Source organism: Panthera tigris, chromosome A1 (assembly GCF_018350195.1).
Source record: "Panthera tigris isolate Pti1 chromosome A1, P.tigris_Pti1_mat1.1, whole genome shotgun sequence".
NCBI lineage: Eukaryota > Metazoa > Chordata > Mammalia > Carnivora > Felidae > Panthera > Panthera tigris.
Window position 1 is genome coordinate 145,320,725 of NC_056660.1, and position 144,179 is coordinate 145,464,903.

The 144,179-nt window shown below is 38.0% G+C and overlaps 1 pseudogene; it reads right to left on the bottom strand.

Annotated features, from left to right (window-relative positions):
• Positions 1-56,245: 56,245 nt before the first annotated feature.
• LOC102971587 lies at positions 56,246-56,874 on the bottom strand (annotated as a pseudogene).
• Positions 56,875-144,179: the final 87,305 nt, after the last annotated feature.

The window sequence follows — 144,179 nt, forward strand, 5'->3', positions numbered from 1 at the left end:
CAAAGAGGATCAGATGTGGAGGCTGCTAAGGAGATAATAATTCATTGAACTAGAACAATCAGATGAGGAGGATGAGAAAAAAAGAAAGTTACTTGAGTCTCTCCCAAAATGAAGAGAAGTCTGGGCGGAAAGACAACACTTACAGATAGATTTCTTTTTAATCTATTTGCTTATTTATTACTTTGCCATAGGACACAAACTCAGTGTTTTGTTTTAGTTTTTGTTTTTTAACATAATGCCTGACATTTAATCAGAACTCCTTATGGACTAAGTTCAATTTTGGTTATCCTGAGTTTTAGGTGCTCTCATGGGTCATATAGTTAGACAAGTAAAGTCCAAAAAAAAATAACGAAGATACTAATTGTGATTATCTTTGGTTGTTAGAATTATACTAATTTTTGTTTTTTTATTCTGAAAACCCCAGGTTTATCTTAATATTTTATCTTAAATATCCCAGATTGCCACAGTGAACATATATTACCTTCATTTTAAGTAAAAGTTAAAGCTTATTTATTACTTCAAAAAAGAATAAGGCTGGGCAGGCAAATATGAAATTATCAGGGCAGACTATGGGGATGTATAATATGAATAATAATAATATAGGGTAACAAATAATAATTTGAACAGAAATTTTGTACTTATTTTATACTCCTATCCACATTTTGATAGTTCTGTTGTCACCATGCAATTGAGCATGAGTGTCCTATCTCATTTTCAAATTTCATATACACCCTTATTATTTATTAGAGGAATCAGTGTTCTGGGCTAAAGCACTCAGTCCTTCAGGCTACAAAAGCACATCACTTGTAATACCTCTTAGCCATTAGCTCCCCTCTTATGGTTGCCATCTTTTCCTTTCATTTTGAGTTATTGAAAAGTCTTTTATATTAAGGCAAAAGAGGTCACTATCTGTCTGTAACATTTCCTATAGCAGGGAGACCATTTTACAACAAAACTAAATACGAGGAAAATTAAACAAAGGCCAAACATATAAATTAGATATACACAAAATGATTTTTGTTTCCATTTTTCTAGCCCAGAGTGAAACTTTCAGTTAAATTTCTCTGAAACAGAGAGGGTTAGACCTAACCTTATATAAGCCAATATGTCTGCTTTCCATTACAGCCTGAAAAATGAAAGGAAAGAAAGAAAAAAACACGAGTTCTTTCAAGACCATAGGAAACTAAGAATTAGAGTGTATAGTACAGTGGAGGAGTGGAGGAACCAGAACCTATGTGAGGAAACCGAAACAAAAAAAAAGTTTCACAAGGAAGAGAGTGGGTACAAACCTCTGACATGCTTTCTCCTGGCAGTGATACATAAAATACTAATGACTCACTGGGGACGGTAGTGAGAGCAAAGCAGAAGAGATGGAGAAGGGAAAAAAGAACAAAGGCTATCCAAGGTCATATTTTGTTTCTTGTCCTTAGTTTGTATCATTTTAAATTAAGCCAGTGTCTGACACTCCACTTTTTACTATAGGTCTGTAATGTGAGTGTATACATTTGATATTTCTGGAAAACTTGTCTTTTACTATCAACATTCTTACTCTGCAGGATGTTTCTTGGAGGCAGACAAACATATATTTAGTGAGATCTGACAGGCTAATGATATACCACAGACTAAGAATAAAAGATAGAAATGATTTCTACTGTCCCAAGAAAAGAGGAAAAAAAGATTATTGGCAGGAGAAGGAACCAATCTCAAAACTATCCTCATATTTCAATATCAGAAAGAATTTATCAAGTGCCTCCTTCAGGGTTTTCCTGTAGTCATCTTCATTAGAAAGTCACTAGGAATGTCATAAATGCCAAGTATGAAAGAACATGATGTAAGGTTCACAGAATGGGGGAAAGTCTTGACCCACTTTTGAAAATCCATGTCGACAGAAAGTGCTGCCGTGAAGACAAGGATTTTTATCGTTCATATATTATTTACAAGTGAAGGTGTTGCTAGCCAGGCCATTATGCATGAGAGACATGGTGAAGTCAGCTGTGGTACTAGGCAGATCTGAAGAATTTATAGCAGAATATAAATATGAGAGACAGTCGTGACTAGGAGAGACTATTATAAACCATCAATCATGAGTCTTTCATCCTAGTAAAAACCAACAGAAAATGTATTTGCCCTTAGATACTCATAATAAATCTGGGTTTTAGATGCACTGAAATTTGATGTGCAAAGTTTAAATGTTTCAGTTGCAGTCAACATAGTCACGCTATAATATAAAGAAAAGTGTATATATTTTTTATTTGGCAATGTTTATTCTAGAAGAAGAGGAGAAATGGAAACAGTAATTTGGGTAAGACAGTGTGTGAGAGAAATTGATAAATTCAGGCAAGGGAGAAGGTGGTACAAGGGGGCATTCAAAGGGCAAGCATGCATACATTAATAGATTATGATGCATGAAAGTTAGTGATCTGAGTTGTCAGTTATGTTAACCTAGTAAACTCTGCAGCAATGATCTACATGAACATGGGTGTGGTAGACTGATAGCAGTAATGGTCTCAGCTCTTCACCCTTCCCTAAGCCCATGTCCTTTGCCTTGTGACTTTTCAGCTGTTGTCATCTGGTGGTGTAATATATTTCCTGGCCTCTTGATACAGAGATCAGCTGTGTGGCTCACTTTGGCTGGTAGGATTTAGAATATATAACCAGGCAGGGACTTGGAAAGATGTTCATGCATTTCTATTCATGCTCCTGTCCTTTGCCGTCGATACCATGACAATGACACATGTGAGCTAACTTGAATGATAAGATCCATGTGGAGTACAACTGAATCATCCCAGACATCTTAGCCACAGCCATTTCCCAGATCAGCCATTAGCTAGCCAACCCCTAGACGTGCAAGTGAACCTTGCCTAGATCACAGAGATGCTTAGCCACAGACCCCAGTTGTGTGAGCAACCGATGATTATTGTTATATGCTGCTGAGTATTTGTGGTTGGTCATGATAGGACATTTTTGTGGCCATAGAAGAACATTTCAATGGGAAAGGTGATTATACTTATGATATCCAAGATGACCAAATGATTTCTTACATATAGACAGAATGGATCATATATTTTTGTTATTTGTCCCTTTAAGGTTTATGGTGAATAGTGGGAAATGATCAAGTTTTCAAAGACATGTAAATGTGTCTTCCCTTGTAGAAATCACATATTTTAGGTATTTCATTCAGTGCGTTAAGAACATAATGTTAATATTAACCAGCTGGATCTTTGTTTAGAAATATGAATTCCAAAAAAAATATATAAAAAGACCCCTTATAAAATTTCACTTTCTATGTGGAACCAAAATCATTTTTTATTTGCATCTATTTTTTAAAAATTTGAGTGGTTAACAATAATTAACAATGTTGAGTGTTTACTATGCCCGATGTTGTAAGACAGAAATACTAATGTTATCTTTAATTAAAATGAGAGGGCATTAAGAGCATACTTATCTTGATGAGCACTGAGTAATGTATGGAATTGTTAAATCAGTATAGTGTACACCTGAAACTAATATAACACTGTATGTTAACTACACTGGAATTTAACTTTAAAAAGAGGGGTGCCTGCATTGCTCAGTCGGTTAAGTATCTGACTTCGGCTCAGGTCATGATCTCACGCTTTGTACGTTGGAGCCCTATGTAGAGCTCTGCACTGACAGCTTGGAGTCTGGAGCCTGCTTCGGATTCTGTGTCTCCCTCTTTCTCTGTCCCTCCCCTGCTCGTGCATACTCTCATGCTCTCGCTCGCTCTCTCTCTCTCAAAAATAAACATTAAAAAACTCTAAAAAATAAATAAATTTTAAAAATAAATAGATAGGTAGATAAATTTAAAAATAATCTATAAGAAAAATGAGACCCAGAGAGGTTAGGAAACTTGTTCCGTTTCACATAGCTAGATATACATGAGCTAAGATTTAGTAAGGCTTCAAACTCTACACTTTCAACCACCACAGTTAACTGACATGAGAAATAAAATAATTAAATGCTAGATTTGAAAATACACTTGGGAAATACACTTGAAATACACTTTTTATTTTTAAGGCAGTATTTCAGTGTAAATGCATCTTAATCATTTAAAAGTGCTCAAAACTTGTAATTGCTTATTCAATAAAGTGGAGAGAAAGAAATGAAATGTGCAATTAGGCAGTTGGGCACCTGCTGCTGGTTCTATCATCTTTATTTTCAGGTGTTTTTAGACATTTTTCTTCAAACACATTAACCAGTTTTGTTTTCATTTCCATCATATACATAATTGGAGTAATAGCATTTGATTCATTTAAAAAATAGAGCTGTGCCTTCCTTACGTTAAAAGACACAGCATAATTACAGTATTATTATTATTATTTGTTAAACTAATACTTAAGAATTGGTAAGGGGTGACACATGTTCTTATCTAATCACATGCTTCTGCAGTGTGCTGCTAAAACACTGATCTGTGATGGTACCATCAGTATAGATTCCAAGACTCTTTGTACACAGTGTTCATAGTCCTAGGCTAATAAATAAACTACTGCTTTGACATTTCTAGAAAGAAGCAGCACAGGACTAATAACACCATTTAGCTTGCAAAGGAACTAGTTTGAATGAAGGCATAGCACCCCACTTTTGTTTAGTTACCTTCACTAACATTAGAAACTTAGACACATAAAATTTAGACAAACTAATGGTTACACCTCCAATTACTGTGGAGGGAACTTGCAATATGGAATATGCTTGGCTTGAGTGGATCCTTACATTGCAGAGATCTAGAAGAAAAAAGTTGAAACATTTCACCTAGTTTTTAAGCAATAGCTGGAAAAAATGAGTGATCTAGATGATGAGTTTTTACTTCTTTTTAAGCATAGTTTTCCTAAATTTGTTTTTGTTATTCTTAAACATTATAAAGTGATCACATAATGGAAAAAGTACAAGCCTGAAGCAGAGATTCTTAATGGCAGACTAGAGAAACCTATGGATACCTTCTGAGAAAAGTGTTTTTAATTCATAAAATAAAATTCATATTACTACAAAGGAAAACTAGTTTTAAGGAATATAGCTATCAGAATGTTTTTAAATATAATACTATATTGTATATATTCCTTTATTAATGCACTACATAATTAGACAATATATTTAAAATATATGAGAGTTAAAGTTAAAATCTTTTTATTTTTTAATGTTTATTTTTTGAAGGAGAGAGAAAGACAGAGTGTGAGTGGGAGAGGGGCAGAGAGAGAGGGAGACACAGAATGTGAAACAGGCTCCAGGCTCTGAGCTGTCAGTGCAGAGCCCAATGTGGAGCTCAAACTCATGAGCTGTGAGATCATGACCTGAGCAGAAGTCAGATGCTTAACCTACTGAGCCACCCAGGCGTCCCAAATATATGAGAGTTAAAGTTAAATGTTGTATTTTAAAAGCACAGTGTGTAGTCTAGAATAAGAACATCATGTATGGGGTGGTCTTTAATTCACCTCCTTTCAACTGTTGACCACCAACAATTAGAGGTATGAAGTACTGGAAAATAACCAAGATGTCTGGGTCACCAGAGTGGGAACCCTCAAATTCATCATGATGACTAAATCACAAAGTAGTTCCTAGATAGTGCCTATGAGCATCTATAGGCAAGAAGGCTTCAATCACGTGTAATCTAGCAGGGATTATAAAATAGTTATGTATGTAAATGAGCACTCAAGATACCTTTTTCAACTGTAAGGTGATATGAAAGTATTTGTTATTTCTATCAGTGACTCTTACGAACTATTGTATCCTTCCCCCATTCAAATACTGAATCCCTGTTCTCTAATGTGATGGTATTTGGAGGAGGTAGGTAATTAAGGAGGTAGGTAGATGAGGTCAGGAGGGAGGAGTCCCCATGTTGGGATTAGTGGCCGTATAAGAAAAAGAAGAGAGACTGGAGCTCTCTCTCTTCTCTTTCTCTGCCATGTGAAGACACAGAAAGAAGGCAACCATCTGTGAGTCAAAAAATGGCCCTTACCAGATACTGAATCTGCGAGTACCTTGATCTTGGATAAACGTCTATTGTTTAAACCATCCAGTCTATAGTATTTTGTAATGACAGACCAAGCCGACTAAGACAGTAATAGTCACAGGTATCATGAATACTACTGAGGTTTGTTGCATACATTTAAAATGGAAAGAAATTCTTAGTTAGAAGTTATAAAATGGAGATATAAATTGGTTTTCTTGTCCGAGTTCATGTATCTCTTGAATTAGAGTCATAAATCTATTTTAAATAAAGGTTCTACCACTTACTGACTGTGAACTTTGTCAAGCCATTTTAATTTTCTGAGTTTGGCTTTTTTTAATTTATAAAATGAAAGCCTGAGTATGTATTTTATAGTGTGTTTCATGATCGAATGAGATAATGAATATGGGAAGGCTTTGTAAACTATGAAGTGATAAACAAATGTTAGCTAATTTTATTATGTAAACTTTTTTTCTTTTTTTTTAATGTTTACTTATTTTTGAGAGACAGAGAGAGACAGAGACAGAGAATGAGCAGGGGAGGGAAGAGAGAGTGGGAGACACAGAATCCGAAGCAGGCTCCAGGCTCCTAGCTGTCAGCACAGAGCCTGACGTGAGGCCTGAACTCATGAACCCCGAGATCATGACCTGAGCCAAAGTCTGATGCTTAACCGACTGAGCCACCCAGGCACCCCCTAAACTTTTACTCTCAAGGATATTTTGAATTTGGTTTGGGTTCAAATTCAGTAACGTTTGAATCCAATTTGTTTTCTCACAAACTCAAATGATTCTTCAATCTCCCAACACCTATTTAAGATACAAAGAAAAAGAGATGAGACAAAAAGAGCTGAGGGAAGCTAAATCAAAGAAAATGAACAGGAACTACACAGAGGAGAGTAAGTGAAGTTAGCTCTCTTGCGGTCTTCATTTTTTAACTGAAGTTAAACATACGTACGGTAGAGTGTCTAAAATGGACGAATTTTAGAATTATATAGCTTGATGACTTTATCATGTACAGACCTGGAAAACTACCTCAGTCAAATTATAGAACATTTCCATACCCCAGAAGTTTCCTTCATGCTCTTTCCCACACATGTCCAGACCTTATCCCTGAGATAACCACTGTTCTGACTTCAACAGCATTGATTAGCTTTCCCTGTTCTTGAACTATATATAATGGTATGTAGGCTACTATGTCTAGCTTCTTTGCTTAATGTATGTCTCTGAGATTTGTCCATTTTGTTGCATGTTATTGTTAGTAGTTTATTGTTTTTACTGCCTATGTAGAGCTCCTTCACTTTTTATTGTCAGTTTCATGTTGCTCAGAATCCTACTAATTTAACTAATAATCTGTATCTCACTTTAGAGATGGTACAAACATGATGACCAGAAAGTAGAGTTCTCAAAGACAGCTTTTAATTCCCCTTTCTTTCCAAGTCAAAAAAAAAAAAAAAACGTTTCTGGGGCACCTTGGTGGCTCAGTCAGTTAAGCATCTGACTCTTGATTTCCACTCAGGTCATGAGGTCACAGTTGTGAGTTCAAACCCCACATCTGGCTCTGTGCTGACAGTGGGGAGCCTGTTTGGGATTCTCTGTCTCTGCCCTTTTCCCTCGTGCTCTCCTGCTCGCTCTCTCTCTCTCTCTCAAAATAAATAAATAAACATTTTTTTAAAAGAAGATGTTTCCATTTCTTTTAGGTATCCTTTCTTTCTCTAGATCTGGAACGCATGAAAATGTAAATAATCTATAGTGTGAAATGTGATAATATGAGCATTTTTGTGGTCTTTTCTGCCACCATCTTTGAGCAATTTCCCAATAGACCAAATCAGCATTGAATCAATAATGACTGTTGTTGTAAGTTAAAGAAAAAAAATCCAGATCTAACATTAACAATAGAAGAGCAGAAAAATCATCTGAGAATCTAATATGAACCTCTTTGGGAATTTGTGAGCATAACTCTGGTTCCATCATATTAAAGATTGTCATGCTTATACAAAAGCTGAGAGACTAGGGTCTGTTTGCAATTACGAAATCGAAATGCAATTAACTAGTCACCGGGAACAAACAATGATGTATTTAAATGCCCTTTTGGAAATGTAGAATTGGTAACGGAGATCAGGTTCCCAAGGTTCGGATGTTTTCACTTATGGGCCTTCCTATGAAATATAGGTCTGAGGATCACTGCAATAGTTTGTCAGAGGAGAGAGAAAAATGAAAAATACAAAGCAAATGGCACTTCCATCTGGGCACTGGGGCTTCTCTTATTCTCAAAATACTTCAAAGGAAACTTTCCCTCCATTCTCTGAATCATTCTGTTCTGACCTCACTTATAATGCATAAATACATTTCAAACCAAGGATTGAATTTTGCTGGCACATGATCTTTTTTCCTTACAAAATTATTGCATGAAGTGTCTCTGATATGGCTGAGATGTGTAATTCGGGTTGGAAAGAAAAAAAAAAAACAAATGTTGCTTATGAAAGTAAGGATATTTCATTTCTCTTTCAATAATAGCATAGCTGACGAGATAGAAGTGTTCATTTTCCCCCTTCTCCTTTGCAAAAGCATTTCTCTAGTGTATGATTTCCTAAATATTCATTTTGATGTGTGTTAGCTCTTTGTTGTTTCTCTTAAAATCAGCCTTTAGTCAACTTTTGGCTATAGCTTTAATGGAGAGCAAAACCAGTGAAATACATCCTTAATAGTGGCAATTAAAAAAACCAAAATAACATTTTTTATATTTCCAATACATATGTTCATTACAAGGGATATTAACTCAGTGAAATTAGTAGCCATTTTATTTTTATTTTTCCCGATACTATGCCAGTGGAGGTGGGAAAGGGTAATAGAATGTTTTAAAGTTGAACAAAAGGAGAAGCAGTGAGGGGCCTGGATAATCCGTGAACTATTTCTCAGACTGAAGCTTGATCCACTTATGGCCCCATAATGAGAGTCTTGGAGAGGAACATAGGAGCTGTGAAGGATTCCCATTAATTTGGTTGACTTCTGAGGCTCATGCTCCACTCACTCAGAACAGTGGGCTCTAGAGGTTAGTTGATTTTAAGGACTTGTAGAAAAAAATAAACAATGATAAAGGAACACTTCCGTTAGCAAGAAGTAGCTACAGGCTCACTCCCAGTGATTGTAAACTTGGGGCAAGAGTACACTTGAAGGCCCTAGTCCACTTGTTTAAATACTTAAACATTACACACTAAGAGAAAATACTGTTAAGTAAGATGTTCCTGACTCATACCTTGAAAAATACCCCTTGATAACAATCTGGAAGGCCAGGTTAGAACTCAGCACTCTTAGACTCCTCAAAGTTTCCAGACAGAATGTGGCAGTTTGAGGAAAGCTGGTCTAGGCCCTGCTCTCCCCTTCCTACTCCCTGCAGACAGTCCTACCTTTCTTTCAACCTCAGCTCCATCCCAAATCTCAAGACATCTCCTGAGTTCACATGTGGACACCTTAACCCTCTGGTCCAAACTCCATTTACAACCCCTGCAAATAGTAATCCCATGACCAGCCCCCAGGCCTAGGGTTGCATATTACTCTAGGATTAAGCAGAGCCCCCAGAAATTCAGACCTGCAGAAAGGTCAACTCAGACCCTTCGAAAAGCATTTGGAGCCATTTGCACAGTGAATTCCAGGGTTCATGTATATTTAGTCTGATCTAGAAATGGCGGTGGGGCCCTGGATGGGCATGCCCCTTAGCCCCAGCCATGCCTCACCCTGCTAGAAAGGCATGACTGAAGGAGCCCAGAGAAGAGCATTTACGAAGGGTTTTTCTTGCTTATGCCAGTTCTGAATAGTCACACTTGTTATATGTTAGGGATGTCAAACAAGTCCCAAAGTCTGGCCCCTAACTGTACCAAGGACTGTTCAAATACTGCAGATTCAGAGCTGTGTATGTTACCACTCTTGAATGAATTACCCCCTTGTGAAATGGCCACTATAAAATGCAAACATTAACACAGGGAGTTCGTTCCTTTCCCAGGATCACTGCAATATGACTGTCACCCAGATGGGCTAATTGTCCCATTTAAAGGATAGTGCTAAAACCCAAACCCTGGTCAGCACAAACACTGATGCATGTTTTCTAAGAGATGCTCTAATAAATGGCTCTCCACCTAGTTTCTGCTTCAGACCTGGCCCACTGCTAGCTCCGCACCCCCTTTCTGCTGATTGCAATACTAATCACAAAATCACAGGAGGAGATTCTCCTCTGACAGTTAGTGCCCAGAACAACCCATCCGGGATTTAGAATTTTATGCAGTTCCACCCGCTAGAGCCTTTCTAACCAATGGGAGACAGCATCCCCCCAACCCCCTACCCTCCACAGGACTACTGGCTCTGGCCCTTCACCGAACTGAAGTCATAATAAAAAGATTCTGCTTGACTGAAAGAGACCTTAATAACCAGATGTAATGAATCTTCCTGGATCTGGCTTTGGACCAACCAAGTATAAAGCTATTCTAGGGACAATTGATTAAAGTTGAATTTGGTCTTAGTAGTAGATAAGATAAAAATTTATTGGAAGGGGAAAGTTGAGATTGGTGATTGGGACAAAAAAAAAGCAGGCTGGAAAAAAAAATACTAATACTTGCAGAAACATCTGGAAAGATATGCCTAAGAATTTATAGTGGTGATCACTGGGCTGTGACAATGTGAAGTTATTATTATTTTTTTAATAACCTATGATGGTTGCACACTTCTATAATAAAAGTAATTGGAAGATGTAATATTATATTATGTTTAGAAAATTACTACATACCTCTCAGTTTATCCTTCCAGATTAGCTCAGGCCTGGTGAAGACCCCACAGCAAGTTGTGATATAAAAATCAGGAGTTCCCAAAGGTGTTTACAGACAGAACCACATTAATCTTTCACCCTCATAAGTTTAGTGAATTAAAGTTTAATTTTATTCCTTCAGCTTTCATAGAAAGACAAAATAGAAATCTCCATTTGAAGAATTATTTGTAAAACTATAATAGAAGTTATTTTCAGTTATTTCATATGATATTTCATAAGTAAACACCTAATTTATGAATTCTTTCTAGAGTTCAGTGCCTGGAAATAATTCTTCCCTTTTATTACTTCTTTTTCTGGACAGGAGAACTCTATAATCTATCACATTTCTGTGTTATCTTGTTGCTAGGGAACTCACATGTAAATTTGGCATATAATTCTATTAACTAATTACCTAGGAGCTTAAAAGTATAATCTCTTTTCTCTTTACATTTCATCATTATTTCATAAAAATCTCTTATAAAAACAATCCTAATTGCCCTTTTCTGCTCGTATGATCATTTTCTGCACCATTTAAAATTCTTCCTGAAAGAAGATAGAGTATAAATCAATACTAGGTCTGCCCCGCAGATCCCTGTAGAGCCTGCAGAAAATTTAACAAGTAGTAGATAGTGTTTTGGGGTGTCTACCCACCCTGCACCTCTTGTCACTTTCTCTGAGTAGTGAAGCCCACAGGGCTGAACCTCTCCCCTTTCAACTGCAATTGTACAATTGGATCAGAATGGATACATGACCAAATCCAAGTGTGAGAGTCTCTTCTGGGCATTTGGAACTGATAAAGCAATTCTCTCTGGTCTTAACTGCTTACTTAGGATACAGTGAGGCATAAATAAGCCAAAAATGAAAACAACCAGTGGGTAGCAGTTTCTTTTTACCTTTGAAAAAGAAATACAACTTAAACAAACCATGGTGAATCATCTTATTCTGCTTTTTTCTGAAAGAGAGATATTGGAAAGAGAATATTCTATGTCCTGATACTAAAAAGAGCCAAGCACGATAGTGTAGATACTCTGCAGTGCTCAATGAAACAGTCTCAGGGAGGTGGGTAGGACAGGAGTAAAGTTACCATTATCATCACTTGGGGAGTGATAACCAAAAGCACATTTCACTCCTACATCCCCCACTTCCCTGGAGAGAAGACAGACTTCAGGAAGTTTTGCTTTTGAAGGCCACAGATGATTCTGATGCCTACCTACTTTACCACCTCCTCCAAGAATGAATACAGAAAGGATATGTATCCTTTTAGGTGATGACTATTCCACTGAACATCAATGCAAAAACTATAATTGTATAACAAAGTCCCTGCCATGGAAATGCACTTATTTTCTACATGTTATTAGCATTGTCAATTGACTCTACCTTTATAGATGGATACAGCAATTGTTGTTGCTGGTGGATTGTGTGGCATCTAATGTGCTGTTTCCCCATTCTAGGTTTGTTATGACTGCTGGAGCTGTTCTCCAGAAACTATGCATTACACCAAATCTATGTTTTGCCTGTTCAGTTCAGCCTCACTAGCTAAATGGGCTGGAATAAGAATTCTCTCTTCTCCCAAGCAGAACTAATAAAGAAAACTTTGAATAAAGTTTTAATTGATTTTAATTGAATAGAATTATTATCACCCTATTTTAGTGGCATGAGGTAGCAACTTGTTAAATAAGTTCCTTCTGGTGTGCAAGAGTCAGTGAGTTTTTCAGGTGAGATAGCCCCAGTTGCTCTTACGATAAAAAATGCCCTGAATGGGGCAGTGAGAGGTGGCTGGAACTGGTTAAGCCTCTACCAGAGGAAGAACCTACTGTAAATCCACTGAGCTCCCAGCCTGCCCCCTTCTCCCAACCAGAGACTCAAATTCTCTACACAGATTTCTGATCCCTTCTGATTTTCAAGTCTGTTAAAAAAAAAAGTGATGTATTCTCAAAACAGAAACAGATGTGAGATCTAATTTCTTATTGGAAGTGACAAAACATATAAAGATTTGGCAAGATACATATTTCACATATTTCAAGATTTCAAAAATAGTCAAACAAATAAAGGAAGAGCTAGATAGCAGGGTGGTCTTTCTCTGGTTTCTGTGTTCCTTTGCTAAGATTCCCATGATAGTCTACTGTCAATAAGATATAGAAAAATAGAAATATCATATACAATAGAAAATATACAAGTATATATTATAAAAATAATGATTTAAGAGAAAAAACAGTAAATGTTCTCCTTGTTTTAAAGGTATGATAATTTCTACATTTTAATCTGACTGTAAATTATCACCCTTACCTTTGATCAAATGAGCTTGTCCTAACAAAAAAAAAAAAAAAAGCTGAGAAATGAACAATTTTACCCATTAAATTCTAAAGGGAGTTGCTATACAGAGCAAAGAAGTAGATGTGATAGCTTTTAAGAAAGAAAGATGTGGGGAGGCATATACTGATGAGTATGTGTGATTGTGGGAAGTAAATTTGCATTTATATAGCACCATTTTTCAGGTGAGACAATTGGTAATATATTTGCTACAGTGTAGTGCTATGATGTAAAATCCATACTAAAGAGAAATGATGTGACTTTTTTTTTTAAATAAAGGCATTTGGATCCGATGAGCATTTATCTGATGCCTATCACGTACCGAGCATTGGGCTAGGTGGGGACTCCTTACTGTTATTTATCTTTTACAAAAACCCTATTTCCTATTACTACCTCCATTTTTTGAAAATGAGGAAACAAAGAGTCTAGGAGAATGAAATGACTCAAAGTCACATATATGGTAAACTGCAGAACCAAGATTGAAATACAGACCTTTCTGGATCTAAAGTTGTTTGCATTGTGCCCCAGATAAATCAAGGGAAAATTCTACAGATTTTCAGAACCCTTTATATTTGAATGGTGCTTATTGCAAATTAATTTTTCAAGGTTTTTTAAAAAAGTGTTAAAACAATTTTTATGGACATCATGGTAGAGGTGAGAAACGATTCATAATGTTTCAGTGACATGACAAAGTCTGTGCCTGGTTTGTGACAGAACAAAAGCTCGGCAGCTTTAGGGAATTTGGATTCGTGCCTAAAACTCCACTCCAGTCAAGTTCAACCAAAAAGACATGACTGCATGTGTTGCTTGAAATATCTGTTCTCCTTAGAAGAGTAGTCTGCCAGCTGTGCCTTGAGGAACCTGAGGGCTTCTGTGGAGAGCCTGAGGTAGGAGCCGGGGAGGGAGAGGAAACAGCAGCTGGAGAACAGAGAACTGGGGAGGAATCCACACATGGGGCTTTAAGCTACCTCTTGCCTTTAACCAGCAGTCTTGCTTTAATCTGCTTTGTATATTTATCTCCCTCATAAGATTTTGCTTAAAGAAAGAAGTTCTGTGGCTTTAAAGTGTTTGAAAACTACATCTTTACCCTAGATAGATAGGGAATCGTTTTGAAGTTTTTGTCCTTTTTGTAGTCAGACATCTGAGGAACCTGGTTAAAACCAGTGATTAAGAACTAGACATTAGAGAAAGGTGGGGCAGAGTGTTTTGAGAATATATAAGGTCATGCACTGTTATGTATGTGTGTTATCATCAAGATATGTTTACCAGTAGACAGAAAATTAACCAATAATGTCTATGTTGAGACTTCTAACATCAGACCTAGTAGATGTTCATAACAGGAGATTGTTAGCACGTCCCAGCAGCTGTCTGTGGAGCCTGACGAAGTGAGCATAAAGCTGGTGGTCAGACTTCCAATTTTTAGGGCAACTTGTAAGTCTTAAAACAAAAGTAAGATTTGCTAAGATTTCTAATGGAATAAGAAAAGTAAATAGATCTCATTGCAAGCATTCTCTCCCAATTTCTTAATCACTTGGGTATATTCTCTCTCTCTCTCTTGCTCTCTCTCTCTCTCTCTGTCTCTCTCTCTTTCACACACACACACACACACACACACACACACACACCTCTTTTCTTCTTATGTCACTTCCAAGTCTTGAGTTTGCACACATTTTCAGTTATGCCTACTACATAGCTAGTGGTGTCTGTCAGTTTCTCCCACTGGTCTGTTTCTCGTAAGAATCAAATATTACTCATCATTGTAATCCCTGGAGTTAGTACTGTTTTTGACACACAGATGCTTGATAATAATTTGTTGTGTATTAAATGGCTATATTAGAAAAAAAAAGAAATAAGCATATCAATTCTCATTTTATGCTTGTTAATGCAAAGAGAGATAAGAGTTTCTTTTCAGGCCTTGAAAAACAGCATGCTGGCTTACAACTTGACTATTATTCATAATTATGCTAATTTCAGAAGAATTTAGTTAGGAACATCAGTTATGGAATTAGAAAAATGCCAACTTCTGGGTTTTTTTTTTTTTTTTTTGCAAGATCTTTTGCATTAGAGTGTTTTGGTTTCGGAAGACTAGTGGTAGAAGGAATGTGTATAATCCACATCTACCATCCAAAGTCAGTTTGCCATATGGATACCTTTATAACTAGGATGTTGATTATTGAGGCTTTGAGGGAAGAAGAGTATTGGAAGAACTTCCAAGCTTCCATAATATCAATTTCAAAAAGCATCCTGTTTTACCTGAGGTTTTCTGTCACCTTTCTTTCACTTTTTCTGTTTTAATTCAGGTGAACTAAAATGGCGTGCTATCTTCTTGTGTGATTTGGAGTTTCTCAATTGACACCTGGGCCAGTCTAATCTTAGGCATGGGCCTTATTCCAGAAAACAGCTTTCCCTCCATTGCACCCAGGGAAGCCAGGTGAGTCCACCAAGAGCAAGAGCTCTGGGATATGATCCTGGACATTCCAAGGTTCTTACTGCTGAGGGGGTCTCTCAGGTGCTACAGGGGCTGTTATGATCATTGTTCCTTCCTGCACCAGCTGCCCCTGGTACCTGAAGCTGAGGTACAGAAGGACATGAATACATCTACCTCCAGAGGAAGCTGAATGGAAAGATGAGAGACACTGTGTTTCAAGATATTTCTATCTCTTTGTGTCTTAACTAATCTTTCTTCTCTCTTTCTAATGTGGGAGTTCAATTTCACTTCTTTATCGTGTGTGTGTGTGTGTGTGTGTGTGTGTGTGTGTGTGTGTGTGTATGTGAGAGAGAGAGAGAGAGAGAGAGAGAGGAAGGAAAGAAAGAAAAAAAGAAAGAAAGAGAGAGGAGTAATGAATTAAGAATTTAGGTTGGCTGTTAATATTTAGAGTTGCATAAACTTGGCTCTGTGAATTTCTGGCTTTAAAGTTCAGAGTTCATCTCCCACACTGTTCCCAAGAATGCATCTATTCTTTCAGGTAATTGAGACAAATACAGTGGCTTGAATTATGAAATACCTTAAAACTTCCCAGTTGAGTGGCTTAAACATGATGAGGAGGTTTTAACAGCCTATTCTGGAGGAGAGGTTCTCAGCCTCAGTGGCACATGAGAGTGCCACCAGAACATCAGCTCAATTACTTAAAAATCTCTAAGATTATTGAACCAAGGCATTTGGGTTTCTTAAAAGTTCCCCAAGTGATTCAAAAGCATAGCCAAGCAACCACCATTCTACAGAGACCTATGATCTTCTAAAAATGGTGATTGGGAATAATCCATTAAACACATTTTATGGTTTGTTTCTTGTTGCCACAACAGGAGTCTTTCCATATCCTAGATGCAAAATCCATCCTTTCCAAATCTAAGTCACCACAAGAAAATTTGACCAAGACAGATTGTTTTCTTTCAAAATTCGGTACATCATGTAAACATTGCAAAATTGAACTACTACTCTTTCAGATGAGCTCAGAAGATAATAAGTCTTTATTATTGTGAGAATACTACATTTCACATTTATAATTCATTTTTACTACTACTGTGAGAATGCTACATTTCACATTTATAATTCATTTCTACTACCATTAAAAATAAATTGCTCAATCACTGATGATTCTAAGTTTCTTGACTCATATTGGATGATAGAAAACAAACATGGGTGTCTGGTTCCCAAAAGCTATTTCTTATAACCCACCTCCTTCATTTTTTTTCCCTTGCTGTGAAAATTTGATGTTAGAATTGAAGGTTTATAAAGAAATGAATGTAGAGAATCTAATGTCAGACCAAGAACCATAGAAGTTTTGAAATAGTGTCTTCTATTGTGATTTTCAGTTTTAAAGTCTCAATGTTTTAAAAAGCATGACTCACTTTAATGGCTGAATATTTCTCTTTTCATCCAAGGCTAGAAATACTTGTTTTGCTTTTGGGAAACTCACTGGGTAGGGATGTTATTTAGAACACTTCTTGCTGGTAAGAAGGTAAGGCCTCCATGTTTAGAATGGGGTAAAGAAAGATCTTGGAGAGATGATGTCATAGAGCTGTGGATTAGGGAAAAAAAAAGAAAATTATTTTCAGATATTGTGAAAAAAGATAAGCTAACTTTGCTTATGCAAAAGCATAAATGTGCCATAGGTAGAAAACCAGATTAGTTTTCCTAGAGAATGAGAATTAGTCTATGGTTGCATACCTAGTGTATGCACCTCATTTTATATTCCATGAACTCGTGCATAATTTGCAATCCAGTAATTCATAAGAATATCATGGTATCACTGGATTGGTCATGGCTTTATGTGTGTGGGAGAGGGAAGGAAATATGTGGTGGGTGATGGGAAAAAAGGAGAAAGATCTTCACAGTTAAAGGTTATTGTATCTACTTAGGTGATAAAAACAAGTTCAAACAGACATTTAATTATATCTAAGTGGTGTGACAGAAATGAGAAATCCCAATAAAAGGATACACACACACACACACACACACACACACACACACACACACACACAAATATTTATACGATACACACAGATTTCAGATAATGCTTATGTCTAAGACATGAGGAAGAGGCCTGCAATTTGGGGTCTTCTGTTGTATCTGCTTTCTTGTCAAAAAAAATGTGACGCATAATGTTAACATTTGTCAAACATGAGTATTATAGCAGTCAGTAGTAGGACAGTAGTACATAGCATTATATTATTTTCTGTACTCTTCTGAATGTTTAAACATTTTTGAAAAATGTGTCATATCTTAAAAGTTTAATGAAAGAATTGAGCCAGATTATCTGTTAGTTGCTTTACATCTCAAAACAATAGTTTTTAATAATTTTTGGAGCATAAGGTCATATATACTTGAGTCTTACGGAAAATGGCTGCCCTGTAATTGTCGGAGTGACAAAGTGGAGTAATGGAACTGCAGCTGAAAGCAGTGCACACTCAATCTATATACCATTTTTAATCTGAGAATAGGGCAAAAGGAGAAAGGGAAAATGAAACAGCAAAAGCAACTCTAGAAAAATGTGTTCTTGTCCAGAAATTACATTTATCCCAAAGTGCCTCCTTCTCAAAAATATCTCACTCTTTCTTATTCCTATGGCTAGTACTAGTGATAACCTGATGAAGAAATCAATTTTAAAAATCTACTTTTTTCTAAGTTGGTATAAGCTATATTAAATTTTTCCATAAGAAAAGTAATACATGCTCATTTCAAAATGAGAAAAAATAACAATGCACTGAAAAATGAACAGTATAAAATACAAAGTATCCTTATTATTACTAAGAAAATATAAACATGGATAATTAACATTTAGGCAACTAGTTTTCCTTTGCATATGTGTATATATATGTATGCAAAACATATATACATTCCATATATATATACATTGCATATATATTTATATATATACATTTGATATATATATATATATATACATTCCATATATATTCCATATATATATAAATATATATATATAAAACCATTGGAATATCATTTAAAAAAAATAGGCACACCTGGGAGGCTCAGTCGGTTGTGTCCAATTCTTGGTTTCAGCTCAGGTCATGATCTCCTGGTTCATTATATCGAGCCCTGTGTCAGGCTGTGTACTGACAGATTGGAGGCTTGGGATTTTCTCTCTCCATCTCTGCCCCTCTCCCATGCACTCTCTCTCTCCCTGTCTCTCTATCTCTATCTCTATCTCTATCTTTCTCTCCCTGTCTCAAAAAAAAAAGCATCTTTTTTTAAACCAAAAAATAATTGAATGTACAATAATTTACTAACCAATCAAGATTTACTATTAGAAACAGTGTTGAAATAAATATATTTTGTTTGCTTCTCCAATTACGTTCTTGGTGTAATTCCTAGAGAAGCATAGTTTGACTTTTGAGAAAGAGGGGAGAAAAGCTTCATTCTGGATGGCTTATTGTAGTAGAGACTAGGAATTCACAACCTCATATCTGTTATCCCTTTATTAGGACCTATCTTTTTCTGGAGGGAGGGGAAGAAGTAGCAAAATTACATTTTCTAGCTCTCTTGTTGCTAGGGATGCACACATGACACATCTCTAGCCAGTGAAATTTGAACTCTCTGTACCAGGCTGACTCTGCTGGCACACTTGGTCAGTGGCTTGTTCTTCTTCCTTCTTCCTATTTCCTGCCCACAATGTAGTCTTAATGGCTGATAGAGTGGGGACTAAGGTACTGAATAGAGTGGTGGAAATGGAGCCATCTTATAACCACAAGGAGAAGACAACAGGAAATATGGCTGAATAAAAAAAGAAGGATCCTGAGTTCCTACCGACAGCGTGAAGCTGCCCTACTTACAATAGACTTTCTACCTTCAGATTCTTTGTTATCCCCGTGACTAAATGAAATTTCTGAAATTATTTATACAATAATCATATCACTTCCAATTAATAGATATTCTGAAAAACTGGCATTCTCTTTACATTCTTTCTGGAACAGCAATAAAGAATATGATGCCTGTTATGGGATTCTACAATAGGTAACAAATAGGCATTGGCTGGCCTTTGGCCAGTCGCAAGACCATTTAGAAGAAGGTATAACTTGGAAGCCACATTCCCAGGAAGCATGAAATCTCCCTCTGCACTACCTCATTGTGGCTACTACTACTTCTTTCTTTGATTCAGAAAAGTAAATCATCCAGAAAGTTCTTTCAGGAGTGAAAAAGGCTGAAAATCCCTGAAGATCCTGACTATTCTCCAAAGCTACTGAGGAAAGAAGATAAATATTATACATTTAATATTTTATTTTCCAGAAGTATATAATATATAATCTCTCACTGTCCTAAAGAGAGAGATCCATATGCTACCTCATTGGAATTACATTAAAGATTATTCTATTCTTGCTGAGAAGTAGTTTTGGATATACAGAACAATCTATGAGACTGTATGACTCCAAAATAGATTTTTTACTAAATTAGATAAACCCTTACCATATTTAAAGCAAATCTTATTGCAAATATAAATATACATAATATAAACATAACATATGTATCTTAGTGCTCTCCTACAGGTACTTAATTAGGCTCTCAAAAGATGTTTGTTGTTTGGTTGATAATAGGTTACCAGTTAAAATAAGAAAAAGGATGATTCTCTTAAAATAATAAATGAGATACTTTTGAGCCTGTCTGAATAGCATACATACAAAAGAAAAGAGGAATGAGCCAGAGTAAGTTGTGCATCTGGGCTAAATTCCAAGAACTATAATCCATTCCTGGACCTTAGCTGGATTGATGCTGAGAAACAGGCCTTAAATAGGGAGTTGGAGAAATTCAAGTTCAAGGGCTAGAGAAGATAGTGGGTGACCTAATCAGAGGTCATTGTTAGAGGTTCAGCCTAGGATTTGAAATAACCTTCCTCACAGGTATCACACCCCAGCCAATTAACTAGGTGCAGAGAGCATGGGAATAGTCACATATGCTGTTTTCTTTCCTTCCTGTCTTGAAATAATAAAATGGCAGCAAAATTATTGTTCATTTTCTGAAGTTAGCTTATAGACTCTCGGGAGAATGGAAAAACGTGTAAAAATAATGCATGCTCCCCATTTCTCACTCAGTAAGGTAAGGGAGTATAGGAAGCATGTAAGTTCTCAAAATCTTTATCTCTACTAAAGGCCTTCTCAAAAGTGTGTGTGTGTGTGTATGTGTATGTGTGTGTGAGAGAGAGAAACATGTCTGCCTTGCCCTGGGGAGTTATGGGTGAACTATAGCCCTTCTTATGTCACCCAGCATTCAGTCAGAGAGGTAGAACCACTAAGGTATATTGATAGGTAGATGACATAGATAGACAGACAGATATATATAATTAGATAATAGAAATAGTATTATAGAATCTATAGTTAGAAATAGAGATAGGCTGGGGTGCCTGGGTGGCTTAGTCGGTTGAGCATCCATCTCTTGATTTCAGCTCAGATCATGATCCCAGAGTCATGGGATCAAGCCCCATGTCGGGCTCTGTGCTGAGTGTGGAGCCTGCTTAAGACTATCTCTGTCCCTCTACCCCTCTCCCAGACTCGTGTTCTCTCTCTCTCTCGATTAAAAAAAGAATTAGAGATAAATAAAGATTGATTTTTATAGCAATCTGACCTTGCACTATTTTGAGAGCTGGTTAGGCAATCTCTATATCACCATTGTCCTTGCTTTTGATGCTAGATCCTGAAGTGTTCAGGACACATAACAAGGAAGGAAAGATAGATGTAAAATTGGGAAGAGAAAGAACAAGGTGGAAGTCACAAGCACAAGCTTGAGTATATGAGAACACACTGGAACCCATGTTATTTCTCATTGTCTGTGACCTTGATGGTTTGGGCCATCAGAAGCCAAGGGCCTTTTGTCATGGAACTAAGCCTAGACACCTGGCTTGAGAAGCAGAGAAGCTGAAGGAGGATCCAGGGAAGGGGGAGCAGTTGTAGTCTACAAATCCCATAGAAAAAATTTCTCATGTGGTCCATCCTAATGAGAAATGTACAGGAAAGGCAATTCTGGGGAATGTAGTTCATCCTGGCCAAGTCAACACTTTAAAAGCCACCATAATTATAATGCAAAAAACTATAATAGCCATCCAAGCTGCCCTTGGTATTCCAGCAATGTTCTCATTTGATTATGTAGCTAGCACTCAAGAAATTTTCAAATGATCTAGAAAAAACAGTATTCCCAGGAAGATGAGATTGTTGTTGTGACACAAATTTGAACACACACACACACACACACACACACACACACACACACACTCATTAATTATAGATACTACTATTATTCCTGTTTCCAGCTTCTAATTCATCTGAGTTTCTACTTTAACCAGATACCCTGATTTTTCTTTTTGCATACCAATAAACTCTTAAATAATATAATTTGTATGTCATGTGCAAGTTTAAATAAGGTCACATTTTATTTTAATTTTTAAAATATGGTACAAAGGGCTTGAGGGAAATTTTTTGGTTTTTGTCCAAAATGTACTTGAAGTAACTGAGTGCTCTTTGTGTTGTGTTGTAGTATATTCATACCCTAACGGACAAACTATGTCTTCAGTCTATTGACATTTTGGATAGAAGAGGATCAATCTTGGTCAAACAATGTCTTTTTGATGGAGATATTCTTTTACTTGTGTTAGTCTTGATTCAAAGCATACTTCTGTCTTTTATGATTAATATTACATTTAGCCAAAGATATCTTTGTTTTTGGATCACTAATATAGAATATCTACAAGTGGTTTTGAAGATGCAAGATGTTAAAATCTTAGAAATTCTTAGGTATTCCTTTTGGACATTAGTAGAAGTATTATTGAATCAATACCAAGTATGGTTGTCTTTATGAATCTCAGAGGGATTTTCTTTTGGATTGAATTGAATGGTCTTTTTGGCTTCCTATTCTCTCACCCATTGTTCACACTATACATTTCAGCTGAGATCGCTTAAAACCATGCATAAACTTTTTCCCACCCTGGGTTCTGAGACTGGTACTTTTCTAAGTCCTACTAGATCAGTCCTACTAGATAAGGTGAGGTAGTTTCTAGTCAACCTTACCTAGTGCTGTTCTGCATTATGCTCTGTTGTTGTTGTTTTCTTTTTACATAATATATAGGTATTATTAAAAATTTTAAGATAAAAATAAGAGTGTAAATGTATATTGAAAAGATTTGACAAATATCTCAGAGACCAGCTATGTAGGGAAGACAGTTACAGAACAAGATATTAAAGCAAAAAGTAGACCTTCTGTTCCCAGAGCTCCCACTATGAGAGCATGTGTGGGAGAAGTTTCCTTTTTGCCAAGACAGCTGGTAGAAGAAAAAGGTCCCCAAACACAGCATCTGAATCATCCAGGAAGATTTATTAATATTCATATCTCCATCCCCATTATAAAAAAATTTAACAGGGCTGAGATAGGACCCAGGAAACTGACTTAGTAAAAAAAAAAAAAAATCAGGTAATTTGAATGCATAGCTGGGTATGCATTTGAATGCATAGAAACAAGTGACATGTTCTCTCCACAAAGCTCCATTTCTGAACCCTGTTTTCTTTGGAGAATTATTTTCCAAATAGAGATTGTATCATTCTGGAGCAGCACACTGTTGCTTTCTCCTGTGGAGGTAGCTATTTTGACCTAAGTAGTTGCTCACAGAAAATTAGGACTGAAAGCCCACAAGGTAGGAGTACATAGCACAATCTCTACTTCGTGCTGGAGGGGGCCTTCCTGGATAAGGTTTGTCATCATCTGATCAGGACTGTATTTTTCCCAACTTAAAATGTATATGCCACTTTCTCCTGACTACTGGGCATCCATTTCTTCTGAAGTCCTTCCTCCAGAAGCCACTGACTTCAGAAGTGAACTCAAGATGATGCCACACAGCTAATTTTTCTGATTCTTCAAAACCTATTTCTGTCCCTTTCATCTACTACCAATTTTGTCTGCCATTCCTCTTTACCTCATTAAGGAGGAAGTGTTCCTAGATGAAATTTGTCAAAATTCAACCAATATTGTATTGTAACAAGAAAGAGACTACCTTTTCTTTTTGTAACTGGGAGGTAAATGTGAGGAAGGGATTCCATCTGCTACCAAATGGGTAATTCTCCTATTGACGCTGGATTCTTCTGTTTCAGTGTGGTTGTTGACATCCCCAGCCACATCCCTTGTGGCTGCAGTGATGAGTATCCGCTGAGGGAAGTAGATATTCACAACTGTCAGTTATGCTAAGAAGTGGATGCAGGAACAGCAAATAAGGAAACGGTAGGCAGACCAACTTTAGTCTTGAGGAAAGCCTAGGATAAGAAGGTTCTCTGAGTCTCAGACTGGAACAGATGATCTCAGGAGTTCCTTGATGAGAGAAAAAGGACATCAGCTGAAGAGACACACCAAGAACTAAGATGAGAGGAAAGCTTATAGCTGGCCAGGGAAGGGCCTATGGCCTGGCATGGAAGCATGATGCAGGGTTTTCCTCAGGAGGAGTCGGGACTGTGCAGGGTCAATCCTATAGGTAGGCAGCCACTTCTGTGTCTCTGTGTTATAATTCTTTTCTATTAACTTGCAACCTTTACTAAAGTCTTGATAAACTTTACAGACTAATCTTGGATATACAGGGGGTGAGGGAGCAGGAAAGGAATAAGGCTTGCATTGTCCAGGACTTTCTGGGTTGCAAATGACAGGAAATAACTCATATTCACTTAAGGTCACTTATAAATTCACCTAAAGGTCATTTCTTGGCTCCCAAAAGTATAAAGTCAAGAAGGCAGCTGGATTAATTCTTTGCTGGATCTAGAAATGAGGATGGTGTTGCCAGGGTCCTCCCTCTGTCTCTTGGCTCTGCGTTTTTCCATGATGCTGCATTGTCCTCCTCCTGCTATAGCCTTTCCCATGGTGGCAGAGGTGGCAGCCCAGTGGCACCCAGTGGCAGCCCTGAGTCCTTGTTTGTTTTTTGTTTTGTTTTTGTTTTTGTTTTTGTTTTTGTATGGACAACCAAACATTTGAATCCCACTTCCAAAAAAAGAAAAAAAAATCTTCCATATTCTGGGTTCTTTATGCTTCATATGGGAAAGACAACAAAAGGAAACGGAGCTCCTAAATTTAAAAAGAACATCATGAATATGACAAACTGCCTTCCTTGTGAGTTAGAGGAGATCTAGGTATAGAGATTGCAAATGTTATCAAACATATCACCACTGTAAACTGCAATATCAAATTCTGAAAATAAAACTCAAGAAATTTTTTATGAATTTTAAGGTAATCGCAGCAAGAAAAGGAATATGGTCAGGACCTAACACAAGAATGCAAAAATGGTCAATTATTAGAAAAAAAAAATTAGTGATTTGAAAAAAGGGCCTTGAAAAGAAGTAAATCTCTTTTATATACATAAAGTGCCATTTCTGTTTTCCTCTCAAAAGACAGGCTTTTTTAGCTGCTATGACCTTCTTCCCTCTACAAATGGTGATAATCAATAGGAATATGAAATTACTATAGAAATAGGATTATTATTCCTGTTGTGAGGCCTCCTTTCCTTCAGGCATCATAATTTCATGTGGAGGAATTTAGGATGAACACTTCTGGCCTCTCTCTGCCTGTCCCTTAATCCTGCCCAGGGAAGGAGAGACTAGACCTAGGGGCCTCAGAGCCCTTCTGGATCGGCTCATCACATTACCTGGTCTGTGCTCCACTAGGCTTCTGGGGCTTGCCACTTCTGGGCAGCCCGGCAGATGCCCAGTTTTCTCAGGAAACGATGGGCATGTCTGGTTAATTCTGGAATATACTATTACAAGCCCTTTTAGCTGTAGATCTAAACTCACATTGTCCAGTTTATCAGTAGCAAAAGCGGTAATTTGACCCCTGTCAAACTCTTGGATTTATCTCCCAATTCTGGTCGAGAATTCAGGTAGGAAGGAGATGGAAGCTAGGTATCAATCCCCCTAAGACCCCAACATTATTATTACAGTAAACCATAATAAAATTCATAAAATGAAGGACTGTGTCTTCTAAAGTTGTTTTTCACAGTGACAAGTACACGAACACATAAAAATGGTGTTTGAAAGTGTTGTTTCCAACACTGAATTGGAACAGATGCCAAATAGTTTTCCTCCCTATGGACCAAAAAGAGGAGAGTAATTCAGGCTAAAATCCAATGTACATTCCCAGCTCTCATGGGACCTTAGAGCAGCCCCAAGACAATCAACAACTTTACTACCAACGTTCTGCTTTACTAATACTTGTCTTTTGTCTCTATTTTTCTGAAGAGTTTACAATTTGACCAATCCAAAAAAAATATTGCACAAATATGTTTCCTTTTGTTTTATTCTAAATCCCACTTCGATCTGTGGATGCCAGTTTTGTGCTTATAAGGATAAAGAATATATTCCATTTCACAAATTGGCCCACTCTCTTGAGTCCCTTATGTACTGCTTTTCTCAGTTCCTTGTAATGTGGTTTGCTTTGCAGTTGAAACGAAAATGCCACATCCTCTAGATTTTTGGGTGTGATCCAAAATTGCTTTCAAGGATCCCTCTGGTCTTTTGGCAAAGGGAAATCTCAGCAGACTAGATGATTGAAATAGCATGACCCCAAGAGAACTGGACACTAAGCAGTGCGCTTAGCTGCTGAAGTGAACTTGTTTAGTTACTTAGGAAACAATGCAGAATTAAAAAGTAATAATTACATATAAGAGCCACTCCTCCCATTTGTTTTAGATTGATTTTCTTTGTTTTTCCCAGTTGCTTAGACTTGTTCCACTTCTAAGTCAATTAAGAATTCTAGACTCTGGTAATGGGAAAAGCCTTTTAATTTATCACCTCCATCCCTTGGCTGGTCTTCTTGTGTGTGGACATAGACATGTACCACCAGCACAGCATCACGTACAAAATAGACCAGGGAACAAACCCACTCCCACACGTCCTTTTTATTATCGAGTATTAATTTTCTCACCCACACATGGCTATGAGAATTCACAGAAGATCTTTGAGGAGTTAGAGGTTTCTGTTTGTTTGTTCATCAGCTTCATCTAGAAAGAAGAGTGTAGAAAAAGCAGCAGAGTCTGAGTAAATTTCCTCCCTCCCATTGTCCTGATTCAAAGTGCACACGACACGTTTACTTCTAGAAAGAACTTAGCTACCACAACTAAGTTTACTAAAGAAAGCAGCTTCAATATGTAAGGTATCCTTCTAGCATTTTACACTCTCCATGGCTTCCTTCCTACTAATTCTCTGCCTCTGGATGTTTTTTCTCCTCTGAGAAGAGTTTGTGGCGGCTGATGAGTGGACAGCAGGGATACTTCTCTAATCCAGTCTTGGGAATTGAAGAGCTACTGGTTGAGTCTTGAGTGCCTTTTGAACTTAATGGCCTCACTTAGCCAGCTGTTTATAGTTGACATGTTGATCAACTATATGTTGTATACAGTTGATATAGTTATTTATTCCTACCTGCCTCATGTACTTGCTTCACCATCTTTTTGGTGTCTTCTCTTCTGCTCTTGTTAACACCTTGCATAGCATGAACATGGATATAAATTTACTAGATGGACACAGCCCACGCTGATGGTAGTGGAAAAGCAGCACCATCTCAATTCTGAGTCCCAGATCTGTCTCCACAATCCAGTAGTAGAGTTGACTTTCTTTTGTGTTTCTGCTACTTTAAGTTGATTATAGAAAGGGGCTTGACCAAAAAGCCATTGTTCCTCAAGAAAAGTGGTTTTTAAACATAGCGTGAATCATTTTGAAAATCCTAGATTTCTGAAACTCAGGTTCTGGATTGCAACCTCTGTGATCACAGAGGCTCTTGTTGTCCTTTCAGATTGCACAAACCTCCTCCAGTGTCTCAAATGTAAATTCCTGGCCAGAGGTAAAAACAGCAAGCAAATACAGTCCTTACCCTCTGATACTAGCTAGTTTGCCTCCAGTTTTCCTGTCCTGTGAATACTTCTGGTTTTCTCCCACTTCTTGTGGCTAACAACACACACACACACACACACACACACACACACACACACACACACACGCATACTTCCCTGGAAATACAGTCGTGCCATTTTCTTTTCTCTCAGGCTAGTCAATGATAAGAACCATATTTGAAAGCCAAATAGAACAAAGCTAACCTCCTTTATGGCTAACACACAAGATGCTATTTAGAAAAACGTTGATCCAATCACCACTGGCTCTGTTAAATAAGGGATCCCTAATGTGGCCCATGATCAAATTCACTTCCTCGTTAAGAGCATGAGGATAAGTTAAGACAGAGCCTCCTTTGTTTAAAAGAGGCTGTGTGAACTCTGCCACGAGTCCCCAGACACCCCTAAGTCCTCTGTTCTGAACATGTAATTAATTCGTAAGAAACCAGGTACCACAGCAGCCGCGGTTTGACAGTAGATTCATTCAGCGCCCGCCAGATGTGAAAGGCTTTCAAAGTGAGCAAACGGCGCGCCTATTGCCCGGAGAAGCAGGAGCCAGTAACCTCTGGTTTGCAGCCTTACCGTCACCCGGTAATGCCATTTCTAATGTATTTCAATTCACTCTTAACAGTCACAGATGTTTTTGCAAAACCAAAGGTTATTGATTAACCCATAGCAGGTAGGAGGTCCCTATTTGAGTTCTTACATTTTTTAGCCTAAGATAACTTAAAAACCACCCGCTAGCAAATCCTCATGTCACTTGTATTTCACTATTTTTCATGCTCTTTTTCAAAGACAAGTAAAGAGCTATTTTCAAGGATTAAAGGAAAAACATTTTCTTTAAACATTGTACGCTATGTTCAGAGAATTTGCTTTATGGAGAGGAGTGATTCAAATTTCCTATGGGAAGACTCCATTAGAATGTCACTAGATTCACTTCTATTAAACCTCTATTACCAATCTGGAAGATGCAGAAAATGTCTTTTTTTTATATTTTGCAATGACACAAAGCTGCAAGAAATACTGAACATAATAAGATAATTGAAGGTGAAAAACCATCTTGACATCAAAATCAATAATACAAAATTCGTCAGCAATAAATATGAAAACTTACATTCAGAATTTAAAAGTCACTTATGCAAAAACAAGATAAAAGAGACTAAGCTTCTAAGTTTACTAAGAATTGGCAATATGGTTTGTCTATTTAAAAATCTAACATAATTTTAGGCTATGTTAATAAAAGGTCATTTGTACATCAGACATTTTGTATTCTACCCTAGCTAGAACATGTCTGCAATATTAGATTTATCTCTGGACACTGCATTTTAAGAGTGACATGGATTGTGCAGAAAGCGCAAATGGCAAGGAATTTGGAAACTTCGTCAGCTAGTGTTAAATAAAATGAGTAGACACTCAACCAGTGTGTAAATATACTGTGTAGCATCCGTGCCTGATGGTCATTTGTTTTTGACTAGAATATGTTTAATTATAAGGATCTCTTTACTCTGCATTATTGCGCAGTTCACATTTTTAAAGTATTTTCTAACTCTGCCTTCTGTTAGTGCACTTTTCAATCCTACATTATTAGTAACCTATTTCTCTTGACAAACCATTATAGATTTGAAAGCCTATTATAACTATTTCAGAGTATTTCAAGAAATAATTTTTTTCCCTCAGAAAAATCACCTTATGAGAAAAATGTATCAATACAGTAATGAATGAAGATTTTCCTGAGCTATTTAAAATGCCATGGTAAGTACAGATTGTAATTCTCAGAGGTTACTATAATTTTGGGTGGATAATCAAAAAGTTGTTTTAAACTTCATCAGTTCTTATGTTTTGTCATTTGAGAACCTGGGCTGAGCTTTAAACATAGCACATTTATCTGATGGGACAAACCTTAATGACTACGAGATTCTCCTCAGAGTTCATCTTCTCTCTGGTCAATTTCATGACTCAAGAGAGCTGGAGCTGGTAGTTGGGAATGAGCTGATTTTTGTCTTTAAGGATATATAAAATATAAATCATATCCTGAATATGAAGGTCATAAGTTACCATTTAAGTTGGCTCTGTTTACTCTTCACTTCCCTAAAGACCTACCACAAAACGATGAAGAAAAATCTATGGAAGATAATGGATTTTCATGTTACACCATGTTCTTAATTATTTAAAGTCTACTGAGAGAGAGAGAGTGAGAGAAAGAGAGAGAAAGAAAAAGAGATACTTGGACAGACTGAGATCAAGTCACAGAAAAAGGAAGAATGGACAGGAGTCAGGAGCTAAAGGAGTCAGAATTTGAAGCGGTGCTAATACCCCTAAGTATCATGACTAAGCTTGTTACAAAATTCACACATCAACCCTTATCTGTTAAATTTTAAATTTGCCTCTGACAAAGACAGTGACCTGAAAGGCAGTCCAGAGTCCTTAGACTTAACTCCCAGAAGGTAATTTGTTATCCGACACTCCACGTAGTTCACACAGCATCTGATGGTTCCAAGGAGGATCTTCAGTGTATTTCTAGCAAGAGCAGAAGATATTTCTTTGGCTTCCAAATTCAAAGAGACTAGTATATATAAATTTTGTTGCCCTTGAATTTTGCTGAATCTTATTGGCACTAGGCAAATTTTAAGCTCCCCGGAGGTCCATTCGAGGACTGAAGATGTCCCCATGTATGAAAGGGGCTCTGGGTCATAAAGAGGAAAGAAAAGAAAAGAGAAAGGGAACCACATGGAGACCTCATACCACTTGGGTGGGAGCGCTGACAGGCAGTAGCTGAAGGGGAGTTTGTGGTTATTGCCCTGTTAACAGGTCCCTCTGGAAATCCATCATTGGAGGGGGAGTCCCGAAGCAAGGTGTGGGAATTGAAAAAAAGGAAAACAGGAAATGCACACCAACAATAAAAAGTAGACTTTTTAATGAAAAACATATCTATAATGTCCAGTGTTTCAGCCATAAGAGATGTAAAATTCTTGGAAACATTTATTAGTGAGAAGAGCGAGCCACACTTTAGGTTCCTTATAATCATCTCATCTTCAAAGGGAAGGATAAGGAGAAAATGCATAGAATGAAAAATTTTACCCATAAATATATAATATCATATGAAATCTATTTCAAAGCATTGTACAGAATTCATATCCTTGATACTTACAATGCTGCAGTTAATTAGCTAGGCTACGTGAAAAAAAATGAAAAATGAGAGAACAATGAAATGAAACAGATGCCAAAGGATCCTGGAATGAGAACAAAGACAAGGAAATGAAGCAATTGGCAGCTACAGAGCAGTAATCCATCCATAGGCAAATTTCAGATGATAACTCAGAAATATTTACTCAACATTTCTTTTGTTTAGGACTATCCTAAATAAGTAAAGAAAACCATCTAAAAATTCATCCAAATAGGTAAGAAGCTAAAGAACAAATAAAGCTATTTGTCTTCACTCATGAATGCATACCTGAATAAAAAATAACCGTGGGTGAATTCGGTTTCGGCATAGAGGATTTAGAAATGACATAACCTTTTAGGGTTTTGAATTGCATTTCTGAGAATATGATCATGCAGGAATTAAAGATACTCTTCCTTTCTTTCTCTTTCAATCTGTGTCTTAAGAACAGGGGACCTTTGTTACATACTCTCGCATACTCAGCACATACATGGGGAACATCCTGTGTGACTTAGATGAAATAACCTCCTGGTGTCACTAGCCACTCCCCTACAAAATGACACTGAGAATACTGAGTCACCCTAAGCATGGCCTTTGGGATCAATTGGTTATTAAAATGGTTTTAAGAAAGCTCAAGTGTTATATGTTATTTAGTAATTATTGAACAACCTTAATTTCAGGTTCTTTTTATTCCCATTTATATCTCACAAGTTTAAAGAAAAGTGGCAGAAAGTTTCCCCATATTGGAAGTGCTAGAGTGGCTGGAGGAAATGAGTCATCAAGATAATTTATGATCTTTCCCATAACTTGCAGTGCACAGAACATAGTAATCCTTTGTTATCCAGGCCACTCAATGACCAAACTCCAGGACCTTGATGGAATATAATTAAAATAGGATTTCTGTAGACTCAAGTCTCTGCTGCATATCCCAAAATGGCTTTACCTCATCGCAATATGCACATTTAATAATATTTACTGTTTTTTTCTTTCCTACTACATGATCACATGAAGCTAGTCTCAGTAAGAAATTACTTTTTAAATGAATAAAATAAAATTCTTAGTTTCTAAGAACAAATTGGTAGGAGAGAAAGAGAAGCCCCAAAGAGCTGAAATACTCAGGAAATATGCTAAGAGTCACTGGAGAGACTGAAACTATTAGAAGAGAGAGAGAGAGAGTTAATTTGCATTCAAACTAGGGATTTTTACTTAGTTGTTTCGTTTTTTTTGTTTTAAAATCAGAAGATTCTGGATCAATATGGAAAAAATTCTAATGAGTTGTGGTCTTTAAAACTCTTGATATTCAGGAAGCCAAAAGGATATTCTTCAACTTATTTCTGGGGGGCTGGGGGGATGTTCGATGATTTAAGGAATCTAAGAATTGGGTAGAGCCTTATATTTTTTAAAGAAGTTTTATTTTTTCTACAGATTTGTAAAATTTCACTTTGTGAATGCATTTCTAGGTCCAATACATATTACCTTAAATATTTTCTCACCACTGAAATGTGATTCAGCCTGATTGGGTATTAAGGGTGTCCTCCAGGCCCAGAGCAATGATAGCTTTTCACATCCTGTCTTCTTGTAATCACCCCATCATAAAGCACTTATACTTAACACCTCAGAAAATTGGGCAAGCCCTGTCCTTTTGTCTGCCACATTATTTATCACAGAGATGCAGCACATTGACAATTCCAGACACCACGCGTGGGAAAAGGAATTTCTAAAGTAACACATCAACCTCCCTTTGAGCAACAGGAAACTCCATTCTGTGTGAGAATATTTGCTGAGTCAAATTCTGGTTTGGTAAAATATTTTGTTGGGTGGATCTAATTCAACCCTTTAAAAAGTCATCTGACTCACTCCATGGAAAACACATTTTGGACATTGTTAAGCCCTGGCTGTGCTAGCCCATTACCTGCCCTTCTGGAGACCTTAGACCACATATCTGTACATGTGTATGTGCATATGTGCACCACACACAGTTCTGTGTTACCTGAGGTCATCTCTCAGTTGCTCAGTGGAACGCTAAATGCATTTTCCTAAAAGTTGGGTATTCGCCAAAGTATGAAAATCATAAAAATTTAAAATATTTTCTTCCATTTCTAGACAGTGAGCCCCAGTTTTTAGTTTAGAAAGTATATACCATGATGCTACTGACCTGCCATCGGTACAGCGTATGCTCTTGGCAATCTAGTGCTAATCAATCCGACTTACTCACCTGTGAATAATAAATGGAATTTTAAGATGCCCTGCCTAGATTTTGTGGGGTGACCCAATCAGGTAGAGGCTGGAAGCATAGGAGGTGAAAGAATTTATGCAAAGCAGAACAAAGGAGATGCAAGTTTATTGAATACATTGCAAAGGAGCAGCAGGCAGGATAGCAAAGGAGAGACTGCAAGGAGACAGTGGTGGGGGGCTGTAATTAAGTGGGGGAGTGAGGAGGTATGGGAGTGTATGAAATTTTCCTTTTATGGTACCTGTGCCTGGTTGTAAGTAGCCCCCTGGTCAGCTAGGGCTTACAGATATTTTGAGGTGGTGGCCTAATAAGCCTATTTACGTTCAACCCAGTGGTCACTGTGGGCCCTTTTGCCTCACTCAGGTTTCCATTGCTCAAGCCTATTGCCTAAAATTGGCTTCTACAGACCTTGCGAAATTTATCTACTGCAATGGGTTGGAACCAAGTTATGACCACTACAGGGAATAATAAGGGGCAAAGAGGGATATGTGGTTTCCTAAGATTATGTGCTGAATAATTGGGAAAGAGTAAGATACACATAAATCTCATATAGGACAGAGATTCCAAAAGAATCACTGTAATCACAAGTCCGGACCTCTGCGTCTCCATCTCTGAGATGTTTATAATCTCTTTTGTATAAAAGCTTTTCCAAAGTCTGATTCTTTTAAGGCATCTAATTTGTGCTTCTATGTGCTGCTTCCCACACTTAGCACTCCTTTTTGGAAAGATTTCTACAGCATGTAGGCCTGATTTTTAAGTGGAATGTAAGTAAGAATTGTTAATTAGCCAGGGTGGTTATTAAACATAGAAACACTTAGACCTGCTAATTCAGGTCTTAATTCTAATGGTGCATTCGTCAAATTAACAATTAATCAATAATTATTTCCTTAAAGGGTGAAGTGAGGTGGAGGAAGCAGAATTAATCTTTTTTAAATAGTCTACTATGGGTTATGCATTTTACACACAGTATCTTACTCCCAATTCATGACAAATGCTATTCTTAGCCCCGTTTTGCTAATGAGAAGGAAATGGAGACTCAAAAGAAATTAATAACCAGCCTGAGGTCACAGGGCTAATAGTCAGCAGAGCTGGAACTTGAATTTTGGTGGGTCACAAAATCCAGGCTCTTTTTAAAACACTAAGCTGCCTCCTTATTATCCCAGTTGAGTTGCTATTGCCCAAATGAAGAACGGTAAACCCAAAACATAAAACCAAGGAAAGGTGGGGGGTGAGAATGTCCCTGTATGATCCACATTTATTTTGTTCCTTCCTGGCAGCTCAAATAACCGTAGAATCCCTGGTGATCCTAACCATTTGAAGATGAATGCATGAGGTATGGAAAGTACTTGCACTGAAGAGCCAACTGATCAGCTAATCATTCCAACATGTAGTACATAGCAGCCTCCACCGTACTGCATGCCCAGAGAAAATGAAATAGAGAAGAAAGAAAGTACCACAGCTCCTTTTATTGGAGCAGAAACATGAAAGAGAAGGTTAAGCAATAACACATATCAACATTCATTTGCAATTACTTCTCTTCTAACTTAATGTAGGGCCTTGGGTTATACAATAAACTAGCAGTTTGGGCACTTCAAGGCATAATAACTTCCTCTGTTTTCATAGATCAGAGTCAGAGAATAACTCTCCCAAGTCGCATGTCCCCATAAGCCTCTACAATAAGCCTTTTGGTGCTAAATGGTCTGTATTTTTTAGCCTTCTAAGTGACCTTCTAACACTTTCCTTCAAAACCTCATGCCTGTGGTTTCCTAAATCTTCCAGAGATCTTTTTCTTAGGAACTGCTTTCCTTTTTTTTTTAAATTTTGCACCACTCCCTCTAATTAATGACAGTATGAAATTTACCAGTTGGGAATCTTCTTAAAGATGACATACAAATCAATTATTTGGGATTAAAATGAATTTCCAAAATGGTTATGTATCCAGATGAATGTATAGTTAATAAATGATCTCTCTGAGCTGTGGAGCTGAAATACCATCCAACCTATCTCTAGACATCATTTATAGCATTGTTTTTATCAGGAAAAATGTATTCCCAGTTCTGTATGTATTTATTTATGCAAGAAATATTAATGAATGCCCACTAAAGGCCAGGTAGCATGGCCAAAATGCTAAGTAAATACCGTGAGCTTCTGGGGCATTCAACCTAGTGATTCACTCAGTCAGTTCAATACATTAACACACACACACCAAAAACAAGTGTGAATGGGGAAAGTGCAAATGATGGTGAACATAATGCAGGGGCGACTAACATAAATAATGAGGATAAACAAGAGTAAGCAGGTAAAGAGAGTGATAAAGAAGAGACAGGTCCCAGGCAAAGAGAACATGTGTAAAAGATGAATCTAGAGAAAGCAAGCAGTTAACTGAAAACACTCAAAAATTAGAGCAAACTGGAACTTGGGTGCAAAGAGGGCTAGTGACAGGGTGACACTGGGCAGATGAATAGGCGGATTGCGCCTCAGTGGGTTTAGGAGCCATGTGAAAGAGTTTAAACTTTGTCCCAAGGAAGAGGGAAGAGTTAAAACAAGTCAATCACATGGTCATATATTCTTTTTAAGATGTGCCTGTTAAACTTAGGAAGGCGTAAGAATCATCCCGAGAGCTTTGTAAAGTACAGTTTCTTAGGGTCTAATACAGAGAGTATGAACAGTAGGCCTGCAATGGGGCTTGAGAATTTGCATTTCTCATAAGCTCCTAGGTGATGTGGATGCTCCTGGTCTTGGAGACCACACCCTAAGCAGTACTGTCTTTTTTTTTTTTTTTAATTTAATTTTTTAATTTCTTAAAATTTACATCCAAATTAGCATATAGTGCAACAATAATTTCAGGAGTAAATTCCTTAGTGCCCCTTACCCATTTAGCCCACCCCCCTCCCACAACCCCTCCAATAACCCTGTTTGTTCTCCATATTTATGAGTCTCTTCCATTTTGTCCCCCTCCCTGTTTTTATATTATTTTTGTTTCCCTTCCTTTATGTTCATCTGTTTTGTCTCTTAAAGTCCTCACATGAGTGAAGTCATATGATTTTTGTCTTTCTCTGACTAATTTCACTTAGCATAATACCCTCCAGTTCCATCTACATAGTTGCAAATGGCAAGATTTCATTCTTTTTGGTTGCCAAGTAATATTCCATTGTGTGTGTGTGTGTGTGTGTGTGTGTGTGTGTGTGTGTGTGTGTATATATATATACCACATCTTCTTTATCCATTCATCCGTCGATGGATATTTGGGCTCTTTCCATACTTTGGCTATTGTTGATAGTGCTGCTATAAACATGGGGGTGCATGTGTCCCTTCGAAACAGCACACCTGTATCCCTTGGATAAATGCCTAGTAGTGCAATTGCTGGGTCGTAGGGAAGTTCTATTTTTAGTTTTTTCAGGAACCTTTGTACTGTTTTCCAGAGTGGCTGCACCAGCTTGCATTGCCACCAACACTGCAAAGGAGATCCTCTTTCTCCACATCCTCGCCAACATCTGTTGTTGCCTGAATTGTTAATGTTAGCCATTCTGACAGGTGTAAGGTGGTATCTCATTGTGGTTTTGATTTGCATTTCCCTGATGATAAGTGATGTGGAGCATTTTTTCATGTCGGTTGGCCATCTGAATGTCTTCTTTGGAGAAGTGTCTCTATTCATGTCTTTTGCCCATTTCTTCACTGGATTATTTTGGGGGGGTTGAGTTTGATAAGTTCTTTATAGATTTTGGATACTAACACTTTATCTGATAATGTCATTTGCAGATATCTTCTCCCATTCTGTTGGTTACTTTTTAGTTTTGCTGATTGTTTCCTTCACTGTGCAGAAGCTTTTTATTTTGATGAGTTCCCAGTAGCTCATTTTTGCTTTTGTTTCCCTTGCCTCCGGAGACGTGTTGAGTAAGAAATTCCTGCGGCCAAGAAGAAAGAGATTTTTGCCTGCTTTCTCCTCGAGGATTTTGATGGCTTCCTGTCTTACATTGAGGTCTTTCTTCCATTTTGAGTTTCTTTTTGTGTATGGTGTAGGAAAGTGGTCAGGTTCATTCTTCTACATGTCACTGTCCAGGTTTCCCAGCACCACTTACTGAAGAGACTGTCTTTATTCCATTGGATATTCTTTTCCTGCTTTGTCAAAGATTAGTTGGCCATACGTTTGTGGGTCCATTTATGGGTTCTCTATTCTGTTCCATTGATCTGAGTGTGTGTTTTTGTGCCAGTACCATACTGTCTTGATGGTTACAGCTTTGTATTATAGCTTGAAGTCTGGGATTGTGATGCCTCCTGCTTTGGTTTTCTTTTGAAGATTGCTTTGGCTATTCGGAGTCTTTTCTGGTTCCACACAAATTTTAGGATTATTTGTTCTAGCTCTGTGAAGAATGCTGGTGTTATTTCTATAGGGTTCGTGTTGAATATGTAGATTGCTTTGGGTAGTATCAACATTTTAACAATATTTCTTCTTCCTATCCAGGAGCATGGAATCTTTTCCCATTTTTTTGTGTCTTCTTCAATTCCTTTCATAAGCTTTCTATAATTTTCAGTGTATAGATTTTTCACCTCTTTGGTTAGATTTATTCCTAGGTATTTTATGGTTTTAAGTGTAACTGTAAATGGGATCGATTCCTTGATTTGTCTTTCTGTCGCTTCTTCATTGTTGGTGTATAGGAATGCAACCGATTTCTGTGTGTTGATTTTATATCCTGCAACTGCTGAATTCATGAATCAGTTCTAGCAGTCTTTTGGTGGAATCTTTGGGTTTTCCATATAGAGTATCATGTCGTCTACAAAGAAGGAACGTTTGACCTCCTCCTGGACGATTTGGATACCTTTTATTTCTCTGTGTTGTCTGATTGCAGAGGTTAAGACTTCCGATACTATGTTGAATAACTGGTGAGAGTGGACATCCTGTCTTGTTCCTGATGTTAGGGGGAAAGCTGTCAGTTTTTCCCCATTAAGGATGATATTAGTGTTGGGTCACTCATATATGGCTTTTATTATCTCGAGGTATGATCCTTCTATCCTTACTATCTTGAGTGTTTTTATCAAGAAAGGATGCTATATTTTCTCAAATGCTTTCTCTCCATCTATTGAGAGGATCATATGGTTCTTGTCCTTTCTTTTATTGATGTGATGAATCACATTAATTGTTTTGCGGATATTGAACCAGCCCTGCATCCCAGGTATAAATCCCACTTAGTTGTGGTGAATAATTTTTTAATGTGTTGTTGGATCTGGTTGGCTAATATCTTGTTGAGGATTTTTGCATCCATGTTCATCAGGGAAATTGGTCTATAGTTCTTCATTTTAGTGGGGTCTCTGTTTGGTTTTGGAATCAAGGTAATGCTGGCTTCATAGAAAGAGTTTGGAAGTTTTCCTATCATTTCTATTTTTTGGAACAGTTTCCAGAGAATAGGGGTTAGCTCTTCCTTAAATGTTTGGTAGAATTCCCCTGGAAGGTCATCTGGCCCTGGACTCTTGTTTTGTGGCAGATTGTTGATTACTAATTCGATTTCCTTACTGGTTATGGGTCTGTTCAAATTTTCTATTTCTTCCTGTTTCCGTTTTGGTAGTGTATATGTTTCTAGGAAATTGTCCATTTCTTCCAGATTGCCCATTTTATTGGCATATAATTGCTCATAATATTCTCTTATTATTTTTATTTCTGTTGTGTTGGTTGTGATTTCTCCTCTTTCATTCTTGATTTTACTTATTTGGGTCCTTTCCTTTTCCTTCTTGATCAAACTGGCCAATGGTTTATCAATTTTGTTCATTCTTTCCAAGAACCAGCTTCTGGTTTCATTGATCTGTTCCACTGTTTTTTTGGTTTTGATAGCATTAATTTCTGCTCTAATCTTTATTATTTCCTGCCTTCTGCTGGTTTGGAGTTTTATTTGCTGTTCTTTTTCCAGCTCCTTAAGGCATAAGGTTAGGTTGTGTATCTGAGATCTTTCCTCCTTCTTTAGGAAGGCCTGGATTGCTATATACTTTCCTCTTATGACTGCCTTTGCTGTGTCCCAGAGGTTTTGGGTTGTGGTGCTATCATTTTCATTGACTTCCATATACTTTTTAATTTTGTCTTTAACTTCTTGGTTAGCCCATTCATTCTTTAGTAGGATGTTCTTCAGTCTCCAAGTTTTTGTTACCTTTCCAAATTTTTTTCTTGGGGTTGAATTCGAGTTTCATAGCATTGTGGTCTGAAAATATGCACGGTATGATTTTGATCTTTTTGTACTTACTTAGGGCTGATTTGTGTCCCAGTATATGGTCTATTCTGGAGAACATTCCATGTGCACTGGAGAAGAATGTATATTCTATTGCTTTAGGATGAAATGTACTGAATATATCTGTTAAGTCCATCTGGTCCAATGTGTCATTCAAAGCCATTGTTTCCTTGTTGATTTTTTGATTAGATGATCTGTCCATTGCTGTGAGTGGGGTGTTGAAGTCTCCTACTATTATGGTATTACTATCAATGATTTTCTTTATGTTTATGATTAATTGATTTATATATTTGGGTGCTATCACATTTGGTGCATAAATGTTTACAATTGTTAGGTCTTCTTGGTGGATAAACCCCTTGATTATGATATAATGCCCTTCTGCGTCTCTTGATACAGTCTTTATTTTAAAGTCTAGATTGTCTGATAACTATGGCTAGTCAGGCTTTCTTTTGTTGACCATTAGCATGATAGATGGTTCTCCATCCCCTTATTTTCCATCTGTAGGTGTCTTTAGGTCTAAAGTAGGTCTAAATATGCTCTTGTAAACAGCATATAGATGGGTCTTGTTTTCTTATCCATTCTGTTACCCTATGTCTTTTGGTTGGAGCATTGAGTACTTGGATGTTTTGAGTGAGTACTGAAAGATGAATTTATTGCCATTATGATGCTTGTAGAGTTGGAGTTTCTGGTGGTGTTCTCTGGTCCTTTCCAATCTTTGTTTCTTTTGGTATCTGTCTATCTATCTATCTATCTATCTATCTATCTATATTTTTTTCATCTTTTCTTCCCTCAGAGAGTCCCCCCTTAAAATTTCTTGCAGGGCTGGTTTAGTGGTCACAAACTCCTTTAATTTTTGTTTGTCTGGGAAACTTTTTATTCCTTCTATTTTGAATGACAGCCTTGCTGGATAAAGAATTCTTGGCTGCATATTTTTCTGATTCAGCACACCGAATATATCCTACCACTCCTTTCCTGCCTGCCAAGTTTCTGTGGATACGTCTGCTGCAAACCTGATCTGTCTTCCCTTGTAGGTTAGGGACTTTTTTTCCCTTGCTGCTTTCATGATTCTCTCCTTGCCTGAGTATTTTGTGAATTTGACTATGATATGCCTTGTTGATGTTCGGTTTTTGTGGAATCTAATGGCAGTCCTCTGTGTTTCCTGAATTATGATGTCTGTGTCTTTCCCCAGGTTAGGAAAGTTTTCCGCTATGATTTGCTCACATAACCCTTCTACCCCTATTCCTCTCTCTCTTCCTCCTCTGGGACCCCTATGATCCTGATGTTGTTCCTTTTTAATGAGTCACTGATTTCTCTAATTCTTAAATTGTGCTCTTTTGCCTTAATCTCCCTCTTTTTTTCTGCTTCGTTATTCTCTATAAGTTTGTCCTCTATATCGCTGATTCTCTGTTCTGCCTCATCCATCCTTGCTGCCACTGCATCCATCCATGATTGCAGCTCAGTTATAGCATTTTTAATTTCATTCTGGCTATTTTTTACTTCTTTTATCTCTGCAGAAAGGGATTCTAATCTACTTTCCACCCCAGCTAGTATTCTTATTATCTTGATTCTAAATTCTGGTTCAGACATCTTTCTTGTATCTGTATTGGTTAAATCCCTGGCTGTCATTTCTTCCTGCTGTTTCTTTTGGGGTGAATTCCTTTGTTTTGTCATTTTGAAGGGAGAAAAGGAATTAATGAGGTAGAAAAATTGAAATTAAAAAATATTAAAATTAAAAATTAAAAATACACACACAATAATCAAATAGATGATGCTAGATCCTAGGTGTGTTTTGGTCTGAGTGTCGAAAGTTGTTTGACAGATTAGAGAAACAAACCAAAAAAAAAAAAAGGAGGGAGAGAAAAAAAAGGAAATCGTTTGAGAATTTGGAAAAATGAATACACTAAAGTACACTAAAATACACAAAAGTAGAGAATATAGTAGAAAAAAATTATAGAAAAATATTTTAATAAAAATTAAAAAGAAATATGAATTTTTTTGTTTCTGTATTTAAGAAAAAAGAAATGAAAAAGAGAAAAAAGAAAAAAGAAAAGACCAAAAAAAGAAATCATTTGAAAATTTGAAAAAGTGAATACACTGTAGTAGACTGAAATAAAATGATAGGAGTAAGATAGAATTTGAAAAAATTTACATAAAAGCAAAAAATATAGTAATAAAAATTAAGTAAAAATATTTTTAAAAGAAATTGAAAGTAAAAATGAAGTTTTTCTCTTTCTGCATTCAAGCAAAAGGAAAGAAATGAAAAAGAGAAAAAAAGAAAAAGAAAGGAAATTGTTTGAAAATTTGAAAAGGTGAGTACACTGAAGTAGACTAAAATAAAATGATGAAAGTAAAGTAGAATTTGAAAAAATTTACACAAAAGTAAAAAATATAATAATAAAAATTAAAGACAGATATTTTTAATAAAAATTGAAAAAAGTTTTTTCTCTTTCTGTATTCAAGAAAAAGAAAAGAATTGTAAAAGAGAAAAAGGAAAAAGAGAGAAAAAAAATTGAGTAGATGAACCTGCTAACAGATTTAAGTAGAATTGAAATTGCTTTGTTTTCCCCTAGAGGTCAGTCCACGTAGCTCTTTATAGTCCATAAATTTAGCCGGCAGTGAGGTTTGTGTTCTCAAAGAGCCAAGTTGGCCCAGTTGTGCAGGGCTTGGTGTAACAGCTCCTCTCTCCCCTAGCTGGCGCTGCTAGCCCACTGGGGTGGATTGTTGCAGTGCTCGTAGGTGCGCGTGCACATGCACATGCGCGGGACTGGTGAAAAACGGTGCCACCCAGCCACCCAGTCTGTTCTCCCAGATCAGCAGTCGTGCACCGGTCCTCCGTCTTCAGCTCTCGTCCACTCCCAGCTTTTCCACTCTCTGTGACCAGGCCCGAGGCAGGACCTCTCTCCCAAGTTTTGTCTCAGATGAGGCTGTTTTCCCCGGCCCCTTACTTCCGAAGGACTGCAGCTTTGACCTGCTCCGCCCCTCTGCAGGAGGGTCTCACCGAGCAATGGCCAAATGTCGGCTTCACCCAGGAACGCCCTGCTGTTGCCCCAAGATTGCGTCCAGGTGCCAGCCCGCCCCCCCAAAAATTTGCGAGACAGTAGCCTCAGCGTTTCAGGGACCATGGAAAATCGCAACACACATCTGGCACCAGGCTTCACCCTCAACAACCTTGCCCCAGCACCAGCGAATGTGGCTGCCTTCCGGGGTCTGCTGGGACCAGGTGGCTTCAACAGTCTCTACCAAATGTCCTTCCAGCAGTGGAACCACTTTTCCCCGTGTGGCCCGAGAACCTCTCGGACCCCACTCTGTTCCTGGGGATTCACCTTTCCCACCAGAGCACCGCCAGGTATGGAGGTGCAGAGTTGGAGATTTTGTGCTCCCCTTGTTTACAGTCTTAATGGAGTTTAAACCCTCTCCTTTCTCCCTTTTTAGTTTAGTCCCTGAGGCTGTTTCCAATTTTCCAATTTCTCTCCAGCTGCTTTTGGGGTAGGGTGCTTTTCCCGCATGCTCCTCCCCCCTCCCCAGTCTCCGTCCTCCGTTTGCAAAAGTACCTCCCTTCCTGCACCTTCTCACTCCCCAAGTTCACCTCTCTGTGCCACGTACCTGCTGAATTCTGTGGTTCAGATTGTGTAGATTGTTGTGTTAATCCTCCAATCCATTTTCTAGGTGTGTAGGATGGTTTAGTGTTGGTCTGGCTGTATTCATGGATGCGAGACACACAAAAAATTTCCATGCTGTTCCGCCGTCTTGGCTCCTCCCCTGAACTGTACTGTCTTACAACATTCACTCTTGAATTCTGCAGAACATGTTGGAAAGGACTGAGACTGAGAACAAAGAGCAGTTGTGAAAATTCGGCTTGTCATTTATTCATTCACTTACTTAGCAAATATTTAAGCAGCATATGCAAAATTCCTTTGTAAACACAGGGGACATAGAAGTAAACAAAACAAAATCTTTTTTCATAGAGCTCATATTCTAATCAAAGGAACTGACCCAAAGCATCTAATAAATAAATAAATTATATTAATTGGTGGTGAATGCTATGAAGAAAACTGAAACAGGATAAAGGGAATAGAGACTCATGGTGGGAGTGGGGGATGCTATTTTAAATGGGGTAGTCAAAGAAGGTCTCCCAGAAAATGTGGTATGTGAGTGGAGGAGTAAGTGAAGTGAGGAAACAAGTCATAGAGACATCAAAGGAAATGTTTCTCAGGCAGAGGATTAGCATGTGCAAAGGTCCTAAACTGGAAGCATACTTAGTGTTTTGGGGGGGAGAAATAGTAAGAATGTCGGCAAGAGTCAAGAAGGGTGAGGTGGGCATAAGAGAACATCAGCCAAGTATGAGAAGGAGGACACTTTGGTAAAGATTTTGGATTTTAGTTTGAGAGAATTTAGAGGTGATTAAAGGGATATAGGTGTACAGAAGTGGTTGTTTGATGTTTGAACAGAAGGAGAATTGTTTGAAGTGGTCACTGTGAAGAACAGGGAGAAGCTGAGACAAGTGATACACTGGGGATGCTGGGCATGTAAAGGACAGTGTGGTACATTTAGAAGTGCCGATCTATCTGGTATGATTTTCTCCAGCTGTGCTGGCACAGGTGAAGACATAGTGGCAGGGAAGGATCTAGCATTTTGCAACACAGTTGATGTAACGTAAAAATAAGAAGCTACAGTGATAAGTAAACTGAGCTGATCTCACCATGGAATATGACTTAATTTGTGAACTATGTGTATTATAGATATACGTTTCTAGATGAGCCTGTTATTCGATGACCCCAATCTTCTAATCCATTAAGAAGTGCTACAATGAACTCTTAAAGGTTTTTCCTCAATGACACATTATCCAAAAGTAATTTATTTTGGCATATCACTAGAGTTTGTATTCTTGTTGAAATTTGAGTATGAGGTTTCAATATATTAAGCCCACCCATCAAACAAAATAATGAACACATCCCTTTAGGGTTGGACTGCACAGAAGATGGAAAGAATGCAGTGCCCTCACTCTGTTCTCCAGCTTGACTAATCCTTAGTTTCCACTCCATTGAAAAACTGTAAACACCCCCCAAAGCTAAAGATCTCTAAGCTTGCTTTTAAATAATATCCAAACAGCAGTAAGATAATGGTTTGGGTTTAAACGAAAGCAGTATCCAATTCCAAAAGAGCTGGAGAAAACAATGATCTCAACCTCACAATGCTGAGAGGCTTGTGCTAAGTAGCAGGGTGGTGGGATGCAGTGGTTGGTGGCTGGAGAGCAGGCTCTAGAATCACACAGTCACATTGTGGCTTCGCTATGGAGAAGACACACGGGCTTCTCCAGATCTTGATTTTTCTCATCTGTTAAAATAAAGGTAGAAATATATAGATTACAGTGTGGTTACAAATAACAATATGTAAAAATCTGAAGCTCACAGAGTGCCTAATTCATTTTATAGTTGCATACATGTTAGTCATTATTCTTTCTGTTTTTCTGATTAACAAAGAACTTAAAAACTGATGAAAGAAATGAACAGGAATTTGAATGACAGAAGGCAATTAGGAGATGGATGAATGAGGACATACATAATATCAAATTGTGAAAAAAAATTCAAAATTTATTTAACACTGTAGAACTTTAACATAACTAATGAATATTGATTTTACTGAGAAATAGGCATCTGATATAATTTTAAGCAAAAAAATAAAAAAATTAGTATACAATTAATGAATACTTATAGTAGAAATTTTGGATAGCTTTACAATAAATTCAATAAAAGAAATCACTCATAAGCCTAGCATCCAGAGGTGATCAAAATTTCAGTGTATATCCTTTAAGCCCCTTATAAAACAAATTAAATTACATCAGTGTTTTTTTTAAATGTTTATTCATTTTTGAGAGAGAGAGACAGACAGACAGAGCATGAGTAGGGGAAGGGCAGAGAGAGAGGGAAACACAGAATATGATATAGGCTCCAGGCTCTGAGCTGTCAGCACAATACCCGACACCGTCCTTGAACCCATGAACTGTGAGATCATGACCTGAGCTAAAGTCGGACGCTTAACCTACTGAACCACCCAGGCACCCCAATATGCTTTTTTAAAGTAGCATTATTTAAAAAAATTTTTTTCCACGTTTTTTATTTTTTATTTTTGGGACAGAGAGAGACAGAGCATGGACGGGGGAGGGGCAGAGAGAGAGGGAGACACAGAATCGGAAACAGGCTCCAGGCTCCGAGCCATCAGCCCAGAGCCTGACGCGGGGCTCGAACTCACGGACCGCGAGATCGTGACCTGGCTGAAGTCGGACGCTTAACCGACTGCGCCACCCAGGCGCCCCATAAAGTAGCATTATTTTAACTTTGAAATTAATCATGATATAAAATCATGATAATGATGATAATGATTTTATAATAAGAGATTGGATATTGTATCCACACTTCTGCCAATGATGGATAATCCAGTTGTATATATAATTGGTTTCTTTTCTTGTTTATTCCTACTGAATTAGAAATTCCTAACTCATAATGATAGGTTACTAAGTATGGCACTAAGTGTTTGAGGTTTTTTTCCAGAGGATTCTGGATATTCAGATGAAACAATGACCCAGAAACTATGGATCCAAGAGGACAGTCCATTATTAAAGTGATAAGAGCTTGTGAGATGAGAAGGGCTCAGAGTTCACCAACCATAGGAGAAGGTAGGTCCCCAAGAAGAAGGACCATGCAACATCATGATAAATATAGGGAAATAAATTATTTCCCCAGATTTTTCCCAGAGGAGGTGATTTATTCATATAATTATATTCTAGGCAAAGGAGAACAGTCAGATATTTTGAGGTCTGCTGTCAGAGTATCCAAGTTGACATTGATACCAACGGGCATAAAGCATCAAGATGGTGAGTTGTTAACATTGAATCGCTTCTACCATGGAGGGCAATGGTTCATCTTGGCTGGAATTGACACATCTTTTGAGTCAGAGTTTGTCTGTCCTATTCACAGGGCCTGACACCACTATTCAAGGGTTTATGGAGTGTTTAATCTACTGACATGGCATCCTATTATCCCATGAGACCAAGGAACCCACTTTAAAATAGAAAAGAGGAAAGAGTGGGCATATGCCTATGGAATTCACTGATCCTATCACATACTGTAGCACCCAGAAGTTGCCAGCTTGATTAAACAATGGAATGTCTTTATATTGCTATAGCTATGGTACTAGTCTGGAGCAGTATTCTTCACTGCAGAGTATACCATGAGTCAATGAATATTGTATGATGCATTGTCACAATGGAACCAATTTATGGTTCTGGGAATCAAGAGCAGAAGCAAGAGTATACTCACTTACCATTATGCCCAGAAACTTCCTATATGGCTTAAGGTTTCTAAGTGTATAAAAAGAGAAGTTACGGGGCGCCTGGGTGGCTCGGTGGGTTAAGCGTCCGACTTCGGCTCAGGTCATGATCTCACGGTCTGTGAGTTCGAGCCCCGCATCGGGCTCTGTGCTGACAGCTCAGAGCCTGGAGCCCGTTTCAGATTCTGTGTCTCCCTCTCTCTCTGCCCCTCCCCTGTTCATGCTCTGTCTCTCTCTGTCTCAAAAATAAATAAAAACGTTAAAAAAAATTAAAAAAAAAAGAGAAGTTACAAAACTTTATGAAGACAAGTCCAGTGGTGATACAGTGTTGTTGCTGCTATATTTTATTGGTTAAAGTGAGTCACAGGGCTAGTCCATATTCAACAAGCATACATTGCCTTTCTAGGCTTAATGTAAATAACTTGCCATCTTGATTCATCAGGCCCCTTGAAATCAATGAAACTTTGGACCGTGTCCAACAGCCCTCAAAATATTCATGTGTTCAACTTTCTGCAGAATACAGTCACATGGGAAAATTGCCATTGGCCCCACTGGGGAAGGAATTATCACTATAGAGTGATATACTTAACATGATGCTGAAGGTTCTTCCTCCTGGGGACGTGGCTTGAAAACATTCTATTTAGGGGCCCAGCAGAGGGGATAAATTCCAAGAGGAATAACTCATTGAGAGCCACCATGGTCACAGACCAAAATACTCCAAAACTGAGCCCATCATTTCTTTCAGATTATTGGTGGGAACTCAGGTTCTATCCAATTCCAAAGGCAGTGACTTAAGTCACCTTCCTACACTGTGCAGGAAAGCACCTCTAGTATGAATTGTGGCCCTCCATTCTAGGCACAAACTTATCTCAGAGGTAGGGTTGCAAATTTGAGGTTAATTAGTACAAATATCCTTGGTCTCTTCTTGTGTGACCCTGTATTTCTGATTTAGGATTTTATTTGTGTTTTTGCCAGATAAGCTTTTCCCTGGTATCTACAGATGTGTAAGTAGTTCTAATGTCTAGCTCCTATGTTACTTTACTTCTGTCTCCCATTTTTCTGTAATATTTTATAGGCTGATAGAAAAGGGAAAAACAGGAGTAAACAGTTTTCTGTTTTCATAATTAAAAATGAGGGTTTAGTTCAGCACTTTGAGGCAGAAGTTGGTGAGGGGAGCCAGTGTGGAGAGGAGATAATGAGCTGCATAATTAGGAGACTTTGCAAATTACACACTTAGGTCTCTGATGAGTTGATAGAGAAGAGAAAGGGAAAAGTTTGAGGACCATCATTAGTACTGTTCAATGGAGAACATATGGCCAATATAATGCTTATTTTCCCCAAATTTATTGGAAAATAGGGAATACTTATCCTTAGTTTTTATCTAAACCCTAATCATTTAATATTTTAAAATGCTTTTTTACTCACAAAGCATTTTGCAGAATCTGACCCTTAGCAGTTAGCATTAGCTATCATTGCTTTTTATTGATTTTGTCTTGTGTCGGTACCTACCTGATAGTTAAGAAAAGCTAAGAAATACAATTTCTGGAAGTTTTTAATACAGAAAGTTGTTTTAGCAGAAATGTGAAATTTGAGGAAAAGCAAAAATATTTTCAGCACTCTGTTCATATCCCTCTTTAGATCTCTAAAATCACTTTGCAAGTTTTGGATCAGGGAGTTTCCTCTTTAATTTAATTTGCAAAATGACCTTAAGGCCAAGTGATTCTCTGGGTCAAATAAGCACTTAGTGAACTAGAAGTTCCTGGGTTTCCTGCATACTACCAAAGTAGCTTGAGGGTGTGTTCATGCTGAAAATCCACTGTCCTAAGTCTATTAGCATATCCCTGCCAGACTCAGAGTGAGAAGGGTCTCCTTGGTAGCTCAAAGTCCAATTCTAAATGGAACTCAAAATAAAAATAAATATATGATAATAGCTGATAAATGCTTGATAAAATATGAAAGTATGCCTAATCCCTGTCATAATAAAAGAAATGTAAATTAAAATAACACCAAGACACTTTTTTTTTACTATTAGGAAAAAACTTAAATATTCCTAATAAACAATGTTGAATACCCTATAGAGAAGTAGGCATTGTCATATATTGTTGCTAGGGGTATAAATTGAGTATTTTGAGATCCAACCATTACTGTTTTTTAGAAGCTTTGTTTTCTAGAAAAACTTGAGAAGGTATTACTGCTCTATTACATAGAGCATTTCTACAATGCTATAATAATACTGTTTTTATAATTTTATTCTGTAAGCAAGTTTTTCATAAAAACATTTCTATTGCCCTGTCAATATAGAGTAGGCAAGTATTCTAAAATAAAATCTTGAGAATGAATTTGGAAAGGTTTAGATAATCATGCTAAATATGATCTCCCTTGCTTGTTTCCTTCCACCAAAAAAAAAAATGTTACTTTTTCTTTCCACCTCTATGTATCCATATCAATGGTCCTGTCCATCACTATAGACCTCTGCAGCAGATCCATGAAAATGACTAGATATCTTAGAATTAAATAAGCATGTTAATTTACTTATTGATTACCAGCCCAAGAAATTCAATAAATATTTACAAACCTTGCCAATATTTCAAAATTGGGAGTGCTCATATAAAAATCCATATTTCTTTGCATTCTCAAACCAAGTCTGTATTTCCATATAGAATCAATATAGTAGAGCTGAGGAGCAGCTGAAGACTTTAGAATGGACTTGTAGTGTCTATACTGACACAGTCCTACCTACTCCTCCTTAGTCTTTCATTTTTTGCCTACATAGCCCAGGACCTTTCAGTTTGCATCTCTCGCCTAGCCATTTCCTCATAAAGTTGAGCCTAGCACATTTCAGTTTATATACCTAGATCTTGGGTGAATTGGAAGAGATGGGAAAGAGGGAAGTTTGAAAAATTACTATTGTTGTCATTTTAATAAAGAACATACATATTATGCTTACTTTTTTAAAAACTTATCCCTGGAGAATATTTATTCTTACTTCTTATTTCCAGCACATAGTATAGGTTCAATAAATGTTTATTTAATGACTAAAGGAAGATCAGTTGGTCAAAATACCTTAGTAAATAAACTGCTGAGTTCCTAGTCCTTCTAAGTCCACGTTTGCTCTTTATTGCACTGAAAACCACTTCCACCAACACCACCGTTGATTAAAATCAGTACTAGAAAATTATAGCATGTGTATCAGGTAGGGTCAAGTGTAAGTTGCTATAACAAAGAGGCACCAATATATAGTGGCTCAAAGAACATACACATATTTTTCTTGCACATAATAGGTACTTGGATAAGAAGGTCATTCTCTTCCACTCAGTCATTTAGGTAATCAGAGCAATTCTTTTTGCTGTACTAGATCATATTCAGGCACTTCCATATCCTGGCATGCAAGTAAGGGAAGAGAGAACACAGACGTAGTATTTTAAGGTCAAGACTTGCCATTAGAGTCCCATAGGAGCTGAGGAAATACGTGACCTGGCTCTGCAGCCAGGTGCCCAGCAATAACCCATTCTATCCTGATGCAAGAAGGGGAGAATGGAGTCTGATTCCATTAGATATATATTCAAAGCAAAGACTAAAAGCAGACAGTATTCAGTATTTATCAAGATGAACTTCTGACTCATTAGAGGAAGTTCTTCAAGAATGCGGGCTCAGTGTTTGTGCAAGAGCGTGATGAAAAAAAAAAAGAAGGTGACTTATGACAAAAACACTCAACACCTTCAGCCTGATACCACTCAAAGGGCTTGTGTTTCTTGGTGAGTGTCTGTTTATGGTGCACTTTCAGATTCCTTTTGTAGTTTATTGAGAATTTCTCAATTTTGGCACTGTTGGCATTTGGAGCTGGATAATTCTTTGTTGTAGGAGCTGTCCTGTGCATTGCACCCTTAGTCTCTACTTGCTAGATGACGGTAATGCCTTCTGACCCCAACCTCCATTGTAGCAATCCAAGATGTCTCCAGACATCGCCAAATTGTCACCAGTTGAGAACCTTGGTTTAACTATGATCAAAACTGCTGGAAATACGGCAGTTTTGATAAAACATACTTTACAATTAGCCTCTTTCTATGGATGCATGCTTAATATCTACACATCTGTCCAGCTCATATTTGAGGAGTGTCACCACTACAATTGTCTTTTGAAAGTTATTTCTGTTAGCATTAATAGTTTTTTCCATACTTTATATTAGATCATGCTGCTTCAAATGGTTTTAGACCTGGTTTATGAATCATGCTTGATAGTAAGGTTTAGATTATTAGGTTAAGTAAAAAAGAATTTGAAAAGGGTTCAATGGTGGCAAAAATAAGATGTTTATGCAGGAATGTAAATTATGTAGGATCATAAGGTTGTAAAGAGTTGGCAGCAGCTGTGTGGAGAGAAAGTTTGATTGCATATCAGTTGGGTTCATTGAATGGATTTCTACCTCAAGAGTGGAATTTGCCTAATCCTGTTCAAATCACTATTCATCTCTGACAAAATAAAACATTTACTAAAGAAAGGTTAAAAGTTTTTTTTTCTACTTAATCTTTCTGCCTTTGAATTTAGACAAGTATTTGATTGTCAAAACACTAAGCTTGGTACAGCTAGGTATTCTGGCCGTAGGGGAGCAGGAAGTTAGTAAGAAGCCTTAGCTCTGAGATTGTGCTCCTCCCCTCCCAATTCTGAAGGAATTTAAGGTAAAAAGAAATCTCCACCTGGTATTGAATAATATTTCTTTGTGGCTTTATCCTTTTAGATTCAGGCTGACTATAGGGCCTAATTTACCTAGGGAAATTTTACATACCCACAGCTTTTTATGCCTGATTAGCCCTGTTTTACATCTCTTGAAAAAATTCCCTAGTTGCCACAGCTTATTGGATCAGCAGTGGACATGTGACCCCAAAACATCGAATTTCTGACAGTAACTTATGACCTTGTCTGATCCTAAAAGTGAGCTAGACCAATCATATTTCCTTTTGAGGATTTAATCTAGGAAATCTATAGTGAATGTTGAAGTTAATAAACTGCATAGAGGAATGGGCCATGAGACAGTCAAGATCTTAAGACAGACTCAGAACTATAAGGCATGATGCCAAACTAGCACCATGAATAAGAAAATCATCTATGAGTATACAGAAAGTAAATTTTAGAACAGATTTATTCAGGATAGAGGAAAAGAATTGGATTCCTCTCCTTTCACTAAAATTATTGTGAGGACTCCAACAGAAGGTAATAGTGTTTAATGGTTAAGTATGTCAGGCTATGGAATCAGGCAGCCTAGGTTCAAATCACAGTGTTACTATTCAAGAGTTGAGTATGCAAATTACAAAACTTGAGTAAAGTCTTGAATAAAGTCTTCTACCTCAGAACTTGGAGAGAATAAAACTGAAAGGAATTCTTTTAAAAATAATTGTCCTCTTTGTGGGCGGGTCTCTGGATATGCTCACCTTCTTTTGTTCTAAGCCCTCAACATTGTCTGGGGCCTGCTGTTTCCCCCTATTATTTTTCCAGTTCCTAGGTATGTTAAAAAACAAAAACTAAACAAAGGGCCCCCACCCATTATAAGTTACTAGCTGAGGATATTACACCCTTCTGGGAGGCTTTGGGGCAAGATGTCACTTTTTGGTATACTAACTGCTCAAAAATTCCCAGGTCCCTATGCAATACAGCTCCACTTTTTCCAGCCTTACCTCTTTTTTCCTAGAGAGGCAGTCCAGTCCTGAGAGATTTGTTGATTTCAAACTTGTCTCTCTCACAAAAGTTTCACAGTTGTGCTCACTATGTATCCCTTACCAGAATCCTCCATATGTCCTTCCTGTTGGCCTCTCCTGAACCATTTCCTCCCACAAGGTCTTCCATGAACCCTTCCCCGATCATCCTGCCCCTAACAAAGACTCCTTGGTCATGGGCTTCTGTCTCCATCTTTGTAGAGTCCAGTTTTAACAAAAATCTTGCTAGGGGTGCCTGGGTGGCTCAGACAGTTGAGCATCCGACTTCAGCTCAGGTCATGATCTCACAGTCTATGAGTTTGAGTGCTGCGTCAGGCTCTGTGCCGACAGCTCAGAGCCTGGAGCCTGCTTTGGATTCTGTGTCTCCCTCTCTCTCTGCCCCTCCCCCACTCATGCTCTGTCTCTCTCTCTCTCTGTCAAAAATAAATAAACATTAAAAAAAAAATTAAAGGTTCTTGCTAAGTCAGTCTAGCCAAAATCCCTTACCACAGTTTCTGATCCCCCTCCACATCTGAACAATTTCCTCATCCCCCACCATCCCCTAGGTATTATCTGATCACCTTGGCCTGCCTTCAGCAAGAATTCTCAGGTCAGTTTAGCAAAAAAAAAAAAAAGAAGAAAAAGAAAAGAAAAATAAATTATCCCACCCTCTTAGTAATTTCCCCTCTAGCGACTCTCTCATCCTGCTCCTTGGCTATAAATCCCCACTTTTCCTTTTTGTATTTCGAATTAAGCCTGGTGTGTGTCTGTCTCTCTCTCTCTCTCTCTCTCTCTCTCTCTCTCTCTCTCTCTCTCTCTTTCTCTCTTTCTGTCTCTCCCCTACTGTAAAACCCCATTGCGGTAATCCCTATGGCTATAATAGTCTTGAATAAAGTCTGCCTTATAATTTTAACAGGTGTCATGAATAACTTTTTCTTTAACACCCACATTGGCCTTGACTTTCTCTAGTCTCACTGTGTATATACTCATTTCAACCATTGTAAGCAATTTGTGGTGTTATTTTTGGTCCTTAGGGTCTGTGCCAAATCGTTCCACATTGTCCAGTATGGTGCCTCGGAACACTAGAAGTGTTAATAAATACCTGTTAGTTTTTCTGGGCATAAACGTAACTGTCAATTTGCCACAAGACTGGGCAGTGTGGTGGCTGAAAACTTCCCCAGAAACCTACCCAGAAGCTTTGTCAGTGACTTGTGGGAGCAGGGGAAGATCACCCTGTTGTAGGTTGAGTTGTCTGGAAAGCAGATTCTAGGATGGAAATGAATATGCAGGAGGGTTGTCAGGCAGTCCTCTTGGGATCAATGACTAGAGAATGGGAGGGAAGGAAGTAAGATTGAGCAAAGAGAGGAATGAGGCTGGAGAGAAGTTACAAGGCCTGGGCAAGACCCCATGGGGGACACTAATGCCAGGATAATTCTTCAGACACTTCCCAAATGGGAGCAAGAGATTGAGATCTTTATACTCACTCTCACTTCATTAGTTGTGGGCTTTTTAGATGTGGGCTGCCCTTAGAAGGGGCCACTCTCTTTAGCTGAAGCTAAGAGAGTGCTGTCAGAGAGGGCTGACAAATGAGCTCTGGTTGCTGACAGCATGCCCAACAGGTGGGGTAATGTCTTTTAGTCCTGAAAGGTGATTTGGGAAGCATAGCATAGGGTCCCAAACAGACCTCTGCAAAGACATGAGGATATAGAGGCTAGAAAGATCTCATCTACGCTGGATCAGAAAGATCTCATCTATGCCCTGTCTGTGTCAGCTACTGGCTTTATAACCTTCAGTAGGTTCTCTCTTGCCCATGTAGTAAAGTACAAACTCTTCTGCTGGCATCCGAGACCCACATGGACCTTTCTTTTGTTCTTCACAACCTCCAGTATCCAGAATTACTCACCTTTGGCATATGTTTTTACCTCTGTATTGAATACCGTTTGACAATCCAAGCTATGTCCATCCTAGAAGTCAAATGTTCTTCTCATCTTGTCCTTCGCTGACCCCTCACCCCAGCCTTGTCTACCAGTTCTTTCTGCGGTACACATAGATTGTTCATCTGCTCCGTTCATTTGGGCCCTTGAATATAACCTACTCTGTGCAACCGTGTATCTGGGAGATGTATGTACCTTGCTCTGCCTGTGAGATCTTAAGCTCCCTGAGGGTGGAAATTGTGCTTATAAACCCAACATAGGGCCTGGTGCATCATGGCCATCCAAAATATATTGACTTCTCAAACTCTGATGCACTTAGGTCAACTGTGCCGGAAAAAAAAAAACCCTTTGCTTAAAAATGCCCGTGAATGGGCCCCACTTAGCTCTCCTTATATATGGGTGCTCCTTCTTCAATGAGAATTTATAATGCACAGCTCAGTAGACAGAAGAAAAAAGAAAAAAAACAAAGGATGAGGCCTTTGCTCAGATGTTCTCATTTACAGTATACTTCAGGACAGGAAATAAAGACTTCCTGCCAATTCAAATGACATTATTTTTGTGGAAACTTATTCACAGGCATGTAAAAAGACATGTGTACAAAATAAGTTAATCACATATAGCATACTTTGATTAAAATTGAGTTCAAGTAAATCAGAAATTTTTGAAGAGTCAACAAAATTTCAAAATTCACAGTCATTTCCTGAAAGTACCGTCTGGCAAAATTGGCTTATCACCTCACTTTTAATGCACATATGCGATTTCCTGCTTACAGCATTTCCCAAAGGGATGAGAAAAAAAATTTTACAACTAGGGAAGTTTTATAAGAGGGATTATCTATAGTTCCTGAATAAGAAGACTTCTCCCTCTCCAGGCACACCTGCAGCTCCTAATAACCGACTTACGCAATTTTCCTCTCTACTTGAATCAAAATTGGCAATAAATGTTGTGTATGTCTCACAGAGTGAATGTTTAAGCCTTGTATTTACTGGTTCATGAAACTGGTTCCCTCTAGTTTACCAGCATGGAGGGGAGGGTTTGCAGGGAGCAATTAGGGATAAGATAGCCAAAGAAATACAAAGTCAGTTGAAAAAAGAAATCTGTGTGTCTGGCCCTCTCTATGAATTATGACTATTCAAGGGGGAAAAAAATCTGAACCTTTGCCAAAAGGCTGGCGTGTAAAGGGACAGCTGGAGTTTTCTGTTAAGGGTTACAATGCATTACTTGTTCCATAAGGGAAATAGGGGATCACTTACCACAGCAGCTCACACATTGCATGAGACACTGGCACATCTCTACCTCATGAAGCATTTTCTTCAAAGGAAAAGAACTAGATATTTCAGGAAGGTCATTGAAGATCTTTGGGTACAGACATGCTGACCTTCCTGGTTGAGATTTGTAGCCTTTGTGGTGTGTGGATTGTGTCTCTATAGATGCCTTCATTGTGCTATAACTTTTATACAGGATGTATTGTTTAAACTGCCAACCCTAATTCGAATTCCCTTAGAGGCTCAGGAAATTCTAACTAAATAATATAAAACCCCATTGTGTTTTTCTTTGGTTGAGATGCAAATAACATTTTGAACAAGAATGTCAACAAATGCATAAATGTGGCGAAAGTTGGAACTTGCACTGGAACTCTAAAATTTGAATGTTTTAAACATTTAAATACAAATGAAAAATAATGAAAAAAGAATGATAACCACATTTAAAACTCTTAGGAATCAGGGACTGCCACCACTGTCCTTGAATCTGTGCTCATAGTAGGTCTTTTTGTTTGCTTATCAGCCCTGAGAACAACGCTAGCCAGTATGGATTAAATTCAGAACAACCCTCTCCACCAGAGTCAAGGCAGACACATGAAAAGAGTCACATCTTTTCCTAATGCTAGATGCTAGATTTGTTTGTTTGTTTGTGTATGTATTTATTTTTAAGATATTTGAAATACACCTTTCTTCTGATTCTAAATGAAAAGGAATGGGAAGGACAGTGACAAACGGGATTTCACCACTGGATGTTGTGATACTACTATAACAGTCTTTTATTTGAAACTCAGGAAGGAAACAGCTTTGTACCAAAACAGCTAAATATGCAGGTCCATAAAATGAAGGTACTTTTGAAACTGCCACGTTCGCTCTGAAGCCCATTCATCTCCTTCAGCATCCCAAAGATGAAGCACATGTTCCACTTAGCTATGTAGCTAAAGTGGCACTGTGCCCCTGACATCACAGGACAGTTCAATGTAAAACCAGACTTCTGATGCTGGGCTCCAGCTGCACTTTCTCACTTTCTCACAGGTTGTCATCCTTGCCCGGGAGAGCAGTTGTCTGAACAACCTCTAGATCATGCGCATACTGTGCTGCCAAAACTGGGTCCATGACAGCCTCTGGCTGGGTGAGAGCAAACACCAAGTTAGGGTCTCCAATTAGTCTTCTAGCAAGCCACAGGAAGGGCTGTTCAAAGTTGTAGTTACTTTTGGCAGAAATGTCATAGTACTAAAGGTTCTTCTTTCAGTGAAAGATAATAAATTTTGCTTTAACTTTCCTGTTCATAATGCCCACTCTGTTGCACAGAGCACAATGGGGATTGTACATACTCGTACCAGATCTCTCTGCCAGTTGGTCACGTTCTTGTAGGTAACCCTTGGTGTTGTCAAACATTATAATGGCACACTGGGCTTGTATGTCATAGCCATCTCTCAGCCCACCATATTACTCTTGACTAGCTGTATGCCATACTTTGAACTTAGTAGGTCCTCTGTTGGTAAGGAACACAAGGGGATGGACCTCAACACCCAAGGTGGCTATACTCTTCTCAAACTCACCAGTCAGATGATGTTTCACGAATGTAGTTTCCCAGTACCACCATCACCAACTAATACAAGTTTGAAGAGAACTTGGGGTTCTCCTTGGGCAGCCATCATGCTATTCCTTCTAGAAGTGTTTCTGGCCTGTCTGACTGAGGCTCCCTAGATTTAAACAAACAAACAAACAAACAAACAAACAAAAAACTTTTTAAAGGCTGATTGGGCTATCACATTCAGCAATCTGTGATCTGTTTATTATATGCAATTGGAGTCAGTTTCCTACATTTCTAACATTAGTGGCAAAGTCTGACTCCAACTTGCTGTTTGAGCACATCAAAGCATATTAAATTATCTCATAATTAATTTTCCTTAGAAAATTGTATGTTTAGTTGCTTATAATGCCTATGGAGAAGAAAAATAGGAATTGGTACCTTTAAACCAACTTTGAAATATTGGGGTGTCTGAAGCAAAGGGGGTCAGGTTGTAGGATTTATAGTAACAGCCTTCTGGAAGGCAGGTAGCTAGAGATTCTACTTGGTTTTCTGAAGGGTGAGGCATATACCAGTGCTTGAGTCTTCTTGGGCCATGGCCTCGGCAATAAAGCTGTACTAATGGCTCAGATGTTGTTCAAAATCAAGGGCAACTCTGAACCATAGTAGTGGAGAACAGGCCACTCACTTGCTGTTAGAAATTTCCTCACATATATTTTAGTCCTCTAGCATTTGTGCTAAGATTTCAACAGAAAGAATGTGGATAGTCTTTTCTAAAAGAGTTTTAGTTGCCTGAAGGATTTCTTATCATTTAAAATGTCTATTGGCAGATATACTGAATAAAAAGAATTTCTTCTCACCAGTATTTTACAAAATTGTTGAATGCTCATATTAAATGATAAAAGACCTGAAAGAAAACAAGAGGAGCCCACATTGTATTTTATGCTCTGTTTGCTCAGATCACATATTAGTGTTCCAGAAAGTGGCTCATTACCATTTCTATTGAAGAAGATTCTTTCCACTTCATTCACTAAATTTGCTTTCTTTATTATCCTACTGACTACGGAAGTCTGTTCAGCACTTTTGTCATTGACCTTTTATTTTTGTTCATATCTTACTCTATAATATCACATGGGAGCTTACTTGTCTTTAGAATGGTTAATATTTATATTTTTATTGAAGTGTAATTAACATATGGTGTTGTATTAATTTCAGGTGTCCAACATAAATGATTCACCAATTCTACATGTTATTCAGTGCTCATCATGGTAGGTGTACCTTTAATCCCCTTTATTTATTTTATCTGTCTCCCTACCCACATCCTTTCTGGCATCCACCAGTTTCTTTTCTGTATTTAAGAGTCTGGCTTTTTGTCTCTTTTTTTCTTTGTTTTTCATTTGTTTCTTAAGTTTTACATATGAGTAAAATCATATGGTATTTGTCTTTCTCTGTCCGACTTATTTCACTTAGCATCATACCTTCTAGGTCTATCCATGTCATTGCAAATGACAAGATCTTATTATTTTTTATGGCTGAATAATATTCCATTGTATGTATATACCACTCTTCTTTATTCATTCATCTATGGATGGAGACTTGGATTGCTTTTATACCTTGACTATTGTAAATAATGCTGCAGTAAACACAGGGGTGTGTATATTTTATTGAATTCATGTTTTTGTATTCTTTGGGTAGATACCAGTAGTAAAATTCCTGGATCATATGGTATTCTATTGTTAATTTTTTGTAGGACCTTCGTACTGCTTTCCACAGTGGCTGCACCAGTTTGCATTCCCAACAGTGCACAAGGGTTCCTATTTCTCAAAATCCTTACCAACCCTTGTAATGTCTTATCTTTTTGAATCTAGCCATTCTGACAGGTGTAAGGTGATAGCTCATTGTGGTTTTGATTTGCAGTTCTGTGATGATTAGTGATGTTGAGCATCTTTTCATGTATCTGTTGGCCATCTGTTTGTCTTTGGAAAAATGTCTGTTCAGATCTTCTGCCCATTTTGAATTGGATTATTTGTGTGTGTGTGTGTGTGTGTGTGTGTGTGTGTGTGTGTGTGTGTGTTGAGTTGTATAAGTTCTTTATATATTTTGGGTATTAACACCTTATAAGATATATCATCTGTAAATAAATTCTCCCATTCAGTCAGTTGCCTTATTGTTCTGTTGATGGTTTCCTTCACTATGTAAAAGGTTTTAATTTTGGTGTAGTCCCAATAGTTATTTTTGCTTTTGTTTCCTTTGCCTGAGGAGACATTTCTAGAAAAATGTTTCCATGAGTAATCTATTTAATATCATAGAAAAAGAAAAAAAAAGCCCTTAATAGTTGTGTGAAAAATTATAGTTTACAATCGCAGTTCTTTTTTTAATCACCCTAATTTTTAAAAATTGTGGTAAAATACACATAACATAAAATTTATCATCTTAACCATTTTTAAGTATATATAGTTCAGTATTGAGATAAGTATATCTCACATGGGTCTGCAACCAATCTCCAGAACTTTTTCATCTGACAAAACTGAAACTCTATACTCATTAAACAGCTCCCCATTTCCCCATCTCCTTAGTCCCTGGCAGCCACCATTCTACTCTCTTTTTCTATGAATTTGACTTTCCTAGATACTCCATGGAAGCGGAATCCTACAGTATTTGTCTTTTATGTGACTGGATTATTTCACGCAGCATGATCTCAAAGTTCATCCATATTGTAACATGTGTCAGAATCTCCTTCCTTTTTAAGGCTAAGTGATATTCCATTGTATGTACGTGTCACATTTTGTTTATCCATCCATCTGTTGATGGACACTTGAATTGCTTCCACTTTTGGCTATTGTGAATCATGCTTTTATGAACATGATTGTGCAAATATCTGTTTGAGTCCTTACTTTCAATTCTTTTGGACGTTTATCCAGAAGTGGGATTGCTGGATTATCTGGTGACTTTATTTTTACCTTTTTGAGAAACACTGTACTGTTTTTCATAGCAGCTGCACAATTTTACATTCCTACCGACAGTGTATAAAAGTTCCAATTTTTCATATCCTTATCCACGCAGTTCCCATTTTGTTTTATTTTCCTGATAGTAGCTATCCTGATGGGGTAGAGATGATATTTCATTGTGGTTTTCATTTGCATTTCCCTAGTGATTAATAATGTCATGATAAACTTTTGTCACCTTTTTCAGAAGAGCATCTAGTTGGATAATGCCTCTATGGTTCTTCCTGTGAATATTTTACTATCTATGGTAGGGCAAATTAGACTTATTACACTCAAGGGAATATATCTTTTCTCTCTCTTTTTTGTTACTTTAATATTAATAATTACTTTTACTTTCTTATGGGGAGGTGAGAAAATTTAGAAATAAAACAGAAGGAAGAAATAGAAACAAAAGAAATGATGGATAATAAGGAGAAATAAGAGAGAATGATTAGAAGGGTGAATAGGGAAGTTAAGAAAAAGTGAGAATAAAGCAGAACATTTTGTCTGACCTCTGCTAATTTCTTGCAGCCTTGGGATCTATACCGTAATTACTATTCAAATGACACATCAGGGTGGTAAAATGAGAAGAGTTGATTAGCTGGGAATTCAAGATGAAGGGAGCCTTTGAAAGAATTTAATCTAGCTTAGTTCCACAACTTGCAGAGAAAGAAACCACACTGTGAAATGATTTCCCCAAAGTTCTTCCTGGTAGTTAATAGGAGAACTGGAATTACAACTAATGACCAAGTCAGTATTATTAAGTGACAAGTAGGGGGTAATCAAAGTTCTGATATTAAGCCCGCTCAAAATTTAATGAGTCCCCATCCATTATACATTCTCAGTCATGTCATTGCAGTGTATTTGAATCATGCACTTGGTACTATGCAACACAACAGACTTGGCTCATAGGCCCTGGAAAAGGAGCTGAGAAACCTTGTTTTGGCCCTGCTTACTTTTCTGAGCTTAAGTTTCCCCATTTATAAAATATGAGTGTTGGACAGATGACTTCAAAAGTCTTTTTCAGGTATGAAAATAAATTTCTAGGAATATATCCTCATTCAAGCTCATATATGGCTCCCCACATGCTTAGTTCTGAAGCACTTTTCCCAGAGCAATATTTGCCTAGTAGATCTCATCAGCACACAGCCTTGCATGTCAACACAGCAACCTGGTCAGCCAGTCATGTTTGAATAAGCTTTCTGCTTTGCTCAGTTTGAAGCAGTCATAGCCACACTCCTTCTCTGCATCCACACTACCCAAGTATGCCTTCCTAACTGGCCAAAGTCATCAAGTGGCTCAGGAGGGGAAGTTTTTTGTTTTGCTCTTTAAATTCTCAACAGAGAACAAAGCAAAATGTATTAGAAGGCCACATATCCTGCAGCTCCTGTGCTCTATACACATCATCCTAGAGAGAATAGGCTTCTTTTCTCCACCCCTAAAAGTCTCAAAAGCAAACCTTAAATTTGTATAGTATGAAGTTAACCCCATTTCACTGTGGAAAGGGCCTAAGAAGTAGACTAAATTTCTTAAAGAACAAAAGAATGAAAACATATGTAAGACTTGTGTAAACAGTAGAAAATGATCTACAGACGGATAGATGGATTGCCGTAAGAACTGATGTACTTGTAACTAAGTAGGATGAACATACGTCCTGTTTTTTCTGAGGCAGTCCTGATTACTTCTTTTATCTCAGTGTAATTATGAATACCACGTCTTTCGTTCCAAAAGCATCCCAGTTGGGAAACTTAATAGCAGGGTTATCCCTCAAATAAACCACACTAAATGAAAGGAAGTGTTCCCTATCCCAGGAGTGAAGGGGACAGCTCTCTTCAAGGCTTCCTTTCAAGATTCCAAATTCAAGAATATTGGCCACATCAATGTCCATTATAATAAAGTTTATTGTCCCACCTCAGTTGCCTGTCAACCTAACCATAAGAAACCTCTCTTCATTTAAAAAATTTTCTGGTTTATTAAGAAAACCTAAGAGTGAGAGAGGATGAGGAGAGAGGAAAACAACTGAGTTGAAGTCAGGAGAAAATCTTTGAGGAATACAAGATCATACCCACACCTGGATTCCTGTCCTCTAGGCTCCCACAGTCCCAAAAGCATTGTCACTGTTGTAATCACTCCTTTACATGACTATTCCCCTCATCTGTTAATGTTCAATTGTTAATGGTTCAAAAGATCAAAAAGATCTTCCCTGAGAATATAAATGGAAGTTGGGGCACCGGGATGGCTTAGTCAGGTTAAGTGACCTACTCTTGATTTCACCTCTGGTCATGCATGATCTCATGCTTCATGAAATCGAGCCCCAAGTCTGGCTGTGTGCTGACAGTGCAGAGCCTGCCTGGGATTCTCTCTCTCTGCCCTTTCCCCACGTGCGCACACAATCACACACACTTTCTCTCTCTCAAAATAAATAAACATTTTTTTAAAGGAATGTAAATGGAATAATCTTGAATCCCACTCCTTGAAATGTAATTACTTACTAGAACTTATAACAGTTTTTCAAAAATCAAATAAAATGTGCAGAGTCAGTCTGAAGCATTCATTGTCTCTTTTAACAAGAGGTACTAGAAAGATTTGATGCTTAATTCCTATTAAGAAATCATAGTATTATACAAATTCTTTTCAGTTATAACAACATCAGTAAAATAGATGTTTTCTTTGCCTTTTAGGCCAAAATATCCCTCTTACTTTTCACTTCTATTCTGGGTTTAGTCTTGCTTAAAATGAAATAAAAATCATGTGCAGTTTTCTCATACATCAGGTTTTTTTCATATGTGAGGACATTTGCTTCCTTACTTCAGAGCAATGATCCTATTATTGTCCATTAGGAAATAATATCTTGGAGAGTGAGGGTTCACCAGTATATACATTGTGTTTATTTGGATTCTATCCCTTGAGAAATTGGCAAATCCTTTCAGTATGCCAGTAAGGGAAGGGGTTTGCTTATACACAAAAGCAAAACAACTTTGTTTTTAACAAATAATGGTTTAATCTGGTTCAAACAAGGATTTCTGTGCAATTCATTGGTTTATTTTACCACACAATAAATCTGATTCAGTTGTTTAATTGACAGGAAACTAGTTTGAATGGATTTATATTTTATTATTATTTTAAAGAAAAGAGCTCAGCCTCTAGGAATACTATCTTAAAAATCAGAGCTTAATTTCTTTTCAGAATTAAAATTGCTCACTTCTCTCTCATGCCTTATTCTTTCTAAAAAGTTTTCTAAATTGTTAACCATTTCACAGCTATTACACAATATCATGAAATAATGTGTCAATCTCAAAATATAACAGTGAAGAGATATTTATAAATAATACTAACAATGAAATAACCTCTGGGGCACCTTGGTGGCTCAGTCAGTTAAGCATCTGACTTCAGCACACATCATGATCTCACAGTTCATGAGTTCAAGCCTCACATCAGGCTCTGTGCTGACAGCTCAGAGCCTAGAGCCTGCTTCACATTCTATGTCTCCCTCTCTCTGCCCCTCTCCCACTTGCACTCTCTAAATAAACAAACAAACATTTTTTTAAAAAAATTAAAAAGAAATGAAATAACCTCCACTTCTGCATTCTCTTGCAGACCTACCCCCTCTTGTATGCCTTTAGCCACAGCCAGTCCAAAGCAGTGCCATAAGCCTGGAAGTGTGCAAGCAGCCCCTACATGGGCCAGACACATGCCAAAGTGACTCCTGCCTTGGGGAGAGAGGAGGATAAGCACACACACCAGTCCAGCTGTGGCCCCAGCAGTGGGCTGAGGGCAGACATCAATTCTGACTGCAGGCATCATCCACTGATGAAAGCTTCTCAGGGGAAAACACAGGGAAAGCACCCTGAAGATCAGTGTCACTGCAGCTCTGGCAAAAGCCTAGTCTGACTCAACTCAATACCAACATGGCCGCAGACTGGTTCTCTAACACCACAGGGAATAAAACCTGCCCACAACAGGCAAAGAGAGCCATTGCAGGTGATGGGTCTGAAGGCAAAGGCAACAACAGGGTGCACACAACACACATAGGAGACATCCCTGAAGTGCCAGGTTCTGGTGAACAGAGGACATTGCACTGCAGGGCACTACAGGACCTCTTCTTTGTAAGGCCACTACATAGGAGACTTTCCTAACACATAGAGACAGAAACAGAGAGACAAAATGAAGAGACAGAAGGCTATGTCACAAATGAAAGAAAAGGACAAAAATCACAAGAGAGCTGAATGAAATGGAGATGAGTAATATGCTTGATAGAGAATTTAAAGTAATGGTCATAAAGATACTCACTGGGCTGGAGAAAAGAGTGGGGTACCTCAGCGTGACCCTCAACAAAGATATAGATTACATAAAAAAGAACCATTCAGATATTAAGAACTCAAAAAACTAAAATTAAAAATACACTCAAGGAAAAGAAAAAACAGTAGGGGGAGTGGAAATGGAAAGTGGAAGAACAGATCGGTGACCTGGAGGGCAGAGTTCAACAATCAAGCTGAACGGAAAAGAGAAAAAATAATAATAAAATAGGAAAATAGCCTTAGGGAACTTAGCAACACCATGAAGCATAATAACATTTGCATCATAGGGATCCCAGAAGGAAAAGACAGAGAAAAGAGAGCAGAAAATTTATTTGAAGAAATAGTAGTTGAAAACTTCCTGTATATGGGAAAGAAAACAGAAATCCACAACCAGGAGTCACAGAGAGCCCCCAACAAAATCAATGAAAAGAGGTCCACACCAAGACACAGTAATTAAAATGGCAAAAAAGCAATGATAGAGAATTTTTAAGGCAGCAAGAGAAAAGAAAACAGTTACATACAAGAGAAACCCAATAAGGCTATCAGCTGATTGTTCAGCAGAACCTTTGTAGGACAGAAGGGAATGGCATGATATATTCAAAGTGCTGGGGGGAAAAAAGCAACTGCAACCAAGATCACTCTAACCAGAAAAGGTTTCATTCAGAATACAAGACATAAAGAGTTTTCCAGACAAACAAAATTAAAGGAATGCATCACCATTAAACCAGCCTTATAAGAAATGTTAAAGGGGACTCTCTAAGTAGAAGGAAAGACCATAAGCAGGAGTGACAAAAGTAGGAAGCAAAAAGTAGTAAAATTAAGTACATCTATAAAAATCAGTCAAGGGCTACACAAATAAAAGGATGTAAATATGACGTCACATACCTAAAATGAGGGAGGAGGGGAGAGGAATAAAAATTTAGTGCTCATAGAATGTGTTCAAACTTAAGAAACCATCAACTCAATATAGACTGTTTTAGGCGTAAGACATTACATATAAACCTAATAGTAACCACAAATCAAAAGCCAGTAATATGCAAAAAAAGAGAGAGGAATCCAAATATATCACTAAGGAAGGCCAGCAAACAATGAGATAAGAGAGCAAGAGAAGAAAAGAACAGAGAAGAACTCAAAACAACCACAAAACAAGTAAGAAATGGCCATAAGTACATATTTATCAACAATTACTTTGAATGTAAATGGACTAAATGCTCTAATCAAAAGCTATAGGGTGACAGAATGGATAAAAAAAGCAAGATTCCTCTATATGCTGCCTACAAGAGACTCATTTCACACCTAAACACACATGCAGATTTATAGGGAAGGGATGGAAAAGCATTTATCATGTAAATGGAAATTAAAAGAAAGCCAAGGAAGCAATAATTATATCAGACAAAATACACTTCATTATTATTTTTTAATGTTTATCTATTTTGAGAGAGAGAGACAGAGCCTAAGCAGGGGAGGGGCAGAGAGAGAGACACACACACACAGATTCAAAGCAGGCTCCAGGCTCTGAGCTGTCAGCACAGTGCCCAATGCAGGGCTCGAATTCATGAATGGTGAGACCATGACCTGAGCTGAAGTTGGATGCTTAACTGACTGAGCCACCCAGGTGCCCCAGGACAAAATACACTTTAAAACAAAGACTGTAATAAGACACAAAGAAGGACACTACATAATTATGAAGGGAACAAACAAGACAGAATAATATTTATGCATCCAACATGAAGTACCCAAATACTTAGAACAACTAATAACAGAAATAAAGGAAGTAATTGATAGTAATACAATAAAAGTAACCTTAACACCCACTTACATCAATAGATAGATCACCCAGACAGAAAACAAACAAGGAAACAGTGGCTTTGAATGACACATTGAACCAGATGGCTCTAACAGATATATTCAGAACATTCCATCCTAAAACAGCAGAATACACATTCTGTTTAAGTGTACATGGAACATTCTCCAGAATAGATCACATGTTAGACCACAAAAAAAATGTCTCAACAAATACAATAAGATTGAAGTCATACCATCCATTTTCTGAAACCACACATTATGAAACTAGAAACCAACCGCAAGAAAAAATCTGGAAAGAACACAAATACATGGAATTTTAATAACATGCTAGTAAACAATGAATGGTCAACCAAGAAATCAAAGAATAAAAAAGGAGACAAATGAAAATGAAAACACAAGGGTCCAAAGTCTATGGGATGGAGCAAAAGTGGTCCCAAGAGGGAAGTTTATAGCAATACAGGTCTACCTCAAAAAGGAAGAAAAATCTCAAATAAACAACCTAACTTTACAGCTAACAGAACTGTAAAGAGAACAAACAAAACCCAAAAACAGTAGAAGGAAGAAAGTAAAATAAATTTAAAAAATAAAATAAAATAATGAAATAAAATAATAAAATAAAAACAAAGCAGAAATAAATGAAATAGAAACTGAAAAAATAATAGAACAGATCAATGAAATGGGGAGCTGATGTTTTGAAGACATCAACAAAATTGATAATCATTTAGCCAGACTCATTAAAAAAAAAGAAACAAAACAAAAAGACTCAAATAAAATCAAAAATTAAAGAGGAGCAATGATAAATGACACCACAGAAATACAAAGGATTATAAAAGAATATTATGAAAAATTATATGCCAACAAATTGGACAACCTAGAAGAGATTGATAAATTCCTAGAAACATAACCTCTCAAAACTGAATCTGGAAGAAATAGGGAATTTGAACAGACCAACTATCAGCAATGAAATTGAATCACTAATCAAAATACTACCAGCAAACAAAAGTCCAGGATCAGATGGTTTCACAGATGAATTCTACAAAACATTTAAAGAAGAGTTCAATACCTATTCTCAAACTATTCCAAAAAATAGAAGAGGAAGGAAAACTTGCAAATTAATTCTGTGAGTCCAGCATTACCCTAATACCAAATCCACAAAAGTCACTACAAAAAAAGAGACTAATATCTCTGATGAGTTATTAATATCTCTGATGAGTTTTGCATAGATGTGAAAATCCTCAACAAAATATTAGCAAACCAGATCTAACAATACATTTAAAAAAATCATTCACCGTGATCAAGTGGTATTTATTCCTGGGATGCAAGGTTGGTTTAATATTCACAAATCAATCAACATGATACATAACATCAGTGAGAGAAAGGATAAAAACCATACAGTCATTTCAATAGACAGAAAAAGCCTTTAACAAAGTGTAACACCCATTCATGATAAAAAAAAAAAATCTCAACAAGTAGGTTTAGAGGGAACATATCTCAACATATTAAAGGCCATGTGTGAAAAACTCACAGTTAACATCATACTCAATGATGAAAAATAGAATTTTTCCCAAAGATCAACAAGACAGGGATGTCTACTCTCACCACTTTAATTCAACCTAGCACTAGAATTCCTAGCCACAGCAATCAGACAAGAAAAAGAAATAAAAGGCATCCAAATGGGTAAGGAAGAAGTAAAACTTGCACTATTTACAGATGACAGAATACTCTATAAAGAGAGCCCTAAGACCCCTCCAAAAAAACTACTAGAACTGAAGTTTACTGAAGTGAACTGAAGTTTACTGAATTCACTTAAGTGAATTCAGTAAGGTTACAGGATACAAAATCAATATACAGAAATCCATTGTATCTCTATATATTAATAATGAAGCAGAAGAAATCGAAATTAAGAAAACATTCCTATTTACAATTGCACCAAAAATGATAAAATGTCTAGGAATCAACTTAACTAAGGAGGTGAAAGTCCTATAAACTGAAAACTATAAAGTATTGGTGAAAGAAATTGAAAACCATACAAGCAATTGAAAGATATTCCATGCTTATGGATTGGAAGAGCAAATTTGTTAAAATGTCCATACTACCCAAAGCAATCTACGGATTTAATGCAACCCGTATCAAAATACCAACAGCATTTTTCACATAAGTGGAACAGATAATCTTAAAATGCTTATGAAACCAAGAAGACCCAAACACTCAAAGCAATCTTGAAAAAGAAGAACAAAACTGGAGATACTACAATCCCAGATTTCAAGATATACTACAAATCTTTAGTAACCAAAACAGTATGGCACCTGCACAAAAATAGACCTATAGATCAATGGAACAGAATAGAGACCCAGAAAGAAACTCACGATTATATAGTTAATTAATTTTCAACAAAGGAGACCCAGATATAAACTCACGATTATATAGTTAGTTAATTTTCCACAAAGGAGGCAAAATTATGCAATAGGAAAAGGATAGTCTCCACAACACTGGTTTTGGGAAAACTGAACAGCTACATGCACAAGAGTGAAACTAAACTACTTTCTTACACCATATACACATATAAACTCAAAGTGGTTTAAAGAACTAAATGTGAAACGTGAAACCAAAAAGATCCTAGAAAGGAAAACAAGCAATCATTTCTCTGATTGCAGTAGTAACATTTTTTTAGATGTGTGTCTTGAAGTAAGAAAAACAAAAGCAAAAAAGAACTTTTGGGACTACATCACAGTAAAAACCTTCTTCACAGCAAAGGAAATAATCAACAAATCTAAAAGACAACCTACTGAATGGGAGAAGATATTGCAAATGACATATCTGATAAAAGGTTAGTATCCAAAGTATATTAAGAACTTATACAACTCAACACCCAAAAAACAATCCAAATAAATGGGCAAAATACAAGAACAGACATTTCTCTGAGGATGTACAAATGGCCAACAGATATATGAAAAGATGCTCAACATCATTGATTATCAGAGAAATGCAAATCAAAATTACAATGAGATATTGCTTCACACCTGTCAGAAAGGCTAAAATCAAAAACGCAAGAAACAAAAAAGTGTGGTAAGGATGTGGAGAAAAAGGAGCCCTCTTCTACTGTTGGTGGAAATGCAAACTGGTGCAGCCCCTGGGGAAAACAGTACTGAGGTTCCTCAAAAAATTAAAAATAGTATTACCACATGTTCTAGTAATTCCACTACTGGGTATTTACCTAAAAAATATAAAAGCAATAATTTATATTGTTATAAATTATTTTCAGTAGCTAAGATATGGAAGCAACCAAGTGTCCATCAATAGACAAATGGGTAAGTGGTATATACATACAATGGAACATTACTCAGCCATCAAATTAATGAGAGCTTGTGATTTGCAATAACATGAATGGATCTAGAGAGTGCAATGCTAAGTGAAATAAGTCAGTCAGAGAGAGATAAGTACCATATGATTTCATTCATATGTAGAATTTAAGAAGCAAAACAAACCAACAAATTAAAAAAAGAGATGAGTCAAAAAATAGACTCTTAACTATACAAAACAAACTGATGGTTACCAGAGGAGAGGTAGATGGTTGTATGGGTGAAATATGTGAAGGGTATTCAGAGTCCACTGATTGTAATGAACACTGAGTAATGTATGGAATTTTCGAATCACTGTATTGTATACCTGCAACAAATATAAAGCTGTATGTTAATTATACTGGAATTAAAATAAATAAACAAATAAATAAAACTTTAATACATGTCTAGAGTTTCATTTACCAAACAAATGATAATCATCTGGTTTGCCTAGTCTACCATCTTGTGTATCAAATGGACAATACTCTCCTCTTTCTCCAATTTAATTTTGTATAAAATTTTAAATATTTTATTTATTTATTTATTTATTTATTTATTTATTTATTTTTGAGACAGAGCGCGGGGGAGGGGCAGAGAGAGAGGGAGACACAGAATCTGAAGCATGCTCCAGGGTCCGAGCTGTCAGCACAGAGACCAACACGGGGCTCAAACCCACAAACCCCAAGATCATGACATGGGCCAAAGTTGGCTTAACTGACTGAACCATCCAGGCGCCCCTCTCCAACTTAATTTTGCACTCATTTACTGTATTTAAAGATATTATTAATTAATAAATAAATCCTAGTAGAAAATGGGAGATACTGAGCAGACTGGAAAGACATTTTTCTAGCAATTATGATTTTGTGGTTCATATATTCTGTATTGGTAGAAAAGGGAAGCTTTCTATCTTCTGGATCTGAAGCAAAACTTACTTGTTTTTATTTTTGACAAAAATTTCTAAAACCATAGTTCCTTGTAATATCAGAAAAATTAGTGAATTTTTTAAATCAGATTTACAAAGAGAAGAATAAAAATGTTGACCATTTTTGCCTTTTTTTGGATGTTTATGTTATTTTGTGTGAGAGAGAAAAAGAGAGCATGAGTAGGGGAGGAGCAGAGAGAGAGGGGAATAGAGAATCCCAAGCAGGCTCTGCACTGACAGCAGTGAGCATGATGCAGGGCTTGAATTCATGAACCATGAGATCATGAGTTCATGACCTGATCGAAAGTCAGATGCTCAACTGATTGAGACACCCAGGTACCCCCATTTTTACCTTTTTTATAGAACTTTTTGCAGAACTTTTCTCCTTCTCTATTTGATTATGATGCACCTTGGGGTAGTTTTCACCATGTTTATTGTGCTTGAGATTTATTGAATATCTTCGATATGTGGGTTTATAGTTTCATTAACTTAAAAAAATTACCTTAACTGTTTCTTAAAATATGTTTATGTCTCAGGGCACCTGGCTGGCTCAGTCAGTGGAGTGTGCAGTCTTGATCTTGAGGTCATGAGTTCTGGCTCAGTCAGTGGAGTGTGCAGTCTTGATCTTGAGGTCATGAGTTCAAGCTCCATATTGGGTACAGAGATTACTTAAGCATATATATATATATATATATATATATATATATATACACACACACACACACACACACACACACACACACACATATACATATACATGTCTCACCCCCCCCCCCCATCTATCCTGCTTTTCAGGAATTCTGTATGTATATTTGATCATTTGAAGTCATCCCAGAGATCACTGACCCTCTGTTCTTTCTTGGTTTTTAGACTTTTTCTCTGCCTTTTTAAAAAATTTTGGGTGATTTCTATTGCTATATCTTCTAGCTTTGTAATCTTTTCTACTGCAAGGTCTAATATGCTGTTAATCCCAGCAAATTTTTATTTTTTTATTAAAAATTTTTTTTAATGTTTATTTTTGAAAGAGACAGAGACAGATGCGAGTGGGTTAGGGGCAGAGAGAGAGAAGCACAGAATCCAAAGCAGGCTCCAGGCTCCAAGCTGTCAGCACAGAGCCCAACGTGGGGCTCGAACCCATGAGCTGTGAGATCATGACCTGAACCTAAGTTGGACGCTCAACCGACTCTGTTGTCTTTGTATTTCCCATGTCTTTACTAGTTCAATCTTATTTCTAGCTTCTTTATTGTTGGAATACAATTATAGTAATAGCTACTTAAATATCCTAATCTATCTTCAGTGTCAACTACAGGTCAGTTCCAAATGACTGATTTATCCTCTAATTATTTTCTTTCTGCTTTGCATACCTTCAGATGCCAGACATTGTGAACTGTACTTTGTTGCATCCTGGATATTTTTGTTTACCTATAAATATTCTTGAATTCTATTCTGGCACTAAGATAGTTTATTCCTGTTGGATCTTATTTTTAAGCTTGGCTAGCAGAATCACAGCAACATTTAGTGTAGGGTTAATTTTCCCCCACAGTTCTTGCAAGACTCTTCTTAGTACTCTAATCAGTACTCTAATCAGTGCCCTCTGAATTATGAGGTTCTTCTCTCTGAATGTTCAAAATAGGCCCTATTCCTGGCCCTGTGTGAACTCTGAGTACTATTTCCTCTCATTCTTTCAGAAGGTGTTTTTTTCCCCCCAGCTTCAGATAATTTCTTCACACCCATGCTCTGATCAGTACTCAATTGAATGCCCCTTTGCAGATCCCTGGAGTTCTCTGTACAGCTTTCTCCTCTCTGTGCTCTGTCATCTTGAAACACCTTGCCTTCCCCAGATGCACAACTGTCCCCTCAACTCATGAGATCAGTGGGCCCTACCTGGCTTCCCCTCCTTTGCTGTGGCCTGGAAACTTTCTTTAGGCAGTAAGCCAGGCAGTTGTAAGACCCACCTGATTTGTTTTCTGTCTCTTAGAGATCCTTCTCTGCATGATGTCCAGTGTTTTGAAAGTTGTTGTTTATATATTTTGTCTGGTTTTCTAATGGTTTCAGGCAGGAGGGTAAATTCAATACTTATTACTCCACTGGAAGCAGATTTTCCAGGATGGCATTTAAAATATAAATAATCTTATGTCAGTCCTTTGCTCCAAATCTCCAAATGGTTTCCCTTCACATACTCCTTACCAAAGTCCTCAAGACTCTACATGTTTTGGGCCCCACTTACATCTCAGATTTCATCTACCATTCTCTCACCCCACTTTACTCTCTTCCAACTCTCTTCTGGTTGTCTTACCATTCTTCCAATATGCTGAGATTGTTCTTGCCTCAGGGCCTTTACTCTAGTAGATGTCACCACCTGAAACATCTTTTCTCCAGATTTGCCAATAGCTGACTCATTTTCTTTCATTCAGGACTCTACTTAAATATCCCCTTCTCAGCAGGGCATCCTATCTAAAATAGCTCTGTATTTCCCCTTCACTTTATTTCCTTTTACTAAATATTCCTTATCTCTGAAATTGTATAATCATTTACTTATTTGCTTATTGTCTGTTTCCCCTATAAAATAAAGGAATGACTTTTTGTAATTCACTACTTTGTCTTCAGAACTTACAACATCGTTTGGCACTAAGTAGGTGCTTATTACATTACAGATTTATTGCGTGTGTGGATGGATAGAGGAATGCATATAAAATCAAAGTTAAAGGCCAACAGAGGATCTACATGGGTAGTTAGGTACTGAGTCACATTTCAAGCAACTCTTGTGTCATCAGCTGACAGGAGGTTGCTAGATAAAGAAACATGTTTTTCTAGAAAACGGGGGTTAAAACTTATCGTCTCCTTGCTTCTTCAGAACTTAAAGGAAATCCACATTCCCAGCAGTCAGAAGATGCACGTGTGAAGATTTGCTCTGATGACCTCCCACCCCTGATTTTTGTTGCTTTTTTGTTGTTGTTGCTTCAGCTGTTGTTTCTCTTTCCTTTGTCTGACAGAATTCTGTATGTGGCTTGAAAGGCAAGTTCTCTACCCCATAGCTGGCTGGCTGCATTCATGGTTCTTTCATCTTACATCCTGTAGGGCTACTTACTTTTGCTCTGTATGGCCAGCGATCCCTTTCCTTTGTAGAGTCTGATACAACTTTGCTACTTTATAAGACATAAAGATAAATCTTTAGCTACAGAGAACACATCCTCTCAAAACTCCTATGCCATCTTTCAAAGTCATCATTAGGAACACATTTCTCTCCACTAATAAATCTGCCACATCTCCTATGGCTTGGCTGAAGTCCCTCTGTCACTTGTGTTTGCTACTGAAATGTCAAGCATCCTCAAATATAGCATGTTCTACATCATAGTTTCAAGATACAAAATTTGGAAATTAGTATTGGGTATTGTTAGACCTGATGCAGTGGATATTCTTCACTGAATTTTTAAGTGTGAAAATACAATTATTTTTTCTAGATGAAAGCACATCTGCTAGGAAGTAAATATGTAGATGTTACCTATGTCCCCTTATTTATAAATTTATGCATCTGTAAAATATTATATATTCCTTTTTGGAGGCAAGGTTCTCTCACTTCCCTCACCAAACTTTTCACAGTAAACTTACATTTAGTGACTTACCACATTATGCATTGATATAAAGAATATTTACTTTGATATCTTTTCCCTAAAGTGTTATTATAGTAGGACTGATGGGGAGATAAGTTATTTGAGGAGAGCAGTCAAGATTTCTTGACTTGATAAACTCCTGTTTCCATAATGGTTATAGAAGATCACATCACTTCAGGAACATTTGATTGAAGTTGTTCATGAATTGATCTGGGAAGCTAATGGCCATATATAACATTGATTTCTCTAAGAAAGTGTATTCTGAATTATAGATAACCACCTTCCATTTAAGCTTTTGGAACACAGTCCCTCTATAAGTTGGGAGCTCTCTGTATTCAGGGAATGAAAAAACATAATTGATAGTAAGAGCCTCTGGGGAGAAGAGATAAATCCACTCCCATATAAAAAGTAAATCCAAGGAAGGGAGAAGTTGGCCTTCTTGTGAAAGAGAACGTTTTGGCAGAATGGAAAGTGTGAATTAAGTTAGGGAATCTGAGTCACAGTCCCATCTCTGTTACTCTCAACCAGTTTTCTCATCTATCAATTCATGACATTGGCCTTGATCAGTTCTCTGATTCTCAAAGATTGGAGGACCAGAAGAGTGGCCATTTGGAGGCTCTCTTGCCATTTCCATGTGACCACTGAACCTCGAGTTTTCCAGTTTCTTTCCCTTCAAGTTCTCAGCCTGCACATCTCCCAGGCCACAAGTTTTCTGAAGCCAGCAGTCTACAGAGGTCGTCCTCTGGAACTAGCTCTCAGCAAAACTGAAGAGGTGGCTAATTTAGTCTTCAGTCCCCCTTTTTCACTCTAATCCTAGTGCTGCCCTTCCTGGTGCCCTAAAATTCCCTTTGACTTTTTGGTCATTCCTTCCCCTGTTAAAACACCCATTAATAATGGTTTAAATGACTTAAAGGCTCCATACACTTCTTTCTGGAGTGTGTGCTTTATAATGCAAGAGAAAATCTCTCACTGAGTCAAAGGAATTAATCTCTAATTGTTGAATCTTAGGCATTAGTGTGTTAGGCAGGTAGGAACTCAAAGAAGGGGAAGAGGATTCTTTCAGCACCTAAGAAATCATGCTATGTATATAACCAATTTATTTTACTAGCCCTTTGAGAGGCTGATAGCACAATAGTGGTTCTCAACTCGGGCTGCACATTAGAATCTCTGAGTTTTAAATAAATATCTGATGCCACAAGCCCTTCCTACAGATTCTTACTTAATTGGTCCAGGGTGGAATATGAGCACCAGAGTATTTTTAAAGCTTTGCATATAGTTCTGATGGAAGCCAAAATTTAAAGGCATTCTTATTCAGGTACAAAGCCCCTGTGCCCTCTCCTCCAGAAACCCCTTCTTTCTATCTCCACCCCTGCCTTTAGGCCTCTAGCAGTCCTTACGGTTTACCCGTTTCTCACCCCTGCCACCCTGCTCCATAGGACTGTGGGCCATTGTGTCTTTATGTACAGCCTCAGGATGGAAGAGGAGTGCTTCTCTGCCTAGAAAGGGAGTTTCTCCAAGAGAGAAGGATGAGCCAGTGGGCAGCTGACTTGTCTCTTGTATGGGCCTAAGCAGGTGGGTTCAGGTCCATTGGGTAGAATAACATACTCCTTATTCTCTAATAATACTTTTCTAGTAGATGGACTTAACGGGAATTTTCTGAGCAATTTGATTCAAATTACAATCTATTCCTGCAAGTACTTGTAAATACCACAAATCAATAACAGCGGTTTCTGTTGTAAGTCAGTGATATTGAGCACTTGCATTAATGTTCTATGTGCTTAGAATCCATACATTTACTCGGAGCCTTTTTCTGAAAACCTTGATCATAGCCTTTTTTCGCAAGTTTCTGAGAAAGTCATGTACACCTGATGGGCATTTGAATAAATCAGGTACACTTAAGTCTCCTGATTTCATAGCGCCTGATTAATTCATTGTTCCGGCAGAGAACCAGATGGTTCTCAATTCTAACTGCACATGAATCACCTAGAACTCTTTTTAGAGAAATACTAATATCTGGGCTCTCTAGAGAGGAAGAAACATCTCTGAAGATGAGGCACAGACATAGTACTTCTGAACCCACGTCCTGAACCAGGAGGTTTTAATGTGGAGCTAGGGGTAAAACTGCCACTGCCTCACAAACCTTGGCAGGTTGTGTTGGGGGCAAGTCTGCCACTCCAGCAAATTCACCCAAACCTGTTCCACAAACAACAGAATTCTTTGCTGAGTTGCCATGTTTGGTTTGGTGTAGTTTTGTTGTTAAATCCCATCATGCTGAGTTTGGAGGAGTGTTGTTGGCCAGAAGCAAATGTAAGCAGCCCTTTGGGATTCATCCATTTTGGGGGGGAGTTGTTTTAAATTTAATGTCATAAAAGTTACCAGCCTTTTTCGCTTCTCCTGCCCAACAACTTATTTTGGAGCTTGGCAAGAAAGAAGCTGGTCCATTGTGAAGATGGGACACATGGTTAGCACTTCTGAAATGGAAGAATATTGAAGCCACAATAATCTCCTTTCCTGTGAATAGCAGAAGGCAGGGACTTCAGCCGTGTCTTGACATGAGAAGTGAATATCAGAGGAGACTTTCTGATATCAGAGAATATTTCCGTGAGAAAGTTTTGTTTGTTTGTTTTGTCTCTGTCAAGACAAACACCAGTGTTTTCCTTGCCTCTGGCACTTAGGAGAGCCCTTTCAATTTCTTTCCTAAAACTTTGCATAGTAGGATCTGAATGTTGTGTTTTCCAGCCTTGCTGTAAATGTCCTGTAGTATTAAATAGGGATTTTTCTTAGAGTGAAGAAGAGCACATAATCTTGATCACTCCTGATTCCAGTTAGGCAGCCAAACAACATGTCAGGTTCATGATAGGTTTTATTGACTTGAATGAGCTGTGCAAAGACGCAAGTGAAATTTAATTTTCTATGTGGACATTAAACAAGGACATTTAGCAACCACAACTAGTTGGAATTTCATTCCAACTAGGCAACTGTAAAACACCACACACACACACACACACACACACACATGCATATGTATATATGCCATTTTTAAATAAAGAACATCAAGCATTATGCTTAAAATATGTCAAGAAAATATTATGGATTGTAAAAGAAGGAAAGAAGGAAGGGAGAAAGGAAGGAAGGAAGGAGATAAGGAGGGAGGAGGGGAGGAGGGAGGAAGGAAGGGCAGAAGAAAGGAAGTCTCAAATTTTGAGAAACTGTCTAGGCTGGCCATATCCATCTAAGCCCTATGAGAACATGGTGAATGCCAGGAGAATGCACCATGAGACAGGAGAACAAAAGTCTGGGAGATGTCACTTTTGTTCCTAATCATCCTTATGACTCAGGGCAGGTCTTTCTTCACTTCTCAGGGTGTCATCTTTTGAAAAAGAACAAAATTTCCTTGAATTCTGAGATTACCCAAAAAGAGTAATGAGAAAAGGAGTGTCACCTGAAAGCAAAAGAGGAAACTTGCTGACAAAAAGTTAAAAAGATGCTAGTCACATTCCAAACAAGGCAATAGCATATTCTTAGCAAAAGGTGTACTTGAGCTTTCCCCCCATCCCTGATATATTGACTTGAGCAATATTGAGGTATCTTAGGTTTATTTAAACAGAAGAGCTCTGCTTTGTGCAACTGCACTGCTAATCAGCAACCCACAGAACCCCAAGAGAGGAATGTTTTGAATATATGGAAAAGAAATTGCAGGAATATAGTCCAGCTTTTTTGGCCCTGAAACTAGATTCTCCTATGCTCTCTGGCAATTTTCAAGAATCTGTTTTAGCAGATGGAGACCACAGAATAATTTTAAGGAAGCTGAGAATGTGTACATTTTCCTTGTCCATCTACACCAGACCTTCTAGGTGAGGTTCTAGAATACTTAGGACTTTTCTCAGTATTAGTAGAATAGCTATAAAATCTAATCATTATTTAAAACCTGCCGTACTGATTAGGTCTGTGCTCTGGGAAAACACATCCCATACATAGCTGGACACGTCCTGCCCCACTGAGGGGAAGCTGTGATTGGAGATGAAGTGCTAAGTGTTCAGTCTTTAGCACGGATGAAAAACTGTATGCAACCCAATCTTTTCATTGGAGATTTAGAAGGCTCTTGCAGTAATTAACAAGAGAGCCTCTTGACTTAGTGAGATCTAGCCTCTTGGGAATTTGGGAAGCTGCCCACAAAAAGCTGGAGCTTTCTGCCCAAGCAGGGGATTACATCCTGATCCTTCGGAGAGACCCTCCCATTTGTCCTTTGAAGTGACAGTTTCTCTGCAGGTGTCAGATAGCTCTCTTCTTGCGGCTGGCTTTCGGATTTGGAACGTTCTGCTAAACACTCTCAGCGACCTTTCTCCATGGGTGTTTGGGAAGTTCACATGGTAATCCCTTAAAAGCATTACAGATATCAGAAACCGTTCTTAAGGTAAAATTGAAGAAGGCTACCCAGCACTCTCATCCCTGACGTCAATTTTTCTTCATTCCTGGTGAGGCCTGTTAGGCATCCTCCTTGTCCTAGTCAGACATTTAATGCCCTGCCTACCAATTCCCAGCCAAGCACATGGATCATGATTGAAGTATTTTCCAGATTTGGTCATTCTTTGCTAAATGCCCTGTGTTGGAATCTACTGCACCAAGGAGGAGGTCCTACAAGGTGAGTCCCATGGCTGTACCATCTTGGGTAGCTTCTCTAGCTCAGCCTGGGACTCTAAGACCAGCTACTCCTCCAGAACCAGCCACAGGTGTTCACATTTTCTGGCCCACTGCTCCCTTCCCAGCAGCCATTCCAAGCCCCTCTCAGTTAGGAAAGGAAAATGATAGCCGTATTTAGGATATAAGTGAGTGTTTTCGGTACTTGCTCATGATGCCCATCAGTGCTTTGGCAGGTAAGGTAGGACAGAGGGCCAAGGAAGGCCACATTGGGGACAGAATATTTTGCTTTTTATCCCTGGCTGTCACATTTTTGAAGTTAATTTTGTTGGTTGTGCCCCTTTGATAAGTTGTTTGTTTCAGATTTTTTAAATCTTGGTCTCAGCACTTTTTAAATTAAAAAAAATCGATATATCCCTAATTAATTAATTTTATTTCATTTCAAAGAAGGGAAGGTAGATTTTTGATGGTTCTTCATGTCACCATTTTTAGAGTAATTGTGAAATAGTCTAAAAATGTGTTTTGTTTTTGTTTTTGCTAAAAGACAATTTTATTTAAAATTAAGACTAGTTTGGGTTCAAGTCCTTACTGTGTGACTTTGATCACACTACTTTACCTCCTGAAGAGTCACTTTCCTCAACTTTAAGAACTGTGGGTATAACAATACCCCAAACCCATCAATGTTGTCATGATTACATGAAGCAATGGTGTCTAGCTTTTAGCAGGATGCCCGCATATAGTAAGGAATCCCTAAATAATAGTCACCATGAGAAGGATAATTGAGTGCACTTTGTGTGGAGGAAAGGACAAAGTTGATGATAGAGGAAGAAGTTAGTGTGTTGGGAATTTGCAAGTTTGGAGCAGACATGAAAGCAACCAAAGGAAACACTTAAAGATTAGAATGATTTACAACAGGAAAGAGCTCAAATAGTACCTATAACCAGTACTGGGATAGACCCTGCTCATATGTTCATGCATAACCACACACATATACACACCCTCATTCCCTCTGATCCATACACAGTCAACCTGCCTTAGTCTTAGTCTTCAGGAGTGTCACTGGCTGTTTCTGGCCCAGTGAGTTCCATTCCAAATACAGGTCATTCACTTGGCTACACTTTGAACTGACCTTGTAAACAAGCTTTTTTCCCTTCTGTGGTCCATGTGGTTTTTGTGGTCTTCTATTTTTTAATCTGTTAAAACACTTTGAAGTTCAGCTTTGTGGATTTGACATCCAACTCCCACTGGAACCTGATGGTGGTTTCCTATTTCTGGTTTATTGCTGAAGAATGATCAGAAAGAGAAAGCATTAGAGCAAGGTCACTACAATACATTAAATAAGAAATATATCATTGGTGAAAATTTCCAAGGCAAAGTAAAGAAGGCTTCCTCTCAGGATGATTTTCTGTCTTAATCCTGTGTTAGAAAATGAGCTATAATTCTTTGAATTATTTGCCACATTACTTACTTTATCAACCATGATATTTCAATCTTCACATCTGCTTGTAATTAAAGAAGAGAGTATCTGAATGTCACAAGGACACTGGAATATGTGCAATGGTACTTGTAAACTGCTACAAGAAGATTTTGGTAAAATTTCCCTGCTACTTTAAAATCCTGATACTCACTCATAGGAATAGGAAACAAACTAATGGTTACCAGAGAGAGGGGAGAGGTTGGGGGGATGGGAAAAATAGGTGAAGGGGATTAAAAGGAACAAACTTTCAATTAAAAAAGAAGTCATGGGGATGTAATGTACAGCATGGAGAATATAATCAGTAATATTATAATAACTTTTGTGTGGTGACAGGTGTAACTGGACTTATTGTGGGGATCATTTGGTAATGTATAAAAATATCAAATCACTATTACATACACCTGAAACTAATCAGATATTTATTGTGTCTAGTATACTTCAGTTTTTAAAATGTGGCATACATACATACATATATATACATACACACAAACATACATAAAACACTCATACTCAGAACACAAAAACAAAATCAAACATCTACTAACACTTTATCTCCCTGAGTGCTGCTAGACCTGCCGGTCTGTTCTGAGCTGCTAACATGAGTTTCTGTTTGGCTAGATGATGTTTGTTCAAATTGTTGAGAATAAAGCCTACCTCCAGAGATTCCAAGTGCAATATGGGAGAAGATGAGGAGGTAGAGTTGATTAATGTGCTCAAAACTGTTTAGAAATCTAGGATAAGAATAAGTAAAACATACCCAAATATAGGATGATAGTGTTACCAACAGAAAGGTCATTTGAAAAGTGCTTCTGCTCACAAATGTCCAATGTAAACTATAAAAGTTTTCCTGAAAAATGTTACTGTGGCACATAGTTGAGTCCTTGGGGGCCTGCTGTGGGCCAGCACGGCTTCTTAACAGAGTAGGTATGGACAAGATCTCTGAAGGCCAAGTGGAAGCAGGCGAAGATGAATACAAGGTAGAATGTAGTGAAAACCAACCTGGTGCCTTAGCAGGTTGTTTGCAGAACTATGCAGTCCTCACCAAAATTATCCCTGGAAACAAAGTTTCTGGGCTCTGTGGCCTGTAGATAGATGCATATTCAGCCCTCACAGCACCAAATGATTCCTGGGTTATGGTTGAGCAAGCAAAAACTTCAGTGCAGAAGTACTTTGTAAGCACATCAAGGGAAGACAATGAAGGGACTTACAAGAAACAGTTTTCTCTATACATTGAGAACAGTGTAACTCCAGACCTGGTAAGGAAGATGTACAGGAAAGTGCATGCTGCCATATGAGATGCAGTCTAAGAGAAAAAAAACCTAATCAAAAAGTTATTTTAAAAAGATAACCTAATAGTTAAAGACCATCGTAATAGTCTCTTGTCCAGAAGTAAAATAGGGTAGCTCAAAAGACAAGCATCCTTCGAGCGCAGAAGTAATGCTGCAAACAGCTAAGCCAAACCATCCCAATCTGTAATTTTCTAAGAAGATTTTCCAGATTGAGATAATAAACATATCAATCAAGAAACAAAGGTTCCACTAACATGCCAGCTACATTCTCCCCCTTACGACACAATACAACACATGAAGGAACTTCTGCTACATGGTATAATAGGAAATATTTTCAAACCCACAGAATAACTAGCTAAAACCTAAAAGCAGAAGGAAATAATATTGAGAATTAGGCCTATGGAATCATACTGTTGCTCTTCTAATCTAGTCGTCTTCCTCGAAGCAGGCAGGGCTCCTAAACCATGTAATTATGTGGTGAACAGATGGCATAACACCCTTCAATATAGCTTGTTTGTATTTGGTATAAAATGCCTGTAAATACATTTAATGCCTCCTCTTCTGTTTTTTTGTTGCCTTTAATCCTAGAGCATCACCAAATTTTATCTTTAAGACCCTGGGCTTTATTCTTTTTATAGATACCACCTTCATGCATTCATTCATTCATGCATGCATGCATTCATTCATTCATTCAACAAACATTCAACATTTACTAGTGACAGGACTTGCTACCCTGCAAAACCATGTTCTCTGCTGAGTGACCCCATACCCTCTCCTTGACCGCAGTTAATTGAACCAGGTATGACAGTTGACTCAAAGGTAGTCAGTTCCTCCATATTCTTCCAGAACTTTTGACTTGTGAGGTTTGACTAAAAATTGTAAGTGGGGGCAATCTTGCCTGGAAATTTAGATACCGAAACACTTAGCTAGATAGCAAATGGAGGTCATAAATGTAAGTATCATGAGTTCCCATGATATAACAGGAGCTGAATCAGTCTCTCTGAATTATGTACAAGCTGAAGAAGAGGCAGGCAGAGTTGATGATGGGTCATATACAAAAAGTAGCCGAGATCCCATAACCCTGCACCCCTGTCTCCCCTACTCCAAAGAGACAAAGTAGCCTTCATTCCTAACAGCTTTATAACTTTGGGTTCCCAGGCCCTGTTACATAGTGGATCCTGTTCCTGGATTTCAGTGAGCCTCACTCTATCTTTTTCATAACCCAAATTCTTGAGCCAATTTAGCTGGGTTCCTACCTCTTTCACCTAAGTCCCCTGACTTGAACACTGCATGATTACATGATGTTCTGAAAGAAAAAAAAAATGATTGGGTCCGTGAATATCCAAAAGAGACATCTTAGTGCAAGTTAATTGAATGACTCTTATCAGCTAGGTATTATCATATTTATAAAGATTGACTGTAACAGAAGCAAATAGAGTTATCAGTTTATATGTAAAAATTAAATGTTAGCCCATCATACTGGAACAGTTTTGAATACATTGAATATATAATATATAGCAATTTCTAGGTGAAGCATTTCTCACTGGTATCTCTAAAGTGTTATGACTTAGATAAGAAACCAAAATCTCTATGATTATTTCTGTGAATATGGAACTATATATTTAAAACCTCTTCTACACTATTTCCTTTCCAAAACATAAATTTACAACTTCTACTAGGTATCTGTGAGGTTATTCTCTTAAACTTTTGTTTCACCCCTCTATTGAGACATACTTGAAATACTGAAATGTAATCTTTTATCTTTTGAAACTGTCATTATTATGTCTATTTTGAAGTAATTTTGGGCCCAAAAATATCCAGAATAATATAACTCTGTAGTATTCTAGTATCGTTTTTCAACTCAGAGAGGTGTATCTACAGTCCAAAAATGTCTGGAAGATTCTTCTTTTAAAGAATTAAGTTGTTTAGTATACAAAATCTATAAAGAACTTACCAAACTCAACACCTGAAAAACAAATAATCCAGTGAAGAAATGGGCAGAAGACGTGAATAGACACTTTTCTAAAGAAGACATCCAGATGGCCAACAGGCACATGAAAAGATGTTCAACGTCACTCCTCATCACGGAAATACAAATCACAACCACACTGAGATACCACCTCATGACAGTCAGAGCGGCTAAAATTAGCAAATCAGGAGACTACAGATGCTGGAGAGGATGTGGAGAAACGGGAACCCTCTTGCACTGTTGGTGGGAATGCAAACTGGTGCAACTGCTAGGGAAAACAGTGTGGAAGTTCCTCAAAAAATTAAAAATAGAATTACCTTATGACCCAACAATAGCACTACTAGGTGCTGTTTATCCAAAGAATACAGGAGTGCTGATTCTTAGGGGCTCATGTACCCCAATGTTTATCGCAGCGTTTTCAATAGTAGCCAAATTATGGAAAGATCCTAAATGTCCATCAGCTGATGAATGGATAAAGAAGATGTGGTTTTATACAATGGGATACTACCTGGCAATGAGAAAGATTGAAATCCTGCTGTTTGCAGCAATGTGGATGGAACTGGAGGGTATTATGCTAAGTGAAATAAGTCAGTCAGACAGAGACAGATATCATGTATTTTCACTCATATGTGGACTTTGAGAAACTTAACAGAAGACCATAGGGGAGGGGAAGGGGAAAAATAGTTTCAAACAGAGAGGGAGGCAAACCATAAGCGACTCTTACATACAGAGAACAACTGAGGGTTGATGGGGGATGAGGGAGAGGGGAAAATGGATGATGGGCATTGAAGAGGGCACTTGTTGGGATGAGCCCTGGGTATTGTAGGTAAGTGATGAATCGCGGGAATCTATTCCCAAAGCTGAGAGCACACTGTATGTCAATTTTACTCTTGTGTGTACATTTTGTCTTCAAAGAAATGTTTGTCCATGTCATTGTCATGAGTACTTTTTCCTAGGCTTACTTTTAATTTTTATGGTTCTAATTTTTCATGTTTATGTGTATTTTCCATTTTAAGTTAATTTTTACATATAATGTAAAGTAAGAATTAAGGTTCATTTTTTCCCCATATGGATATCCAAATGCTCCAGTAGCATCTCTTGAAAAGACTATTCTTTTCCTATTTAATTACTTTAGCTCCTCATTTATTTAAAAAAATCAATTAATCAAATATTTATAGACCTATTTCAGAATTTTCTATATTATTCCATTGAACCTTAAACCAGCACTATACCATTTGGTTATAATCTATAGTAAATCTTGAAAACAAGTGTTATTAAGTCTTCCAACTTTGTTCAATTTTTTCAAGATTTGTTTGGTTATTCTGTTTTCTTCACACTTCCATTTATATATTATATTACAGTAATCAGTGAGACCATCAATTTATTTGGCTTTCTCTGACTCAACATTTTTTTTAACACTTTTTCTTAAGTATTTGGTTTTCTTGACTACAAAGACTTCTTCCTATTTTTCAAATATTTAATTGTTTGCATTTTCCAATTAAATGTTTTAACTGTTTTGTTTTATATTACAGAAGATGCTTCCTTTTATAGTTACATATAAATAAGTATCTCAGGAGCTGTAATTAACTCATAATTCCACACAAATTCCATTTTTACCATGAGGGGCCATAGGTAAACATTGGCATAGTAATTTTTTTATTCCATTAAAACACAAACTCTACTGATACGTCCATGCAGTTAAAAGACTGTCACTTATTTTATGTAAAGAGGAAAAACACAACTTAATTCTTTTTTTCTTTTTTCTTTTTTAAATTTATTTTTTCTTTTATTTTTTTATTATTTTTAAATATGATTTATTGTCAAGTTAGCTGACATACGGTGTATTCATTTATATATGTCTGCCTGATTTTTAAATATTTGACTTATAAAAAATAATTAGCAATACCAAAATTTTAGTTGTGTAAGCTGTTCCAGGAAATTTAATTGATCAGATTTTTGATTAATGACTCAATTCTGGGGAAAAAAATAGTTTTTGGAATCTTTTTATTGGATAAAGGAGTTTAATAAGTTTTGCACCCAACAGTGTCAAATACTTAAAGGTACCTTTACATGTTCACAAAATGTAAACACAATTTTAGTATATGTCCTGCTGAAGCAAACACCCCCATATTGCCACAATTTAAGAACTATTATACTCATGGCTCCTTGTGAAGCATCTAAGAATCTGAGATTTCCAGTATTTTCCTAGAAAAGATCTTGTCATTTGCATTATTTAGGCTCATTCCAATTTCAAGGAACAGCAAAAGCTCAGGTAAACAAGGAAATGAGGAATTCCAGGCAACTTCTGGGCAACTTCTTAGTGCTCCGGGAGCTGAAATATACAGCTATAATCTGACAAGCAATGTGGCCACTCTGTCGTCATAGTTTGGACTTACCCTGAACACAGATCTGAGCACAGGTACAGATGAAAGTGATTTATTTAGGAAGCGCTCTTAGGAGAGACCAGTGAGGGAGTGGGAGAAGCAGGATAAGGAAGGCAAAGCAGCTAAGTAGCAGCATGATTTCAGCCTGATTTCAGAGCATCTCTGGGACATAAATCACTCTTCAGAGCTTGTACCTCCCTGAGATGAAGGAACTGGACTTTTAGACCTCACTTCAGATAGCATTGGCTAAAAGACAAGAATGGGAAAGGAAATTGGGAAAGAAAAGAACAGAAAATTTAAGATCCTTCTGTTCAGTCAAGGCAGCCTCTGTGGCTCCAATGTCCACAGGCAGTCATGGGTACCAGTTGTTAGGAGCACAGCACAGAAGATGGGGGCTGAGCTCATGGGTTAGTGAAAGAAAATGAAGGGGATCTGGGTGGGATGCAACAGTGTCCACTATGCTTATGCAGTCTAATAATGTATCACCCCTTCAATCCAGTATTCTCCAGTATTAGGAGAGCTGCTAAGAATTACTTGGAGAAAAAGTAGAGAGGATGGGCTTCAGTGGCAGGCCTTACCCTCTACTATTTTCCTAAGAAATTCAAATCTGACCCCAAAATCCAAAATTCACTTGGGAAAGAGAAACATGCCCCCAAATAAAAGCCTACAGCAAATGGAACTTACCCTTTTTAGAAGGTAGTTTAGGAATCATGCATTCTATGTCTCTTGAGGTGGATTTCCTCTCTGCCTCAAACATCTCTTTCAAAATTTCCTTCCAACCACAGTATAATATTCTTTCTGAGAGACGTTCTGGTAATCACTACATTACATTTCCAGTGTTGTTTTAGCAGCTCTTGTAGATTGGGGCTATTGGTGACTTCTCAGTGGGTCTCCCTTAATCTAACTCAATATAGAAGCCCCAAAGTGAACTAGAACAATAGGTCCTCATCTATTGGACATTAGCATCTATGCCCCAGAGGTAACTCTTTCATCTCCTTCAAGTGTTTGCGCAAATATCTTCTTTTTTTTTATTTTTAAATTTTTTAATGTTTTTTAAATTTATTTTTGAGACAGAGAGAGACAGAGCATGAACAGGGGAGGGGCAGAGAGAGAGGGAGACACAGAATCCGAAGCGGGCTCCAGGTTCTGAGCTGTCAGCACAGAGCCCGACACGGGGCTTGAACTCACGAACCAAGGGATCATGACCTGAGCCGAGGTCAGACGCTTAACCGACTGAGCCACCCAGGCGCCCCTCAAATATCTTTTTAATGAGACCTGCTCTAAATATTCTGTTTTAAAATTTGTTATACGTTTTTTATCACAAGAAAAAAAATAATTTGAGAAAGAAAAAAAATTGAATAACAAGCCTTCGGCTACCACCACTACCAACTCTCTTGATGCCCCTTACCAAGCTTTACCATTTTTGTTCATAGTGCACTTAATCACTTTCTAACCTACTATTATCTATTGCATCAACATCTCATTGTCCATTCCACTCTCTCCCCAAAATGAGGCTATATGAAGTTAAGGCTTCATTTATTTTATACACTACTGTGTCCCTGGCACCTAGAACGGTGCCGAACACATAGTAGGTGTTCAACAAATCTTTACTTCTTCAGCAATTCTGCAGTTTAAGTGATCCAGGTAAACTATTGTTCTCTAAAGATCATGAGCCCTTTCTTTCTTCCCTGCCTTGGAATCAGCCATTCTCACAATTTAGCACCAGCTTCTACCCCTGACTCTATTATGTCTCTCTCTTTTGCTCTCTCTCTCTCTTTCATTCCTAAAACAAAAATCTGATTAGGTCTGATCAGTTACCATCTGGTCGAGAACATCTCTTTGGGGCTTCCTAGGCTATACATCCATGATCCAGTCAACTGTTGCTGCCATAGCAGAATCACAAGACATGAAACATGACAACTTCTGAATTTTAGGAACAATTCATTTTCTCCTCATTCTAAATGAGGTCAGTGGGAAAAGCTGATACGTGGGCTGTGCCTCAAACACGCATTTCAATAAAAAAGTGTGTGTAACTGTATATGAATGCGAGTTGACGACCTCAGGATTCTGGCCCTCTGTCAGTTGGCTCACAGAATCACCTCTTTTGGGAACACTTGAGAGAAATCCTATCTATGACCGACTTGCTGGCAAGGACAAAACAACACCAAAGAGAGACCTGGAGTTTAATAGCAAACTGTGATCATATTTAACTAAATGTGTTTATAGGTTATAGTCTGGATGTGGGAATAAAAGATGTGGATATAGTGATTCCTTTGGCTTCCATAGTCCATAAAATTTATAAAGAAAAAATAATTTGAGGGGCACCTGGGTGGCTCGTCGGTTAAGCGTCCGACTTCAGCTCAGGTCATGATCTCACGGTCCGTGAGTTCGAGCCCTGCATCAGGCTCTGTGCTGACAGCTCAGAGCCTGGAGCCTGTTTCAGATTCTGTGTCTCCCTCTCTCTCTGCTCCTCTCCTGTTCATGCTCTGTCTCTCTCTGTCTCAAAAATAAATAAACGTTAAAAAAAAAAAAAAAGAAAAAGAAAAAATAATTTGATATAGTAAAAAGAGGTGGATACTAACATTCTCATCTAGCTTCTACTTCTAAGAAATAAATTGGCGTTGGCTAACTAACGTAACCTTTCCGGAACCCCATCTTCACACCTATAAAACAGTGGAGTTGGCTGGGAGGACCGGCAGGCTTTGCCAGCTGTCAGGGAAAGCGACAGTCACTTAGAGTCCTGCATTGAAAGTGTGTGGATGAACATTCTACTCTGTACATTTTCCACAGAGAACATTTTGAAACTACTATTGACATTTTAAGGCTAAAATTTCCCTATTCAGGCAAAAACTAAATAGCAAAGAAATATTTACAAAATTCATCTTTTTTGTTCATCATCTGGGATTGTCTTATGCAGTGTGGACTATTTTAGCTACTTAAGAATGATACCTTTCTACTCCACAAGATATTAAATATAGTACTAATCTATTCTAATGCTAAATTCCAAGGGTCACAGATAACCATGCTAATACAAGCTTCCTGCGTTATGGTGAGAGAAACAGACTACATACAGAGCGCAATGCACCAGGGATTGGATGTGGACATAGAACTAATAAGAGTGTTTGTGCCGCTTTATAACAGCTTCCAAGTCTTTTAACAAGAATCTTGTCACATGAGCCCTTCAGTGCTGACAGAGTTTGTTCAGTGGTTATTATTGAACGGCATTTTGCCAAACATATCAGTAAAACATCCAAAAGTATATCTAATTTTTCCTTCGTAAAATTACCCATCCTTTTGGGTTTCTCTCTAGGATCGGATTGAATGTACACTTTGAAAACTCACAATAACCCTAGTGTTGTGAAAATGCAATGGCGTGTCTCCAACCCTAAATAAATTGTAGCTTGGTGCCCATCTTGTCTAAACCATCATTTCACATGTAGACAACTTTTAAATGAAGTGACAAGTTATAATGTTACTTTTTTAAAGACTACAGCAATGATAATAATACTGATACAGTCTCTATATGTACCTGACACTGTTTTAAGCATTTTACATGTATTGATACATTTAATCCTTCCCACAATCTGACCTTTGACAATCCTCTGATGTGCCTCCTATATATACACTCACTTTAACATATGGAAACAGAAGAAAAAGAAGCTAAGTAACTTTGTCAGTTCAGACAAGTAGTAAGTGAGAGGACCAGTATTTGAACCCAAGCTATCTGGTTCCATGTGTAAATATATACATGTGTATCAAAAGGGAAATAGAATCCCAACAGAAAAAGGCTTTTGACTAACATTTAAACACATAAATACACATATTTAGTCAGTTTGCACTTCTGTAACAAAGGTAATGATCTGTTGTCATGGGTAAATTTTATTGTTGTTGGATCATGAAAGTCATACTGGGAGATCATATAGTGGGTCTGGATGTAATATTAGCATGGCTTACTAGGAGCTCAGTATAGATTTGCAATATGCTCATTTTTTGCCGCATTAAATAGAGGTATAGATAGCTAACCTCGTGGGTTTTAGTAAGACTGATCATATAAGGTTTACTATGTTCTAGAATTTACTAAGTGAATTTAACATAAGGAATATGTTATTTGGGGCAAAGTGAAAGGATGTAAGCTTCCAGTGTGATTCAAAGGAATAAGAAGAAAGAAAATCCTGAAGCTACTTATAAGAATTGCAAGAAAGAATAATCAGGAAGCCATAATCAAGCACATAAAACCTTTTTTCTATGAGCTGACCTGCAGAATAAAGTCAGTTCTAATTCTTTCACCTTCTAACAGAAAAGAGTTTCCCCTCAATTTTTCGCCCTTTCAACATCATCACATGGGTGGTTGTCATTATTCTTACAGCTTTTATCAAGTTCCTACTTCTTCTGGGCTCTTACCGAATATTATTTCTAATCCTTAACACATCCTGGCAAATTAAGTATTGTTGTCTTCATTTACAGTTTAGGAAGCTGAAGTTCTGAGACACAATACAGCTTGTCCAAGGTTCTACCATCACTCATTAGGATGGTAGAGATGAGTTTATCCCACTAAGTTCATCATTATTAATACTAAACACTAACTCTGCTCAATGCATGCCGTGCGCCATCTTATTTATTTCTTACAATAACCCTACAAAGTATACAAAGTACATACACTATATAGGTGTTATTATTTCTACTCTACTGATGAAGGATGGTAGGCTGAATAATTACACCCCTCCCCCAAAGATGTCAATGTTTGAATCCCCAGAACTTGTGAATTGAATGGAACCAATGTTTGAATCCCCAGAACCTATATATTATCTTGTATTTTAAAGATGTGATTAATTAAGGATTTTAAGATGGGAAGATTATACTGGATTATCGAGGGAGGCCCAATGTAATCAGAAGCATCTTTGTAAGAGGGAAGTACAGAGAGACCTGACAATAGAAGAGGATTGTCTGAGTGACGCAGCATGAGAAACATTTAATCAGACATTGCTGACTTTGAAGAAAGCAGAAGGGACCAACTCTCTAAGGAATTCAGGTGGCCAGTAAGAACTAGAAACGGCAAGCAAATGGATTCTCCCCTAGATCATCCAAGAAGGAACGTAGCCCTTTGGCTTCTGGTCTCCAGAGCTATAATTTAGTAAATTTGTGTTGTTTTAAATTAATGACTTTGTTGCACTTTATTGTAGCAGCAATAGGAAACTAATACAACAGGGGTTATATAATGTGCCTAATATCACACAGTTACTAAATGGCAGACTTAAAATTGCCATGCAGACCTCCAACACTATAAAACCTCAGTTGTCAGCCACTGAACTTCCGGCAAGGTCAAGCAAATGAGTTGCCTGCCTCAACAAACAGGAATGTGTTTATCCCAATCATGATTATGGCAATACCCTCGTGACACTCATATATACATTCCTCTTCTTAAGAAATCTCAGAATATTTGATTTCTGTTTTTCAATTATTTGAAATTTGTGCTGTTCAAACAGCACCCATTGGGTACAAGACGAGAATACAAGAAATGATAATGTTTTTGCCAAATCTCATCCATACAAAAACCAAACTGAAAATAGATTATGTGCTCATGTAACTGGTTTTCTGAAAATAACTGCTTGAATTGAAAAGAGAAGAAAATATCTGGGCAAGAAAAGTTGCAAACATAATCTAATATTGCACAAATATGTTGTCATCTGGCCCTGAGAAAGTTTTACTTACCTATAGCTTTAATTAAGCTGAAAAAGCTGAAAATGACAAGTCAAAAATCCAAGAATAATTCAACATTGAGTGGTGTATAGGTGGAAGGAAGAGAAATCAAAAATGACAGATGCATGAAAATAGTCAAATGTATCCAAATCCATGAGGACAAAGTGTTTCAAATGCTTAGAAGTTGCTGTGATAATGGGAATACTCCACATGAACACCATCCAATACAGCAGTTTCCAGCTCTGTGTGGCTACTGAGTACTTGACTAGTGCAATGGAGAAACTGACTTTTAAATACCATTTAGTTATAAAATTTTAAGTTCTAAAAAACAAAACATCATAATTGTTATGATTTTATAGCAATATTCCTTGTTTTATAATTTTTTCATTGAGGTATTATTATACATAGGAACAGATCCTAAATGTACAACCTGATGAATTTTGACTTGTGTCAAAATTCATAAAACCAATATCCCATTCAAGATAGAACATTTCCATTACCTTACAAAGTTTCCTTTTGTCACTTAGAGTTTTCATCTTGAAAATGTCTAAGATTAAATTGTAAGCAATTTATTTCTTACTCCCTAGGTCACAATCTGCACTGCCCTTATTTAATAATGCATGTATTTGGAATAGGAATTAGGGTACATCTGAAGAATACTTGCTCACCCTCATCTCATTTAATAGTCTCCAAAATCTGTCCCCTACCTGCCTCCAAAATTCCTTTTGACACTCTTCTCCTCTTTGATCATATGTTCCCTATTCCAAGCCTACCCTTCTTTCTCACCCCATACTCCTAGGCAGTCTATATGTCTTTTAATATCAATTCATGGGCCACCTGTTTATAGAAACCCTTCCTAAGGTCTCCCCTAATCTGAAGAATTATTTATTCCTTTGTGACTACCTTAGTCCATTCAGGGTGTTCTAACAGAACACCATAGACTGGTGGCCTATAAACAACAGAAATTTATTTCTCATAGTTCTGAATACCAGATAGTCCAAGATCAAGACACTGTCAGATTTGGTGGCTGATGGGGGCTGCTTCCTGGTTCACAGGTAGCCATCTTCTAGCTATGCCCTCACATGGTAGAATGGGGCAAGAGAGCTCTCTGGGGTTTCTTTTGTAAGGATACTAATCCCATTCATGACCTAATCACCTCCTCGAAACTCCACCTTCTAATACCATCACATTAAGAATTAGGATTTAACATATGAATTTGGGGGGGACACAAACATTCATTCCATTACAGTGTCCCCACTGTGTCACAATCATGCTACTCACATATAACCTATTATTGTATTTTTTTTTACATATGAATCATTCTCCATTAGGTCATAAAATAGGGCTGCAAATGTCTTAATGTACAGGACAAAGTGAATGAGTGAAGCAGCTAGGATTAATTAATAGGGAATTATGGGGAGTACAGCAGACTAGAAAGTGTATACCACTACCTAGAGAATGCAAATGAACTTTTAAAAATAAAATAAAACAAATCCTCCAAAAAACTATAGGGCCAAAACCTTTTGACACAATTCCTTTCACGCATAAGGCACTGAAGTAGATGTGGACTCTTCAAGATGGAGGGGAGCAAATAGTGATGAGTGGCCAAGGTTTAAAAGAGTTTGCATGTCAGGGAGTTTCCAGTTCAGTCCCTGTCTACCAATCTGCCCTGCTGCCTGGGAGAGTAAACCACAACTAATTGCCCGTACCTAAATTTCTAAGTATTATTTGAGGAAATGGGAAACAATTTTCATCCCAATACCTAATTGCTCACAGATTAATTTTACTTCCATAAAGTCAAGTGAAGATATGATTTCTCATAAATGCTATATTACTCTGGCTTCATACAACAGCTCTTTCTCATTAAGCAACATGCTTAGACTTGGGATGTTAAAATATATACAACGTGTTTACATTTTATAGACAACTATTGCACATCATGTGTTTAAATGAGGTCTAAATTTGTGGCACATTGTCAGATAACCTCCTCACTAATGCTTATAAGTCTTTTATAAGATATATTCACTTTGACATTACTTTCTTGGCTGTTTTCACTTTCTTTGTTAGGAGTCTCACTTCAAGCTACATATGATGGAGTATGTGCTAAGAAAGAAACACAAGCCAGAATTTTGAGCAATGCCACTCGGCAGATGTGGCTTTGAGGAAATCAAGTCTCAGAACTTTCACAGGAAATGTGGAGCGAAGAACAAACAATTCTGGCCAACTCTTTAATCCCCTAGAAGATGATGATGAGTGATCTTTGTTAGAATTTTAGATGATGCTAATGTAATTTGAAGCATCTGCTTAGGTAGGCAGTGTAGTGCAGAGATTAATAGTATAGGCTCTGAAGTCAGAGGTCTTGGGTCAAATCTAAGGTCACTCTTAATCATATAATCCTCAGGTTCCTCATCTGTAAAACTAGCTGGCTCATAGACTTGTTAAAAAGATCAAGTGAGAGAATTTGCAAAGTACTTATCATCAATTCTGATACATAGTAAGACTCAATAAATGATACTCTGTGGTATTATTTTCAGATGACATCTAATTATTTTTTGGTCATAAAGAAATTTACTTTCTACTATTCCTTATACTTATTGTTTAAAAGCTTCAACATCTCTGTTTTATACACACACACACACACGTGTGCACGCACAATACATATATAACAGTTTTTGTAACAAGATTATCACTTAAAAAATGATAATATTACTTAGAGCTACAATGATGAGGGAATTATCTCTATGCAAACCCCGTCAGCAGTGTTGGAAACTATAGCAAGAAACTACAGTGAAATTAATACACATATAAGGCCCTGCATACTTAATTATTGACTTCACTGATGTTTCAAATTCTTATTATTTAAACTTAATTTAAATAATTAAATTTAATTAAACCCTAATTATGCATACAGAAAAGCCTAGCATTTCTGTGGGCCTTGAGATGTTCCTGCAGTCTCATGACTAGATCGGCTGACTGTACGCAAAAGTTGAGAATTGATAAGAAACCTAAAAAATCAGCAGATGACACTAAAGCAATATGTGTCCTTGAACAAGTCACTCAACTTTCCTCACACGTAACCTCCTCACCGACATAGCCTGGGGTGGGACCAGATTTCAAAGTCTGTGCCTCATCTGATCATCGCCCCACTTTTCCCTATCCCAACATAATTTAAAGAAAGCAGCACTTCCCCATCAATAGCTGTGGCAAAAATCCTGTTAGAATGACAGATGCCGCCTACTGGAGACCATCAGAATTGCTGGTGGGGTGAGAAGGAAAGCTGTGAATGGAAGAAATCCCTCCATCCCAAGGTAATCTTTTAGTGTCCTACAAATGGGCTCCACTTTCCTCTTCTCCACTAACTGAACTACCCCAACCATCCAAATATTAGATTTTAAAACATGTATTATTTAGAAAACCTCTAATCCAGGTGTCAAAACACGTGGCTCTCAGACCATCACCAGCGTATAAATTTTATATTTTATACAGCGTTGTAAAAATTTCTGGAAGCTTACACTTCAGGAGGAAACTCTAAATTTCTAATTTCCTCTGACAATTCATACAATCAGGCTATCATAGACTCACATTCCTACAGAGCTAGGAATTTGGACTCTGATTGGTTATGTAATGGTACTAAGAAATTATTGTTAGTTTCTAGAAAAGATGATGATTTTGTAGTGATTTTCAAAGAATCCTCATATTTTAGAGACATAGATTGAAATGGTTACAGATGACATAATATGTTGTCAGTGATGTGCTTCAAAATATCCAATGATGATAATGGGGTAGGTGTGTAGGGGGTGGATGTATGCCTGAAACAAGGTTGACCATAAGTTGATAATTGTTGCAACTGTAAGGTACATCAAGATTTCTTATATTATTTCTACTTTCATAATGTTTAAATTTTCACATTATAAAAATGTTTAAAAAAGAAAACTTGAGGGACACCTGGATGGCTGTCAGTTAAGTGTCCAGACATCAGCTCAGGTCATGATCTTGCAGTTTGTGAGTTTGAGTCCCGCGTTGGGCTCTGTGCTGATAGCACCGAGCCTGGAGCCTGCTTCCGATTCCTTGTCTCCCTCTCTCTCTCTGCCCCTCCCCCTCCTCAAAATAAATAAATGTTTAAAAAAATAGAAAACTTGAAAAATTAAAGTTTGACAATATCCAGTTTTGCAGGGATATAGTATACTGGGAGAATAAATTGGTCCATTTGCTTTAGAGAACAATTTATCAGTATCTTGCAAGTCTAAAGGTGGGATACTCCATGACACAACAATTCCACATCCAGTTATGTCTCAGAAAAAATTTTTTCATATCTACATGAGAACACACATACAAGATGCTCTTCTTCCCTGCCAACAAAGGGAAATAACCTACCTGTTCATTAACAGAAAAGAGGATAAATGAATCCATACAAACATATAAATGTTTGTTTAAATCCATATAAACATCACTAACTCTGCATGGTGGCTACTTTATGTTTTGTTATATTATTTGCCATAGATGCCAGCATGTTTAAATAGTTCATTCTAAAATAAAAGTGGTGGCATGTTCTGTGTCAATCATGCAATAATGGGATGTTGCAGCTGTTTCAAAATTGCCTATAAGTAAGTTAATAATTTAAGCTGATGTGAAGACAATAATCAGTCAAGGGAATTGAGAGTTTAAATCTCTGTGGTGTTAAATGGGTGTTAGGATACTCAACTGGCCTCTTAGCAAAGGCTTAGTTTTAACTGCTGCTGTTAAAGAGGGAAAACATACATCATTATGCTAGCTTCTATTTTTAGTGCACACAATGAAAATTAGCTGTTTGTTCCTTCTCTTGACTCTTGAAAATCATAGTTTCCACTTGTAATGTAAAACTTTTTTTGTGTGAGCCTGACTTTGTAGGGTTACTACATTATTAGATGCCTCATATACACAAATGCATACTTGTAATACATTTTAAAGAGCCCAAATGAGACATTTGCTTCTTTTTTTACATTACATTTGAAATTAGACTGTAGAAAACAGACACTTTAGTGATGACTATATCCAAATCTGAAGGCAATAAGGAGCTGCAGAACAACCGACTCTTTGTTAGTTACAATGGTTTCTTTCCAAATGAAAAAGATATTTTAAATGCTCAGAGGTTGTTTTTTTTTTCCTTTTCCTCCCAACCTTATTTTCTGTCTTTTTTTTTTTTTGTTCTTAGTATTGTCCTAGAAGGGATGACCCATGACATCTCTTCTATTCCAAGAAAGTGTATTTTTATACTGCAGCCATATTTTAATGTCAGCAGTTGGCACTCAGTGTGTTCATTCTCACAATGTGTGAAATGTGCTATACAACTGCCCCATGTGCATGACTCCACAAAGATGCCTTCTGCTGCACATCCAAAGCCTGTCAGCAGTATCTTTGGGGTGCGGCAACAACAAGCCTCTGAGCACTGCAAACTCTCAGCCTCTGAGCGGGCTATTATTTGTTTCTTGTTAAACAAGGAAACAATAGGAAGACTCCAAATATGCATGCTAGAATCTCTGAAAGAAAGCTTAGTCGAAAATCTCTAGAATCCTTGCTCCTTCATTTCAGGTTCTTAAAACAAGAAAGACCTAGCTCTCTATTTGGTGTGAGTGATGAGATGGCATAATCACCCAAGGGTGACAGGCTTGGAGTAATCATCACTTTTGTAGTGTTGGAAAATGTAGATAGATGGTCTTCAGAAGCAGGATCTTGTGTAGATGTGTGTATGTGTGTGTATGGGTGTGTGTGTGTGTGTGTGTGTGTGTGTGTGTGTGTGTGTGTGTGTTTGCATGTGTGTGTGATATGCTGCAGACATTAGCCTAGTGCTCTCCTGTTCAGACATATGATCCAAAACAAAAGCAAAACCGAAAATCCCTCAGGTTTGGAATGAATCATGGGATTCTATCCTTCCTTTTCCTAAACTGGAACTCACCAGGAAAATGGCCTCAATTATATAGGGAGGCAGAGTGTGTAAGACTATGGCTGTGCTTAAGCCAAAGCAAAGGCAATCTTTGCCCACTCTCGTCTATTGATTTTTCATCAGATTTCCTTTCCATCAAGGGAGTGGAATGGAATGGATACATGAACTCTTTTAATATCTTTTTCTTAACATAATATATTTTTGCCTTTCATTTTATCTTTCTTGTTATGTTCCCATTCCTTTCCTAATTTTCTTTCTCCTGCTTCTAGCTTGACATTCATAATAACCTTTTCATCTGGTTTCTACCCTAAACCACATGTTTGCATATTTGTTCTTATGACTTCTGGTTATTGCAATTGTCATAGCTCTTTGCTAGCTGTTTTCTCATCTTGTAACAACTTCATCATAACTTGGAAGTCTTTAAGAAAATAAAACAACAGAAACCTACTGTCATACTAAACTATGATTTCTGAAATTAATCCAAAAATCATAATTTCTTATAAAATCCTGAAAGTTAATGGGTCAGTATATAATTACAGAGTTTTCTCTAAAAAAAAGAAGACAAAAACCAAAAAGGATTTTTACCAAAGTGAAGAGAAAATGTGTTATTTTTATCTCCTGAGACTCCCAACAGTTATGTGAATAATTAATTCCTACAAACAAAATTCTCATGCCATGGTTGTAATCAATTTGACTGAAATCTTAGATTCATCCCTGAATTTTTCTTGCGTCTACAGAGTTTACAATCTAGTCTAGGGGTCACAGTTTATAACAGTTCTTGGAATAACAAGAAAATCACTGCATATGTTCAGCTACTCTTTGTTTCTGTCTATGAACTTTCATTAGACTAATATTTTGTCAACAGTTCATCAAGGTAATTAATGAGCAGCCTGACGGTTTTATCTCATGAGGCCACCGTCTCCACCCATGAGGTCTTCCAGTAGTCTCTCCATGGAAGAGTGAATGCATAGGACTATTTTAGAGGCTGGGTGGATGAACACCATTCTTTTATCTTTACAAGCTAATCCAGGCCTGGTAACAGACACAAGTCATTTATTCTTTCTCAAAATGTATTTTTACAGAAAAGTTTTTGTTTGTTCAAATTCTGTTATTCATGTAATGTGATGGTGCATTCAGTACAAATTTTTTGTTTTTTGCGGAACTGACCAAGTAAGCTGTCCAAGTCTAAAACCACATTGTTTTCATTGTTATACTTCAGTTGCCAGCACAGGGTTTATCTAGTTTAACAATATGGAGTAGCACTTTATAGACATTAACTCATTTAATCTTGGTAATAGCCCTGTGAAACAAGTTTGACTTGAATCCCCATTTTTAGGATGAGGAAGCTAAGGCACAGGGATGTTTAGTGACCCTGCTGAAGGTCACCAGACAGCAAGTCATAGAGCCTGGCTCCAAGTCTCCATCCAATGTTATTCTGCTAGTTTATTCATCTCTGCTATACTGCTTCTGGTGCTACCTAGGTATTCAGTGTAAGTCCGTGGATGTCAGAACAAGTGAAAAAGAGAAAGAGAAGAAAACGGGAAGGAAGAGAAGGAAGCAATTTAAAAAATATATGAACCTAAAAATGTCATTGATGATTCAGAGATAAAATTTCCATTTGAATTTTCTTATTATTATGTAGCACCATTTGATATAAACTTTCATTATCTTTTGAACATACCATGATAACTATAAAATATAGGGACTATTTATTCCAATTTCAAAACGAAATAATATAACAAATGCCCACAAAACTACCACACATTCAAAAACCAGAATGTGAGTCTACCTGTGTGTTACTAATCTATGTCACCTTCCTGTTGCCCCCTGGAAAGAAGTAAGGGCTATACTGAATTTTGTGTTCATTTCCTTTCTTTATATAGTTTTATCACATATATAGGTAACCTAAATAATAAACTGTTTAGTTTTGCTTGATTTTGAGTTTTATCAAAATGGTGTTATATTGTGTAAAGTGCTCTGTCACTTGTGGTTTTCACTTCACATTATACTTCTAAGATTTATCTGTATTGAGTAAATTCTTTTCTATAAAATGTCTTATAGTTTTCAAATAACTGTTATGTAACTTATGTCATTTGATTCACATAAAAATCCATTGGAAATTGGTAGATTAATGTAATTTTTCTGTTGCCTTCTACAACAATAGTATCAAAGACTATGCTGGCAACCACTAACAAATCCAGACTTTTAGCCAGGTCACCATATGCATCAAGACCAGCAGGTCGATATGGGCTCTGAGTCTTAACAAAAGAGTAATGCTACAAACTTTCCATATCAGGCAATATCTGAATGCTTGTAACTGTGAATTTACTTCCCATGTGGTATGGCTGTTACCATGTTATATTGAGGAAAAAAAGTAAAATAGAAATGAGTCAATGCACTTTTCTTAGGACTTCATGGAAATTCATCTTATTTCCATATGTATGGCACATAAATAAAGCTTTGTGTTCATTCCAAATATGACTGTCATGTCTATTTCACCATATCCTATAGGATATGGTAAATAATAGCATATGTAAATTCCCCAAGAAATATATCTGAGGGAAAGTTCTGTCTTTCATTACCTTCCGGATATCTTTTTCAGACATTCTTTCAGCTGCCTGGCAAGCATGTGAGGCAAGAAGAAACCTGATGTTCCTATGGTTGTCATGGGTTTTGAGTTATTTATTACTCAGTGATGTGCTAATATCTACTTTACAAAAGAGCACCGGTTAGCAGAGAAATTAGACTTCTGCTTTCCTACATGAAATGTTCAAAACAAATACACCAGTGACCCATGCTACCTGTGAGAAGATTAAAAATGCAGAAAGCTTCTGTTGCCTAAACCAAATGAGTGCTGGTTTCCTGCCTGAAATTGACTTTTTACTGAAGTTATGCCCATTTGTATAGGAGGCTTCATTAATGCACAGAAGAAACTTAACAGGGCATCAGCGTGCCCTTCCCTGAGTGTTGGGAAAGGGCTGAGAAGTAAATTTTCCCCAACAACTTTTCAAGTTGATTCTTGCTTGTAGATTAACTAATTTAACTGCCTAGCCATGAAAAGATTAGCCATTACTATCCAAGGAGTAAAACATAAGAATATACCAGCATCATTGCATTCTGTAAGAACAGTGAGAATTGGCTTGTGCTAAGCAGTCAGACTAAAGCATTTACCATCCTGAAGACAAGAACGAGTTATTCAACATCCTTTAAGCAGCCAAAGGAACGGATCTCCTTTGAGGGCATAAGAAAAATAATGCAGGACAAATGTTTCCTTTTGCCTCATTAGCCTGCAGTGCAGGAAAGTTGAGAGCACAAAATTTGGAGTCAACCAGACTTGGGTTCAAATCTCATCTTTGCCACTTGCCAAATCTGGAGCTTAAAGTTACATAACATCTTTGAACCTCAGTCTCCAACTTTATAAAATAGGGTTTTTTAAGGTCTGTATTCATACTCAGCTATGAGTATAAAATGAGGTGAAGCATGTAGATCACCTGACAGTGTCTGACATGTAGCAAGAGCTCCCTATATTAGAGCATCCCATTGGGGGATCAGGCCATCCTGCTGATTTAAAGAGCTCTATCATACTTGCCATTCTAGGACCATATTTTTCTGCAGACAGAGTTGGTGGTTGCATTCTTAGACATCCTTGTGCATTTGGCTTCCATGTGGCCCCCAGCTGGAGCAGAGGGATAGAAGTCAGTGCTCTGTAGCACATGGGTAGCAGCCAGTTTGCACTGGGATTGCACTTTATTCGCTCAGCCATCTGACAGGGCGGAAGAGGCCCAGCAGCCTCCTCTCCCCAGTGTAATCCCTATGGAGAGTCAGTATACACAACCCACATTCATTTTGCCTCCACATGGCAACTGTTGTTCTTTTTTAGGGCTTCATGTTTTCTTTCTTACCAGATCCTTTTCATGTTAAAATTGGGCAAGACCTACCTGCACAGCAGGCACGCTCTCCCCTCCTGATGAGTATCTTATTTCTTGTTTCCAATTCCACATGGTTAAAGCTGGTTGTTTTGGGAAACAAACAGGCTAGAACAAAGTTAGGGCAAACAGGAAGTGTTCCCACTCAGGGGGTGGCATCCATAAAGGAGAGTCCCATGTGAGGTATGCTTTCTTACCTAGTTACTCTGTTTGAAATGGTCAAGAAGAGAGCAAAACAAAACAAAAAATCTGGATAAACGAACAAAGTTCATAAAAGTGAGATTTGCTTCTTTTAATCAGAGCCCATTTTGCCTCAAACACAAAACTGGACACGATATTTTAAAGATAGAATTCACTTGGAAACTATAATCAAGTAGCATAAATGTACTTACGATATGAAACTGAAATTAGGAGTTTCATTCTTAAAACTGAATGATTCCAAAAAGGCTTCCAATGACTGGTATTTAACTAAAACATGATGATTTTAGCTCACCACTGAATAATATGTATCTCAGAGAAGCAGAAGAGGGGACCTTCTGGTTCACTTCAGGAATGGAAGTTGAGAAGTACAAGGGTAGAGAAAGGAAAAACTGAGGGAGATGGATCAAAAGTACTGTATTTCCAATGAGAAATGCCTGTGCCCTGAGTGAAGAGTTTGGGGTGGGGAGGGGCTTCTTGCCCAGGATTTCTCAGAAATTCTTACAGGAATTGTCAAGATGATTTCTTGCGGCTGCTTTCTCTCCCTTTAGTTGTTTATGCATAGGCAGTCAGTTAGAAGGGAAAGTCCCAGCTGGTTATTTCTTCAGCTACATGTTCCTCTCTTGGTACAGCTTCATCTTTGACTGTTTGGCTCATCGTTTCTTTTTCCCAGTATAATTCTTGTACCCATTGTCATTCTCGAAGTCTGTATACAGTCAGCTGCATTGATCAAGACGGACTAAGATTCTTTTCTTAAGCAGATTTTAAACTCATTTGAACAGGGGCGCCTGGGTGGCGCAATTGGTTAAGCGTCCGACTTCAGCCAGGTCACGATCTCGCGGTCTGTGAGTTTGAGCCCCGCGTCAGGCTCTGGGCTGATGGCTCGGAGCCTGGAGCCTGTTTCCGATTCTGTGTCTCCCTCTCTCTCTGCCCCTCCCCCGTTCATGCTCTGTCTCTCTCTGTCCCAAAAATAAATAAAAAACGTTGAAAAAAAAATTTAAAAAAAAAATAAAATAAAATAAACTCATTTGAACATATTTCTATTGAAATTATTTGAATGCATTCTAGCACACATTTTTAAAAACTTTTAAATTTAACATGTTAAGAAATAAATGGAACTGCTGATTGTGGTGGTGATTTTTCAAAACTCATAGAGAACTAGACACTAAGAGGGTGAAGTTTGCTTAAAGTCAATTGCATCTCAACTTTTAAAAAGCTTTTTAAAAAGAGAAGTAAATATTGCAAAATTATCTGCTAAATTGAGGCACTATAGATAAACAGAACGGGTTGGGTATAGTATACTGAAGCTTAGAACGTCATGAGCTCTAGACTTTAGGGCCAGATAAGCCACTGATGAACTGTGGGAACGTGAGTGTGTAGTTTAATCTCCAAGGACTCAGTTCATCATCTGTAAAATGAAGAACTTGTCCAGACTAGCATTTCTCAAAGTTATGTTTGCCAAAATTTTGACTCTTCAGAATGTTTTTAGTTTTTAGGTGAAAAAAAAGGGGAAGGGGGTTCCCTTTGGCTGCATCAAGCAAAATCAAATAGGTTTATTTAGTGCAAGACTTATCATAGTCTTTTTGCCTATATACAAATGTATTCATTCTACCTCATTCTACCCCAATGCCCAGCATCTGTAGGCCTAGTGTATAAACTTTGGGAGATGCTTAGCCAATCCTATTGTCTTCCTGACAATTGTTCTGATCATTTTGTCAGCCAGCAATTTTATTTGGATACTTAAATTCAGACACATAAGCGAAATGAAGTTATTGATCAGTTATCATAACACAGTGATTTGCCATCAGGAGTCTGAATAAGTGGGACAGCACTTCATACTGCTTGTGCAGACACAGATATGGTCACTGTTTTCACTGTACAAATACATTTCAGGTTCGCCCCAGCATCTTTTGAGTGAGGTATATGTAGGAAGCAGGTGGAGGCCAGCAGAAATAAAAGGTAGCAGAAGTATGGGCAGAGTCAAACCAAATTCTATTGGAAAATAACAACAATGGTAAGCCTAAAAATGTTTGAACCCTGTTACAAACTGGAACCAACTATTTTCTCTTTCCTTCCCAACATCTGTAAGAGCCAACTTATAGTACAAAAAAAGGCCTTCTTTTTAGCCCCATTCTGGGAGCCCATGTATTTACTGTTGGGGTGCAAAGCTGGGACTGGTGGGATCTTTTTTAACTGCAGGAACTAGAAGAAAGCAGTAGACTGTTTTTCCACATTATAATCAGCAACCCAGCTTTATATAGTTATGTCTCTAAGGAAAATTTCATCTTAACTTTTCCAAAGTTCTTTTGGTACATATCAAATTATTTATATGCTGTCAAAAATTGGCTGAAACCCAGTTATCTACAGCTATCCACAATTCCTAGAAAATTTAGCATATAATGTTGCTGTGGCCTTCTCTGTCTTTCTACAAGGAACTTATCTCGTTATATTAATGGTTATTGGCCTCCTTTACCATTCTTTCGCAACAAAATTCTTCTGGACAACACAAATAGAGAAATGTAAATATTATCACATGTAATAAATGATTGCTTTTATAAGAGCTTTACTGTATGCTGTATATATGATGAATCCCAGCACACTTCTCCTAGCTACATTTATTAGCAACAGTGGTTGTTTCTCTTATGAATAGAGAGAAATAATACACTATTTAAGCAGTTCCCAACATATATATTTTTTTTTCATAAGTTAAATACAAATAAAAATCTTAGTAATTAAATTAATGGCATAATTTCCTTAGAAGTCCTGACTGGAGTCCTCAGTCAGAGTTGCAGAAAATAAAATTATAGTATACACCATTGGAAACAGAAGGATAATTGAAATTTGTGGCCTCTCCAGGGGCAGAATTTCAAGAATGGTCTTACTAGCTTGTTACTTGAAAGTAAACCAATTTAAGTGTCTTTTCCTTTGCAACATCGGAGATACTTAGGTTTCATTTAACCCTAAGAAGAAAGGAGGAAAACACAAGAAAATAATGTTTTCTCTTATATATTAGAGCAGTGGTTAGCTATCAGCAAGGTGACTAACAGTAGAATGCCTCCTTCAGGCATCAATTCTTGACTTAAAAGTTAATAGTAAAAATCTCATGGGGCACCTGGGTGGCTTAATCGGTTGAGTGTCCAATTTCAGCTCAGGTCATAGTCTCACAGATTGCGAGTTTGAGGCCCTTATCGGGCTCACTGATGTCAGTGCAGAGCCCGTTTCAGATCCTCTGTCCCCCTCTCTCTGCCCCTCCCCTGCTTGTGCGCTCTCTCTTTCTCAAAAATAAATCAGCATTGAAAAATAATAGTAATAGAGGCAGCACCTGGGTGGCTCAGTCGGTTAAGCATCTGAACTCTTGGTTTCGGATCCGGTTATGATCTCATGGCTTTGTGAGTTTCAGACCTGCTTTTGGCTCTGAGGTGGCAATATGGCATCTGCTTGGGATTCTCTCTCCCTCTGTCCCTTCCCTGCTTGTGCTGTCTCTGTCTCTCTCTAATAAATAAGCTATTTATAAATAAGCTTGTGCTGTGCTTGTCTGTCCGTGCTTGTGCTGTGCTGTGCTTTTGCTGTCTCTGTCTCTCTCTAATAAATAAGCTATTACTATTAAAAAAATAGTAATAAAAATATTAATGTTATTATTTATAAACATTATATATTTATGAATATTATATAAACATTATAAACAATTTGTTATTTATAATTATAAATGACGTTTATAATTTATTATTTATAAATAATAAAAATCTCATGAGAAAATTATTTTGTTCATTATAGATTTTTTTGTAATTTCCTTCAGCTCAGATATTACAAAAGAGCTTAAAAATTATGTTTGATTTGGTTGTACAAGATGAATAAGATCCTACAGATCTACTATATATAATCGTACCCATAGTTAAAAAGGCTATATTGTATATTTAAAATTTTGTCAAGGGTAGATCTTATCACAAATCATAATAATAATAATAAAAAGAGAGGAGGAAATTTTTGGAAGTGATGGATAGGTTTATGGCATAGATTGTGGTTATGGTTTCACGGATATATAGTTATCTCTAAACTCATCAAGTTGGTTTCACGGATATATAGTTATCTCTAAACTCATCAAGTTGTATACATTGTATAGTTATGCACAACTATAAAGTTATGTATAACTATAGAAGTTATGTGCAACTTTTTGTATGTCAATAAATAAAACTAACAAATAAGTAGAAGAAATTAATTTTTTTTAAATAACAATACATTTGAACTTCAAGGAGAAAAGAATTGCCAACTGTGTATATCTTGTTTCTACTCCACAAAGACTAAATAGGACACTGGAAATATTATTTCAAAGTTCCCAGCAATACATTCACAGTGTATAATAAAGGATTTAGAATGCTTCTTGAATTGAAAGAATGTCAGCTACGAAGTAAGGATTTGATAAATAGTACCTACAAATCCCATCACTCAAAGATTGCCAAGACTACACTGTGGTCTGAAGAGGTTCAAAAAGCTCTAGAACAAAATAGGATACTGGGCCTTCTTTCCTGGTGCAGCAGAATAACAGAGTGAATGTGCCCCAGAAGCAGAAGGGATTTTACTGTCCCGTGACTTTCCTATCTGCTATTCCTTTTCAATGCCAGCAAACTCTTCCTAGAGGGGAAATCACCTGACATTTTTATATATTCCTGGGGCAGAGCAAGAAGAGTCTATGCTTCTCATGCCCCTGTCTACATGACTCTACCATGTGCTGGGACAGGGCAGCTGCACTGGGCTTCTGGCACAAGGTGATGACCAAGAGTTGGGGAGAAGGGCTGTCTGCCACAGCACATTTCTAACCCTGATGTTCCTGCTTTCTTCTACAGAAAGGAGAAAGGTATCTCATTTGATTTAATGTACTCTGAAAATATATTCACTTTCGTGTTTGTTGTTTTTCCCCTAACCATTTATTTTCCATCGAAGTGTGATCTTTTCTATCTATGACATTTTGGAAGAAGTTAGTCCACACTTAGTCAAAGAGGTGTCATATTTTGATTTACATAAGGCAATTTTTAATTTTTTTAATATTTTATTTATTTTTGAGAAAGAAAGAGAGCATGAGCAGGGGTGGGGCAGAGAGAGAGACAGACACACAGAATCGGAAGCAGGCTCCAGGCTCTGACCTGTCAACACAGAGCCCGATGCCGGGCTCGAAACTCAAGAATGGTGAGACCGTGACCTGAGCTGAAGTCTGCAGCTTAACTGACTGAGCCACCCAGGCGCCCCTACAGAAGGCAATTTTTCAGGCTTTCTTAATAGAGCTTGCTCCTGCGATTGATCCATGCTCTCTAAATGTTTCAAGTTTCTATCTATTGCCCTGTTTATTTCCTCCATACCACTTATCTCAATCTGTTTTCTGCTCCCCTGTTCTTTGTCTATACCAGACAAGGTGTATGAGGGCAGGGACCTGTGTCTGTCTTGCTCACTGTGTGTCTCCAACACCAAGCAGAATGCCTGGCACAAAAACTATGTGTGAAAAGGACGGTAAATGAATGAATGAAGCTGATGGTGATAGAACAGAGTGGAGGTGCTCCTACTTGGCCAGCAGCTTTGTTCGTCAATTCGTGCAAGTTCATAAATGGAAAGCTCCTATGTAGAGGAGCTCCTGCAACTTTGTCCTGCTTCCCCTGAGTGTGGCTCGATACCCATCTCATGTAGATTTCTAGGCTGCCACTTCTGCTGGATCTCTGCTCTTCCTGAGTTGAGGCTTTGTGAACCTAAAGTAGGCTTTTATGGCTCTGTTGGCCCTGACCCTCCCTGGTGCCTTTATTCAGCAAAGCAAGCCAAATTTTCTTCTCATTATCTTACCATTCAAGTTTACCCAAAAGCTTGGACCTTTCAGTGCTCTGCCAAGAAACACTCTTTACACCATTCATAACATCTGGCCTACAGCTTCTAATAACCCACAGGATGCCTTGACATAAACAACAGCTAATTTTGTATTGTGCAAGATTTCGGTTATATAAAAAATGAGATAATGTACATGAAAGTACTTTCTAAACTATAAAATCCTATATAAATGAAATAGATAATGATCATGATTACTACTATCATTGCTGTTGCTTTAGCTAAGACAGAAACTTCTTTGAAAAGCCTTTTCACATTCTGTTCTTTTGGCTTTTAAGAAATATTGAGCTACATGTTTCCAGGGAAGAAATTGTTTCCTGGCATTAAAATAGAAATTTTAAGAAAATCACATTAACACTTCCAAACTCTATGTTACAGAATAGAGGAGAAAAAAACAAAAACAAAAACAAACAGACATGCTCTATCGACCCAGATCCACCATTTATCCAAAATGTGAGAAATAGGCATTTCTTAGTAGTTTATATTATCAGGTAAGGCATACAGCATAAGCTTTGAGATATACTTTTATTTCCTATCGTGGAAGGATGAGCTTGATTCCCCCTTTATACAAATTATCTCCTTATCGCCCTTCTCAGAAACTCCTTAGGGAGGAGACCCTGCTATGCCAATCAACCCAGCGATATCTCAGATCACATCAGACTCATCATAAGAGCAGTTGCCCAAGCAGTGTAATTTGAACCACATCAGAAAGTCCCTACATGGCTCTACCTAGAGGTCTAGCCCTAGGGATTGAATAATTGAATAATAGTCCCAGTCTCCTTGAGTACTTTCAACCAACAAGAAAAAGTCATGCTAAACAAATAGGAGTACAAAAATGGGTGGGTCCATACAAACATGTCTCTTTAACATGGAAGTGTCCCTAGAAGGTGTTGAGTTGCATGCTAGCAAGAGAGGTAACTGAAGAAAAGGACATCTCAGAAGGGTACTATAAGCAAACATCTGTTTCACAATTTTGACCTTTGCTATTGAAGAACAGCCTACTCTCCTCCACTTCCTTGAGCAATATTCCCATTTAATATTAATTCATGTAAAAGAAAAATGTATACCAAGAGTCCCTGAAAGCCCATAACTTACTAAGTGGTACCACAGGATTCTTAGTTAATATAGAGTTCAAATGTATAATGTATTTTCATGAGGGACTGTACTCCCTGAAAGAATCTAGCTCATTAATTTTCAGAAGAGTCAAAGCACTTTTCAGGTTTTATTTTTGCAACATCAGACTATCCTTTAGCTTCCCTCTGGTAATGAGGAATCAGAGGGGGACATGATGAAACTATCCCAGGTAAAAGATATCTAACTGAAGAACCTCAATATTATTTACATGCATGTGACACTGACTTGAAGTTTCATTGACAATTGGACTGGAAATTGGCATTTGTAAAGAAGACTTTGTATAGCATTCAGCAGGCTCTTAAAAAATGTATAATTTAGTCTTGGTAGTTTGCATAAAGTAGAGGTTAGATTCTGCCAATGACCTTTCATGAACTTCTAGGAGTGGATAGTCTCTTGCTGAAAAGGTAAAAAATAAAGACTCTCTTTTCCTACCAAGGTGGTAATTACATTTAAGTTTATGTAGCTCTGATGTTCGTGGGAGAGCTTTATAATTTACTCCTGGGTAGGCTCTCTCTGCAAAGCCCTTTTTCCCCCTTGGGAGAAAAAAAAATTTTTTAACTAACATCCTTGCAAATTGGATAAGTGTTGCATTACGGTGGTTTGCAACCCATTGATAGAGCCTTACATGCTTTGAACTTTAGTAACAGCATTTGAAAGAGAGATTAAAATCCCTTCAACTGGCAAGCATTCACTTTCTAAAAATTCCTATTTCTAAGGCATGAAAGCATTGCATTTTGAAAGCCATGTAAGCCCAAGCAAAGCAAAATGTACCTCTACTCAAATGAGTTCATTGGTGGTCAGACCTTTCAGAAAATGACTTTTTTTGAGGCTGTCTGCAAATACCCAAAGAAGCTGGTCCTTCATTCAGCATCACAGGGTTCCTCTGCCATCATGGTAATTATACATGTTGCCAACCCAATTAAGATGGCATGGGGAAGGATGAGTATTCATTGTAGCCATTTCACTTTACAGTCAGTGGTAAATTCTGTGAGAAAACTTTATGCCGCAACTTTCCCATCCTCCTGGAAGGGGGACCCTTGGTGGTCAGCCAGAAACATACACACCTATCAGTATAATTCATGCTGCTTAGGGTTCAAAACCAGATATTTCCCAAGCCAGGGCAAATTAGCCTTTGGCATTGAAACTCTAGATTATTTATCCACTCAGGCACATCTATACAATGAGAAACAATTGCCTTGAAAGGCAATAAAATGTTGCATACAGTTCCCAGGGGCCTGTCTGCCTGATGCAGCATTTAATCAACTAGGCCACAGAGCCATTTGCCTTCTGTGTATGTAGGGGAGGCAGTTAGTGAAACGGGTTGAGGATCAGGCCTGGATTTTTTCCACAGGCTCTTCAGGCAGAGTCCCAAAAGTTCATCCTCAGGCTGTTGATGGGTGTTTCCAAGCTCAAGAAGTCAGCTTTGCTCTCTCAGAAAACTCAGGCCAGGAAGTTGTTCTCCAGTATTCTTCCTGGGCTTTTAGACTCATGGTTAGCACTTCTTGACAATTATTTTAAGTGCTTTGGTTTTCTTTCCCCAAGAATAATGTAGGTTACACGGAGGCAGGAGGATGGCAGTTTTCCTCCACAGCATCTAAAGCAGCGCTTGGATGGATAATTGGTTCTTGAAAAAATACATCTTTATTGGTCTACTTCCTCATGGCTCCTCACCTAAACATTTTGTTTACTAAGCACTTACTTAGTAAATGCTGCCTTCCCTTTCTTTTGATCTAGGCCTTTCCCTCAGCGCTTTCCATTTGATGCTCCCTGACTCTGAAGTCTCCTAGGTCAGTAAATTGCTATTAAGATTTTTTCAATGTATACACTTCCATAGATGCAAAGTAACTGCATCAGAGCAACTCATTTATCTAATGGTACTTTGCATGTAAGAATAAAAGGGAAAAGATCTTTTGGAACCCTAATTGTTCATTTATCTCTAGAGATGTATCTGTACAAATTATCTGGCCACCTTATTCAGGAAGCACAAGAACCTTCCTTTATGTATGTGAGTATGACAGATGCATTTATTTGAATAACATTGGCAGGCTCTACAATGAGTTCTAATACCAATCCGTGGTTCATCTTCACTGCTGAACTGTTTATAACTCATTTGGGGCCTGGGTATGCTCAGATACACTGTAGGATAATCCCATCTCTGCTGCATATTAGTTGTATGACTTTGGTCACATTATTTAACCTTGCTGCCTCAGTTTACCAGTCTGTAAAATGGAAATAGCAATAATAGTAGCTTATAAGGCTGTTGTGAAGATTAAATGGGTTCATACAGGTAAAGCATCATTTTTTTTTCTTCCAGATTTAGGGATGTTCTCATTTGTTTTAGTAAATTTTGTCCCATACAAGCTGAGTGTAGCTGGGAGATGATACTACTTATTTAGGATTCTTAGCACAGAGTCCTTGGCTTTTTATTACATACTTATTCAAAATACAGGCTTCAAGTAATAACTCTGTATCTCTCTCTCCAGATAATACCTTAGATTGAGAGATTCCCAGGGACGAGAACTTTATCCTAAGCTTCTTAGGTGTATTACCCACCACATGTAACATAGTATGTCACTCAGAGTAAGAGCCCCATGTTTATTTTTTTGATAATTTTTTCTGTTCCTTCCTCTCCAGTTGACCAAGGCCGATTATGACATCATTGCACTCTTCCTTCTCTTCTATACCATGTAGGTTTTGCTATGCTAGAGGTTACAGAGACTGTGAAGCATAAAGCAATGGGGGACTTAACACATCACTAAACCAAATATGTGTTCCTTGCCAGAACTCTTGATTTTTAGATGGAAGAAAGGACAGAGATAATTTTGGACAGGTTTGTGCCCTGGGTCATTTGTGGGTTGTTTGTAGATTACTTATGGGTTGGCATGCTGATAAAATTGAAAGGCAGTGAAAAATTCTCACAAACATTCGGTTGAAGCCAATATAAGAATCATTGATTTTGAGCAACTCTGGCTGCATCACTGGGGCAAATGGCCCATAAAGGTGTGCTTAATGGGACGTACTGCACTTATGCGTGAAAATATGGATGAAAAACTCGAATTCACTGGGCCAGACTCCTTCCTGCACGTTCTTATGTGGCCTTACTGTAAAATGCTTTTTTTCCCCAGCTGTTCATCTCACCTTTGAATGCAAATTCAATAGTGAACTGGCTGCATTCTCTCCAGAAGGAACTATTTTCAATGCTAGAAAACGTAGCCACAAAAGAAAACCCTTGCAGAGGAATTTCCCTCCATTGGAAAGAATCCACTCCCACTCTATTAGGTAGTTTTTTTACTAACTCTGGAAAGTCCCTTCTCTTATTTAGTCCCTTTGGCATGGTCCCCCTATAGTTGTTTCTAGAGTTATCTTGTGATTTATTATTAACGTTATTAACTGGTTATTTCAGACAGCCTAGGCTGCAGTCCACAAGAATGAAACTTACCCTTTCTTATCCATCTACCTGCAAAAAAATCTCTCCTGGGTGTTTTTCCCCATAAGCTGTGACTTTCCTCAGCACTTTTGTTTAGTTTGATGTGTTCTGTGACCGGTGTACAAAGCATGTCTTTCTAGTTGGAAATGAGCTGGTGTTTTGGTGATCACTTACACATGTTACTGCTTTCCCTTTGTTTCTCTGCCTACTCCATTCTAAAACCCTACAAAGGAAAAGGTGAATTCTGTTTGAACCAGGTGAGAATTCAACTTTGGACTAATTTTTTAAAAATGGGTAGGTTTTTCTAGTGAAGGGTTTTGATGTTGTTTCCTTTTGAATTTTGCTCTTTTGAATGTTTTTCTAACACCCAGATATTGTTTAAAATTAGTAGAGGGCAATTGAACTGTATAACTATAAAAACAAACTATTATCATCCAGTGAGTTCTATATATTCTTAAACACATAAAATCATAACTAGTTGCAATTAGTTGGTGACTTTTACATTTGCACTGTAGTGAGAAGAATATCGTGCTATTGCTCGGCATAAATTCCTGAGGAAATCTGAGGTAAGGAAATCTTTCATTTAAATTGGTCTGGGGGTACCTCGGTGGCTCAGTTGGTTAACAGACCAACTTCAACTCAGATGACGATCGCACATTCGTGGGTTCGAGCCCCACCTTGGGCTCTGTGCTGAGAGCTCAGAGCCTGGGGCCTGGAGCCTGCTTCAGATTCTGTATCTCCCTCTATTTTTGTTCCTCCCTCATGTTCCCTCTCTCTTCTCTCTCTCTCCCTCAAAAATTAAAAAAAAAAAATTCAATTGGTCTGAACACTAGAGAAGGGACAGTCATGTTTCAGGTCAGTCTTTGTGGTAGCTGCTGAAGAGGGCAGGAGATTCCTTCATGATTTGGGACTGGGGCAGAGATGATTGCAGAAAGCATTGGCTCCTTAATTTCCTGAGCCTAAGAGAACCCAGGAGGGGAGGTTCCTAAAGATCTTTCATACTCATCCTAGAAGCCCTTTCTTTCCCACCAGAATTGACAAGACAGGAATGGAATTTAATTAGCATTAAATGGCAAACTGATTTTTTTTAAACATTTATTTATTATTGAGAGACAGAGAGAGAGCATGAGCAGGGGAGAGACAGAGAGAGGAGGAGACACAGAATCAGAAGCAGGCTCCAGGCTCCGAGCTGTCAGCACAGAGCCAGATGCGGGGCTCAAACTCACAAGCTGTGAGATCATGACCTGAGCTGAAGTTGGACGCTTAACCGACTGAGCCACCCAGGCGCCCCAAACTGAATTTTTAGTTTTGGTAAGGCTGAAAGCCTTTCAGATCTCCTGGAGGTAATCACTAGGCAATTGCTCCCTCCTCGCCATAGCAAGTTACTTCATCTCTCCATGCCTCAGTTTCTTCATCTTTAAAAGCTGTAGAGCTTGCCTCTCCCACTATCTCCCGCATACACAAACCAAAACTCTACCAGTCCTGCTTGTTACTCAAGGTATACAGCTTTGTATCTTCGTTGTGGGCTGTTTCTATACAACTACAGTGAAATAGAGAATTGAAAGTACTATGGAGAGTTGAAGTTATGTTCAAGTTTACCTTTGGAAATGTTCAGAGAATGACTATCTTTTGAATATCTATTTAAGTGCCCTACAACTAGACCCTGTGGCAAAGAAATAGATGAAATATAGGTGACACCCTGGAGCTCATTTGTTTCAAACTTCACCTGCCCCAAGTCCACTAGAGTGACTCATGCTAAAACCATCGTATCATCCTATTTGTCAGATCCGATGGAAAGCCACGTTGATCCCATTCATATCTTAAGTGACTTCTCTGGAGCATGTGGCATTGTGAAAATTTGAGCCACTCTCTCCGTCCTGATTGCCTTGTTTTTTTTTTTTGTTTTTTTTTTTTTTTTTCTTTTTACATTGGAGAGATATTATAGAAGAGATAGGATACCAAGTTTGGAATCAGATGAGTCTAATCTCAATCCTCACTACCTGCCAGCTGGTACTCTTAGACAAGCTACTTGGCCTCTCTGTGCCTCATATTAAAAATTGAGATAATAAAACTTACTTTATACGGTTATTGTATTAGTTGAATTAACTGACACCCAGAGGTTAAAAAAAGCTGTCTCACATAGGTGGCATTCAGTAAATATTAGCTTAATTATTCATAATACCACTTTCCTTTGTTTTCCTCTAATTCGGATCACTGACTCATAATTTTTTTCATGGGTACCAGTTTCTTCACTTTTCCCATAAAACCTATGTCCTCGTCTCTTCTTACTCTACACACTCATCTTACATGATCTCATTCACCCTATACTTTCACATACAATCAAGAGCTGAAACCTCCCCAAGCTGAGTCTCCAGCCAGACCTCTCTCTGGAGCTCCAACCTCTCTCTCCAACTCCTTGCTGCAAAATTCCCCTTCGTTGTACCTTGAGTACCTCAACTGAATATGTTTACAGAGGAAGTCATCAGCCCCTTTACTAGACCTTCAACCACCAGAGGTGAGGGCATTCCATTCAAGGCAACATGGCATGGTTACCACAGTAGGGGTGCCTACTGGATGGTGACTGTCCTCCAGCTCACTTCCAGTATATGGTGGCCACAGGTGGGCAAGGAGACTTCATCTAAGAAGGTACGTTTAGCTAAGATTTTGACACACCTTGCTTATAATTTTGGTTTCCATCCTATTGGGAATGGGAAATCGCTGAAAATTTCTCATTAGAGCGGCTCCTAAAAAAAATAGTATCACATGTTTCTGCCTCTCACGTCAGTTAGCTATTAGGCATTAATGATATCATGGATGACCTCAGTCTCTCCCTTCTATACATGTCTGTCAAGACCAATGAAAGCGCCTGCTGCTATCAGATTTTCTATGAATGGGCTGTAAAGGCCCAAGGTGTGGACATGAATCCTTTCCGCCATGGAAACCTGAAGACCAGCCAATCTTGCTCCCTGCCTCTTTCTGAAACCTCTGCTGAAACGAGATCATGCAGTTCCAATTGCAGGACATCAGGGCAGTCCAACAGCTGCTGTTTCATGGCCAGTTATACCGCACTATTCAAAGCTGTACCTAGGAAGGTATTTTTCACAGATTTCCTGAGTTATGGTAGCAGTTTAACAGGAGTCGTCTCAATAGATAATAAGGTCTGATTGCTTCTGTGATCTGTGTATTAATGAAGCAAAAGTCCCAAGGCTAGGGCCCAGGCTGGACACTCCCGTGGGAAAACTTGACACTCCTGTGTGATTCTAGAGAGTTGGCAGCACAGGCAGATGCAGGTCGGAGAAAGCATCCCCATCCAAGACCCTCATCTATCACAGTGTATTTTAACGCAGGGCAAAAGAGGATCACAGCCACTATGGGGATGGAGGGCATGAACATCCACAGCCAGCAAGAGTAATTTCTGACTGGTACATGCTGAACACACAAAAAGTACTCAGGAAGAACCCTGTTATTCACACTTCTTCATTCAACAACTATTTAGCACCTACTATATACCAAACACTCTTCTAGATTCCAGCATATACCAGTGAACACACACAGAAGTCCCACGCTCATGGAATTTATATCCCATTGCACTAAGAAGGGATTTGAGACCTGAGAGAAAGTTAGGTTGGAAATTTTTATTTAGCTGTCTTACTGACATCAAATTTCATAATTATATATCTATGCTCTGGTACTAAAACTAACAAAAAAGTACACACACACATATACACACACACCTATATATGTATATATAATTAACAACACCACTCCCCTCATCCCACATGTATTTCTACGAGTGAGAAGGTATTCTCTCAGATGGTGTCACAGTTGAAAAGAAAAGCAGATGGTGCTTCTAGAGGAGGCAGCTTGCTTGCTGAAATGTCATGGATATACAGAAATAAAAGCGAAAATGAAAGGCAAAAAAATATTCTCATTTGAATAATGAACTGTCTCATGTTTCCTCAGAGCCACACAGCTCAGATAATGAAAAGAAACACTCTCAGACCCTTTGTTCTGTGTTTATAACAAAATTCAAACCACATGTCTGTCATGTAACAAGCCACTCTGGATAATTTCTTGAAGAATAATAATCATTGTGTGATGGAACCACTTGTAAAATCCAGAAGGTACCCCAGAGAAGCTGGCACTCATAGTAAACCATCCAAGGGGTAATTTGTGGAAACAATGATACCCTGAGCATTGCAATGAACTTTAAAACAATTGCTCACACACAAAAGGAAACTAATGGCTGAGCCCGCTCTCCACCCCACTTCCTGTCACTATTCATTTTTTAGTGTTCCCCATAGTGCAAGGAAGCCCTCAGGACTCATGGCAGCAGATAGTTCAAAATGATGCCTAGGAAGCTTTTATAATTATTATTATGTTAAATACATAATTTGGTTGCTTTGTTCTGTGACTATATGTGCTTATTTCGGCCTCATAATAGTCGCCAGATTCTGCTGCATGATTTGTATCCTGCAGTGAAATGCACAGACCATAAGTTTTCTTTTCTTTGCTGGCTGTTACACCAGCACTGTGCACGCCAACAACGCCTGCCATTGTCTCTTGAGGGCTTTGTGCAGCCTAAAGTGACAAAAGGGAATTACTTTAGACAAATCAACAGAATGTAATTACAGGTAAGGATTTTGGTTTCGCATTCTCTCAAAGTCTTTGAGGTCTGGGATGCATTTTGACTCAACAACCAATTGTACTGGTTTTAAGATCAGTTGTTTACTTAAAGCTATTACATTCAGATTTCACATGAGCCCAGAGACCCACCTGCAAAGCCTGCCCAAAGTTTAGTGTCTTCCCAACCACCTACTGGCACAGGGAAAATCGGTCAAGAAAGATTAGGTGAGAAATATTGGAGATGTGACCTTTAGCACTTCCGGGGTTGACTAGAACCGAATTGTCAAGGCTCCCAGGACCCCAGCAATGCGGAAGAGGACCAACCATTGCATAAACCCCTCTGAGGGCCTTCCCACCCTGAGCTCCCTCCTCCCAAAGCTGCTTCTGGGAACAAAGTAATTTACCTGCTGCTCAGAAACAAATCACCCTACATCTGAACAGACAGAGCAGACACTTCTTTTACGGAGAAAGGTAAGATACCTTAAAAGCAACGTGGGCCTGCAAGAAAAGAGGTTTGGAAAATCGATTGTTTTCCCTTAACAGTTATTTAATTGAATAGCCAGAGGCCAATTGTTAGGATTTGAAAACAATTCAGAAGCTGTAGAAATCCTTTGATTGTAACCTCCCTTGCCCAGACTTTGGTCTTAAGAGAAAGAAAACTCACTTCAATTAGAGTCAGCAAATAATGGTTCTATTAAGGTTCTCAACAAGGGCAGATGAATCAAAGTCATCAGGAAGCAGCCAGTAGCAGAGCACTGCAGTCTGACAAATCCTGATTTTAAAAATCAGGCCTCTGTCCTAGATAGTGGAAATATCAGACAACACATTGACCAGGTGGTCACAATTAAAGTGATCAAGGAAAGGCGGATGGTCTGTGGGTGCCTCTGGGTGCAATATCCTGAGGAGCATGTTGTACAACCTCACCCAGGTAGTCCTCGGGCAGGATAAGCATAAACTGAATCCAATCATGGGGAAAGAGCAGGAAAAAAAAAAAAAAAAAAGCATTATATTTAAAAGGGAGGAATGAGGCAGGAAGCTCCAAAATGGAATGGTGGTTAAAGTCAATAAAAGGCTGTGGCACTTTTCCAAACTGAAATAAATTAAAGAGACATGAAGGAGTGCCTGGGTGGCTGGTCGGTTGAGGGTCCGACTTCGGCTCAGGTAATGATCTCGAGGTTCATGAGTTCAAGCCCCATGTTGGCTGTGTGCTGACAGCTCGGAGCCTGGAGCCTGGTTCCTATTCTGTGTCTCCCTCTCTCTCTGTCCCTCCCCTGCTTGTGCGCACTCTCTCTCTCTCTCTCTCAAAAATAAATAAACATTAAAAAAAAATTTAATTGGACACGAAAACCAAATACAACATGTGATCTTAGACTGGATCCTGTATGGAGGGGGAAATGCTATAAAGATCATTATTGGGTTAATTGGAAAAATTGAAATATTAGAGATTGAAGTATTCAATGTTAAATGCCTTGAAGTTGATAACTGCATTGTGGTTACATAAGAGAATGTCTTTGTTCTCAGGAGATATGCACGAAAGTATTTAGAAGTAAAAAGATATATATACAGATATGGGGCATATATACACATATACAGAGGGGGGTTGGTGGGAGGGAGGAAAAGAGAAAGGAAAAGTAACTGGGGCAAATATGACCCATAGGGGAATCTTGGTAAAGCATATAAGGATATATTTTGTACTATTCATGCAGCTCCATTGTAAGTTTCAAATGATTTCTAAAAAAAAAATAGCTGTTTTTTTTTTTTTTAAAGCTTTTAGGATGTATCCCAAGGTGTTCTTTAATAGGAGGCAAATTATGGTTTCTCTATATATTCTATTCTCTTTTAGAATCTTCACAGATTAGGGGCGATTAAATGATAAAGGAGAATATATATGGCATCCAGCACCAACTGAAACCTATATAAAAGGTTAAATGAGCCTATTTTATGATCATGATCTTTGGCTAAGAAAGTATTTGAAAGACATTTACTAAATTTTAAAAAGTGAAATCAATAATTCTAAAATAGAGTGTTTAGTAAATGTAAATCAGTTTCTAAACTTAAAAAAATCAGGCTTCCTTCAACGTCTTGTCCAAGATAGGCAACCTCTCTGGGCCCTCGTTCCATTGAAGTAAAATGGAAATAATACTCCCTGAGCTTTTTCTAAGGCTACCTATATGGGATACTATATATATATATATATATATATATATATATATATATATATATATATATTATTCTGATACATATATGATATATATATATCAGGACACTTTTCACTGGAACTGAAAACAAACTCAAGTTGGTTTAGATAGTAAAGGGATGTACTGTCTCAGAAAAGAAGGTATTCCAGGACAGGATGTTGTCTCAGAATAAATATGCTGACCTTACTCTTCTCCCTCCTTTCCGTGTCCTGCTGATGTTCCTCCATTAGTTAGAGCCAACTGGAAGCCAGAGGGAAGAGCGGCCACTTACACACATTCATACAAATCAGCCTTTCAGAGCAGAGAGCAGGTCAAGAAAGGTAGATGATAGATATGGGAATCTGCCACAGAGTAGTTCAGGTCTGATCGATTGGTTTAATGGCTCAATGACTTCAAGGATCTAGATCCTTACATTAATTGGCTGTGCACAGCTTTGCTTCCTTCCCCCAAAATGGAAAAACAAAAACAAAAACGCTTTCCTTTCAATCTGATGGTCCACTTTATGTCTTATGCCTAGACTTAATCTAATGATTAAGTGAGTGCAATGCTCTCTTGGGCATTGGGTGAGTGCAATGCTCTGATTAGCTTAAACCTGTGCTCCAGAATCCTTCCAAGACAAGGGAATGAGATTAGGTGATGGGATTACACTGTTTAAAAACCATTCCTTTGTTGCTGCACAAAGGAAGGGTTTACAATGCAAGTTGTAAAGTTAACTTAAGTGTCCTCTGTAAATGTGAAGCATTTGCCACAATTCCTGGCACTGAGTGGGTGCTTACTAATTTTTTCCCCCTCCATTTAGCATGGCTCTCTGCAAAGCTGTGTTCTTGCCACTGAACATCCTGGGTATGAAAATGTAATATATGATTTCTCTTTTCAGAGAGTTTACAATCCACATGTATGAGATGAGGGATACTAACATAAAAAATACATAACCTAAAAATATCAGTACAAGGTGGTATGTTAAGTACCCAACTAGGGACACTGATTTGGGGCATTTAGAATAGTGGTTTCCAAGACATGGTCTCTTGTTGATGGGTGGAGAGAGTAAATAATTATAAGGGTTTGGGAATCTAAATGTTCATCAAGCATTAACCATAGGCTTTAGTCTGTAAAGGCAATGAATAACACATAGTATAATAAATATACACCCTGAGCGCATGCACATTTGTTGGTGGTAAAACAGCCTCCAGCAAAGAGACTTCCTTTGCAGATGGACTGGGTGGTCCAGCACCCCTTAGTCCCTGCCATGTACAATCATAAGCCAAAATTTCCATCAATCAGCCCAGAAGCAAGAGCGTGGCAGCTGTCCCCTCCAGCTATTTGCTTTGGGCCGTCCGTGAGTAGTCGTGTTACATCCTGGGCTCCACGTCCGGGAATAAGTTCCTACAGAAGTGCTAAGTACTCTTGGGGAGCCATCCCCCACTACCTCGATCTCCCCAAGGCAGGTCTGAGTCACTGGTGAGCAAGCCTGTCTTGGGAAGTCCAGTCTCCCACTCATGGCCACACTGTTGGCGTCCCCAGATAACTCACAATCTCCTCAAGCCTCTAGCAGCATGATTACCTGTGTGACCTGGCTGGGGAAGTCACAGGAAGCAGCCTGGCAGTCAGTGGGGCAAAGGAAACAGCTGGGGGTCTGCTCCTGAGCCACAGCCACCAGCCACCATCCTGGTGAGGCATTAGACACATCAGAGTCTTTGATTAAGCAGGCTGCAGTGAGCAGAGAAGTAGTCAGGTTCTTTTTATATTGAAACACCAAAAAGGAAGCCAAGGGTACCCCACTGTTACTATTCAAGTCACCCTGGAGCTTTTCTGATACAACCACCAAAAGTAAAGTAGTAAAATTAAAGATAAATTAATAAACTAAAACTATATCACTGGTATTTGTAAAATGTTGGGTACAAATTGAAGTATTACTAAATTCGTTGTAGCCTTTGCTATTATGTATTTCACTCAAAACTAATATTAAACGGACAGCCATTGTTACAATACATCACTGAAATGCTTTTTATGTTTTTAAGATATCAAACTGGAAAAAGTTAACAACCTCTGATTTTGGAGTTTTTAAACTGGAAATGATCACTACTCCTTTAACCCTCCCCACCCCGGCAGGTGTTCCTTATGTTTTTTTGAGATTCATTTAGGCAACAATAGTCCCCGCCTAGCCTGGGGGGATTTGTTCTAAGGCCCCTAGTGGATGGCTGCAAACCACAGACAGTACTGAAGCTTATATATACTCTGTTTTTTCCTATACCTACATGATAAAGTTTAATTTATAAATTAGACACAATAAGAGATGAACAACGAAAACTAATGATAAAATAGAACAATTATATCAATATACTGTAATAAAAGTGATGTGAATGTGGTCTCTCAGTCTCAGAATAACTTATTGTACTGGGGACACCTGTGTGGCTCAGTCGGTTAAGCATCTGACTCTTGATTTTGGCTCAGGTCATGATTTCATGGTTTGTGAGATTGAGCCCTGTGTCAGGCTCTGGGATAACAGTATGGAACCTGCTAGGAATTCCGTCTCTCCTGCTCTCTCGAGATGCCTCTCCCCTGCCTGCTCTGTCTCTCTCAAAATAAATAAACTTAAAAATAACTTATTGTGCTGTACTCACCCTTCTTCTTGTGATGATGGGAGATGATAAAATGCCTGAATGGTGATGAGATGAAGTAAGGTTAATGACGTAGGCATCATGATGTAGCATTAGGCTATTATTGACCTTCTGAGAACATGTTAGAAGGAGGATCATGTGTTTCAGAACCACAGTTGTGCATGGATAATTTAAACCATGGCTAAGGGAATACTGTGGCACTTCATTCTCATGCTGCTGCTCTATGTACTCTGCACCTTCTACTGGAACTTATATTTTAATTTTTTTTTAACGTGTATTTATTTTTGAGACAGAGAGAGACAGAGCATGAACGGGGGAGGGGCAGAGAGAGAGGGAGACACAGAATCAGAAGCAGGCTTCAGGCTCTGCGCCATCGGCCCAGAGCCCGACGCGGGGCTCGAACTCACAGACCGTGAGATCATGACCTGAGCAGAAGTCGGCCGCCCAACCGACTGAGCCACCCAGGCGCCCCTGGAACTTATATTTTAAAAAGTACTCAGGAAAGGGAAAGATGACCCCTGGAACAGAGTCTTTCTCTCTTAGAAGCTTGTGTTGCCAGACCCTCCCTGCTCAGCTTCCAGTGAGAATACTGGCCTGAGCCTCAGAGCATCCACTCTTCTCTCTGGAACACAAAAGCACTATATCAAAACTCTTGGGTTAAAGACACATCTTACCAAGGTGCAAGTTTCCACTAACAAATCAAGAACTGTATGTGTGAATTTTCTGAGGAAGAACATCTATTTTCCCTCATTTCCCACTCTCAAGAGAGCAAGGTGATGTTTTTCCTATAAAGACAATATTCTCTTTCTTTTATTCTCTTGAGGGGATTTGGAATTTGACTTTTTCCAAATTCTAACTCTTGTCACTTAATAATCTCATGACCTCAAGCCATATTTTACCCATCTGTAAAAATGGCGCACACACACACACACACAACACACACACACACACATATATATGTAAAATGAAGGCTAGATATTTATCTTTATACCATCAAATACGCATATTTGGTATTCAGTAAACTACTGAATGAGCAAAGAAGAATAAATAAATAAATTCCTAAATATCTATGTTCCATTCAAGCTAGACCATTATCTTCTTTAAAGCTATAGAAATAAAACCTTGAGTTGCAAATATAGTTGGAGTGGTCTTGGATGGTGTGGAGAAGACACTCTCTTAGACTGGAAACCTCCAGCTATTCCATTGTTGATACATGTTTCAAAGAATTTATCACACAGACCCAAGAGGATATGTACAAGGATGTCCATTGCAGCATTATATACGGTGGCAGAGAGACCAAGCAGCCTGGGTATCTAGCACTGTGACAATGTGGTATATACACATCAGGGGTGTAACTGTTAGCAGGGGTGGATCCAATATATGCATAGCAATATTAATATATCTTAAGGCTATGGTGCTTAAGGGCAAAAGGCAAAACATACACAAATTTATATACAGGCGCACAAAACAACAATACTCATCTTGCAAGAAAACTGCCAACAAAAGAGTCACAATAAAAGCATTAGAGAGATTGACTATGGGATGGAAAGAAATGACTAACAGGAAAGACGATAAAGGGGAATGGAGAAAGAAGGAAGAGAGGAAAGAGGAAAGAAGATACATTGCTTGCAACAATGATTATTATGTTTCATGAAGTGAACTTAAAGGTATAAGTCATTGTCCATTCTGCAATGAGGTCAGAAAAGAAGAAATAAAGAAATAGGAAGTAAGCCTGTGCGAAGTAGTTCTCAAACTTTTTTCTGCGTCCACAGAGTTCCAGTATACTTCTGTCAGGACGCTGATTCTCCAGAGACTACAGGGGAGGAGTGGAGGAAGATGGCAGGTCACCCATGTCTGAAGGTACATATTTAATCTATTTAAACAGAGCTAAGTCTTTCCTTGTGTTGAGTTCAGATGCTTTTTTAAATAAACTGATTGTTGTTGCCTAAGTTTAAGGCTGTGAACCATCCAAGTAAGCAGTCATGGAAGCCATTGCCTTTCATTTTTTTACTTCCTTTTATAGAAGGCAAGGTGAAAAGGGGTGAAAATAAGGTTTATTATGGAGATGTTACAAAAACAATTTACCATTCCTTTTCACACAAAAGTAAAAAGTGATTGCAAGGCATTAGTTTGTGCTGATACTACTTGGGTATTTCAAACCACCTGACACTGGCAATAAACATTAGTTGAACTGGTACCTGTTATAATTACACATATTGCTATATATCATTTCTTCTTCCATAGAACAGATGGCGACTCTCCAGAAACTTTTGGTCTGTTAATACGCTAATATTCTTCAATAGAGAGGAGGATGAATTGTTGGGGTTTTTGTCCCCTCCCTTTCCTTTGAAATGATTTTCCATGTTTTTCATGGAACTTGGTAATATTCCAAAATTTTTCTAATCTAACATTGCAAGTTGTCAGAACAGATTTTCTTACCCAGAATTTTTTTGACACTACACCTTTAATATCTGTTCGACATAAATCCTTCTTTTCTTTTTGTATCATGTCTTTTGTTTCTTGGGAGTCTTTTTTGTCATTTTCAGATCTATTGAGTTATCTCCAATTTTATGGACTTTCTTAAAATAGCTTCAAAATCCTACTTCCAGAAAAATTAAATCAGCGAAATCTTTTTGATAATTTCTGTCAAGTTATTTGCTTGGGGTTTGTGACTCACTAATTTGAAAACCTCCTAAAAAGATGGGTATTAGGACTTTGAGAACGATTAACTTTTCTGCCTGAACTGGTTAGTAAATTCAAGTCAATGCAACCACTGAATTCTGATAACAAGTTTAAAGATTATGGGATTGTTTTGTTCTTTTTATAATATCGAGTGGCTGTCTTACCAAATTTACACAAATACAGGGGTTTTATTTGTTTTGTTATGATTTCACTTTATTCTTGTCCATAATCACGTCACAACTACATGAAACTTAAAAGGGAAGCTTAAAATTAAACAATAATAGCAACTCAATAGGTGAGGGAGTCCCTTCTTCATGTAAACAGCTTATAAACTTTCCGTGCTCACAAGGTAGCCTCATTGTCTTCTTTGTCTATTGGCGTCACCTACACAAAAATACCACCCTGCATGTGCTCCATAATCTGTCTACATCATAGTGGCCTCCATATCTGAAGACCACCCTCCATATGGTTTCTGTGGAGTATCGGATTTGAGGATGTGAATAGAAACATACTTGTCTGAAAAGATGGAGTGTAAGGGCTGCTTATGGTATATTACAATAATAGGTCAATTCATTGTTCTTATTTTGTTCTGTGGTTTTTTGGTTGGTAGTTAATCTTCACGTGCAGTATAGTGTGCTCTAGGAATCTCTGGCTGTTGGCTCTGGGAGGGTGATTTACAGCCCTGCTACCCAGTGTGGTGTGGGGACCAGCAACATTGGCATCTGTGGTTGTTTGTCAAACATGTGGATCTCAGGCTCTAGTCGGCTTTTGAGCAGGATCTCCAGATAATTTGTGCACACGTGAAAGCTGGAGAAGTGCTCTTCTTAGTGGTGATCTGACTGGCTTCTTCTTGCACTCCTATTTCTAACATGACTTTAGTTTCCGGGACGAATTTTCTTTTTGTTTATTTGTTTAAAATGATTATAACCCCACTGACAATATTTTTTTTATTTCTGTAGACTTTCTCACTATAGGTGGTAACACAAAACCAAAAATATTTACAATCCTTGAATTGACTTTCTCCATCAAGTTAATTAGATCAGTGCAGTCTCATATAAATGCAGGTACCTGAAGTCTGTCGTTAGAAACTGACCGTCTCTAAGATGAAACCTCATTATCGCCTCAGAGCTCATCCCAAACATGTCTGTTAATAGGTGTTAAGGTTATAAAAGCCAAAGGTTAAAAGTGAGTCAAGGAAAGAATGTCTTCAGGAAGGAGGAGCACTTTAGAATATTCTACCAATTCCCCTTTTGGTCCAGGGAGACTTCATAGGTATTTTCAAGGCAGACGGATCTGTGTGTTGGAATCTTTGCACAATAACTCTCCTTTCTTCCTTCCTTGAGTCTAGTTCAGCAGTTCACAAACTAGTGTGCTGAACAATTGCTGTATAGCAATGGTTTGCAGCCAAATGCACCCTGCCCTCAATGGCCTAATGAGGGTATTTAAGGGTAGTTTTGGCTGCTTTAAATTGTTATCGTCTATGGTCATTTAAAACTGAATCTCTCTATATAATTGGACTTTTTTTCCTAACATAAATAGCTGAAGCTCCTGAGTGTTTGTATCACGTAATTAAATATTTAGGATTACTAGCTTATTTTGGCATCAATTTTGCCAATTTTTAAACTGCACATGTTATATAGGTAAAATCACTGATAATGCAGGAAAAAAAAACCACTCCAATATTAATACTCGATTATTTAGGTGGGATATAAAAAGAACATAACAAATTAAAAATGGAAAAACTGAGTCTGATATTCACCAGATAAAGTGCTATTCTTCTTTATATAACGTCACCATAGCTATACAATGACAATTATGATTTAATTGCTGCATACTGTATTTTAGCATTATATTAACTTTGTGTGTTCCTAATTATTCTTTCAAGAATATGCATCGAAGAATATATGCAGAATTCCATGTATACTATTTGCATTTATTAAAGACCCACTGCCTCATGGGGAGATGTGGGGATAGGTAGGAGTTTACCTTTGTGCTATTCCTGGATTGTACTATGTAAAGAGTAGAGAGCTGAACATCAAAGAGTGTGTGATTGACTCAGAATAGTAGAGACAAGCCAAATCGGTGCTCAGGAGTTGGTAGAAATGTTAGCTATTTTGCAATATGAACCTTTTTGTTAATTTGGGTTTAAGGCTAACTAAGCATTGTGTAAATACATTGACGTGAGATTGCTGACAGAGTAGAAATGTTTTGTTTTCTGAAAATACCACAGACTGTTTATGAAATATTGAGACCTTGGCATGGACCAAGTGTATTTTCCAAGCACCTTTCCCCTATTTAAATATGAATACATATAGTCCACATGTTTCTGATTCATTTGCAACTAATTTATCAAAATTGGCAAGACCTATTTGCTAACCACAAGGTCTAAGGAGCCAGTTTTTTTAAAAAAGGGAAAAAAAGAAAGAAAGCCTTTTTTAAGTCTTCCTTTTGGGTCACTCAATTAATCAAGAGGGGATTCAGACTCTGATTATGAGAGTTTATTAAAAACTGAGGAGACATTCAGTGTTTCCTTTCACTTGATTTTTTTCTATTGATCTCCTCTGCCATTCTGAGAGGCTCCCTCTCCGCCTTTGTTTGCCTTGCTCCCAAGATAGGTGGGACACGATCCTCAATAATATTAGAAATGAGAAATTCCAAAAATATGTATTATGAATATTAATGCTTCCATTCCCTATGGTTCTTATTTTCAAAAAGAAAAAAGTTATTAGAAGTCAACGGTATAATAAATTTAAATTCACATTTACTTTGAGTTTCTTTCATATTTAACTGATGGTGTATTTCAGTGCAAATGTTCTCTGCTTAAACTTTCTCTACCCCATGTAGAGGTTGAGTGTGCATATTAGCAATCAATTAAGTAGTTGAATTTCTCCACATCAATCTATTAGTCAGTTAACAAATATTTCTCATATTATTCAGTCTCTCAAATGTGCAAAATCATAGGATTTGCCTGGGCACCTACTTAACCTACAGAATCCCAGGTCCTGGCTCTGGAATTGTATGTTTAACCAATGCCCCCCAATGAGGGTCAAAAACTATGGGGATGCCAAGGGGCACATAATGGAAGAGGAAAATGCATAGGAAATTACAACAGATGGTCAGGAAGGCGAAGAGGAGGAAGTGGAGTCAAAGAAACAAAAGAGAATTCCAAGGATGAGGGAAAGGCTATTAAGGAAGCACTGAGAGGATGATGTGCCCCTCCCTACTCCCTCCTAATGGCTGGCCACTTTGGCTAAATTTTATCAACTGATCATGTCAAATGCTGGCAGTCTGGTGGTGGAAAGATGCAAGAGCACGTTGCCTCAGCCTAGTCTCAGATCAGGCTTCTACTTATTATGAAACGATCAGCAAGTCATTTAGCCTCTCAGAACCATAGTGTTGCCATCTACAAGAGCAGGATAGTTATTTCTAGCCACATCTTCTGCTTCACAGGGTTGTTGTGAGTTTTGGGGGAAATCATGTGGTTACTAAAATGCTGTATATGCAAAGTAGGAATGTTTTAAAACTATCCTGCTAAGCTGCAGACCTTAACTGAGAAGAGTTTGTTATCATCCATAATCACATTTACGAATGATTAATTCTTATCAGCTTCCTCCCAGAGGGGAGACATATGCTTGAATGATCACAGGAAATGTCCATGGCAAGAAATACAAAGGTGGGCATCAGAAAGTTACCAAGAAGAGGGATGACAACAAAGGACAAGAGATGTTGAAGAGGACACTTGTGCTGGGCCAGATTTACTGGGAATAGAATGGGCCTTGAATTCACACCATTCCAAAGTGTCTGCAATTTGGTGAAAGGAGAGGTGGTCCTTTGAACTCAAGTTTTAAAGAAATTACATTTAAAAGACCCATGCAACAGAATAGGCCCTTTAAAGAAGAAATAATAGCTTAACTGTTGGCACAATTACAAGCAGGTTTCTTAGTATTAAATATACATTCTGGAAATAAAAAGGACATTTCATAAAAACTTCCTCTCTAGCCAAATAACGAAGAAGCAAGTGACACAGCTCTCAGCCCTTTGGATGACAGAATTACTGAACCCAGGGAGGAGAAATATTTCTTACTCTGGGACCTCTAAAGTTACTGGTAACATGACTATGAAAAATGTGTCAAATAAACAAAAGCACCAACATCAGAGACCACAAGTTGCTGATTTCCCCATGAAAATATCAAATATTTTACACTTCGTTAGCCAAATGCTCAAATTATGTAAGGAGAGTGTGTTTTAATATTTTTTTCATTTCTCTTGCTCTGCATTTATTATTAATTGATTACAAAGAAAACAAAGGGGATAGGTAGGACAAAATACAGACAAGATGTCTTGGTGGTCAAACTGGTTCTGATTAAGGCAGCTGCTACTAAGGAATTTCCCAGAAAGGGATTTAAGTGTTCCAGCCCTGGTTATAAGGAGCAGAATGAATTACTGATGTAGAAATAAGGGAAATACAGAAAAGAAGAATAGGGAGATGCTCTGCCAAGTGAAGGATTCTAAAGAAAGCCAAGTTTTCTTCAATTAATTTATTCATTCATAAAATGAATCCACACAATTATTAATTGTGTCAGTGCTGAGGAGAAAGCAGGAAGGCATTGGACAGGGCCCTTGCTCTTATGAAGTTCACAGTCTAGTTGGGAAGACTTACATCAAACAAGTAATTAAACAAAGTACCACATGACTATTTGGATAGACAATGGGGTGTTGGAAAGAGATAAATGGAAACTCAGTTGAGGTTATGGATGCTACGATAGTATCTTCAGGCTCTCTTTTCCCTCAGATTGCTATTTGCCTCAAACAGTGTGATTCTGTTCCAGCCTTCTTTTGATTTTAACAAAAAATTTGGAAGGTATGGGTTGCATGCCAGAAGTTGAAGAAAATCCTTGTCTCAGCATAGAATCAAGGGCTAGCCAAAGTTAATCTGTCAAACTAATGACACCCGTAAGCTATACTGTGCTTCATTGTAATTAACCTTAAATGGTTCAGGTAAGTCACTTTAATTTGTATTATGTTCACTGAACCAAACTACCTTATTTGTTGTTTTTTTTCGCTTTTGCTTTTCCTTTTAGTTTAATCTGGTCTATTATTGACATCATAGTTTATCCTAGGAAGCCATCAGTGTTTCTCTTATTTGCTACTGTCTGAAATTCTTTTAATAATGTCAAGAAAAAGGAGTGGTGTCTTGTATCCCACCATGAAAGTTGGAATGAATGTAGCTAAAGAATCAGAGCTCTGTTTGCATGGGCTCTTTCCAAGCACTGTTTTGTATTTCTTATTTTGTATTCTTTTTTCTTGAAGAGGGCCCCCAATTTCTGGATGTACCTTCAAATGAGATTCAAATTAAAAAATGTATATACCCTGGAAAATAAAAAAATGTTAACTGAAATATATTCTTATCGTATCAGCTGTACCTCACAGTGAAAGACATATTTGCAGGATTGTCCAGGGAGGGAGGAACAGGTACAAAAATAAATATAACTGGCTTTTTCTAGGCTTGCTCGGGATACTGTCCAAATATTCAATAATAACCCAACAAAATTAGGGTGCCTGGGTGGCTCAGTCAATTGAGTGTCCAACTCTTGAGTTCAGCTCAGTTCATGATCCCAGGGTTGTGGGATCAAGCCCCACGTGGGGCTCTGTGCCAAGCGTGGAGCCTGCTTAAGGTCTCTCTCTCTCTCTCTCTCTCTCTCACTCTGCCCCTCTCCTCTCTCATGTGTGCTCTCTCTCTCTTTCTCTAATTTTTTTTAAATTGTAAAAAAAATAATTATAATCTACCAAATGTTTATTGTGTGCTCACTATGTGCCAGACAGTATTCTAGAAAAGTAAGATATATCAAGAAACAAACAACCAAAAATGCCCAACTTGTGGAGCTTCTTTTCTAGCAAAGGAAGGCAGACAAACACTAAGCATAATAAGTAAATATTTATTACATTAGAAGGTGATAAATACAATAGGGAGGAAAGGTAAAGCAGGATAAGGGTAATTGAGTGTGGGGTGAGAATACAAGGTACACACTGCTAGAACAAGACTGCTTTGTTCTGTAGCTCTGGTAAAAAAGACAATTTTCCTTTTTTTAAATTTTTAAAAAAATGTTTATTTACCTTTGAGAGACAGAGAGAGAGCGTGAGCAGGGGAGGGGCAGAGAGAGAGGGAGACATGGTATCTGAAGCTCTCAGCACAGAACCCAGTGCTGGGCTCAAACCTAGGAACGTGTCAACCTGGGCTGAAGTCGACACTTAACCAACTGAGCCACCCAGGTGCCCCCTGAAAAGACAATTTTCAATGAATCAGGACAACTCACCTCTGTGAACATGCTTTTTTACAAGCCAACCATAGTGTCAATCCCTTGCTTTTTAAAAGTCAGCCAATCAGGATCTCATTTAAAAATAAAAGCAAACATACCTCTGAGTGCCAACCCACCAAGCAACAGCAGTCTCATGGAGCAACTTTACTTCTCCTGATGAAATTTGTGCCTATGAAATCTTGCCAATCCCTGAACTTCATGCTTCTCAAAACTTTGTATAAGACTAATGTGACAGTCAGCCCTCTGCTCTGTTTGGAAAGAGTATGTGAGCTGCACAGCTCTCCTTTACCACAATAAGCAAAACCATTGAGCTCTGTCTTTTTATTTCTCAGATGCTAAAGAACTGAGTGGTGGACAATTGGATAAAACAGATTCCTTTGAGAAGATGACATTTGAGCAGATATGAGGAAAACTGGAGACAGCCAAGCAAATATCTGGTGAGAGAAAGTTCTAAGAAGAGACAACAGTTAGTGAGAAGGCCCTTATGTGGGAACATGTCTGATATTCTCAGGAACAGAAAAGAAGACAGTGGAGTTGGACAAGAGTGAACAAGAGGTAGAGCAGAGGGATGAGAGCAGGGAAACCAAAGAGGACACATCACCTATGGCCCAGAAGCCACCAAAAAGACTATGGATTTCCAGTTCAGACAAGATGCCATAGACTGGCCTCTCCCTGCTTCTCTTTACTAGGTACAACTTTGAACTTTAGAAGTGATGCAAAAGACAAAATCAAAGAAGTCCAAAAGGTGAGAAGAAGAAGGCAAACTGGGGTGGGATTTTGGGACTGGAAGAGCAACAGAACAGGTACCTTACAACCCTTCCCCCAAAAGAAGAAAGTGGCCCAGGTCTAGTATTTTCTGACTCCCAATCTAGTGACCAAGAGCATCCAAGTAGACTCATCTCCCATCTGGATTAAACAGAGGTCTCACAAGCAAAGTCAGGTATGCATGGTCTAACTGACAAGAGGGATGCATCAGAAGTCTTGCAGAGATTAAATGGCCAAGGCAGGCATTCTCCTTCCCTGCCAGACCTGAGACTCTTTGCTCTCACCCACAGAAACCTTGTAGCCTGGGGCACCAATAAGAGGGGCCATGTCACAGGTAGCCCCCGCTTTGGAAGGTTTTGTTTTGACTCTAAAGTTCCCTTCACCTGCCTGGAGATACCACTTGCCTGGGGGTGTCAGCAAGAGGGATCATGCCACAAAAATACCTCTGGTCAAAGGAGTTCTCTCCTTCCCTGTAGGACTTGAGGCACCAGCAAGAGAGATCCCACACAACAAGCACCTGGCCCAGGAAGTTGTCTTCGTCCTACCTGACAAAGATCTCTTCCCTACCTAGAGGTGCCAGGAAGACCAGCAGAGGTCAAGCCTCCCTTGACCTCTCAAGCAGCATTTGCAGGGACCAGTAGGAGCCCCAGTGTCACAAGGTAAACAAAGCAGACCAAAATAGTGCTGTGATTGCCATTGAAACCATAGCCCATGAAAGTATATGGGAACCTGGATACTAAACCTAAACAGGATGGCTGCCTGCAAAAATAAAAAAATGTAAATAGGACCTGGAGTCTCCTAACATAATAGCCAAAATGTTCAGAACATGTTCAAAAATTACCAAGAACCATGAAAATCACACTTGAACGAGAAGACAGTGAACTGACACCAATACCAAGATGAATCAGATGTCGGAATGATTTTAAAGCAACTAAGATAAAAATGATTCAACAAATAATTACAAATTATCTTAAAACAAATGAAAAAAATAGAAAATTTCAGCAAAGAGATAGAGGTCATAAAACAAGCAAAATGGAAATTACTTAACTGAAAAATACCACATCAAACAGGGAACAAATAATACAGTAGTAGAAACAAAATGACAGTAATCAGAATACTTTATCTGAATTTATCTGAAATATAAATATTCTAAATTCAAAAGGAATCGATGTAGCAGGAAGACATAACCATCCTAAATGTGTATGGACCAAACAACATGAAGCAAAAGCTGAAGCGAAAAGAGCAACAGGCAAATCCACAATTGTAGTTGGGACCTCAACACCTCTTCTCAGCAAATGAACTACTAGACAGAAACTCAGCAAGAACATAGAAGATCAGAACAATACAACCAGCCCACAGGATATACAGAGTACTCTATATATGAATACTCCATCCAATAGTAGCAGAGCAAATAATTTTTTCACATACCCATGGATATTTACCAAGATAAACCATCTCCTGAACATAACACAAAGCTCAACAAATCTTAAAAAAAAAAAAAAAAAGACATTTAGCTTTTTCTGTGAATGAAATGGGACTCCTTGCAGGTTGTTAAACTAAAGGGCCCTGTAAGACAGTTCTGGCTACTGTTTCCTCTTGAGGCCAAAGGCAGAGGCTGTCATACCAGTTGGGAGGCTGTTGCCATATTCTGGGCAAGAGATGGTGGTGGGTTTGGATCAGGGTATTGTTAGCTTTGAAGGCAGTAAGTGTAGTCCAGTTCTGGGCACACTCAAGAAAGTATAAAAATATTTTAATATTGCTATCATTTGAAATAATATTCATGGCAAATAATAACAGAATACTTATCTCAAAAGAACAACATTATTATCTCTTATGTGACACAACTTGCCTTACTTTTTCCTAAATAATAATTAACAAGCTTTGCACCTCAAGATGTTTGTAAAGAGTAATTGCTTCACATTTAATTTCTGTGAGTTCAATTATCTTGTCTTGGCAAAAAGAGACAAGGAGAAGTTGGTGAAAGAGGAGGAAACAGATACATTGGGTTACAGTTCTTGCCTGCCTTTTCACTGACCAACCCCGGGATGAGGAAGGAGTCTGTTTTGGCCTAGATCAGTTCCTAAGTGCTTCTAAGATGAGGCGAATGTTTAACAACATGGACTTTTGATATAAGACAATCCCTATATGCAAACCTGCTACACTACTTGATGTTCAATCAGAGAAACAGCAATCTATTCCAAAACTGGTAGAGAAAATGACAGCGCTAGACATATTGAGAGGTGGGCTCTGGGTCTCCAAAAAGGTAACTTCCTAAGGATTTTCAAGAAAATTTTTATTATATTTAAATGTAACTTTACTTGCTGATTTTCAAACCTAATCACCAAGTAATATGCAATTCCATTCATATTGGACATAGTACTACTTAACACTATAGTCCAGGTAATATTAAATACATTAATTTATTTAATCCCTATAATAAATTTATAAAGTTATATACATATACATTCATACATGCATACATATATATCCTGTGTCATTTTCATTTTACTCATAAGGAACTGAGGAACAGATAGTTTAGGAACTTTTCAGTATTATGCATTTGTTACTCAGTAGAACTTGGGTTTCAAACCCAGGCGATTTGGCTCTAAAGTTTGAACTTCCACATGACTAGGATATGCTACACTATGAATGCTTTTATGACTAAGTGTCGACTTTTGCAATATCGAAAAAATGCATGCTTTCTTCAAAGCAAAGGAAAAGTGTCTTAATCTTCTATGAGTCAATACGAACTCACTGAATTCACCATATTGCCAGAAAATTGGTTAAGTGTTATGAGATTCAAAACAACTGTTAAATGTACAGACCTCTGATGTTGAGAAAAATATAGCAGTCTTGAGGACAGTAGACACACTTTCTGTGGCCTCTACAGGTATACAAAGGTAGCACTTCTGGGAATTAGTGGTCTGCTGAGTCACCATCCTCCATGGGCCTCCCCCACCTGCCCCATCCATCTTGCACCTCCAGAATGTGAGCATCTGAATGGGTGGAATTCTTCTGTCTTACTCAGGATAAGATCCTAGGTGCCAAGTACAGTGCCTGACACATAATAGATTCTAAAAAATTTGTTGAATGAAGTAATTAAATAAATGAAAAAAAAACAATAAAATTGTGATTTAGATGGCAATTGACTTTTTGTTTATATATGAGTCAAATATGCAACCACACATTATTCAGTAACCTTGAAGCTGCTGTTTTTCATGTTTACAGAGCCCCAGGTAATTCTGCTCTCCTGAAAATACCCATTAGGGGCCTTACACAAAATCTTGAAATGTTTGTCCCTAAGGGTAGTCAAAGTTAGGTGACCTATGGCAATTTTGGGAAGCAGTAGAAGTGCTATTAAAACTAGTAGAAAGTGGTCACTCACTTTTATGCATACGGTAAATTTGCTATCTTTATTGTCGCCTTCATACTAAGAGAAAGTCTGCATTTTTAGACTAAAGAGTGGAGAAAATGACATGGTAACAGAGAGGCCAAATGCTTTGCGGACTTCTAATGATTAGCAGTAAAGACAGTTAAAGTTCAAGGGTGCTCCCTCTGAGGCAGAGTTTTCCCCTCAGGGCAATCTTTGCTTTTTTGTGAAACCAAACTAGCTAATTGGTATCCTCCTCTGAAAATGCCCATACTGGGTCCCTGGAGCCCAATAAGTATCTAGGGCCCCAAGCCATCTAGCAATAATGGGGACAAGAAAAGAATAAATTATCATTAAAGAATCATTGTCCTCCAAAGCTGGCAGTTTTGGCAATTGAAAACATCAAAATGTGCTAGGTCATTTAATAATTCACTTCCTGAAGTGCAATCAAATTCTAATTGAAATGTATGTTCTAATTAGCCCTATGCGGGAAACTTAAAATAGAACCACACTTCTAAAGGTATCTCGTTGAGAACTGCTAGCTTTAGTTTTATTGAACAGCTTTTCCTTCATCTTCATAACTTTGTAGTTCATATAGATTTTATAAAGATAACTATTCTTGTAAATCTGGTATAGGTTTTTTGTTTTTTCTCCCCCTAGGCTTTGTTCACTCTCAGAATTCAGACGCCTGATCTGGAACCGAAAGTGAACATGCGTGCTTTGCAGATGATTCTTACTTATACATATGGCTGTTATGTTGTACATTTAAACATTATATTTAATGCAGTGAATTCAAGTGCTTTCCATATGGGATTTTTTGTCTTCAACTCCTTGTGGGTTAGTTCCTCCTCTAGTATTCTATAACCTTGAGAGGTACACTAATGGGCCAAAGAATGATCATCTATCTGCTTCAAGTTGAATATAGTTAGGACTCTTTTGGCTCTAAGTAACACAACCCAGCTTAAACTATTAGGGCAGATATTGCCTCATTATATGGAAAGTCCAGAGTCAGAGCAAATTCCAAGTTTGATCAGCAGCCCAATAATGTCACCAAAGCCCTAGGTTCTTTCTCTTTCTTCTCTCTGCCAAATTCAGTGTCAGCTTCATCTAAAGCTGGTTCCTCATGTAGTACCAAGCAGGTTGACAGTGTTAAGCATACTTTATCCTCCCTACTCTTGTCCAGTAGGAGAGGAAAAGAGAGAAAGCTTGCCTACAGGCAAGGTTTTTGCTCTCAGCCTGGATGGGCCATCTTAGCCCCCGGACTAATTATAGTTGTCAAGTGAATGTGGTTGGCTTCAGTGACTACTATGGTGGCCACTAGCCACATATGGCTACTGAGCACTTGAAATGTGACTGGTCCTAGATGATATGTGCTATGAGTAAAAAAGATATACTGGATTTTATTTTATTTTATTTTATTATTTTTTTCAATATATGAAATTTATTGTCAAATTGGTTTCCATACAACACCCAGTGCTCATCCCAAAAGATGCCCTCCTCAATATGGATTTTAAAGACTTAATATGAAATATATGAGATATATATGTATATGTATATATATACATGTATATATATATAATTTCTATATTGATTATATATTTACAATATAACATTTTATATATATCGGACAAATAAAATATATAATTAAAAATATATTAAATTTTACCTGTTTCTTTTTACTTTTTTAAAAATATGACTGCCAAAAAATTTAAAATTACATGTATGGTCTTTGTATTTCTGTTGAACAGTGCTAGCTAACTAAATAGGATTTCCTCTAGAGTGGGGAGTCAGGTACATACTTAAACAAAATTCAGTGTTTTCTTAGAAGTGGGAGAATTGGTGTTAGGTAGACAAAAATATGGTCTACTACATCTAGAGAACTATTTCTTCCATTACTCTCTTGTTATTTTTATTCCAATTTCCAATGGCTGGCTAGACGATGTAGAAAAGTTGGTATCTATACATGGGTTTCATTTAGGACAAGATAGTTTTCTCTAAGCGTTCCAAATTTATAGCCACCGTACTGTCCAGGAACTTCGAGATAGCAGAGATTTTAACTTTTTTTCTAATGTTTATTTTATTTTTGAGAGAGAGAGAGAGAGTCAGAGCATGAGCAGGGGAGGGATAGAGGGAGAGGGAGACACAGAATCTGAAGCAGGTTCCAGGCTCTGAGCTGTCAGCACAGAGCCCAACGCAGGGCTCAAATCCACCAACCGCGAGATCATGACCTGAGCTGAAGTCGGACACTTAACTGAGCCACCCAGGCATGCCAAGAGAGCAGAGATTTTAAATGGTGTTCCTGATTTCCCTGGAAATGCACTTACAACTGGGGGAAAAGCTGGGTTGATCTCCCAGGCTTGAGTTCTTTCTCTTCCACTACTTAGCCCCACACAATTTTGTTTCACATCAGTACTTTATTCTGTTAGTAAAGCTATATCTAACAGCAGCACCAAATGCCTGAAGTTGGTTAATATGCTGTGGGGGACAGGAGAATCTTCAAGGGATGTTGCTTATGGCTTTTCTACTCAGTGCCACTTCTCTTTTTTCCCCTTTTGTTTTCTGTCTTGCACACATAGGTATAAGGGTTCTTTTTTACACTTACCATATTGTGAGGTTATTCCTCTCTGTTTCACAGCTAATCTTGCAACTGTTCTAAGAATAAGGATTCAAAAGGATTTGTAGAGTGATCAGGAAGACTTAGAAATCAGTAAAGAAAAATCAGCGTGAATTCTCAACAAATTATATGTTATGGTCAAGATGCCCAGTTGTAAAGTGAAGGGTCTTCCTTTAAGACAAGTTTCCACCCTCTCTTTTCAAGGTGTGTATGTAGGGCAACAGTGCATTCTATTTTAGAGTCACTTATACCCAGAAATGATGTTCTGCTGGGGCACAGCAGCACAGGCTGGACCAGGAGTTACAATACTGCAGTTCTTCTGTAATAATCACTAAGGAGCCACGGCCTCAAGCCCCCAAATGTCCTTCTTGCCACCCTCCCTCTCCTGGTCTCTGTTCTGCAACCCTTCAGGGCAGTGCAGCAACTCTGAGGGGGCCTTGCACAACCCCATCTGGTGTGTTTTGAACCTGCCTTACACAATTGATAAGTTTTCCTCAAAGAGACAAAGAGAGGAAAACAAAATGTTTGGCAAACAAAATGAAGGCAACTCAATCCTTTCTCTTTGATGACGAATGATGAAACCAAAACTATTATTATTTTTTATTAGTATGTGCTATTTAAAGACCTCTCTTGAAGTGTCCTGGTGGTACAATGAGAAGACCACTGAACTTCATGACACAATAGCTGTACTCCAGTCCCTACCCTGCCACCTGCCACCTGCCACCTAGGTGAGCTTGGGAAGGTGCTTAATTTCTCAAAGCCTCCATTTCCTCATTGATAGAAGCAATAATGGTTCCTATTTCAGAGTTGTGAAAATAAAATGAAATAACAAAAAGCATCCAACTCTTTGCCTGGCACTTTATTAATGCTCAATAAATTCTCATTGAATAAGAATTTGAGAAGCTAGAGAAAAACTGCTTGAAAAGACTTTTTGTTACTTTTTACTGAGGTAAATGCATGCGGAAAAGATGCATGAATTGTTGGTGTTTACTTTGGTGCATTCTCACAGAGGGAATGTATGTAAATAGCACCCACATCTCAAAACAGAACATCTTCCACACCCCAGGAGCACCCCCACCTTCTTCTAGTCACCCAGCCCCATGGGCCTCTCAATGCCAAACAGGGTATGATTCAGTGTGGAAACAGAACACTGCTCACATCCTGATGGGATTTAATGATGAAAAACAAACCAAAAGGGTTAGGTGAGTTGCTCTCCAGGTTGAATAGAGAGCTGGTAATAGACTAAGTAGAGGCGAGTTAAAGATTAGTACAAAATCACCCCTTTGCTCTGCCAATCTGTGTTGATTTGCTAGTCTGCGAACAGTGCAGATTTAGAGATTATGGTCCCTGTCCTCTTGGACTTTTACAAAAGAATCAGTGTTACAAAATGGGAAAACTCACTGTCTGGGGATCAGTGAGCACTCTGGTTTCTCCTAGTCTACTGGTGAGAGCTTGAACTGGAAGGGGTAGACTGGAGACGGTCATGAATGCCACAAGCTAAGGATATTGTTGGGCAGTGTGGAACAAAGGTAACAAGGTAAAAATATTTTTATCATGGAGGATTAATTGAAGAACAGAGAGACTAGTCATAGAAAATCAATTAGAGGGCTTTGGGAAATAGGCTAAGCCATGGCACCTTAGAATCACTCAGAGAGCTTGTTAAACCACAGATTACTGGCTCATCCCTAGGGTTTCTGATTTAGTGGTTATCTAGGGCAGGATCAGAGAATCTAGATTTCTAACAAGTTCCATGGTGCTGCTGTTGTGGCTGCTCTTGGTACCACACTTTGAGAATCACCGGTCTGAGCCAAAGGTTTTCAGCCTTCGTGATAATTAGATTCCTTTGGAGAGATTTTTTAAATTCCTGTGTCCACACTCCACCTTCAGGTGTAGAATGTAGTGATTGGACACTTCCATACATCACCCAGTGCTCATCACAACAAATGCACTCCTTAATCCCCATCGCCCGTTTAACCCATCCCCCCACCCACCTCCCCTCTGGTAACCAGCAATTTGTTCTCTATAGTTAAGAGTCTGTTTCTTGGTTTGCCCCTCTTTCTTCTTTCCTATGTTCCTTTGTTTTGTTTCTTAAACTCAACATGAGTGAAATCATATGGTATTTGTCTTTCTCTGAATTATACTGCCGAACATAATATTCTCTAGCACCATCCATGTTGTGGTAAATGGCAAGATTTCATCCTTTTGATGGCTGAGTAATATTCCATTTTATACAAAAACCACATCTTCTTTATCCATTTATCAAGTCAATGAACATTTGGGCTCTTCTCATAATTTGGCTCTTATTAGCAATGCTTCTATAAACATAGGGGTGCATGTATCCCTTCGAATCTGTATTTTTGTATCCTTTGGGTAAATACCTAGTAGTGCAGTTGCTGAATTGTGGGGTAGTTCTATTTGTAACTTTTTGAGGAACCTCCATACTGTTTTCCAGGGTGGCTTTACCAGTTCACATTCCTACCAACAGTGTAAGAGGGTTCCCCTTCTCTCCATCCTAGCCAACACCTATTGTTTCCTGTGTTGTTAATTTTAGCCATTCTATCTGGCCACACTCCATGTCTAAAAAAGACTCTAGGGAAATATTGATATTTTCTGAGAGCAACTCTATTTTGTTAACCAAGTTTGAGAACCACTCATCTAGATAGTGATCCTGAAATGTGGCTTTTTATCAGAATTACCCAAGGAGCTTATAATTCCTGGGCACCACCACAGCACATTTTGATGAGGAGATCTCAAGTGGGGTCCTGGCATTCGTATGTTTACTCATCACAGATTGGTCATTCTGATGCAGCAGGTTTCCGCACTGGCTTTTGGAAACCGCTAGCCTAGAAAAAGAAGTGAAGACACAAATCCTGGAAACAAAGTAGGCAGTAGCAGAGTGGTCCTAGGATTTGCTGACTCATTAGATGGGCAGGCCAAGGGAAAGGGATGAAGCCTCAAGGGCAAAAATCTACTAAAAAGTCACAAGAAAGCCTCGTGTGGCAGTCAAGGTATTGCCATGGATAATTGCTGGTGACACATAGAGCTATAATGTGAGTGGATTATTTTCTTGCTGCCAACCTGCCATGTGCAGACACCCCGTCTTGTCAGACCCTGACAGTTAGTGGAGACTAATTAATGCAGATGAAACCCCAGGAGTCTGTAACACAAGATAACAATTGTTAATTTCCAATAAGAAGTAATAAAGACCAAGGCAGCCAAGCACTTAAATCTCACTCCTGAGAAAATTACATGGGAAGTCAAATTATCATCAGAAAGTTGCTCGGTAGTCATGGAATCAAGAGCAAAGGAGTTAATTGTATGATTTAATGTACATATGTTAAATATAGACTTTCCTATGTATCATTTGAACGTATTATTCCAATGTTTAGAGGCATCAGGTTGTGATAAGTGGGTACATCCTTCTCTAGAAGTAAATATTGACTGAGACTGAAAAGCCACACTCCTTGACAGACAGTTGCAAATGGGCACAGCCAGTATTGGCCCTGGTGACTGCCATGTTTATGCTCCATTATCAACAGAATAATTAACCCATTATTTCTTTAGATATGTGAATACCCTCAATCAGATGAGTCTCGTCTTGCTTACCCAAGGAACACTGTGTTTCTTGAGGTGATTTTATACATCTTTTGCCTGAGCAACTATGTATTTAATAGTTTAGCTCTCAGAGGACAATTCTGTTTTCCTTAATTATTCATTTCTGGGGAGGTTCCTCAATTTTACTATTGCCACATACAATTCATTTTTATTCTTTTGACAATGGTTGGGCTCTTTTTATATATTAGAATTAGAGGCTAACATTTTAATTAAGAATTCTATTATGTTTTTAAAAAAACTGTAATTTACTTCCAGGATTAAAAGAGACCTAGTTAACCAAGAGCCTATGAAGCCTTTATACTCAAATCATGACGTCACAATGGTTGGGTCACTCTTCACCTACTAAAAACTCCCTCAAAGAGCAGGCAGACAACTGGAATTAGAAGGAAAAGAATCAAGCTTTCCAAGTATGCATGCCAACCTAAACCTGTAAAAGGATGGCAAGTGAATGTCCTGGTGGTATTTTTGCTTCACAGTTACATTGAAATGAAGTAGCTCTTTGTGAGAGCCCAGTGTAGAACAAAGCATTTTTATCATGCTTGATATAGATAACAAAAGAAATAAATCCAAACTACAGCATTTGGTTGACTTATCCGGGATGAGGGCAGAGGTAAGGGTGGTTGAATGAGTGTCACACAGTAACATAAGGAGCAGCTTTTTACTGGAGAGGGGAGAAGGCGCAGGTGGGAATGGCCTGAATCTGCTTCCAATAGGAACAGACAGGATGTGTCTTCTCTGACCTCTTGCTACCCTCCTCTTTATGTCAGGCCTCCTGGGTGATTGTGCTCAGAATCTGATTTTAATCCAATTAAATCTGAGACTAGAGTAAATACACATGTATATCATCCAGAAGATAGTATTAAAGGATTCTGCATTTAGGCCAGAGCAGCTGTATCTTTTCTATTTAAGACTTATTCTTTTTCTTAGTATCTTTGGGAGGGGAATTTTGGGAGTAAATATTGGAGGTTTTCGTTTCTTAAGAAAGCCAAGTGTCCCTCTTTTCTGGTCCTTCCCCCTTTTTGGTCTAGGCCAGACTTACTGTCTTAACATACAATCTGATCAGGTCTCTCTCCTTCCAGGGGCTCCCTGTCACCCACACAATGTCCAAGGAGAGCTCACATTCCCTGTATGGTCTGGTCCCAGATATTCTATCAAATCCTTACTCTTGCAGTTTCGTAACTCAGAGCAAAGCACCTGCATGCTTTATGGGCCAAATGCCTGCACAAGGATGGGCCTTGTTTATTTTGCCAAAGATTGGAAATTATACAGATTCTGGAGTAAAACTGCCCAATCCACATTTTGGCTCTGATACTTTGTTAGTGGAATGGCCTTAGGCAAATTACTTCACCTTTCTGTGCCTCAGTTTTCTGTGCTCTAGAGCAGATTGAGATCTATCTCAAATGATTATTGTGAAGATTAAATAAATTAACATGTGTAAAATACCCAGTACAGTGCCTAGCACATAGGAAGTGCTCAGTACTGACTTCTACTTACCCTACACAGCTAAGCCTAAACATCGTTTCCTGTGGAAAGTCTTGTCTGAAAAGCCTCCCCTCCCCTGTGCAGGAGAGTTGATTTATTTAATTTCCCATTGTGCCTTATATATCTCCTGTCATTGCATTTATCCCCCCTCAACCCTCAATCCACATTGTCCCACACCACAGTGTGCATTCTCATTATGTATATTTGTGTGTGACTGATCCTCAACTAGCCTGTGAGTTTGTAAGCTGCTAACTGTCTTCTACTCCCCAGTGGGCAGCACAATAACCAGTATGTGGTAGATGTTTTGTGAATGTTCATTGAAAGCATAAAGAATCATGTTTCTGAGATATAGGAACCTATAAACATTCTTTCATTATCATTCAGCACTTCCTAGGAAGGAGATGGTTGAGGGCTACTCCATTAAGGGCAAGACTTTACAATACTTGCATCCCCCTTGGAAAGTAAATTATAAAGTTAATCAGGTATTACAAGACTTTAGTTAGTTTATTACAACATTTTCATACTTCATAGACATAGATGAGAAATGTATTGATCAATCGAGGACTCAACTTGGAGTGTAACCAACCTGAGAACTAGCGAGGTGACCTTGGGGAAGCCAGTTAACCTGAATATCATCTAATTAGTAAGCTGGAGCAGTGATGGACTATCTGTACTGCCTACCTCCGGGGAGTGTTAGGAAATGACAGAGTATGTTTGTGGACGCTGTGTAAATTGACGAATATAGGGCAGTTCTCAACAAGGGGTAATTTTGCTCTACTTTCCCTCCCACCCCACCCCAGGGGATATTTGACAATGTGTGGAGACATTTCTGGTTGTTAGAGCTGAGGGGATATTACTGGTAGAGGCCAAGGATGCTGGTAAAAAATCTACAGTGCACAGGACAGTCCTCAGCTCCCACAACAAAGAATTATCAGGCCCAAAATGTCACTAGAGCTAAAGTTGAGAAATCCCAATAAGATGTACCGTGACATTTCTTAACATTCAGTTCTGTTAATATTTATTCTTGCAATCTTATTGAACAAAACAAAGGATGACAATAATACTTATGTTTTACAAAGTATAATTTGAAAACTCATGTGGATGTATTAAATATTAGCTTTTCAACATGCCATTTTCTGCCACCTTAGCAAACTAGTTGCTATTATTGAGCCAGGCGCTATTCCAAGCCCTTTACCTGTATTAATCCATTTAATCCTCACAACAACCCTATGAGTGAGGTAAGTACTTTATTCACCCTAGTTTACAGATGAGGAAACTGAGGTAAAATAACAAATCTGGGTTTGAACTCAGTCTTGCTCTAGACATTGTGCAAAGAGTTGGGTAAGACTAAGTCTCTTCATGTTCAGTCCTCCACTAGGAGTTAACTGACTTCCTGCTTTAAATATTGTTTTTAAGCTTGTTTGATTTCCTTTCATTGCTACCTCTGGCAGAGAAATGACTGGTTCGTTGGGTCTTCTTAACAGAGGACCTACTGAGTCTGAGGTATTGGGTTGACTGGAGAGGAAAACAGCAACAGCTCGGAGAAGGGCATAAGAAAATAAACCTCTCAAGAATCTGGGGTTTAAGCCTGGTAATCTATGTAAAAGTACTTTGCAAATTGCAAGGCAGTGGCTTTAAAACTATAATATATTCAAAATTACCAGGGGAGCTTGTTAAAAATGCTGATTTCCCAGCATTACTCTAAGAGCTTCTGATTCAGCAAGTCTGGGAGTTTCCCAGGGAGCTGCCTTTTTAACAAGCTCCCAGGTGAGCTTGATGCAGGTGGTCCAAGCATACACCTTGAGAAACACTCTTGTACACCGGCTGGTTTGGGGGGGGCGGGGGAGGGTTGGTACAGGGACAAGAGCTAGCTAATCCCAGAAGAAGATTTGGGTTTGCCTGCACATTAATTCAAACCACCTGGGTGAGAGGTTAGTTGTGCTATTCTTGTTCCGTTTACTTGCTAGTCTTAGGTCCAGGAGCTTGATTGAGAGGGCAGGGATGGGGAGGATGGAAAGGAGCAGGGCAATTATGCCCGTTTCCAGGGAAGTGAAGGTTTCTCTGTGCAAGGTGAAGGAGCTGTCACTGGAGCCCCTTCTTCCTGCAGCGTCCCCCTAATTGGCTGTTGTAGCTATCATTCTGCCCCAAGGGAGTTTAGTAGAAACAAGGAGAAAGAAGAAAAGGCATAACTTGGAGCAGGAACAAAAGGGAAGTGGGGCTCATTTCCACCCTCAAGGAGAGAAGCCCTGATTGGTCCCATCC